At 45.3% G+C, this 138369-nt stretch overlaps 6 protein-coding genes and 2 pseudogenes across 25 annotated transcripts; 4 read left to right on the plus strand and 4 right to left on the minus strand.

Annotated features, from left to right (window-relative positions):
- The first annotated feature begins 1737 nt into the window (after positions 1-1737).
- Positions 1738-15185, plus strand: LOC133130368 (aspartate aminotransferase, mitochondrial). The gene is made up of 10 exons (XM_061244915.1): positions 1738-1950; positions 5605-5761; positions 7198-7326; positions 7522-7581; positions 7690-7851; positions 8632-8736; positions 9718-9868; positions 11872-12037; positions 12786-12936; positions 13328-15185. The coding sequence occupies exons 1-10, from the start codon at positions 1868-1870 to the stop codon at positions 13448-13450; spliced, it is 1287 nt and encodes a 428-aa protein (XP_061100899.1). The 5' UTR covers positions 1738-1867; the 3' UTR covers positions 13451-15185.
- si:dkey-29p10.4 (E3 ubiquitin/ISG15 ligase TRIM25) lies at positions 15005-22153 on the minus strand. The gene is made up of 7 exons (XM_061244914.1): positions 21845-22153; positions 20241-20749; positions 19002-19097; positions 18332-18580; positions 18068-18090; positions 17511-17659; positions 15005-16275 (listed from the first exon to the last, which is right to left on the minus strand). The coding sequence occupies exons 1-7, from the start codon at positions 22119-22121 to the stop codon at positions 15737-15739; spliced, it is 1842 nt and encodes a 613-aa protein (XP_061100898.1). The 5' UTR covers positions 22122-22153; the 3' UTR covers positions 15005-15736.
- Positions 22154-26526: 4373 nt separating this feature from the next.
- slc38a7 (solute carrier family 38 member 7) lies at positions 26527-39430 on the plus strand. 2 transcript variants are annotated; one of them, XM_061245870.1, is made up of 10 exons: positions 26527-26793; positions 28187-28385; positions 30655-30799; positions 31213-31311; positions 32606-32663; positions 34682-34796; positions 35312-35459; positions 36733-36932; positions 37856-37910; positions 38307-39430. In XM_061245870.1, the coding sequence occupies exons 1-10, from the start codon at positions 26527-26529 to the stop codon at positions 38419-38421; spliced, it is 1401 nt and encodes a 466-aa protein (XP_061101854.1). In that variant the 3' UTR covers positions 38422-39430. The 2 variants fall into 2 exon arrangements, with proteins under 2 accessions (XP_061101854.1, XP_061101855.1); XM_061245871.1 differs by lacking the exon at positions 26527-26793 and adding an exon at positions 27734-27814.
- Positions 39431-41860: 2430 nt separating this feature from the next.
- Positions 41861-50486, minus strand: si:ch211-122f10.4 (cathepsin A-like). The gene is made up of 11 exons (XM_061247065.1): positions 50137-50486; positions 49171-49282; positions 48307-48444; positions 47812-47967; positions 47036-47127; positions 46707-46791; positions 46137-46286; positions 45116-45273; positions 43917-44079; positions 43355-43444; positions 41861-42987 (listed from the first exon to the last, which is right to left on the minus strand). Exons 1-11 carry the CDS (start codon positions 50295-50297, stop codon positions 42904-42906), a joined length of 1389 nt encoding a protein of 462 aa, XP_061103049.1. The 5' UTR covers positions 50298-50486; the 3' UTR covers positions 41861-42903.
- Positions 50487-51744: 1258 nt separating this feature from the next.
- cnot1 (CCR4-NOT transcription complex, subunit 1) lies at positions 51745-93619 on the plus strand. Of its 19 annotated transcripts, none has more exons than XM_061244282.1 (49): positions 51745-51885; positions 54916-55210; positions 58112-58219; positions 59274-59372; positions 59709-59777; positions 59866-59920; positions 60998-61201; positions 62207-62375; positions 62636-62762; positions 64226-64336; positions 65003-65173; positions 65442-65569; positions 66768-67008; positions 67535-67654; positions 68093-68215; positions 68867-69018; positions 69791-69962; positions 70821-71022; positions 71956-72081; positions 73047-73171; positions 74332-74618; positions 74989-75066; positions 75546-75810; positions 76082-76222; positions 76712-76891; positions 77064-77180; positions 77426-77536; positions 77929-78006; positions 78423-78600; positions 79022-79173; positions 79758-80054; positions 80671-80811; positions 81079-81183; positions 81545-81664; positions 82154-82348; positions 83018-83160; positions 83801-83909; positions 84412-84581; positions 84999-85230; positions 86080-86328; positions 86791-86954; positions 87406-87523; positions 87648-87749; positions 88244-88417; positions 88892-89104; positions 89506-89686; positions 90807-90939; positions 91362-91496; positions 92934-93619. In XM_061244282.1, the coding sequence occupies exons 2-49, from the start codon at positions 55109-55111 to the stop codon at positions 93010-93012; spliced, it is 7251 nt and encodes a 2416-aa protein (XP_061100266.1). In that variant the 5' UTR covers positions 51745-51885; positions 54916-55108; the 3' UTR covers positions 93013-93619. The 19 variants fall into 19 exon arrangements, with proteins under 19 accessions (XP_061100266.1, XP_061100274.1, XP_061100275.1 ...); XM_061244290.1 differs by having other exon boundaries at positions 88892-89041; XM_061244291.1 differs by having other exon boundaries at positions 75546-75780; positions 88892-89041.
- Positions 93620-94122: 503 nt separating this feature from the next.
- Positions 94123-102295, minus strand: setd6 (SET domain containing 6, protein lysine methyltransferase). Its single transcript, XM_061245585.1, has 9 exons — positions 102105-102295; positions 100917-101012; positions 99880-100024; positions 99090-99231; positions 98494-98688; positions 98103-98229; positions 97348-97528; positions 96303-96445; positions 94123-95522 (listed from the first exon to the last, which is right to left on the minus strand). The coding sequence occupies exons 1-9, from the start codon at positions 102129-102131 to the stop codon at positions 95190-95192; spliced, it is 1389 nt and encodes a 462-aa protein (XP_061101569.1). The 5' UTR covers positions 102132-102295; the 3' UTR covers positions 94123-95189.
- Positions 102296-106824: 4529 nt separating this feature from the next.
- LOC133130764 (cytochrome P450 2F2-like) lies at positions 106825-121166 on the plus strand (annotated as a pseudogene).
- Positions 121167-124405: 3239 nt separating this feature from the next.
- LOC133130762 (cytochrome P450 2F5-like) lies at positions 124406-135737 on the minus strand (annotated as a pseudogene).
- Between the last annotated feature and the right edge of the window lie 2632 nt (positions 135738-138369).

Raw genomic sequence — 138369 nt, forward strand, 5'->3', positions numbered from 1 at the left:
GAGGTTAAAACAAAACAGACAGGGTCAATAAAAATAACAATAAGTGGAAAAAAAAAATAATAATAATAATAAAAATAATTATAAAGTGTGGAAAGAGTGACCTGTGTATCCATATGAACACGCAGACCAATGGGCAGATAGACAGAAAGATGAACAGACAAACAGACAGGTGGACAAGTGAGTGGTTGTTGATTGGATCCTTGAATGGAAAGTACGGAAAAGAGAGAGAAGAGGAGAAAAAGTAATAGTAATAAAAGTAATGATGGGGAAAAAAATAAAATAAAATAAAAATGGATGGGTTGGATTAGGATATGGCATTGCATGGATAGTGTTTCTAGAGTATGAGAGTATATGTTGGTTAAGTTGGGTGTTGGGGGGTTAGTCCACAGGCAAATTGAATGATTTTATGAAAGGACCCCAAATGTTTGCCATGTGTGAGCTTTGGCGCTGGTGTGAAATTAGTTCCATGGATATGTGTTCTTTGAGTAGATTAGACCAATGTGTTATGTTTATTTTGTGTCTTGTTTTCCAGTTTAACAGGATGGTTTTCTTGCTGGTTGTTTTCTGATAAAACTAACTAACTAGGTCAGATACCATAAATAATCTGAAAGTGTTTTAATTCATCTTATTTTGTGAAACATTTCACACAGAATGCATGCTTCAAAAGACAGAAAAACATCATGTCACAGAATTCAAATACACTGCCTTAATTATAAAGCTACTGTGCTAAAGCGCCCTGAATGTCCTCAGCAAAATAAACCCAGACTGAGATCATTGTTAAAACTGTTTATGGCAGAAAACAACTTGAATGGCAGCATTTCTGTTGGTCATAGATTATGGACATGTTGTTCACAAGAATGCAAGTAAATCCAGTTTAAACATATTGGACATATTGGCTTATCATGCAGCATTAAGGTTCATGACTGACTCCACTTATTGCACACATCACTGTACCCTGTATCAGAAAGCTGGACTGCCCTCACTCTCAGCCCATAGGCAATATCATTGGTTCATTCTGATTCATAAAGCTGTCCTTGTTCAGCTCCCTCTGTATTTAAGTTCTTTGCTAGAGTGGATAAACACAAATTCATATGCATTGTGATCACATGACTTCATTTTCTTTAATGTTCCAAAAGTATGTACTGTCTTTGGTGAAAAAGCTTTCAGCTGCACTGCTCCCTCAGCATGGAAGAAGACACAAGAAAAAATCCTGCTTAATATACTGATACCTTTAGAACATTTTTACACTGTGTCTAATGCACAATCTGTTTTATTTGTTATATTTTAAGCCATTTTGACCAGGACTCCCTTGTAAAATAGTTGTAAATCTCAATGGAACTATTTTCTGGTAAAATAAAGACATACAAAAACATGAACATGACCCATAATGTGTTATCATTTTTCTTAGTGACTAGTAGTAGCCATAGCGGGTCGTTTTCATACCCTGCTGAAAAAAACAGCTCAAGCTAGGTTTTGAAACAACCGGTAGTTGGTGGACCAGTCCAGACCAGACCTAAATAAAATGTTTTATTCATTTTTATTCTGAAATAGAAATTAGACATGTTCTAAAAGAGTTGGGTTATATTGTATTATTATCTCCCCGAATACCGGTTCAGTAGATTTGCCTTTGGCTAGAAAAATAGTTTGCAACACTATACGATGCACATACGCCGCCGTTGCATCAGCGCGCATAACTTGGAGTTCTAGTCTGGAGGCGCTGTCGGAAATTGAGGACGCAACCAAGCCCTTTTACTTGCTCTTGATAGCGTGCAACGTGCTTGCGTTTCCTCGGTGTCGCTCCTTGCCAACTGCCTAACCATTTCATCCTGTCACTTCACTCCGTGCTTGGCTCGAGCAACGAAACACCATGGCGCTACTGAAATCCTGCAAAATCTTCTCCAGTGTCGGGGCTTTCGCCCCTTCGTTGGGAGTTTTCCCCACTCGAGCCAGGTAGGTTCGACATTGGCACAGTTGCATGGTGATGCAGCATCGCAAGCCCTTTAGTTCCCTGCTAATGTTAGGTAGCATTGTATTTTCGCACGTCTAACATTACTTAGCTAGCTACGTGCATAAACTGAGCTAGCATATATACAGTCCACTGTTACGCATGTGAAGGTAGCTAGGTAACGGTAACTTACCTGGTTAGCTTGCCAGCTAGCTATCTAAGTTACGGGGATATTCCTGATTTTGAACTTAAAACCGGCGATGAATATTTCTGTCACTAAAGTTAGCTAATTGGCCGTCTATCTTCATATGTCTTTGCGTAGGTTTTTTGTTAATCTGAATATGGACCCTGGTTTTGTCTATTGTAACTCTATGCGTCTTATTCTTGATCTAGCTAGCCACCTGCTATGAAACGAACATATAGGGCGAAGTCAAGGTTGTCGAAGAGCTTTTCTGGCTGGCTGCCTTTAAGAGTGGCAATTGACTGACTCGGGTATTTGAGCTATGCTAAAGTGAAAAGCGTGAATTTCAAATTTCACATGATCAAACTTAATCCACGTTCTGTGTGCATTTGGCCAAGTTTACCAGATTGTTAGCTAGCTTGGTAAAAGTAACTGTTATGATGAAGTCTGTCTTGGCCTAATGCAGGGAATCTAAAGCCGCCTATTTTGGTAGTCTTTAGCGAAAGCAGTGGGTGCACGATTTAATTAGATTAATATTATGAAAGCCATGTTTTGTCGGCGTATATGTAGTCGCAAGCTAGAAGAGGTCATGGAAGCCATTTCTTCTTCGTCTACGCACAATTTACTACAGTCTTACATTTTGATCTACTCGGGATGCCGTAGCTTTGGTCTGCTTCGTATTGCGATTGGTTAGAAGATTTCGATGCATTGATGCCGATTGGTTGGAGGGTCTGTGTCCTTATGGTGTCCTCTTGGAGGGCAAACTGATATAACTAATCGCTATTAGTCTATTTTCAGTAAATGACTCTGGAAATATGCTAAGAATTGTGCTCCAGAGTTCTGCCGTCGATTGCGTGCGTTTTGTGTTCCGTACCAAATAACGGATTTAGATGCTCTCTTACTTGCTGGCACATTACTAGCTAGCTACTCACGCATAGCAACCAATCAAAGAGTTTAGGGACTGTCCCATTCATGTGGGTTTTTTTTTTCTTCCATTACGTCCCATTATTACTTCAAATGCAATTCTGGTTAAAATGGTTCCATAGGAGTTATGAACACTTTTTGGTGCTTCATTTTCCTGTCCTTGTCATGACACTGTAAACCGCATAATCGATAATCGACCTTCTACGAAAACATGGGTTAAAGCTTATGATTTGGTTTTAATAATCGTGGGTCTATTATCACGGTGTGTAAAGCGTCCATATTGTACTGACTATCGTGCTTAAGAGTACTCTGTGTAGTAATGGTGACTATCGCGTTTGAAAGGTAGATATCAAGATCAAAGTTTACTTACAACACCATTGAGTTTTTGCAAAAATCATGCGTTTCTGCTGACTTTCAGTTAGGCTGGAAGATAACCTTTCTAATTGGCCATATACTCCGAGATGCGTATGATAAGCACATTCGTTCAGAGCCATACAGGCTGCCTGTACGTATTAGCATGGGAAGCTAGAGGCCTGCTCATTCCCCTGTCTTGTCTACAGAAATGGAAGAGAACATGTCGGTGTGCATTACCATAATGTGACTAAGTTTCGCAGACATAGGCCTCTGACAAAGATGGTTTTAAAATCATCAAGATTCTGAAGTTTTGAAATGACTAAGTCTTCTCTGGAGCATTTTTGGCGGCTTATTTTGTCCCACACATGCAGACCAGACACTGCTGCGCCCACTTCCTGTACTACCTGCCATTTTATTCTGCGTTCTCTCTCTTTCTATATTAGTCAGGGATGATGCAGTGAATTGAACCGTGGCTGCTGGTGTGCGAGTCCTCTCTATAGTGCCTCCTCAGAATGGGCTGTTCCTCCAGGCTCTATATTTAGTGAAGGTTCTGGAGGCTTTGAAAGTGCAACGTGAGAAGATCACATAGAACAGGGCTGGCGTGGGACTGTGCTGCATCTGTAGCAGGCAGCCTTGTTTTTGCAGTAATAATAAAATCGGTCTCATTTGCTCCCTGAACTTTGCCCTGCTGGAAAGCAAAGTGCTATTGGCTGTGGGGTTCATGGAGGGGGGAGGGGGGAGGGGGGGGGATCTTTGTGTCCTTATGTGTCCACACACAGGATGCTGTAATAACTCTTTTGCAAGCTAGCGTAGGTTTGCTCCTCCGTTTGTTAGACTGAAGACTAATAACTGTCTCATTACCTCTAAGTGGTCATTTTGTTGAGGTAATTTGCTTGTTACAGGGTTTCTTGTGTGCAGTTTCCTTTTTAGAGGCCCATTCCTGCCAATTTCAGTTTGGGTGTTTTTTTTTTTTGTTTTTTTGCTTGCCAATTTCATTGGGTTGGAGGATCTAAAAATAATTGTACCTTTGCTTAGAAGGATACAATCCTAACTTATAATGCAGTAAACACATAGTTTTAGCATGGTTCTAAGTTAGAAATGAGAAATTCTAAATTAGAAATTTAATGCCTTTCCTGGACCTTTCAGATACACAAACTTGCAGAGCTTAGTGGACTACAGACTCATTCTGAGATCCACCTCATACACTCCTGTGACCCATCGTAGGTCCTGGCCCTTAGTTTAAAAACCGGTGCTCTTTAAGGTGAAATGCAAACGAAGCACACTGCTGTGTGTAGGGGTTTTGAGGGCTATCATCATACAACTTCCTGTTATCATGGCCCACGTGATAACAGGAACTATGTGGTGGCAGCACTCCCGAGCTTCGGAGCTCCCTGGGTTCCTCCCTACAGAAGGAGGGCTGCATTGCTGTTCTAAGCTTCTTACACTGGAGCCTGTATTTGTGAATGCACTCTCTCAGACCATGGCTTTGTGTGAGTGGAAGAGCTTATTTTACTTTATGTTGGAAGTTCCTAATGTCATTACGTCTCCCTGGCTCCCTTACGAAATAAGCTTCTGTATGAAAGAAGGTTTTTCCCTTTCCATCTGTGTATAGCAAATATGTGATGGTCACATGACTGGCTAAGCTAACCATGTTATGGTAACTTAGATGAAGGGGTGGACGGGGTCTTGGCTGACTGACAGGCTAATCTGCGAGAGAGAATCCTAAAGGTGAGATGAGGGCCTTTAGGGGAGATGCTTGACTGGTGGTCTTTTATAATATTCGGTTGCAATAGCAGCTGCAGAATGTTGAATCGTCAGACTCTTGATTGGAGCCTAGCCACTTTACCCCTGGTCCGCGGGACGTGGCTGCCTTAGCTGACTCCAGATGTGGAAATGAGTTGTGTAATCTGCAGGGGGAACAGGAGTGTTTACTTAGTGAGGTCCCCCGCACAAGGGCATTGACTGAGAACATGCGTGTGAAGCATTAACTGACACACAGTGAATTAGACTCTAGTGTGCAGAGTCAGTTTGTCACTGCCTACGTTTGGCTCTGGCTCAGTTTAATAACTTCCTCTCCTCTGCTCTCTTTCCCTGTCTCTGCTGTTCCTGCCCACTCTCTCTCTCCTGCCCCCCTCTGTCTTTCCCCCTCTCTCCCCTCTCTCTCTTCTGCCCCTGTCCCTCTCTCTCCTCCCTGCTCTAGCTCATGGTGGTCTGAGGTGCAGATGGGCCCCCCTGACCCCATCCTGGGGGTGACGGAGGCCTTCAAGCGCGACACCAACCCCAAGAAGATGAACCTGGGCGTGGGCGCTTACCGTGATGACCAGGGCAAGCCATACGTTCTGAGCTGCGTCCGCAAGGTGCGTGTCCGTGCATGTCCGTGTCCTGACTGCATGTCAGCTCCCGCATCATCACCCCTGCAGATACCGTCCTTCCTTTGTCCCATTACACTAGCATTAACATAAAAATTACATTACATTATTGGCATTTGGCAGACGCTCTTATCCAGAGCGACGTACAACAAAGTGCATACCCATAACCAGGGCTAAGTGCACTGAAAGACCGAAGAGGGAAGTACAATTTCAATTGCTACCCGTACAACCAAGATAAGGACCAGGGCCTTTTTTTTTTTAAAACAACAAATAAACAAACAACAAAGCAAAAGTGACCGAACTTAACGATCCAAATATTGCTTGCCTAGCCATCTAAAAATACGAAACCCTACGTAAATCACAAAGACAACAATTAAGGATCACAGGGAGGTAGGGAGGGATGGGGAGAGGTGCTGCTTGAAGAGGTAACCAGTGTATCAATGCTTTTGTCAGGGGTCTCCCTTGTTTAAGCCCACCCAGGGCAACTTATATTTTCACACATTCATTTTCACCTGGATATTCAGGATAGGTTTTTAGCTCAAATGAATAAAGCTAGTGCCAGGACATGAAACTACAACCACAGAGTTACTGGTCTACTGATTAGATTTACACTGCCGACCCACAGCCTTCTGGGATGTGTAGTTGTGGTTCATTTAATTTCCTCATTGAGTTACATGAGGACATGAAACATGACACGCCGGTTTGTGCGTTAGCTGTTGTAGTTCAGAACCGATAGCATTATGCGTGCTATAAAGCATAGCACATGCATTATACGGAGGTCTAATGTAGTCCACGGTTATAATAAATGTCTTTATTGTCCAGCTTATGCATGAGATATTTCACTTTCTCATGTCTTTCTTTGTCATGCCTAGTCTGTTTGCTGTTTAAACACGGTCTGGGTATCTTTGGATGATGTATGCCTAAAATGTAAAATATGAACATTTGACCATGTAGTCAACAGTCTTATCCACAACCGCAGACAGAGCTTCCATTCTTTTACATACAGTCCCATCTGTATAGCTGAAGTCGTTTGGGTTGAATATCTTGCTCAAGGGTACAAGTGCCAAGCCTCACCTGGGAAATGAACATGACACCGTTGAGTTGTGTAACCTACACTACTCTAGGGGTTGCCTGTAGCCTAGTGGCTAAGGCTTTACTGGGACCCGGAAGGCCGGTGGTTCAAGCCCTGGTGTAGCCACGATAATGTCCGCACAGCTGTTGGGCCCTTGAGCAAGGCCTTTAACCCTGCATTGTTCCAGGGGGGCTTGTCCTCTGCTTAGTCGAACCAACTAAGTCTTCATGGATAAAAGTGAAATGGCTAATTATGACTGCATTGTATGTTTGGATAAAAGCATCAGCTTGATTAAATGACGGATTATTACCGCCGCCCTCACTGAGTCCCTTGCTGTTTTCCCTTTTAAAAGGCGGAGGCCCACATCGCTGCCAAGCAGATGGACAAGGAGTACCTGGGAATCGTAGGCTTGGGAGAGTTCAACAAGGCCTGCGCGGAGCTGGCCCTGGGGTCTGACAATGAGGTCCTGAAGAGCGGCAGGGTGAGCGGGGCATCCACATGTGCCCGTATAAAAATGTTTGGACCGTAGAATGCGTTCAACTGTCAGTGAATGGCGGGAGGGCGGTGGTATTTCAGAAGCAGATTTTTTTTTCTCTCTTTGGGTGAAATGGTGTTTTTGGCAAGGTGCATCGCTTTGAACCCTTTGGCCTCTCTCCCCCCTCTGCTGTCTTCACAGAGTGTTACTGTCCAGACCATTTCTGGCACGGGCTCACTGAGAGTCGGTGGCAACTTCCTGGTACGTCTCTCTTTCCACACGCGACACTCAGATTTTAACGTTGAGCATGTCGGACATGAGTGTGAGGAATAAATCTCACTTGCTGCCCCCCCCCCCCCTGCTCTCCAGTCCCGCTTCCACACAGTGGCCCGGGACGTGTACCTGCCCAAACCCTCCTGGGGAAACCACACCCCCATCTTCAGGGATGCGGGCTTGCAGCTCAAGGCCTACACCTACTACGACCCCAGCACCTGCGGGTTCAACTTCAAGGGGGCCCTGGATGACCTCTCGGTGAGATTAGCCCGCTCACAGTCAACCCTGTTGCTTTACAGGGCTCTAGGCAGAATCTGTGTACAGTGTATTTGTCTCATAACCTTTTGAAGAGTATTTTATTTTTTGTTTTTCTCAAAATTCTAACTTGTTGTTCTAGAACTCCAGTGCTTTCATTACCTGATTGCTACATCAGCAGTAGAATGCTCAGTTGGGAACATTCTAATCGCATATTTGTGGTCTCGCACCTTAAAGGGTTTAGCGTGATTTATACTTCTGCATTAAATCTACGCAGAACCTACGCCGAGACTGAAACTGAGCAGATCACGTTGGAGCTAGTGAATGTTGAACTACAGTTACTTTTACTGAAATTACTGCAACGCGGAAAAGAGAAAAGGCGGAGGAGATGGTGTGTACAACCATTGAACCGATCGCGGGTGAATTTTCTGTGCTTGTCCGGCCACTGAGACAAGGACGAAGAAAGGCATTTAATGGTTGCCTTCTACAACCATTACAACCATTAGTTACGTGTAGTTACATTTCTGGGGAGGTGCACATCAGGCTAAGCCGTAGGGTATGCGGCTACGTGGTAACTACACCGTAGGATCTGCGCAGATTCAACCCAGAAGTATAAATCAAGCTTTAAGGACTCTATTGCCCTTGTGTGCTTTGTGTTTTTGGTATCAGTTCTTAAAAGCCTGGTCACTGATCTGCACAGGGGTAGCTGGCTCTCACACCCATGTTGTATGGTGAATGAGTATAATTAATATTCAAAAATGTCATAAAATTCCCTCCTTAAAGAAAATCCCAGACAAGAGCATCCTGTTGCTGCATGCCTGTGCCCACAACCCCACTGGGGTGGACCCAAAGCCGGAGCAGTGGAAGGAGCTGTCCGCTCTGGCCAAGGTGAGGGGGCCCTGCAGCCTGGCACTGCTAAGCTACACTGAGCTACACTGAGCTACACTGAGCTACACTGAGCTACACTGAGCTACACTGAGCTACACTGAGGTACACTGAGCTACACGTCCTATCCGAAAAGAACACCTGATTCAGATAATTAACTAATCACGGTCTTCAATCATTACAGTCATTTAGCTGACAGTTTTATCCAAAGCAACTTGCAGTTGACCAATGTGGGTTTAAGACTGTTTTTCCAGGGCCCAACAGCTGCACTGATCTTATTGTGGCTACACTGGGGCTTGAAGCACCAACCTTCCAAGTCCCAGGCAATTTATTTGGCTATAGGCTGCCCCGGTCAAGACTTGGGTGTGTTCGTGCTGGGCTAAAACAAAAACCTGCAACCACATCAGCCCTTTTCTGGTTAGATTAGACACCCCTGCCCTAAGGACTGAGTTTATTTTAGAAATGCACTATATGGCCCAAAACCTGTTTATACTACAAAGTAGATTCACTTTCGTTTCTAAACATGGTTGACATCTTCACTTGGGCAGAGTGATTGTGTCACTAGTGGAAAGTGACACTGTGCAGGCCCCACTATGGGGTCTACTTCTAATGCGGCTGTTTAATTCTGAATAATCTGACCAGTGATCTTTTCTTCTCAGTAATCAAAAGGCCACTCTGCCTGCAACAGACCAAACAACACCCCCAGGGCCATATTTGTGTAATGAGATTCATGGGCGCTTGCGTTCCTTTTCTAGGAATAATAAATCAATATGGCCGCAAAGCAAATATGGGGTCAAGGGTCACGTTTAAGCGTTCTCAAAACTGCCTGTGGCCTCATACTAAAGATCCCTGCATGCTTTTCCACGTTTCTGAATGAAATGGAGCTTTTAGTTGGTGAGAAACGGCGAATCGCTCTTTAGCACAAAGTCCCAGGGCGTGTGGCTCTCCCAGTCTGTGTTTCACGCCGCCTCCTTCCCGTTTTAGAAAAAGAACCTCCTGGTGTTCTTCGACATGGCGTACCAGGGCTTCGCCAGCGGGGACATCGACCGGGACGCCTGGGCGGTGCGGCACTTCATCGAGCAGGGCCACAACATCGTGCTGTCGCAGTCTTTTGCCAAGAACATGGGCCTGTACGGTGAGTGCGCCCGGGCAACGGGTGGGAACCCACGTCAGCCATGTCTGTGTCTGCATCCAAACGCCATTCTGTATCCTGTTTGAACCCAGGCCCAGATTACAGGTTGTATACGATATTGTTCAACCTTTCCTCTACCCATCGCTCATCTCTCTCTGTCCTTCCTTTCACCCTGAGGGAGCAGGGCCCCTGATTTTTATATATTTTTTTCCTTTCTTGTTATTATGATCCATTTTTGTTTCCATTTCCTTTTTTATTTTTTTACCGCAATTGTTCACTTGAAACTACAGTTGTATTGTGAATTATGTAATTTGGCTCCTCCTTGGTGTGAGGTTTGCACAATTCTCCAGGGGGCGCCATTGCTCACATTTACCACTTCTCGCCATCGTCAAGCTGACACCATTCAGCGGCATTTTCATTCACAGCGCGGTTATTGCATCAGTCACACGCACAAACTGTTAGAATCACTTAACTACATTTTCTATGCTTATTTGTATTGGTGTAAAAAAAAGAAAAAAAGAAAGCTGCCCCTGTTTAACTGATATCACGCTAGTTTCCGAGCAATACGTTGCTGCCATTCATTTAATTCCATGTTGATTCCATATTCCTTTCAGATAACCGCTTCCTGTTCAGAAATGGAAATTAAATTATAAATGGCGCTTCAAAGGTCAGTTCTACACACTGACAGGAAGTCTCTAACCACAGAAACGCAGGGGTTCTCCATGACATTATTACACGTCAGTGACTCTCTCCCATGGCAGTTTCTCCTAGCTTTGTGGGCACGTACACGTTCTCTGTGTTAGTCCTGCCCCAGCTCCTTCCCCTCAGTGTTATCCTCCAGCTCGTTCAGAAGGCTGATGTGGGCTGATGTGCCTCACGCCTGTCCAATGGGCAGCTGAATGAGCCACAGCGTTATTGTCTCTGCTTGTGGGACTGCATGTGCTGAAGTCTAGCTCACGTGCTGAAAGGGCACTTGTCCCCCAGTCTTAATCTCCAATATCACCATTATAATTGGCTGGTGAGTACTCTAGGAAGTACACTGTGCTGAGTACTCTGTTATTAGTAGTCTGCCGAGTACACTGTGCTGAGTACTTTGCAGTTTGTACACTATGGTGAGTACTTCATTATTAGTACTCTGTGCTGAGCACTCTGCAGTTCACACACTGTGGTGATTACTTCATTACTAGTGCTCTGGCGAGTATTTGAGGAGCTGGGGTTGTTGTGAGGGAGCGCTGGGTCAAACCTATTGGATTTCAGCACTCTGCCTGCAGTAACCTGACTCCTACACTGCAGACCAGAACACTCGGCTGATTGTAAGAGCCATGTTTCAAACCGAGTACAGAACTAAATCCCCTGACATAAACGCTGCAAATCTCCCGCAGCGTATGTCCAAGAGTCGCTAACTGGAGAGCACTTCTCTGAATGATGGAGAACGGCAACACAAAACAATTTGAGCTGACAGCTGAGGTAAAGGCATTGTGCCATTTCCTCATTATAGTGTTGATGAAATGCCTAATTAACCAGCAGTAATGAATCTTTCAAGTTTAATTAATTTTAAGGCATTACTGGTAAACTGATTTCCAGATAATCAGAGGCACTTTCTTAATAGTGTAATTGCTACTTACTTGAGTGGGACAGCTGCAAATCAAATTTCTCCTCAGAATGTGCGACAACCGCTATTCCGGACTGTACATGTTCAAGGGGAATATCAGCAGCAAAATCAGTTTTTTGAACGTACGTTTATATGGATCTGTCTACCAAGAGCATGGGCAAAAAAGTTACTACAACCTCATGGTCTTCTAGATGATTCTCTTGTGGAAGTATCTGCCTTAACAATGGTACTTTAACCTCTCCGATACAACAGCCACCGATGCACAGATGAGTGAGAAACGAATTTCTGAGGCACTACGGTATCTAGACAAACCACATGGTGTAAATGTTTAGTATGTGTTGGTAAAACCCGGTGACGTGGCATTAGGGTGTAAATGTCTCCGTTTCGTCTCCAGGTGAGCGTGTGGGAGGGTTCACGGTGGTGTGTAAAGACGCGGAGGAGGCCAAGCGCGTGGAGTCCCAGCTGAAGATCCTGATCCGCCCCATGTACTCCAACCCCCCCATGAACGGGGCCCGCATCGCCTCCACCATCCTCAACACCCCCGAGCTGCGCAGCGAGTGGTGCGTTCCGCCTGACCCCGCCTCTCACCGCTAACCCTGCCCCTACCCGCGAACCCTGCCCTGCCCCTACCCGCGCACCCTGCCCCTGCCCGCGAGCCCTGCCCTGCCCCTACCCGCAAGCCCTGCCCTGCCCCTACCCGCGCACCCTGCCCCTGCCCGCGAGCCCTGCCCTGCCCCTACCCGCGAGCCCTGCCCTGCCCCTACCCGCAAGCCCTGCCCCTACCCGCAAGCCCTGCCCCTGCCCGCTAACCCTGCCCCTGCCCGCTTAACCCTACCCTGCTAACCCTGCCCCTACCCGCTTAACCCTACCCTGCCCCTACCCGCTTAACCCTACCTTGCCACTATCCGCTAGCCCTACCCTGCCCTGCTCCAACTAAATGGTAAATGGCAGGCTTTTATATAGCGCCTTTATCCAAAGCGCTGTACAATTGATGCTTCTCCATTCACCCATTCATACACACACTCACACACCAACGGCGATTGGCTGCCATGCAAGGCCCTGACCAGCTCGTCAGGAGCATTTGGGGGTTAGGAGTCTTGCTCAAGGACACTTCGACACAGTCGGGGGATCGAACCTGCAACCTTCCGACTGCCAGATGACTGCTCTTACTGCCTGAGCTATGTCGCCCCCTATAATACTAGAACTCTCTCAGCCGATCAGCGCCCAGGATTGAAACAACCCTTTTAATAGCCTCATTGTGGTTGGATATGGTGCACTCTATTCTAAGCCACGCCCCTTTCCCCCCAGGCTGGAGGAGGTCCACGGCATGGCCAATCGCATCATCAAGATGAGGGAGCAGCTGGTGGCCAACCTGCAGAAAGAAGGCTCCACCCATAACTGGCAGCACGTCATCGACCAGATCGGCATGTTCTGCTTCACCGGCCTGAAGCCGGAGCAGGTATGGAGACCGCTCTATCGTGCCACCCTGTGGGCCCCTGGGCCGGGCTCCTGGTACTCCTCAGGCCCAACAGAGGAGCAGGATTACCCAGCCGTATGAGAATCAGCAAGTTCAGGGTATCGAGGCACAGGGCATGTGAAAGGAACATTTTTGATAATGTGTATTTCAATCATGGCTGCTTCTTGTTCAACAGTGGGATGTGCTGTTTTAAGTAATTATGTCGTCTCAAAAGGTTGAGGGATTTGGAGAGCTATAAGTTGCATGCTAGCCATTCTGTTCTGCCTTTGAAATTGAATTTGAGAAGTCGGATGTGTCGTTCTGCAGGTGTGATGGGTCAGGAGTGTTTTCTCATAGTCAAACTGTGTGTGTGTGTGTGTGTGTACACGTACAGGTGCAGCGTCTGACGAAGGAGTTCTCTGTCTACATGACGAAAGACGGGCGTATCTCCATGGCAGGAGTCACCTCCGGTAACGTGGCCTACCTGGCACACGGGATCCATGCGGTGACCAAGTGAAGCGGACCGAGGGTGGTGCCCTGCAGCCCCTCAAAACACCGGGGGGTTTGGAAGGGGTGTTGATATCCTACGGAAAATCTCCTTATTAGCAGGGGGGGGGACCGGATAATCTTCTATTATTACTTTTCTGCATCTTTCCCAGAAACTTAGATGGGAAATTCAATAAATAATGTTCATAAAAGCTCAAGCTTAGGAATCTACATCCAGGCTTGACTTCATGATGTATTAATGTGAGTTCATTTTGTGTCCCCCTGTGATCAGGAGTTTTTAATGGTCAGTCTGTTCAGTTCCCCCCCCCCCCCATACTCCCATCTGAAAAGGTTAAAGGTTGGCCCAGGAAGAGGGCTGTAGTGTCCATGGGGTTTGGGTTCGGGGTTTGAGCACAAATTCAACAAATCCATTGTTTTAATTGGCTGAATTGGGCCCCTCCCTCCTTGTTCTGAGGATGTTTGTTGCTAGGAAACCTGGATTGTGCCCCGCCCCCTCCCCTCCCCCCCAAGGTGCTGGCCAATAAGAAATTGATCAGTAAGATGGCACTGCTTGCACCTAATTTTTACAGATACATTATCTATGTATGACAGGTTTCATAACAGCCCCACCCCAAATTCCAAAATGACCTGTTTGAGCTTTTCTGATGGGAGTTGATCTTGGTCACAAAAGCACTGATGTGTTTTTTTTTTTGTTTGTTTTTTTCTCTTCAAAAGCAAACAAAAAAACCCTTGGTTTTAACAAGGAATGTTTTCCTGGCCATGTGGTTATGGGGGGGAAGCTTGGTATTTAAATTGAATCTAAAATGTATAAAATGCACTTGGTTAAAATGTGTCCCCCAGATAAGTGTTTTTTTCAGTGTTTGTTTGTAGAATACTGTGTGTTTGTGCAGTTCTTTTGAGTTTGGGTTGTGCCTGAACACCAAAAAAAGAAAAGAAAAAAAGGCGGTTATGTTGCAGTAATCAAACCACAACACTTGTTCAGTCCGGGTCCACCACGTTGCTTCTACAATGCCCCGAAACCAACAACGGTGTGGCCCCTGGTGTTCAGTGGTATTGTTAAGAATAGTTTGACGAGTTAAAACAAGCTGGGGCAACGCCTATTGGAAACCTGAAATGGCTGCTTGCTAATCTCCTGGAGGAGATAGGGCTACCTACTTCACAGTTGGTTCACGTTTCCCTTGGGATTGTTGCTCCATCAATCTACTATTTGTAGATAAACCCACATCTGAGCCCTCTTTTTACCACGTGTGTTTGTAATAGTTCTGCTCATGTCTGCTCTGAAGACCTAGCGTGTTCGCAATGGCATTACGCAATGTCCTTTTTGTGAATTTCAGAAAGAGCTGGCAGCTTTAATACTTCAGATCAATATTTTTATCTCAGATTTGACCTTTGCCCCTCTCCCCCCCCCCCCCCACCACTGGGTTGTCTAACTGAACTAATATGGAGACTGAAGAAAAACTAGTATTTTTGACTAACATGCAGGCCTTTTCTGGTGTCTGCCATTCCTTTGAAACTATTTCTTCTGACCACAGAGGGTACAGATAAGATGACAAAACCACAGTCATATATTCAGAGTACTGGTTTTATTCAGAGTAGTCAGTCACCCTCAACGTCTGGCTAGAGTCGAAAGCACCACATTTCAGCATCGATTGTACAAGAACCAACTGCCCTGTATCTCATTTACACACACACACAGTCTGTACTTTCAGCATTCATTCTGAAATAAAGTGAGCTCTATAGATCTGTGTCCTTGTTGGTTTCCGTTTGTTCTTGCAAGTGTGTTTCGAATTAAGTTGTAGAGAACTGCATGGTACTCTGCACTGTATGGCTTTAACTTATACTTTCATAATTGTATGTTAAGAACATTTACCATTTTCAATTAATTATCCTAAAGATCACACGGCTATCTTATTGACTGAAGCATTTAACCTGCACTATTATACAAGCTGTTATTAACCTCCTGCCTTCAATTTAATTCTGATGTCTAATGCCAGTATACTGTAAGTGCAACGTTTCTTATTTAAAAAATTGTGTTTTAAGGAGAAACAGAAATAATACAATTCAGTGCAGTGTACTTCAGTGTTGTGTTAGTGCAAATTAGTAGATACTGATACATAGAATAACATAAGATAATCATACTGATTCATAAGATAAACATAGAATAACTAGGGGAAATATTATATATTTAGCATTGCGATGTTGCTAAGGGGCATTTAGAAGGGGAAGCCCCCTACTCTCTCTTTTCTCCCTGCTAAGCCAAAACAGCCAGTTACTGGGGAGAGAGAGAGGGCACAGTTCACTGGAAGGGGTCGCAGAACGCCAGCTCCGTTTTGGAAACTGCCAGCGCGGGGTAGAGTGGCTGAGTGAACGTTTGCTGGAAACTGTGCAGCAGGGTGAGGTCGCCCTCTTCAGGCACGGAGTAGAAGGACAGGCTTCCCTTCTCCATGTCCAGGAACACCCCCACCCTCTGTGGGATGCTGCCCTCCACAGGGAAGGACTCCTTGTCGTGCAGGGCCTCCATCTTGTTCCGCTCCCCGAACAGGCACCAGGAGTGGGGGTTGAACCCAATTCGGCAGGCATCCTTCGCCCCTTTGCGGCCGATGAGGGCGTCGCACACGCCCACCTTCCAGCGCCCCTCCCCGGTGACCTCCACCTCCCAGTAGCTCCGGCCCCCGTCCCGGGCCCTGGCGCCCAGGACCTGGGGGAAGGTGCTGAAGCGGGCGGCCGTCTCGGGGTAGGGCTGCGGGTCGTCGCTATGGGAGACCCTGGTGTTCTCCTCTGACAGAACCAGCTTTGGGTGAGTGGTGTCTGGATCCAGAGTGGGCGTGATCCCATCTGTAAGGGTAGCGCAGTGTGTGACTAATGGCCCATGAGCCAAGCATCGTACATATTGTAGCATTGCAGTCCACAAGTGGTGGCCTAACTGCTCCACTAATGGTGAGTTTGTCTATATTACCATGGTTAGTGTAAATGACTCTCCCTATGAAGATCCGCGTTTGAGCCTCACCAGCTCTCCACTCTCACAATATAAATAATCATTAATCAATGTGAAGAAATAAGTTTACATATGGGATTATGTATTATATACTGTACATGAATTAAGGTCTTCCAATGTATTGAATACATTTTTTTTTTTTTTTTCAGCCAGGCTTCTATTATTATTATTACTTTTATTTTAGCATCACTTCCTTGAGGTTTTGTATTCCGTATGAGCCCTCTTGTGGCCCTTGCGACTCTGCACTTCACAGAGGCATTTAGATTCAGCCCATGTTTTTTATGTAACTTGTTCACCTCGGGGCTGCCGCCAATGTGTTGATACGCAAACGTGGAAAATTCAGAAAGTAAACATCCTCCCGTGAATTTTGTTCTAATCACCTGCAGTTGCTAATTGGCCCAATGCTTCAGTCAGACAGTATAACTAATTAGTGAAATTAGCTGGCTCAGTTAATGGGTGGAAGAAACAGGACTTTTACTTTCTGACCCCTGGATTTTCCACTCTGTTGCTACAACAGTCTGAACCCTATTTTAAATGAGGGCTGTGTGTTTGCATTGTTGTGGTTGTGATTGTGGTTGTTGTTATAGTTGAATTAGTGGTTGTGCTAGTGGTTATAGTTGAGGCTGTAGTGGTTGTTTGTGGTCCTGATTGTGATTCAAGTTATGGTTGTGGTTAAAGCTGTCTTTGTAGCTGTGGTCATGGTTATGGTTGTTGTGGTTATGTTTATGTTTAGTGATTGTGGTATGGCTGGTGTTATGGTTGTAGCTGTGTTAGTGGTTGTGGTTATGGCTGTGATTGTAGCTGTGGTTGTGGTCAAGGTTGTGATTGTGGTTAAAGCTATGGTTGTCGTTGTAGCTGTGGGCATGGTTATGGTTGTTGTGGCTATGTTTATAGTTGTAGTGTTTGTGATTATGTTTGTTGTAATGATTGTAGCTATGTTAGTGGTTGTTTCTGTGGTTGTGGCCATGATTGTGTTTGTGACTGTGGCTGGGTTAGTAGTTGCAGATGTGGTTGTTGCGGTTATGGCTGTGATTGTGGCTGTGGTTGTAGTCGTGGTTGTGGCTGTGGTTCTCACAGAGCAGTCGCAGGGCATCCCGGTCCATCATGGCCAGGAGGAGTGTATTAAGCCTCTTCTCCGCCCACTCCTCAATCTTCCCCAGACGGGCTTGGTCTAACTCCTGCAGGGGCTCCATCTCCTCCAAAGGACTGGACATGGCTTTCACACTGAGGGAGGGATGCGCGAAAACAACCCATCACACTGATGTGTACGAGGCACCAACATTCACAGCAGTGGGGCAGAGTTTCTTCCTTGAAGGATTGTGTGCTTTTGAACAACGCTTCTTTCAATGTGAATTTTAAGCATTACAAATAAGGGTTGTTTAATTTATATACTCTAGGGTAGCAATCATCAAATCTGGACCTCAAATCTAAATCTGGCCGAAAAATGTGTACTTCTGATTGGCCAGACTGTCTTCACACCTGTCTCCCAGGTAAAGGGAGGGTGGAAAGTCAGACCATGATTTGATGATCCCTGCTCTAGGGCCTAGCCTAGATGAATAAAGCCACCCTTATTGGATGCATTGCAGAAAATGAATGAAGATTGTAGTGGCTCTGTTAATTTTTCAGACTCACCATTCAGATATCTTGCTGTACTCCTGTTGGAAAGAAAACATAAATCATTTGGAAATAATTTATTGTGTGGAGAGGAACATAATGTGGGTCTGGCAAAAAGATTCTGCTGTTAGCATTAGGATTGAACCTCACACAACATATCTTCGTCGAATACTTCCACATAGTGTTACACAAATGTTACAGAAATGATTATTGAAATTACTGATGTAAGAGTCATCTGCAGAAATGATCAAAGAGACCAAGGAAGACACCGGCCCCATTTACCATGACAAAGGCCTGTTCTTTGACCCTCTCTGCCCCCTTGGAATCGGACAGTCCCTCCAGAGTGTCCAGGCTGGTCTGGAGGGAGCTCAGATCCTCCTGGAGCTTCTCCAGCTGGGCCTGAAGGCCCCCCAGGGCCCGCCGCTCCACTCGGTCCATGCACTGCAGGGCCTGCAGCTCCTGCCGGTCCAGCACCTCCCGCATGGCCTGGTACTGCTGCTGCAGACCGCCCCGGGACCGGTTCAGGGTCTCCTGGAGAGGGTATCAACATCCCCATCATCACTAACATCATCATCATTATCATCATCATCACTAGCATCCCCTTCATCACTAACATCCCGATCATGACCAACATCATCATCATCACCAATATTTTCATCATCATTAACAGCCCCATCATCACCAACAGCATCTCCATAAATATCATTATTATCACGAACATGTTATTTCTGTCACCAACAGTCTTATTATTACCAACACTGTAGTCTTTAATACCAACATTCTCATCATTATGACCACAATTCTCAACATCATGGCCAACATTCTCATCATTATCACAAACATTCTCAGCAACGTGACATCCCTCATCAGTATCCCTCACTGGCTGACACTGGCACGTGTCAGAATGCGGTGTTGTAAGTTGCAAATGGCTCTCTTCCATTCATCCCCTCACCTGAATGTCATGTTTCTTCGTTTGGAGGTCGGCCACTCTGCTTTGGATGACCTGCTCGTTCTCTTGCATTTTCTTCATGTCGTCTTTCAGGTTATGCTGAATAAACCATCATACCATAATCACTATTTAGCTTTACAGTACAAATGTCAATCACGTGTAGTGTTTCTTCTCATTTGAAATACATTCATAAGCCCATTCCATCTCTTTGCTATGTCCTCTGTCAGTTTAGGCGGGTAGATTGCAATTTGCATAAACCAAAACATATTTAGGTGGCTACTGCTTTTTCTCACTCTGCAGTCTACCTGCTCAATTGTGACCTGGAACACTGCACTAAATACACAGCTGGAGCAGGCAGAATACAGGCATCTAATTGGCCAGAAGTGTTCATATTATGCACTGAGGGAGGGGATACCCTGGCAACTCAACTTCCTGGGTGATGTCACAGTTAATTGTATATCCAGCCCCAATGAGTCTCCAGACAATTTATATTTGTCAGTGATGAATGCAAGCTGGGTGGAGCTTTCGTGTGCTACCAGTGACTCGCTGATTGCAACCAATCAGAGTGATTTGCCACAGGGAGCATCATCAGTTGATTGGCTTGTGCAAGTCGGGGTGACGGTGCACGGAAGCTCCACCCAATCACCCTCTCCCTTTGATAATATACAATGTGAGTCTAGTTGCATGGCAAGTCTGAATGCAAGTAGACTACTTGAGATTCAGTTGTCAATAGTGTACCTGAACTGAACTGGCCTGTGTGAGAGATGAGATTCAGTAGTCAATAGTGTACCTGAACTGCCAGAGACTGAAGGAAGCTGAAGCAGCAGGAAGGAGTAGCTGGACCAGCAGATTGAGAGTTGGGAAAGAGACACAGATGCAGCTGCGCTTCAGAAAGCCTTACTGCAGAAAAAGAGAGTAAGAGAGAGAAGCAGGATACTAGCTAGTACTGGGAGAGTAAGGCTTCATTCAACCAAAACTGGACAACCTGTATATGCCAACACTGACCTCTGAACCAGGCATTGTGAATTGCTGTGGAAACAGCAAAACCTTTTTGATTGGTTCATAAGAAATCAGTGGTTGACAGTTGACTGCAGTCCCCCCACTTTCTGAGGCCTCACTCTCCCATAACTGTCACAGAGGTATAAAGGAGCTGGTTGGAGTCAATCGCAACCCCCCAGTGAAGCGTTCTCACAACGTCCCAGCAACAATGCGGGAACGTTAGCGGCTAGGTTAGCGGCTCACCCTCAGCTCGGCCTCGGCCTCGGTCACGCCGACGCAGGCGTGGTTGCGGTGCGCCCCTATCACCGTGCACATGGTGCACACGCACAGCGCGCAGTCCCGGCAGTAGATCTTCTTGGCCTCCTGGTGCTCCGCGCACCGCCACAGCGAGACGTCCGCCGTGGGCGCCACCAGCGGGTGGTCCTGGAACACCGGCGAATCCAGATGAGACCTCAGGTGCTTCGTGCACATAGAGGCGCCGCACACCAGGCAGGTCTTCACCGCCACCTGCTGGCCGGGCGAGGGACAGTAGTTGCAACGAACTGAGCCGCCGGGGCTAGCGGCGGAGGGTGCGCAAGTGGTGGGGGAACGAGGAGGAGGAGGAGAGACGGGAGGTGAAGGGGCCTCTCTCTCTCTTTCTCTCTCCTCCATCCGGGAAAAGGAGGGGGCCCGGCGCTTTCCCAGGCGTTGGGGGGGGGAGGTGCAGTTGGACGAGGATGCAGAGGTGGAAGGCATTTCTCCGTCTGAGCAGTCTGAAAACATGCATAGAGCACCGTGAAAACAGGGAAAACCAGCGTGACGCAGGACTGAGAGGGTCAGCGAAACTCTAGCCGTACAGCTACATTTGGTTGAAAACTGAAAGTTTTATATAGGCGACTCGGACATGACCTGGCTATATCCGGGGAAAACCTGAGCTAAATTGGAGTTAACCAAGTCTGTTTATGTCAAAATGTCTCTTCCATTCCTCTGGATGAAACAAATTCAGATTCTGGTTCTGCTCACTGGATTGGAAGAGTGGTCTGTGGAGTGATGGCATGGCAGGAAGGTAGTGCATGCTGGAAAAGGATAGCCTTACCTATGGTGAAATATAGTGGTGGATCTTTGATGTTATGGAGTTGTTTTACATCTACTGGTCCCGCGGTGGTATCTTTTCTCCGAACAATCATTTTAGCATGAAATATATATAAATATAGATCATATATTTACTTTGCACAGCCGTTTATGTCCATGGGTGCCAAAGCTTTTGGAGGGTACCATAAATATATAGTATACATACAGGATATATGATGCTCATATATTATTATATAAAGTGAAATAATAATTTTTATTTATTTATAAAGTGCACAATCTTCTGCACACATGTGTTCAAAAACAGGATTTTATATGTTCTTGTTTCTTTCATTGTAAGAAACATTGTTTAATGTAATCCAATAATGTAATGTGATAGTTAGTTCACAACAGACTCATTACAACTGGTCTCTAACCAGGCATTCACTGCCTGACTGCAACTAACAACATATTTTGTCAAATAGAAGCATATGTACAGAATTTGAGTTTTATTTTCATTTTTCCTAATTGTTCTGCATTTTGACCCTAAAATGAAGTATTATGATGATTATTAGGAGTAGTCATATAGTAATAGTTGTAGCAGTAGTAGTAGTAGTAGTAGTAGGATTAGAGTGGCTACAGGGAAGAAGATTACGAGGCTACAATTTTTTAAAGAAAGACCCCCATTTTTTTACCCTACCTACACTATTGCTGTACCCTACTCATGCATGTGTTTTGCCTCTGTGTGCGATTCGGTGAATTACTGTAGTGGGACAAAGGGCCCTATCTTTGTGCCCTACCTGAAGTGGTGGATTGCCTGTGTCTGTGTGCCCCATCAGTGGGGGTAAACGGCCCCCTTGTGCGTCTCCAGAAAGCAGGCAGCTTCCTGTACTCTTCCCTGCACTCGGGGCAGTAATACGGCCCTGTGAGGGAACCGCTCCATACTTCCTGGATGCAGATCAGGCAGAAACAGTGTCCACACGGGAGGGAGGTGGGGTCCCGGCGCTCCTTCAAGCAGAGAGGGCACTCAGGGGTCTTTTTGAAAGGAGTATCCAGAGAGGCACCCATACTGGTCATGCTACGCAGCCAAGGCCCCGAAAAGAAGGGAACTGACGGCAAAACAAGAGGAGGAGGAGGAGCCAGAAATTTCAAACTTCTCCACACCACTTCTTATCTTCACTCTTAAAGGGACAGGACATACGAAAAACAAGTGGGACTGTGTGTGTGTGTTTGTGTGCCTGTGCGTGCACACAAGTGTGACTGTATGTGTGTCTGAGTGTTTATTTTCAGACTTACATTCTAACATTCGTAGAAAGTAAAACTAAAAATATTGAAAAGTGAGGAGATAACATTAGCAAGAATGTATAAAACTCTCAAAATGTCATCAAAACCAAACCAAAAGTAAATGCTCAGTCTTGCTTTAATTCACATTTCCAGGAAATAAGATAAAAATCATTAAAGCCCCAGGTCTTATTTTCAGTCCCCTGTACACATATATCCAGACTTTGGTCAAAATAGTAATTTTGAATCTCCTACCAATGTACAATATGTGACAGAACTGTAGTCTTTAGCATATTACATTATATGTTTCAGTGACTACACTATGTCTGTGTCTCAATTTTATTAAAATTGTTAATATTGGCTGACCATGCAGAATATATGACCCCATATAAACAGTGGCTATAAAGATACTACCCGCCCCCTTAAATGCTTGTCTTACCTGCCTAATTGTAGTATATGCCCACCAGTTACTCTAATTCAACATGACATGGGCCAGCGGAGGCCTGGAGGATGGGGGTAAATAGTACCTATGACCTATTAAAGATATAAAGCAAAAGCAAGCTGTGACTCAGTATAGATAATTTAACAGAGACTGGCTGACTCCATAGAAAACTGTCGAGAGCAGAGAGGACAGGGCCACAATCGCCCTGCAGTCTACAATAGGCCGAGGCAGGGGCACACTTAACAGAGACGACACAAATCAATCCATTGTCCCGTGTGCTATGGGTCACAGACAACCCGGAAGGTCACAAGTTCTGCACCACTATTCATTAGCCAATTTACTCCGGCCTGCCCTAGACCGAGGGACAATGGCTGACGCACATACCACACCCTCGCATTTTAAATGCAAATTAGGTAATCACCCTTGTGGAAATTCCTGCTTGGTTCCAGCCTGGTCTCAAGATAGTCCTGCTGGTTTGAACACGGTCGAGCAGGCGAAGAAGATAGCTGAGATCATAGCAACCGTTCTGACCAGACCATGAGGGTATTTTACAAAGCAGGATTATTGAGATAGTCAGGGCCAGCTGTCCAGCTGGTGGGCCCGCTTGGAACAGACAGAGCAGAAATTCACCAAATTCAAGATGGTGTCCAGCTGGGCCAGAAGCTGATTTCAGCTAGATTCCATCTCAAGCTGTTAGCTCGAATTTTCACCAGGGCAAGTTAACCAAAAACTTGCATTCTTAACTGTCCTATTATGTTTGGGGTCAATTTGACCGCATTCAGTGTTCAACATCTCTTAAAAGCAGTCAACCTTTTTGTCCATCTTGATATTGTTAATAAATTATTTTTTAAATTGGTGGGGTTAAATCTTGTACCAAATTTGCATGAGTTGTCATTTTGACCCTCTGTAACTGTACAAAATGTCTTTGTGGATGATTCCGGTGGCATTTTCCCATACAGATGCCAAACTTTCCTTTCCTGTACCTCAGGCTCTAAAATTAGATGTTTCTCACAGATTTTTCATAAATATGGATACAAGGCTAGTAATTTTGGAGACAATAAGAAGGTTACACACAAAGTGTCAACATGTTTATTTTGCAATAATTTTGCATTTATTTAAACTGTTGGGAGTCAATTTGACCCAAACATAAAAGCGGTTATAAACTCTTAACATAATAGAAGGGTTAGCAATACTTAGTTTAATTTAATTCTTGTTTATTGAGCATTTACAAGTGTTATTTTGTTTAATGTCCATCTACAAGTGCTTGTAATGGTTTATTCTTAACCTATTACGATTGAGATATTGTTTTTGTTTACATTACCGATGCTTTTTACTGCTTTTTAGTCAGTCACTTCAAATAAATATGTAACATTGTTAAACATTTTGTTCACAGATCAACAAGTAAAGTCAGCGATCTTTCCCTAATCCTGTGCTATCTTCAGTTTTTTCCTCTCCCACACACAGTAACCCCACAAACTTTATCTTATCTAATGCGATGAAACAATTGTGCCTATTGAATACTTGATAGTTGTAACCAAGAATTGAACTTATTGCGGTGTCATACATTTAAACCACATCCCCCACTACCCATCGCGGCTCCTGCGATGCCATTGGAAGGAAATACCAGATGACCATCACATGCTCTCGCTGTTGACATCAGCAGAAATGAGCACTGCTCATTACAACATACAGCGCCCAGTGCCTGCTAGCTAGGCAACCGGACGGCGAGTGTGTGTCCCTAAGGTGATATCACTGTAGACGCTTTCCAAAATCTTACAGCTACTACCTAACGAATATATGTATGCTGTCGAGGACTTCCAAGGCTTTCGTGTTTGCGATCTCCGATTGGGTGATGGAATGAAGGTCGGTATTTCTACGTTACCAATACAATAGGTTCTCGTTGCACTAATTAGCTATCTATGCGAATACGTTATAAAATGCAAAAGCTTTTTAATTATTGTAGGCTCCTAGTATACTTTGTTATGCTATCATTATTGAAAATTGCTGAATAATTGTACTACTTAGCTCGTACTACAGCATAGGCAGGTAACATTTGGCTTCACCGGCGTATATATGCCAGCTAGCTAAACTAGCCTCATCTCGTTTCCCTTGGACCCATTGTTGTCTGTTTTGGGATGGTGCATCGGAACCCCTCTTCCTCGTAAGGCTGCTGGACCTTCACATTGTCACCAGGATTATTCTACTCAAGTACTCAATCCACTCTGCGCTGTCTACTTGGGACTTTCAATTAACGGGGATACTTTGGGGTTTTGAGCTGTTCCGGGTGAAGTTAGGCTGTCTGTGTTATTGGGCTTTCATAGCTAATTATCTGAATGAACTATTCCCATCCGCGGAATACCCATTTTAATAGGCACATTTGAACTTGCTTGTCTTGCATATCTTTGGCGATTTTTTCTTTTTCATCATTCTACACACCACATGTCTTTGATGTACTGAAACCTGCTCGTTGCTATTAGGGGAAGTAGACTAACGCATAGATAGACAATACGGATATGGGACTTGGTGATCTCACGTGATTGAGAGGTAGATCAGGACTGCCATGCGTTATGTCCGGCGACCTGTCACTCATTGTGCAACATGACATGCACGTAAGAATGCTGACTATGTGCTGCGTACAGATGTCTAGGGGGTTAGTCAGACAACAACGTGACGCTTAATTTAAAACTGTGGAGGTTAGTTGGTGCTGGGAAGGGGGGGGTGTATATTTTATGACTGCCACAGCATTTCTGTATTCGACACATGCAGCTTTCTAAGTGTTCTAGTCACAAGCCAGCAAGGTTTATGACAATGCGGTGTACTATGGTGACACATCCCGTGATTTCCCAAGGACACTGGTATGGCTCTCCTGAGAAGTGGTTTTTACTGCACTGCAAATGAGCCCATTCCTCAGGACCCGTCTGCTGTCTGCAGGTTTATAACCGCTCCCAGCATCTGCATGACCTGACTGCCTGTCCGTCGAACTGTGGCTTAAAACAAGCAAACAAGAACATCAATAAAAGAAAGTAAATCGAATGCAGGTAGAATTTTCTCATATCCAACTAGTACGTTGAAGATCATGCTGCTTGAGACGGCGCTGAAGAAATAATGTTGATGCAAGCCTTTGGCAGGGAAAAGATTGATTACAATTACTGTTGCCATTGTTGCAGAAAGCTTTTATTATACGGCTGCCAAGATATAGAGCTAAACAGTGGAAGCCTCATTAAAGGGACAGGACAGATAGAGGGAGGGCCATGTCAGTAACTGTAGTCGTGTGCAGCCTTACATCACAGGGTTTTCTTCTTGTTTTTAGGTTCCTGGACACACTGGAAGGTGTTTGGCCTGACTTGCTGGCGCTGGAATCGTGGGCTGCACTGGAATCCCTGTGAACATGCCCTTTCGTTTTTTGTCTATATTACCCTGCAACCCCCGGGCCCCACCTTCATGATCGTCTCCCCACCTCTCTCTCTTCCTGTTGGGCTCAGCCAATAAGGACTCTCCTGAACCGGGCCCTTGGGGACAGGGGGAGTGAGCCGGAACGTCTGCCTCTGAAATTGGGTGCGGCAAAGAGAGAGTTGCCTGTTGAGAGGGGTCTGTGTTGGGTGTGCCGTGCACAACCGCACTCTGCGGCCTGAATCGGAGGTGTGTGTGTGTGTGTGTGTGTGTGTGTGCGAGCGTGTGTGTGTGTAGGAGGCAGGGGGACGCTGATTCGGGCGGGCTGGGAGGGGCACACGGCCCTGTATCGGGCGGGCTGCGACGCAGATGTCCGGGCCGGAGATGGCGATAAACAGCGAGGCAGGGGACTGGACGGGGAGCGGGGACGCGGGGGAGAGGGCGTGGCTGCTCCAGAGCCCCAGCGTGGAGACGGGACCCCCCCCTCGGGACGCGGACGGGGGGCGGCGCGGGGGGACCTCGGCCCTGGGCGCCGTCTTCATCGTGGTCAACGCCGCCCTCGGGGCCGGCCTGCTCAACTTCCCCGCCGCGTTCAACACTGCCGGCGGGGTGACCTCTGGGGTCGTGCTGCAGATGGTGAGGGGGGCGGGGAGCCTGCTGAAATACTCACAGTCCACAGTCCAGGCACGGGGTGGGGGGGGGGGGGGGACTGCATCTGCATCTGCATCTGCTTACAGACTACATTACTATATAACAAGACAGAATAAAAACTGGGAAGCTACCTTGGCTTATTGAAATGAATTGGAGAGGTGCTGAGTGTAATATGAGGTGCTAGTTCATATGGCAAACAGAAAATACACGTCACTCAAATCTCGGTTACAAAAATTAAAAAGCCTTTATTTCATGGCTGCAAGAGCAAAATGCATAGGTCTGAGAGCAACTCCCCAGCCATGGAATAAGGCTTTTTAACTTTCATAACCGAGCTTTGAGTGCCATGTATCATCCATTATTATATTAACTGGGACGTCCTGCTTTCTGCTTTTCAACCAAATAAATTTGTTCTGTGTGCCATATTTGGCGCTTTGGGGTGAATTAGTTACCAAAATAGGGGGTTGCTATACGGTTGCTATGTAGGGCAGTAGAGCATGGTGTAAGTAGCTTGGAGCAAAAATGGATAAGAATTGCTTCCTGTCAGTAGTTTGCATGTTGGGGGGAAAATAATCAAGACAACTGCTATGCAAGACACTTACAAGCATTCATTTAGACACGTTTCATACATTGAATACTTTTTCCATTAAGTGCTATTCATTTCCCATACATTCCTTTTCACATTTTTAGAACAAACTAACAAGGACTTATGAGGATAATTATTTCTATTCTGCTGGTATCTACTTTATACAGGCTGTATTGGCGGCCAGCTAGCCATTAACTACCATTGATTGGCACCTTATGTTTGAAGGGGGAAAAAAGCTTTTGTAAGCAAAGGTGGCAATCACACACAGCTGGGGTCTCTCTCCTGGCTCTTTTATACTGCTAGAGCTCAAGACAACCTGAACCCACAGCCTGAATCCACATTCAGCTCCACTCATTCTAACAGCCAGCACCATCAGATTGAGCGGTGTCTGCATGCCTACAGAGGGAGGAAGTGTAGACGTAGGTCTGTTCAGTCTATGCGGTTGAACATTATCCAGTTACAGATTTATTCTTGGCACTCTTAGTGTGCATGTACGCATTTTTTAGAAACCAGGAATGACATTCTTTTTTCATTCACGTTATCAGATAATGTACATTGTTATAAAATGCCACAGCTTTTTCATTCAGCAATGAAAACTCAGGCTACGAGCATACTTTGGTATGCTACCATTGTTTAAGATTGCCATATAATTGTACTACTTTGTTACTAGTTACTACTTATACTACAGCGAAGGGAGGTAACATTAGGCTTGACCAGCATATGTGCCAGCTAGCTAAGCTAGCTAAGTGTTCACGGACGATTTAACAAAGAGGACTTCCTGTCTCTCTCCTGCAGTGCATGCTGGTCTTCATCATCAGTGGTCTGGTGATCCTGGCCTACTGTTCCCAGGTCAGCAACGAGACCACCTACCAGGAAGTGGTGCGGGCGGTGTGCGGGCGTGTCACTGGGGTCATCTGTGAGGTCGCCATCGCCGTGTACACCTTCGGCACATGCATCGCCTTCCTCATCATCATCGGCGATCAGCTGGACAAGTGTGAGTGCGAAGTGTCCCTGCCGTGTGGCCATTTTAACTGGTCTGAGGGCGTCTTTGTGCGGTGAAGAATCTGCTGAATGTTCTTTCACTCTGCCTGAATGCTGCATGTGTAGACCACATTGTTGGGTCTCCTTATATGTAGTTAATGGCGTTCTATTGAATATTATTTGGTCTGTACTCTTTGTTTTGGTGCGGAATTTTGAACGTGGAGCGGTGGGCTTGTACGAAAATCTGATGGTTCCAATTTTTATAAAGAGTTGAGAGTTTATTAAAAGTATGAATCGGTGACTAAGAGAGTGATGCCATCTTGCAAAGCTTTCTAGCAAAACTACCTCAAAATGTTCACAGAGTCAGTTGAATCCAGAGCCTTTTCGGTAACTACCTTTTATACATTTTCACGCCTTGATAAGGAATGATACTTTACACAAGAATAGAAAGGAGTGAATCTGTGAGGCCTGTCAATTAGGCCATAGTGTATTGGCCGTCATGTGGTGATTGAATTAGCATGTCTGTTGACCCATTATGGACTAAGGTGTCCTATAGAAAACCCATAGAAAGGCCTAGGAATCACAATGCATTTCAACAGTCCTGTGTCTTGAAAAACGGTCATATGATCAAATACCACGTTGGCGTCACATCCGTCTGTTAAGGGAGATGTAACGTGCAGGTCACATCCGTCTGTTAAGGGAGATGTAATGCGCAGGTCGCATCCGCCCGTAAGGGGTTAAGTAATTCCTAATGGTTACTATTCTCCCATGAATCAACGTGCACCAACTGTACTGTAATCCTGATAAGATCAAGGGAGTGTGTGGCCTGCAGTCATAACAGCGTCAGAGACAGTTATTTCTCACAGGCTCGAGAACAGTAGGGCTCACTGGTAAAGGCATTGGCTACAATCACTGTCGGAGCCAACGGCCTAGATATCGCTTGAGTCTGGGGTGTGACATTAGCCAACTTTGACTGGGAGTGCAGTGACAGTGCCGTGCTCTGTCCCGGTTTGGAGAGGGTGTCCCCAATTAGCCTGGAGTCATCCACTTTACCCAGTACAAGTGCCTCTGCACCAGTCAATAGGCACCAGCTGCTGTCAGTTAGAGATGTGTGTCTCCTATCATAGCTAGCTCTATTGCAGCACGTTGTTTGGAAAATAGTAACTTGTGAATAGTCTTGTGAAGAGGTGCATCATGGGAATGCACCTTGCATCTTGTGCCGTTGGCAAATCCAAAATAAAGGTGGCATGTTAAGGAATAGATGGTATATCTCTCTCTCTGCCTCTGTTCAGAACAGCTCGCAACAGCAGCAGCAAGTCAGGAGATTGTGTAGCCTGGAGGCATTGCAGTTTATGTGTTCTGAAAGGCTGAGCTTTGAAGTACAAATAGGACACAGTGCTGGGTTATATTTTATTATTTTCCCTGGGCTTTCCAGAGCGTGTTGTGGGTGTTAATTTCCGTGGCTGTCAGAACACTTTTGCGGTGCCATTACCCTGGCTGTCAGTGCTCCGGGGCCTAAGGGCTGCCCCTGTCCGTCTCACTCACAGAACGAGTGCCTCACAGGGTGGCTGATCTGCTCTGTGTCTTCCTGTCTCTTCTGTGCACAAAGAGGCTGTGGACTGTGGAGCAGTGGTCAGAGCAGCGGTGAGGAGGAGTGGTCAGAGCAGCAGTTTGGAGGAGTGGTCAGTGTGGAGCAGTGATCAGAGCAGCAATGTGGATCAGTGGTCAGAGCAGCAGTTTGGAGCAGTAGTCAGAGCAGCAGTGTGGAGCAGTGGTCCAACTAGAACTTCATTAATCATTGCCAATTATAATCATAGCTAAAAAAAATGGCTGTTAATTAATTAAATTAGATAAATTGCTCATGGAATTTCATTGCTTTATCTCAGTCTCTCTTACTTCTCCCTCTGTATCTCTACTTCACTGTCCTTACATCTTTCTCCTGTGCTCCCTCTTTCGCTGCCTCTCTACCTCTTTATTCCTCCATCTCTATATCTCTTCAGCTCTCTCTTTCTCTCTTATTCCTCTTATTATGCTCTCTCTCTGTCCTTGCATCTCCACCTTTCTCTCCAGCTCACGCTTCCTCTTCCTCTTCCTCTCTCCATCTCTGCATCTCCATGCTTTGATGACATTGTGAGATTGCTAATGATTGTTCTCCTCACCTTTCAATGCCTTTTAGTTTATGTGATTATGAGTGTATTCTGAAAATAAAGGTGACTCAAATCTCTTCCGTCTCCCCCTTTCTCCTCTCTCCCTCTCTCCCTCCCTCCCTCTCTCCCTCTCAGTGATCGCGGTCATGGCTGGTGAGCCTGACATACATGTGGGTGGTAGCTGGTACACAGACCGCAGGTTCACCATCGTAGTGACCTCTACCCTGGTCATCCTGCCCCTCTCCATCCCCAAGGAGATTGGCTTCCAGAAGTACGCCAGGTGGGTCCCTCCCAGCCAGTCCTCCAAACAGTCCACTGGCTGTCCCAGAGTTCCCTGCTCAGAGCAAAGGTGGCAGGAGATTGACAGTTAGTGAAGTGATGGCAGAAGGTCTTCATTAACAGTCGGATGCCTTTGCTCTCTATAGAAGGTTCCTTTGGCAGGTGAATAAGTCACTTGTAGCCATTAAAGCTCTCAACCAATTTCCAATTGTTCTGTCTCTTAGCCAGATATCTGTGTGCTGTAACTGCAGCCATGTTCTGAAATACTGGCCACTGGGAATTGCACTTACCTGTGTAACCTGGAACACATCAGAATGCACTACACAAAATGGTTGGGATAATTGTGTCAATATGGTTGTGCTAATAGTTGTGTATTATTCCTCCATGCTTTGTTGCTCTTTTTCCCCCTTGCAGTGCAATAAGTGTCCTTGGTACCTGGTACGTCACAATTGTCGTCATCCTCAAGTACATCTGGCCGAACAAGGAAATATCCCCAGGTCTCATTCCCACCAGGTAGACTTCAGTGCGCTCGCTAGGCCCCACTTCCCAGGCTCCTCAAGGACTACATTTCCCATAGTGCTCGGGGGCGCTGGGCCATCTTAACTTCATAATGGCTTCAACAGTGGATACTGGCTGCCTACCCTTTACCCAGAGAGACCTCCACATTAGTCTTTTTCTAGCGAAGGAGAACACGTGTCATTAGGCCCACTTTGGTTGGCACGGTGATTAATCAGAAAAGGTTAACGATTCCTGGAGAGAGGCCCAGTGGTAGGTCCTAACTGCTCACTGTGATATTTCCCTCCCAGAAGAGAGCGGGTTTAATTAGGCGACGGACGTAAGCCAGGGTTGCCAGATCCCTGGAGAATTCCTCGTTAAGCGACTCTCGTCAGTTAATGTGATTGGCAGCTATAATTGTACACTGCGACTTCCTCTGTCAGTTTGGAGAAACACACCCTTTCTCCGAAAAGCGTGTAGGCAAACGTTTCTTCTTAATCCTTTGCTGTACCCCACTGACTACAATACATACTACGCCTAACTGCCTGATGATTCAGCTGGTACAGTCCGGATTTGATCCTGGACTGTGGGGTGTGTCACACACCCTCTTGAGTCAGCCCCTCTGTCTGGAACCCCCCCCCACACATTCACACATCTGTCCTAGCCGGGTTGCTGTGGGGCTGCAGTGTAGTGTAATGGTTCAGGTACTACATGACATTACATTATTGGCATTTGGCAGACGCTCTTATCCAGAGAGACTAAGCAGGAGACAATCCTCCCCTGGAGCAATGCAGGGTTAAGGGCCTTGCTCAAGGGCCCAACGGCTGTGCGGATCTTATTGTGGCTACATCAGGATTAGAACCACCGACCATGCGTGTCCCAGTCCTTTACCTTAACGACTACGCTACAGGCCACCCTACTAGCCATGTAACTCAAAGGTTGTAGGTTCAGTCCCCAGGTGGGACACTAAAAGCTACTTAACCCTTTCAGTCACTACCGTGAAATCCCAGCAGTGCCATATGGCAAACTCCACCTTATACCTCTTCAACCCTGCTACATTTTTCAATTTTCTCAACCAAAGCTAGACCGTGAGCCCCTTGGGATTTGGGTCACTTCCCAAGCCACTTAATATTGGGCTTGGGACTGAAAGAGTTAACCTGAACTGCACCAGTAAACATCCAGCTGGATAGATGGATATGTATGTGAAATGTAATCTGTGTAAGTTGCCCTGGATAAGAATGTGTGATAAATAAACAACAGAAATGTTAAATGGTTTCTCCGAGTGACACCCATCTCTCACCCATGTTTACAGTCCCTCGTCATGGACAGACGTGTTCAACGCCATGCCCACCATCTGCTTTGGCTACCAGGTGATTCTTCTTCTGCACCGTTCTGCAATATCTGTGTGTCTGTGTGTGTATGTGTATTTGTATATGTATGTGTGGTTGAGGTGTAACTGTGTGTGTGTGTGTGTGTGTGTGTTTCAGTTGAGATGGCACTGTGTAGTAGAGGTGTAACTGTGTGTGTGTGTGTGTCTGTGTGTGTGTGTGTGTGTTTCAGTAGATATGGCACTGTGTAGTAGAGGTGTAACTATATGTGTGTGTGTTTCAGTAGATATGGCACTGTGTAGTAGAGGTGTAACTCTATATGTGTGTGTGTGTTTCAGTAGATATGGCACTGTGTTGTAGTGGTGTAACTGTGTGTATGTGTGTGCGTGTGTGTGTGTGTTTCAGTTGAGATGGCACTGTGTAGTAGAGGTGTAACTCTATATGTGTGTGTGTGAGTTTCAGTAGATATGGCACTGTGTAGTAGAGGTGTAACTCTATATGTGTGTGTGAGTTTCAGTAGATATGGCACTTTGTAGTAGAGGTGTAACTCTATATGTGTGTGTGTGTTTCAGTGGATATGGCACTGTGTTGTAGTGGTGTAACTGTGTATGTGTGTGCGTGTGTGTGTTTCAGTAGATATGGCACTGTGTAGTAGAGGTGTAACTATATATGTGTGTGTGTGTTTCAGTAGATATGGCACTGTGTAGTAGAGGTGTAACTATATGTGTGTGTGTGTGTTTCAGTAGATATGGCACTGTGTTGTAGTGGTGTAACTGTGTGTATGTGTGTGTGTGTTTCAGTTGAGATGGCACTGTGTAGTAGAGGTGTAACTATATGTGTGTGTGTGTTTCAGTAGATATGACACTATGTAGTAGAGGTGTAACTCTATATGTGTGTGTGTGTTTCAGTAGATATGGCACTATGTAGTAGAGGTGTAACTGTATTTGTGTGTGTGTGTGTGTGTGTTTCAGTTGAGATGGCACTGTGTAGTAGAGGTGTAACTCTATATGTGTGTGTGAGTTTCAGTAGATATGGCACTGTGTTGTAGTGGTGTAACTGTGTGTATGTGTGTGTGTGTGTGTTTCAGTTGAGATGGCACTGTGTAGTAGAGGTGTAACTCTATATGTGTGTGTGTGTGTGAGTTTCAGTAGATATGGCACTATGTAGTAGAGGTGTAACTATATGTGTGTGTGTGAGTTTCAGTAGATATGGCACTATGTAGTAGAGGTGTAACTGTGTGTGTGTGTGTGTGTGTGTGTGTTTCAGTTGAGATAGCACTGTGTAGTAGAGGTGTAACTCTATATGTGTGTGTGTGTGTTTCAGTAGATATGGCACTATGTAGTAGAGGTGTAACTCTATATGTGTGTGTGTGAGTTTCAGTAGATATGGCACTGTGTAGTAGAGGTGTAACTCTATATGTGTGTGTGTGTTTCAGTAGATATGGCACTGTGTAGTAGAGGTGTAACTCTATATGTGTGTGTGAGTTTCAGTAGATATGGCACTATGTAGTAGAGGTGTAACTCTATATGTGTGTGTGTGTGTGTGTTTCAGTAGATATGGCACTATGTAGTAGAGGTGTAACTCTATATGTGTGTGTGTGTGTTTCAGTAGATATTGCACTGTGTAGTAGAGGTGTAACTCTATATGTGTGTGTGAGTTTCAGTAGATATGGCACTATGTAGTAGAGGTGTAACTGTATTTGTGTGTGTGTGTGTGTTTCAGTAGATATGGCACTGTGTAGTAGAGGTGTAACTCTATATATGTGTGTGTGTTTCAGTAGATATGGCACTGTGTAGTAGAGGTGTAACTCTATATGTGTGTGTGTGTTTCAGTAGATATGGCACTATGTAGTAGAGGTGTAACTCTATATGTGTGTGTGTTTCAGTAGATATGGCACTGCGTAGTAGAGGTGTAACTGTGTATGTGTGTGTGTGAGTTTCAGTAGATATGGCACTATGTAGTAGAGGTGTAACTCTATATGTGTGTGTGTGAGTTTCAGTAGATATGGCACTGTGTAGTAGAGGTGTAACTGTGTGTATCTGTGTGTGTGTTTGTTGCAGTGCCACGTGAGCAGCGTGCCCGTCTTTAACAGCATGAGGAAGCGTGAGATCCAGCCCTGGGGGGGTGTGGTCACGGCGGGCATGATCATCTGCCTCTTCGTCTACACCGGCACAGGTCTGCCTCTCACAGTTATAACAACCCTTCAGCATGTTGTTTCAGGCCTTCGCTTCTTCCTCATTTTATAATACATAATAATAAGAATTAATTTGTTATTTAGCTGATGCGTTTATCCAAAGCGACATACTGTTGATTAGACTGGGCTGGGGACAATCCCCCCTGGAGCAATGTGCAATGTGTTAAGGACCTTGCTCATGGGTCCAACAGCTGTGCGGATCTTATTGTGGCTTAACCACTATACTACAGGCTGCTACACCTTTGAAAAGCCTGTTCAAATAAGAAATACAGGGCAGACGTCAAGGCTATCTTATCAATTATACTGTAAAAGTCTGCATGTGTTTATCCTTGTATCACATTTTCGGAGTGCGTCATGGTGTGCTGTTGTGCTGTGATTCTGGTCTTTCAAAGTTTGAAAGGAGGACTGTTTTCGAGGTTAGAGGTGGTGTGAGTGATTGACAGGCAAGGTTAGAGGTGGTGTGAGTGATTGACGGGGGATGACCTGCCTCCTCCAGGCGTGTGCGGGTTCCTGACGTTCGGCTCCACCGTGAATCAGGACGTGCTGATGTCATACCCCTTCAACGACATCGCCATCGCCGTGGCCCGGGCTTTCATCGTTGTCTGTGTGGTGACATCATATCCCATCCTGCACTTCTGTGGAAGGTACTGCCGCATCGTTCCCTCCTATTTTATGGACTTATTATAGGTACAATAGGTCATTTGGAATGGGAGGAAGAAGTTGCTCGTTCAAGAGAGGAATAGCAGCAACAAACACCCTCAAACCACAACACTGTTTATCCCTCCCCCTTCTCTGTGAACATGCTGACGTTGAAACCCCCCCACGCCATTGGCTGTGGCAATTAGAAGCAATTTTCAACCAATGAGCTTGAATTATTGTACAAAAATCTTACCTATGGTACTTTTAAAGTTGCAGTGTAATTGTAAAGTTCTTAGTGTATCAGTAAAGGCTTTTTTTCTTTTAATAGAAGCAACATACTGAGAACTCACTGGGAAACATTTTGTACTGCATGTTGGGTAGGGTAGTTCACTACCATGCAGGGTACAGCCAATAAAACTAGAGGACCAATTGACATGGCACATTTTTATGCAGTGGGCAGTTTATTTTAAAATAGTAGTTGGGTTGCTTGGATGCACACATTGTGCCTGTCAGGTATCATGTTTAATACGCCATTTTGTGAGGTGGAAAGTCTAGGGGTCAGAAGGTCCTGCCACATATTCCTTCACCAATGAACTCAGCTGATTTCACTAATTCACTGTACCTCCTGGCTGAGGAATACATTTAGCTTATTTAGCTGACACTTTTATCTAAAGTGACTTACAATTGAGAAAGCAATTTGGGGTTAAGGGCCTTGCTCAAGGGCGGCACGGATGGTGCAGTGGGTAGCACTGCCGCCTCACAGCAAGGAGGTTCGAATCCCCGTCGACTGGGGCCTCTCTGTGCAGAGTTTGCATGTTCTCCCCGTGTCTGCGTGGGTTTCCTCCGGGTACTCCGGTTTCCTCCCACAGTCCAAAGACATGCAGGTTAGACTGATTGGAGAGTCTAAATTGCCCGTAGGTATGAGTGTGTGAGTGAATGGTGTGTGTGCCCTGCGATGGACTGGCGACCTGCCCAGGGTGTATTCCTGTCTTTCGCCCAATGTATGCTGGCATAGGCTCCAGCCCCCCTGCGACCCTGTTCAGGATAAGCAGGTTCAGATAATGGATGGATGGATGGCCTTGCTCAAGGGCCCTACCACAAACCTTCTGGGTCCCAGTCATGTACCTTAACCACTTCGTAAAACCACTCTTCTTCTTCTTCTTCTTCTACATTTGTACTGAAATAATCGAGGAAATGATAATATGAAATCTGACCCTACATGAAGCGCGGTTGTTGTGCGCTGTCTGTGGACGGCGCTGTTCCCCTCCCGTCCTGCAGGGCGGTGCTGGAGGGCCTGTGGCTGCGCTTCAGGGGCGAGCAGGTGGAGGTGGACGTGGCGCGGGAGCGGCGTCGCCGGCTGCTGCAGACGGTCACGTGGTTCAGCCTCACGCTCCTCCTGGCGCTCTTCATCCCCGACATCGGCCGCGTCATCTCCCTCATCGGCGGGCTCGCCGCCTGCTTCATCTTCGTCTTCCCAGGTAGCCCCGGCCGACCCCGCCAACTCGGGAAATGAAGTTCGACTGAACGGCACGGTGGCGCACGGCTAAGGCATCAGACTTTTGTTCGATGCAGTTGCACACCGAGGACCGGGGTTCGTGCCCCGGTCCTGCCAGACCTGAGTACTGTCGGTGCAGGAGGGAGCGGCCTGATTGGGCCGCTGCTCTGAGGGTGGGGGGAGGGACTCGACGGGGGGGATCCCCACATGCAAGAAGTGCCCCGCAATCACGGATGATGCGGCTTGATCTCTTTCCGACTGCCAGAGGTTGTAGCAGTTTCCTCAACATGGGTGATAGAACAGGGTAAAATTGGCAACCAAATTGGGAGAAAAACAGGAAAAACTAGAAAAATAATATATATATATATATATATATATATATATAATATATATATATATATATATATAATATATTTATATGATTTTGACTGTTATTAATTCATGGCTAGCTTGTTTTGTGCCGATTCAATTTTAATTAATTAATTGTTTGCACCCAGTGCCACTGCAGTAATTTCAATGAACTTACGTGGCTTCATTTTATTCCACATTATTTTAATTATATTTTCCCTTTTTTGTAATGACCAGTCATATTCGGTGCCCCTGAGGTCCACATAAAGGCAGTGCTGCTTTTTGTAACTGGCAAGCTTCTTCATGAAGAGCCATCCAAACACTTAGGGCAGTCACTGTCTCAAAGTTCAGCTCTCTGGTCTTGACGTGATGCTGCATCTTGGCAACTGTCTCTCTTTATTTTCTTTACTTTCTTCTCCTTTATACCCCCTTCTTTTTCTCATGAGATTAGGGCTGCTTCTGGTTTTGTGTTGCTGTTTTCTCCTGATGCTATTCTCATTGATGATGACGATGAGATGGCCTTCATCCTGGACTAATGCTCTTTCACTCCCCCTCCAGGCCTGTGTCTGATCCAAGCCAAGCTGTCTGAGATGCAGGAGGTCCGTCCTGGCAGGTAAGTGCAGCGGTATTCCCTCTCCCACCAGCAGAGGGCGCTGTTCTCTACGCTCAACTTGGGCGTGGAGCAGGGCTGCCCAACCCTGCTCCTGGAGATCTGCCATCCTGTAGGTTTCACTCCAACCCTAACAAAGCTCACCTCATTCAACGGCTAGAAATCTCATTGAGTTGTTAATTAGTAGAATCAGGTGAGCCAAATTATGGTTGAAATGTCAACCTACAGTAGATCTCCCGGAAGAGGCTTGAGCAGCACTGGCCTCGACTTCGAAACTCTTAGCTTAGTCCATTTGCTCTTTTGGGAAATCACTTCTGCTGTGTAGTAGGGGTCAGAGGTGAGAGGTGAGAGGTGGGGTAACTGGATTTGTGGGTGATGCGTGTTTTGCTCTGTTGGCAGTTGGTGGGCACTGGTGTCCTACGGAATCTTCATGGTGACCGTTGGAGCATTCATCTTTGGGCAGACCACAACCAACGCCATTTTTCGCGACTTCCTCTTCCACGACAGCCAATAGACAGCCAGCTGGGGGCGTGGGAGGCAAATGAGGAGGTGAGAGAGGGAGAGGGAGGGGAGTGGGAGAGAGAGGGGGATGATAGATGGATGGATGGGATAGAGAGGAGAAAAAGAAGCTGCATCGACCTCAGGAGAGAGGGACCGGGCCATTCCTCAGGTGCAGTTCCTCACGTCCAGACCTCTGATGTTCCCTCTGTTGCCGATATCGTCCCTCGTTCTCCTCTCCAGCCTCTCCCTGACCTCCCTCTCTCTCCTCGGACTCCTCCTGCATGCGGCATCACTCCTACCCGACGCCTCGGTCACCCTCGCCTCCTCAGCCCACGCCATGCAGTGACATCATGTGTGTCGGACCGTAAAGTGGGCATGAAGCCGCCTCATCGCTCCCTGTTCAAATGCACCGGGGCTGAACTCCGGGAACCGCCATGAAGAGGAACCACCTGGGACCCCACGTCCTGATTGGCGCAGCTGGAACTGAGACGAACTCTGATTGGTGGTGAGGGAGGAAGGCAAATCCAGGGGGCGGGGCCAATGCCATTGAAATTTTGGAATCGACTTGATGGATTAAATTTTCACAAGACTTTTCACTTTTACTGATTAACTGTGATCTATCTGCTGCTTGGATGTTTAAGTTTTTTGTTTTGCTGCTGAACTGGGAACTTGTGACCTGATTACCAAGAGTAAACCCTGAGGTTAGAGCATTGCCAAACTACCAGGACACAGGTGCAGAAAGTCACATGGACACTACAGTACTGAATCCTGACTGTAGGGGGCATGGTGATAAAAATGCATGTTTAATCTGTCGGTGAATCTTCTTTGGCCCTGTGTTCCAGGTGTGGCTGTACCGGCCCTGGCCAAACTGGAATTACAGCTAGCTTTCCTTCAGCTGACCCCATCGGTGATTTTAGTAAAATGTCTGATGAGATATTTCATTTAAATATTTTGGAATGAAAATTTTAAAATTATGGGACTAAACATGCAACTAAACAACTGATTATGTGAACCCCCCCCCACCCCCCCCCCCCCCCACCCCCCCCCCCCCCCCACCCCCCCCTCCGCCATGTCTAGAAATCCCACATAGTTTTTTTTTTTAAATTATCCTGTATAGATGATGGTTAGGAAACTGGCTAAAATTATGTCTTTAGAAGTCAGCCAGGAAAAAACCTCCAAAGATTTTGATGTTGGGTAGACCTCTGATCTTTTTTTATTGTTTGCTAATTCAATTAGGTTATTCTGTTATAGGTAAGCCTTGCAGCCGTGACAGTTTGGTCATGCTGGTGATGATAACATTTTAGCAGAATCAACATTTGTGTTTTCATACTGTTGAATAAGTATAAGATACTATAAAAAGCCCACATTTCCTTGTTCAAGGGATTGCACAACCCCATTGGGTGGGTCCCTTCTCTGTACAGAACACTGGAACAGGTTTAGGGTGTGAGATCTCAAATACTGCATGTGACTGAACATTCTAATGCTCACGTCACAATCACTACCAGTAATAGAGCTCTTCCCACGTGACAGCATGTGTAGTAAGGTATAATGAATGTTTAGACCAAGTATACTGACTGTGGGTTAGAATTGTGAAACTACCTTCCCAAAAAAGCTCAGCTTTTTTCTTCTTTTTTTTCCCGCCTTCCTGAGGAAAAAGGACAAATGCCAGTACATCGGCCGTCCTGGTGCTTTCTCATTCATAATTAATAGGTTGGATCCGTTCAATCCCAAGTCGAGGCTGGAGACGGAGCTGTGAAGTGCAGATTTGAATAATTCATGTAATCAAGGGAATTATGTGCTATGATTAATACAGGCTTCCGTAGGGTGTCAGAAAACATCCATTCTGACTGGAAGGGGATCAAGGAAAATGGATAATTCTGGGACTGAAATATAGCTGCTTGGGAGCCCTTTTTAAGCAGGGATATACTATTTTACTCAGTGGAGTTGTTTACTTGAATTTAGCTGTGTGCATGGTCTGAACTTAACTTTTTGCCTCACCTACCAAGGGCAGGTAAATATGTAAAAATCTTCAGGTCAGAATCTTTTTACCTTTTAAATATTTTGTTCTAGTTTTGGAAAAAGTTACCTGCCAGCTTGGTAGATGACCCCAATTTATTATACCCACCAAAGGCAATTTTTGACCTGCGTTTGGCGACTGGCGGGTGTTAATTTCGGACCCTGGCTGTGTGAATGTTAGCCCATTCCCAGAGCCGGCTCCCGCACGCTTCCAAAGGGCATCTGTCTGTGCTGCATGTTTTCAATCACTACCTGTTTTCAGTGCTCGATTCCACCCATTCAAACCCACCTACAGCCCCTCCGCTATTACCCTACTCCGTTATTCCCAAGAATGTATGCGATTTAGATTCCATGGTGTAATTAAACGCTTAAATACTTCTGACAGGTGAGTTTTTAATCATTCTGTGTGGATTCTGTTGAACAGTGACAGGTGATTCCCATGACTCTTGTCTTGCAGTGTTGTGTCTCTGTAGGAGGACAGCTGTTCCCTTCTGTTTCTGTAGTTTGGACTGTGCATCCATTAACTGCTGCATGATGCTGATGCCAGCAGAGAATGTGTCAAAAAAAACATCATTTTCTTAAAATTTAAATCAACATTTCGGTGATCTAATTAATTGTAATGGACTTGGTCAATTGTTTTTGTACTTCTGTTTTCCCCAAAGTCTTCCAAATAAATTTTCCCCCTTTTTAAAGTGTTTTAAAAAAATAAAGGGAATCACATGCAGTGACTGACCTTTTCCTGCTGAGGGAATTAACATTTCTGTTCCGTGCAAGAACAGCACATATTGGGGGTGACATTAGCTCAGGAAGTTGCCAGTTCCATCCCGCCCTGAGTGTGTTTAAGTGTCCTTGAACCTAACCCCCAATTGCTCCCGACGAGTTGGTTGGTGCCTTGAATGGCAGCCAGTTGCCGTTGGTGTGTTTGTGTGTGTGTGAATGGGTCAATGAGAAGCATGAATTGTACAGTGCTTTGGATAAAGGTGCCATTTAAATGCACACCATTTAGCACACTTCTCAAGATTCATTTTGGGGGTCCACTCATGTCACAGAAAATATCAAAAAGAGAAGATCAGGCCCTCAAATACTTTTCTTGGCTTTACTGAGCTCATCTGGTGTATTGGAACCAACAAAATACTCTCAAAAAGTGCAGATCCTGCCTCTCTGCTCAATTGCACCAGGCAAGACAGAAGCACAGAAATGTATTTGTCCCAGGTCTGGAGGAAGTACAGATTACCATACAGGAGAGATTACCAGTGTCCAGCAGACTGTTTCTGGGTCTGTTCGCTCCTCAGATTTTATCCTAAATTTGAGACCCCCCCTCCCCCTCCCCCTCCCCCCTCCTCCAATTCATACAACAGTACAGCATATGTAACATTACGTGCACAAAATGCTTTAAACATTTCAATGTGTATGAGAGAAACAAGACAATTTGGCCATTAGTGCCAAGAATGTTTTTTATTAGGAAAACATAATTTACAGACATAATTCACATAATAAAATTGCACTGATCGCCTTTAATAAGGGTATTCACCCACAACTGTGACACCTACTACCTTACATACACTCCTGGAGGGTGAGATATGACCAGTACATCATTGGAGTAAAAGGAGAACAGCGCTACATTCAAAGGGTCAGGTTTTCCTCGCCATGATGGCAGTTAGGGATGACAGCCACACCTATTCTGAGAGTCATAGAGCTGGGACATGCTCAATCACAAAACGTTTTGCTACCGTTTGCGTGTTTAACGGTGCGTTTCCTCCCAACATTGTGCAACAAGCCATGGCACGACAATGAAAGTGTGTTTGTATGGCTTAAATGAACCAGTGCAGTTCAGTTCTTGCTCAGATGTCTCGTATAAATTTCCTGTTAAGTGCAATTTACTCAAACCTGAGGCACATTAAAGTGACAAACATGTTTCAATCCTCAAAATAAACCACTTAGTCATTAAATCACCATCTTTTCATCACACAGACCAGCCAGTACCTCTGGCTGGAGATAAACACAGTGAGCCTACAATCCCAGTTTGGGCTCCTGATAAATTAAACATCTTGTCGCCACCCCCTTCAAGAAGGGAGAAACTAGGTCAGGATAAAAATCAGACTAGACAGTGGTTATTCTAGCACAGGAATTAGTAAATTGAATGAATGTGATGTTTCCAAACCTCCAAGACATACAAATCAGTTAAGATGGTGATTTCATAAACCCTGATTATCTTAAAGCCATTTATACTGGTTCAATCCCTCAAGTTACACCATGAAATAATACATAGGAAAGTAAAGGATTCTTCTCTGAAGGCCAATGTAAACAAAGAAACCAAAAATAGGCAACTGCAAATCGAAACGATAGGCTACATAAACGCGAGGACAACTGGTTGTACCTTAAAGCTGCTGCTAGATTGGTGCTCTTTGCTGCACTGATCTCTTATAAGAGAGCATGGGGGAGTCACAGATGATTGATGGGGAGCGAGTCCTGAGCATGCTCAGTAAGGGCTGTTTTCCAGGAAGGACTGGAACATGTGGAGGGCGGGTCCTGGAGCCCACTGTGGAACCATGTGACCTGCCCCCTAGGAGAGAATCATGGGAAATGAAAGAAGTCAAAGATCACTTTCTTGGCTTTCTTGAATGTTAATCATTTCTAGCCTGAAACCCATTTTGCATTGGAATGACTGACAGAAGCAATCATTCAGCAGGTCAACGATGACGAGTCAAAGCCAAACAAGTCTAAATGACTGAATTAGATACATCAGCAGCTGCCCATCTTATATTACAGAAACAGGACTTTGTGTTAAAAATTCTTTTGAGTTTTTAGATGTTTGAACAGGACAAGCTTACAGAAATACAAGAAACACAAGACCTACATACTCGTTATTCTCAATGATAGCGAAACGTAAATGTGAAAAGCATTGCAAATGTAATGCAACCGTCACTCACTTTCACCGTCAGGAAGGTTATGTTGCCAAACTGCTGGTAGAACCCACCAATCTGATTGCCGTATAACCAGCGCTGGTAGCTGGTGGTTTCCTGCCATTCAAAATAAAAGTGTGTTTGAATCAGACCCCACAAAAGACCCCACATTTAATTGAATAAAAAATAGAAATGAATAATGAGTTATTTAGCTGATGCGTTTATCCGAAGTGAAGTACAGTTGATTAGACTAAGCAACGTGGGGTTAAAGGCCCAATAGCTGTGCGGATCTCATCGGGGCTACACCAAGGCTTGAACCACCAAGTCATGTACCATAGTAACTACAGGCTGCCCATAGTGTATACATATAGTATAAACATTATTTTAAGTATAGATTTAAAAAAAATAAAAAATTCTTATTGAATTTTTTCAAATATTGCGAAGCTGTGACTTAAATGGGTTCAAATACCAAGTCACCAATGCCTATCATAGCATGTCAAAATAACTGCACTTCCTAAATATTTTTCCACACTAACTGCACCTTGGTGCAACTTAAAACAGAACCATCCTTGGTTTCCCCTCCGCTGACCTTCTGGTTGAGCTGCTCCACGAACCACTGGTCTCCGATGTGGTTGCAGGCCATGTCCGTATCCCCATTGTACACCAGCGCCCTGAGGCCCAAGCCCAACAGCTTCAGGTACACATCCCTCATTGTGGAATAATTCCTCTGGTACTGTCTCCCAACATCATCACTGCAGAACGATGGCGTACGGTCAACAAGGGGGCGAGGCAGGCAACACTCAGTCCAAAAACATACCACACACTGTAGCGCGCCCTTAACGCTCAGGTAAACGGACAACGCTCATGGACAGGAAGGCGTGCAGACCATCCCTGTTCCTCAAATAAAGGTCCTCAAGGGATGAGAACTGCTGTTGTCCATCCCCTTTTTACCTGGGAATCAGGTGTGAAATCATCAGTAGCACCCATTGTTCAGTTAATTACCTGGGAGGAAAGAAATCCAAGGCCGTGTTTGGATTTGCGGATCCGTGGCCTACATACTTCAGAATGGATACCGACCTAGCCATGCGATTTTCAGTGAGCTGTTATATATATATATATATATATATACGCAGAGTGGCCACCACACTGCAGGACTGACAGCAGTGAAAGGACTGGGATTTAATTAGAGCTCAATCAGACTCAGGCACTAGAGAACAGCTTGACTGCCTGCTGGTTGAGAGAAGCCAGAATGATCAGCATGAGGCAGGCTTGAAAGCCTATTCAGATCCTGAGATTACACAGACAATGAGCAGAAAATTGCAACAACTCGTGACACCTAACCGTCAACCTGCTAAATACTGTGTGTGTGTATATATTCTAATGATTTGGATACATGAATATACCTATAGGTTTGTATATTAAAATGAGTTATATCTTTAAAAAATGTGAAACAATAAAATGTACAGGTATATACATGTGTACCTTGGATACATGCATGTGCCTGTTCATTTACATGTTCTCAATTAACATGAGTTGTGTAGCCAGCATTAGCTTTAAAAAATGTGAAACCATAACATTTTAGAGGGAAGCTTGTTTGGAAACGAAAGACAGCGATTCAGCATTACAGAAGCGCAGCTTGCTTAGTCCTTTAGAGTCTCACTCACTAAAGCCTTACTATTATTTATTTATCATCATCATAATAATAATGCTACCCTGAGGATCCCGATACCTCTCCCCCAGGAGGGAGGGAGGAAGAGGGACAGGGGGCCTGCTCGCCTCCGGACCCACCTGCAGATGTCCCAGGGGGGCAGGGTGTCCGGGATGTGCAGGGCCTTGCGCACGTCGCCCCTGTTCAGCCAGTTCATCTGCGCGGTGCTGTTGATGCAGGGGGGCACCCCCGTCAGTCTCTTCTCCAGCGCATCGCCCCCCCCTCCCCTCCAGACCAGCTGCCACAGCAGGAAATGCAACAACACGGTTACCAGCAGCAGCAGCAGGACTCCTTCTCTCATGGATGACAGGTCACCATGGATACAGGCATCTTCCTAAGCCCTCGGTTATTTGAAATACCTAGCCCCTGCTGTCAAGAAAGGTAGACCACCGTCGTGTTACTTAAGAATGTATGTACATCCTATACATTCTTAAGTAACACGACTTATGCTGGTAGATACACACACACACACACACACACACACACACACACACACACACACACACACACACACACACACACACACACACACACACACACACACACACACACACACACACACACACACACACACACACACAGCTGTAATGAAATACAATGAAATAAAATAAGATGGTATTTTGGCTTGTCTAGCAACTAAGCATACAGCAGCATCCAATCAGGCTGCAGCCTTCCTTGCATCAGGACCAGAAACTCTATTTTCCATTTAATTTACCAATGGAAACCAATCACTGCAAAAACAATTTGTTTGGTTCAGGAAACCTGATCAGTCTGAAGTCTGCATTTTGTTTTTTTTCAGCACCCAACAGGATTTGGTCACACCTGGTTCTGTTCCGGTCATGTGTAATGAGTTAGATACTTGTCTGAGCCTGAGGTGAGATTTGAACCCAGGCCTCTCACTCGGCCAAAGATTCCTCAGACAGAAGCTAAAGGCAGAATCACGAGCAGCAAAAACATTATTCTTGAGTTGGAGGGCGGTGTCTCCAGAATGCTGCCCTCATTTCACCGCACCTCACTGCGCTTCACTAGCGAACTGAGCTACACCAGCTGCACCCGCAGAGAATAAAGGGCAGTCGTTCCCCTGCAGGGAGCGCTGCTCACCTCAGGGCTCCAGTGCTTCCGGTAGTTTCTGAAGAGGTTGAGCATGGTTTTGTGGTACGACCTCGCAGACTGGGCCCCCCCGGCGCAGTCCAGGTACAGAGCGTACTCGTTAAGGCCCGACTCGAAGATGATGCTGAACGCCTCGGACACCTGCCACAGCGTGCGGTGGAGAGACCGATGCGTGAGACACCTTCACGCACTCGACATTCAAACACAAAAACATTACATCTTGCACATAAAATTTTTTTTTTTTTTTAAACATTAAAAACACTAGTACTTGGAACTGTACTTCCCTCAAGGGTATTCAGCGCACTGATCCAATTTGCACTTTATTGTACGTTGCTCTGGATAAGAGCGTCTGCTAAGTGAATATAATGTAATGTAATCAATCGCTTTCTAGGTTTAAGGATGTGTAGGCCCATTTTGAAGGCTGGTTTGGGAGCAATAGAGGCCCAGCCACCAGAACAAGACATCTGATCCTCATCCAAGCCACATCTCTGTCTTGTGATGTCATAAAAGGCTTGGTGACCCGAGCGACTCATGCCACGCGTGACCGCTGCCGTCGGTTACCGATTGCTGGCAGTCAGGCTCGCTGTTGTCGTAGAAATTGCAGGCTCCGTCTTTACAGCAGTGCGCATTGAGATCCGCCCACAGCCTGCGAGAGAGGACAGAAGTGGCGTGACTTAAGAGCGACTTCTCAGGCACTCCCCAATCCCCACCCTGCCCCATCTCAGATAACCGCTTAAAGTCAAACAGGCAGGCTGGTTCAGGACCACTGCAGCTACAGGTCTGTGAAAACCAATACCCAAAGTTCATAGTCCACACATCCTCAGGTTTCCTGTGTTTTCATATATTGAACGAATATGAATAATGAATAAGATTGTTTTAGAGTGCCGTACTGTTCTCCAAAGAGGCCATGGTAGTATCCAAAGTAGATGAGGGACTGATCGTTGAGGGCATCACTGCTGAGGCCGTTCCCCACTCCAAAGCCCTGTCACAAAGAATAAGTGACACAGCACTCAATGTCAGACCTGAACTTAGCATTGCAGACATGTGGTATACACTCAGTGACCACTTAATTAAGTAGACCTGTACACCAGCTTCTTACTGCAAATATCAGCCAATCATGTGGCAGCAACTAAATATATAAAAGCATGCAGACGTGGTCAAGAGATTCAGCTGTTTTTCAGACCAAATGTAAAAATAGGGAAGAAATGTGATGAGAAAAGTGACTTTGCCAGACAGGGTATTTTGAGTATACGAGAAATCCCTGATCTCCTGGGATTTTCATACACAGTCTCTAGAGTTTGCAGTCTCTAGAGAATGGTACAAAAAAACAAAACAGCTATGTGGGCGAAAACACATTGTTTATGAGAGAGGTCAAAGGAGAAGGGCAAGACTGGTTGAAGCTGACAGGAAGGTCAGAAGGTGACAGTAAAGCAAATGTAAATATGCAAGTAACCACACATTACAACAGTGGTATGCAAAAGAGAAGTGTCAAACCTCAAAGTGGATAGGTTACAGCAGAAGACCAATAAGTCTAAAGAAATGTCTAATAAATACCTAATAAAGTGCTCGCTGAATGTATGCAGGTCACTGTGGCCATTTCTATTGCTAGCAATCTGACCGTTGTGGGGGGAGCAGGTTTTCCTGCTTTCCCACTGCAGGTGGTTACCTTGAAGTTAACAGCCTTGTCTGCCGCCAATCTGAGGCTGAGCGTCGGAACGTAAATCCCGCCATAGCTCTCCCCAAACACGTAAAACTCGTTTTGGGTGAAGTTGGGAAACTTCAGAAAGAAGCTTTGCAGGGCGAGATAGTTGTTGTCGGCCACCTGAGGGATGGGGACATTTCATGAGGACCGTGCGTGAAAACAAGTAAAGAACAAGCCTGTTAGATTCAACTTCATGCCTTGAACACATATCACAAGTTCTGCTGCAAGCTGTGGGTTTATATGCAAGTTTCAGTTCCCCTAGACAAGACATTCATGCCTTTGAAAGACCCACTCCAAGATGGCTGGCAAGAAGAGATGGGTAATATGTTTTCAAACATTTTGTAGTGTCAATACCACAAAACAATTCTACCCACTAGCCTATGCAATTAACCCATTAAGCTTTTGTAATGCATGCAACAGCATGAAGCTCAATATGCATCATATTAATTCCACACTCACCTCATCATCATCTGTTTTATATTTCTTATCATCCGAATAAGAATATCCCACACCAACTGGTGACTCCAGGTATAACACATTAGCCACTTTGTTCCAGCTGAACTCATTCTCATACAGGGTATAGCCATTATCATCAACCTGTAAGATGCAAAAAACAGTTATGAAAAAGCAAAAACTTTCCCTTTCAAGCAGAAATGTGAATATCATGAAATGGCCCCAAAATTTCACTTCATTTCAAAATCTTAAGATGTTCGTTCATTCATTCATTATCCTAACCCGCTTATCCTGAACAGGGTCGCAGGGGGGCTGGAGCCTATCCCAGCATACATTGGGCGAAAGGCAGGAATACACTTTGGACAGGTCGCCAGTCCATAACAGGGCACACACACCATTCACTCACACACTCACACCTACGGGCAATTTAGACTCTCCAATCAGCCTAACCTGCATGTCTTTGGACTGTGGGAGGAAACCGGAGTACTCGGAGAAAACCCACGCAAACACGGGGAGAACATGCAAACTCCGCACAGAGAGGCCCCGGCCGACAGGGATTCGATCCCAGGACCTCCTTGCTGTGAGGCGGCAGTGCAAACCACTGCACCATCCGTGCCACCTTATCTTAAGATGTTAAATTTGATTATTTGGAATTCTGAAGATGTAATTTCCATAGAGTGTTCACTGCAAGTTTTTATTGTGTTTTCAACGAAGTCATTATTTTGTGATAATGACTCTTCTGCTTGAGTGACTCAATATGCATGTTAAACTATGTGCTTGAAAGAGTGTATGCTGCAATGCTGTAACATGACATATTGCCAGGCCTAAAACATCTGACGCAGTGGCGACCTAGAATATACAGGCACTCACATGAAACGGTCCATTCTCCGAAAGGAACCCATCCAACGAACTGCATCCTGGGCCGCCGTTCAGCCACAGAACCACGGGGTCTTTCCCTGGGTCCCTCTGTGACGTCACGAACCTGTCAGCACCCCGGGTCAGGGAGAGAAAACCCACACAGTTTATTCGGAGGAGTAATGATGTCACGAGTTAATTTTACGTAAAACCTATTTGTTTGAGTTGACAGTTCAAAGTTCCCGTTTACTTCCGTGCAATCAAGTTTAATGTATACGCAATTCAAATGGGAGTATTTTTATTATGTTCATGGTGTACATTTCCAGGTGCAATTTAAAGTTAAAGTTTAATATAAAATACTTTCAAATAATTTTAATTTTCAGGCGCAAACCAAAGCATTCATTTTATACCGTGCATTGAAATGCGTCTGTGATTGGATCTGTGGCTAATAGATGCCCTACTACTACTACTTTTAAATTATATAATTTTAATATATAATAAGTCGAACAAGTGTAATGTTCATCCCATCTGTTCATGTCGTGACACACACCACAAGTCTCTGATCACCGGCGTAGAGAAATCGTTCGTGCCACTGGCACTGCGTGATAAGAGACATGGATGCATTGCCCGATACGATATGAGAGTGTAGCAAACCATACTCGTTAAAAGTAAAAATTCTTACAACTAATAGGCATTCGTTTTTGCTTCTGAAGCACTTTAACCCAGCATCCCAGTCTGAATACAATGGTTGACTACGCCACACGCCGCCTTCCTTCTAGTCAGGAAATGTAGCATATTTCTCTACTAAATATCGTGTTTAACCAACTTTTGGGTTATTGATTAGTAATATCAAGCATTGTGATTGCTGAAACAAAAATGCGGAACCGGTTTTTCAAGTTCACAAAAAAAAAAACAATTGTCAAGAGGAAGTAGCTTGCTAGCTACACAACTCTGCAGCTTCAGAAATACATGCCAGCTTACCAGTAATGGAGATACTTCCCAGAACTTGCTTTGAGGTAGCCGGACCACTGTCTGTAGTTCGGCTTAAATGACATACCAGGTAAGGCGGTCACCTCATCCGGATCGTATACAGCCCAGGTGACATTACACAGAAGTAAAAATGCTAAAGTACACAAAAGCATTCTGCCTAAAATATAAACATAAAAGGATTGGTCCTCTGGAAATGAAAAAAATAAAAAATAAACGTCAAATATGGCACACAAATATCTCCAAAAAAAATGATATTAACTTGTCCGCTATAGCATCACCATTTCCAAACAGCAGCACTAACTAAACAGCTTTGATTCCACCTACCAAACGTAGTCAGTCATATGACTATATCACATGTGCGTCAAATTGTCACGTGATAATGGACCTTATTAGGTGAACATCCTAGCCACGCCCCTTTATGACCGCATGCACCATAGACATGCTAACTCTCTATAACATGCAGGCGTTTTATGTGCATGCAAACACCCCTTTTTCTGGCCCTCACATATGAAACATATCTTAAAGAAGAATATTATTTTCGCTCAAACCACTTCCAAAGGCAGAACTTATTTTCACCTTGTCTGAGGCAAGTGGAGCTTCAAAGTACGCTACAATATCGCATGGAACAAAACAACACAGTCCAATAAAAATGCCAAACAAAATAGCAACAGTAACATTGTTGTAAAGCAGCCAGAACTAGTGAGGATACAGTAAAAACGAGTTGTGTGTGTGTGTGTGTGTGTGTATGTGTGTGTGTGTGTGTGTGTGTGTGTGTGTGTGTGTGTGTGTGTGTGTAAGAACAACAAACGCTTATCCAGTTATGTTAATATTTGTCTTTCATTTATAACTTTGACTTTCATAAATTAAAATCTCTCTTTGGAATTTACATTCAGCATTTCTTCAGTAAATTAAAAAATGTATTTTAATTATTTAAAATGTTAGTTTGATCAAAGATAAGACAATAGGCAACAGTTGTCAACAGTTGCCATGCTATTCAATAAAAGGGAATGCCAGAAGGAATGCTAAACGTGTGTTATTCAGATTTTTCATGAATATTTTGTAATTTGCAGGGAATCATCAAATCTGAACACTGGTTTAATTTCAGAACGTGAACATATGTAGTAAGTTACCCATACAGTTCTGTGGTAGGCTAGTTACTGACATTCTGGCAGCACGTGGCGGAATGGACTGAATACGGAACAAAAGAGAGAACTCGTTGGTATAATCACGTGACCAAAGACTACCGCACAATTAAAATTTTTCCATATGTAGTTTTCATTGTTCTGGTAATTTCGGGAATTTCCATTAGTGCACTGTGGTTTCATTTCTTTACATTACTCAAGTAACAGGCTACGCCACCTGACCTTGGAAAATACGCATGACCATGCGTTTGCTTTTTACTTTTTTTTGAGCTATTTAAAAAAAAAACTTATCTGGAAATAAATGCGTTTTACTGCTTTTGGTACTATATTCTTAACATTACAGCTCTTACAGTTCCGCAGAACGAATAAACTCATCGGAATAAACTAGATGCAGTACATGAACTGGGTGGACTGAACCATGTTATGTATTTGCAGGGGGACTTATAACTTTTCCCCTCCATAGCCTTGCTAGTGGTCTCGCTCAAGATACAGAGAGAGAGAGTATGGGGATGGGTTGGTAAATTTTGAAACATTTTTTATTTTTTATGTCTACAAGAGAAAGTACCATGTTTTATTTAAAACCACCGCCTCGCGACAGGTATGGGCGTAATGTTACTCCCTGCTTGTGTTGTTCGTGATTTCGAGGTGTCTTTGGTGTACACCGGTACCCCTGTGCATTCAAAATAGTTTTTCTTTTATTGTTGTTTTCTTTTTTTTCGAGTGATGTTGCGGTGTCGCGAGCTTCAGCTCGAGCTCAAGAAGATGGCGCTGTGAGCGCGCGCGAGGTATCCGTCGCCATTTTATGTTGGGAAATCAGACCGAATTGGAGAGAACGCGACGGTTTATTAGTTTCGATTCTCAAAAAACGAAAATAAGAAATGTCCAACGGCAAATAAATTGGGACCAGCAAGGTAATAGTGGCGGAAACGGATAATGTAACGTGTTGTATGTTTGGATATCCATTTGTCAAGTGAACATTGTTCAGGCAATGCGGACATAGCCAACCAGAAGGGTAGCTTCTTGGCTAACGTTAGCTGTTTTGGCAGTGCAAATGCATTTCCGAGGTTCCAGGTAGTTTGATAACTATTTCTCGTTTTCTTGACTGGATTTACTGAGGGTAATGGATCCGAATCCACAGTATGCCTTAAGTTGGTAACTGAATTATATCGTATCCTGCTCAAAGAACGACTTCGTGGCATTGCTAACGTTACGTAGCTAGCTCACTAACGCTGCCCGGCTAAGCAACTAGGTAGCTAGACAGCTAGCGATCCACGTTCAGGCTAACCGGCTAGCGACAGGAACAAAGGCTGAAATGGGCCTCAGAAAATTATTTTTTTCTTCTAACAAGCCCTGTTTGCTCTGCATTGATTTGTTTTATACTACTCTAACAAAAAAATAACGTATGTGCGTTTAACTGTCCGTTGTTTATATGTAGCTCGCTGTCAATTGTTAGCTAAATGGTTCATTTCAACTTATTTGTGGCGACCTGGTATAGCTAGCTAGCCCGATGCGTATCAATGACTGATGCTAGGCTAGCGAAGTCATTCTGTCACCGTGGGAAGTACCTAGCCAGTGCCAAAACACAGGTTTATGTTAACGTTAGCTACAATGACTAGTTGTTCAGCCAGGTACATATTTGTAACTACAGTTTGTTAGTAAAGCCACTACCTAGTTAATGTCCAGTTCGACCTGCATGTTAGCCAGCTAACATTAATGTTAGTTACATTCGAATTTACCATTTGTTACTATTAGCCGGGTGTCATATTTAATGGTAGATGTGGCTAACTGCACGCCAAATGAATAAGTTAATGTAGCTAACGTTAGCTAGCTAGCTTTTCTATTAAGCTAAGACTGTAAAACTGAACTAACTTTAACATTGGGGTAGTATTGTTTCATATTAACTTGCCACAATGCGACTATCAATGACGGCAACGTTAGCAGATAGCTATACCGGTTGGTTCGTTAACTTGAGTGAAAACAAACTCGTTAACTGTTATTACTAGTTTGGTGGGTCCCCCGAACCCCCCCCCCCATCTGAAAGTTTGAGAATTTGTTAGCTAGCCTTTCAATATCTATGCAAGGTGGCTACATTAGACAAACAAGATACTTAAACGGTTGTTACAGGGACAGCTAGCTAGGTTGCTTGTTTGTGCAAGTTAGCTCGTGTGTGTTAGCTAATTTAGCTAGCATGTTTTGCTAACCATAGAGCAAATGTGTCGTGTCGCTAAAGATGTCGGGCCATGATTGAATTATTTTTTATAGCCAGTAGCTGGCTTCAACTTGAACAACATAACCACAGGCTGGGAAATGTCTGTAGCCAGTTAACGTCTGCGCTAAAACTCACTTGCTGGGTTGTCTAACGTGGCCTAATCATGTTGTAAATTAATTCTCGAGTTGTTAACGTTACTGGCTTAGATGCACAGCAAGCTGTCCATCTGAGGAAATTGTAGGCAGCAATTTTGCCCTCAACCAATGTGGTATATTGCATTAATGGGTAACGTTATGTATCCAGCATCGGGCCGTTAGTTTTTAAAAGTGTATGTAACAAACCAATTCTGTAGAGTTATTTTTAATTGTTCCATTCGCATTGTTATTTCCCCATTGGAAAACGATCAGAATGGTTAGACTTTAGCCGATTGCTTGGAATGACACCGTGTCAATGAAACGGTATTATTTTTGAAGGGGGAGGGGGGTCGTTGAGTTAGCAAGGCAAGTAACGTTAGCTATAGTTCGATAGTTTTCTGAAATGACTTGCATTGCACAGATGACCTTATATCTTGCAGAATTATTATCGTTATACATTACATCGAATTCATCCGATGGAAGGTAACATGTTATATTTATATTGCTTCGTTACATTACACATGGCAATTGGCTATGTTGCATTTATCTTTACTGAGTCACTCAGGGGTACAGTGCAGGCCTCGAGGCCTAGTAGTGACGAGCGTTTGCGCAGTCCCGGAGTACCATTAGCGGGTTTTTTTTTTTTGTTTAGTTTATATTATGGATAATTCTGCTCTGTTTAACTGGTATGTTGTGTTATAAAAGATCAGTAATTACCCATCAGGTTTACCCAATGTTTTGAAACTTGTCGGCCGCACTTTAGTCAGTGTAATCTGTGCCATTACTCGTGGAACGGATATGTTAGCAAGGTAGCTAACGTTAGCTCGTAACGTTAACGTTGCCTCAATTCTGTTTTTATGCCCGAGGAAGTTAACGTTAGCTACGTATGGAAGTGCGAAACGCTGCAAGTTTAATTGTTAACTTCTAAATGTACAGCTTTCTAGCTCCATAATTTGATTTCGTGCCAACTGACCGGTTTAATGTGAAGAAATACGAGACGATTCTCTGTGGGATTAAAGCGAAATCTTTGGAGTAACAGCAATGACGATATGCTAAATTACATTTAACGTGCGCTATATTAGCAACTATCTTTAGTTCGGCTTTGTGTGCATATATTTTTCACCTGGGCATAGTACCCCCTGAAGTAATCTTACAAGGCCAACACCCATACCTTCGCAGAGTATTCTTGTATGTAACAGTTTGGACGCAGTCCTGTTTATTACGGATGGCGAAAGTTCACTTTGAAGGATTAAAAATTAATTGTATGTATTTTTGTCCTCTGTAGATGCCAAGCTTGATGCTGGACTGAGGGACTTTACTTCATATCAAGACCCACTGGAAGAGGAAGCAGATTATACATCAGAATTTCACATCTTGGGGGAGGACACAAGCTGAATTAACCTATCTCTGCGGTGACAAAAGGGGAATAATGGTGATTTTGCGCCGGGCTCGGCCGCCTGCTTCCGCCCCAACCAGCAATGAATCTTGACTCGCTCTCGCTGGCTTTGTCTCAAATCAGCTACCTGGTTGACAATTTAACTAAGAAAAATTACAGAGCCAGCCAGCAGGAAATACAACATGTGAGTATATCCCGGACTGTTGAAAGTACACCCGACAGCTCTCCCCAACGATTCTAACGCCTATGAAATGAGTTATCGATATGTGCTGTTTCCATTGTTCTGGTGAAGTTGGTAAATATTCCATTAGTGACCTGTGGTTTCGTTTTCTTCATTATTAAAGTAACATGTCGCATGTTCATGGGCTCATTCCAATCGCTTAGTTTTCGATACTTTTTTCCTTTCCTTGCTCCTGACCAGGAGATCCTGGTTTTCCATCTTTAGGGAGATTCCAACCCCTTAAATGTTCCTTTTAGGTGCTAAAGTAGAAGTTTAAAAACTCCCAATCTTTCCTTTGAGCAAGAAAACATCAGCGTATCCTTTTGCAGAAGTATTTTTTCGGGAAGCCTGACGTATAAATGATTGACTTGTGGGTCCACCTCTCCCCATCTGCCATATCTAACTGACGTGGCTTCGAACTGAAATTCAAATGTTCCTAATTTGCATTTCTTTCGATTTCCCAGTCTTAATTTTATTTTTTTATTAAATATATTCTATATATTATTTTTTGCCCCTTTGCCTAGCTTCTCCCCATGGGGTAGAAAAAAGTGAGGGAAAAGAAGAGATGAGAAAGATAAGCGTTTGGAATGAGCTCCCTACTTTTGCCTTTTGTCTTTTTTTTTTTGAGCGGAAGTTGTGCACACGCTTTTCGTTCACAAGTTGCACCCCCTGCTCAAGTTGTAAATCGTTTGGAGCTGAGGAAGTTTCTGACTGCAGTACAGCTGTAACCTGATTAGCCTAAGCAGGGTTTTTCCTCGATAGAGAAATCTTTGGCCAAATTTTCAGACACAAAAACAGGAATGTGAAAGAATGGGAAATGGTTCAATGTGGGATGACCTTGCGTGTGACCACAAGCGCTAACCCAATGCTAGGCGTGCCAAACAGCCATTTCACCTTTCATGCCAGGAAAAACCCTGCTAAGGTGCACCAGATATGATTATTTACACACATTGACCTGAAACATCATGTATTTGTCTGGGTGAAGTATGTTGTGCATTTTGTTATTTTTATGAGTCACGTAACACTCAGTTGTTCATTTTTTTTTAGCTGCATTCATCACGCTTTTCCCCTGTTGATTTGTGAGGACGGTTTACGCGTCTAATGAGCATCCCTTCGGGAATGTTACCTGTGCTGCTAATTTAGTCTCGTTTGCTAGCACAGGCTCTCTTACTGTTTTTTTCATTACTGTTAGCCACATGACACAGCCACTTGACATCAACCATCTCTAGGGATGAGTTATAGGTCCCATAAGGGTAGATGGGGCACCTATTCTCAGACCTGCGCATCTCCTGTGTACTGGCTTTCATGTCCATGTGGAAGAAGAAAAAAAAAAATGTCCTCAGTGTAAAGACCTCCATTTTGATCTTCAGGACTTGCTGATTTGCAGTGGCCCGATTCTTCATTAGGTGGATCATGAAGTGTAGCATGACTATTGAAAGACAGGCTTAATCTGTCGCATCAGATCTTAACTAAATAATATGATGTAGCCTGGCCATATTGTCCTCATTTCTGAAGCTCACTTCTCCCCTTGGCATGAAATGTGTTTTTTTCACCTACTGGTCAGTGGCGTGTGTGATTTCAGAAAATTCACCGGCCATTTTATACATTTTCCCAGCCAGATAACCAGCTGCATTGTGCTATAAAGATAATCTGCCAAAGTGACTGCAAGAGTAGAACATCTCACGAGCTGGAATAAAAAAATAAAAATAATAATAAAAAAAAAAGTGTTAGTATTTGACTGATAGTGGATATTCATTTGACACCCTGCTCCCATAGAAGGAATACAAGGACACAGTGCCAAAAAGCTAGCAAGTCTTGCAGTTGTTGGAGATATTTCAAACACACATTTTCCTTTACCTTGATCCATTTAGAAACTGTATAAAAAATTTGCCCATGTACCCCTAGTACCAACTTCTCTCTGACTCACTATATACATTCAGTGCCCACTTTATTAGCTGTTCGTCAGCTTTTTAATGCATGCGTCTAATCGGCCAATTATGTGGCTGTGACTCAATGCATAAAAGCATGCCGACATGGTCAAGGGGTTCAGTCGTTGTTCAGACCAAGCAGAATGGGGAAGAAATGTGATCTATGTGACTTTGACCGTGGAATGATTGCTGGTGTCAGACGGGGTGGTTTGAGTCTCAGAAACTGCTGATCTCCTGGAATTTTCACACACGAGTTTAGTTTACAGATAGTGGTATGAAAAAACAAAAACACAATTTTTGGCACTTATATGTGTGAAAGCGCCTTGTTAATGAGGTCAGGGGAGAATGGTTCAAGCTGACAGGAAGGTCACTCAAATAACCACGCATTGCACGAGGGTGTTATGCTGAAGAGCATGCCTGAACGAACAATGCATCAAACTTTGACATGGATGGGCTACAGCTGCAGAAGACTAATATGTCTGAAAAAGAAGTAATAAATGTCCAATAAAGTGGTCTCTGAGTAAGTATATACAGTGTTTAGCGCACCATGTCACATTTTGTTCTGCAGAATGGCCACCTGCTGTGACAGCAGTTATCGCAAGGTGTACAGTTAATGGGGCAGCCTGTAGCCTAGTGGCTGAGATGCTTGGGACCTGCTGTAGCCTCAGTGAGATCCCTGCTGCTGTTGGGCCCTTGAGCAAAGCCCTTAACCCCTCATTGCTCTGGGTGGGGGGGTTGTCCCCTGCTTAGTCTAATCAACTGTAAGTCACTTTTGATAAAAGCATTAGCCAAATAACAATGTCATGTAATGCAATAATGTGAAGTCGGTCTGTTGTGTTCTCCCAGCCGGCCGGTTGAAGCTAACTGATGTAATAGTGGTTATCCCAGGGCTGTGTTGAGCCTGGCGGTGACTGACGGTCTGGTTTCCACCCCCCAGATTGTGAATCGACACGGCCCTGAAGCAGACAGGCATTTGTTACGCTGTCTCTTCTCCCATGTGGATTTCAGTGGCGATGGTAAAAGCAGCGGCAAAGACTTCCATCAGGTAATTCCTTTTCCTCCAACGCCAGGCCGCCGCGTTACTAATTACGGCTGCGGCGGCATGGTTACGAAGCTGAGTCCGGAACTCACCGAGCGACGGGTTTGAATTAGGGCTGCACAATACATCGTATATTTATGGTAATTGAAATATGGGCTAGAGAAACCCATCGCAAAAGACTGCTTGAACTGTGATGAATTGTATTTATTAGTATGATTTGCTGTTCATGTGCAATTTGTTCAATAAAAGCATGTTGGATATAATGCATTTAGTTTTTGTATGTATTCAGTGGGCAAAGGCTGTTCATTTTCTGGGGTCTATGTTAGCGGTGTTCCTAAACCAGGAAGACATTAGAATTGTGCGCACTTCAATATTTGTTTATTTAACGCAAGTCATATCGTCATTGCAATGTTCAACAACATTATCGCATGTTTTCCTCGTATCGTGCAGCCCTTGCTTGAATCCCAGACGGGACTGTTCAAACTGATTAACTCCAGTGTATATGCAACCGTATCAGTTGATGTCTCTTCTTAAAGGCATACTATGCAGGATTGCTTTCGTTGCATCCCTTTCGTGTTTACACACGAAAAACATCCAGAAGCGCTTATTTTTTAATAACGCATTAGAGTAGACAAGCAGGGTATTGACCCGAGGTGAACACAGACACTGGTTGCCAGTGTGTCATAATAACGACTGAAATGATGCATGTTTATACTATTTTCAAGATCCTGAAAATCCTGCTAGTATGCCTTTTAATGAAAGTAAATGATAGTACTTGTCTTTAATGAGGTCGTCTGCTAAGCAAATCGCTTAATGGGCTGAGGTGTTAACGGAAAGGCCTGAATGTTTAAGACATTATCAGTCCTGGGGGAAACTCTGTAGCTCTGCTCTTCGGTCGTGCATATCTGTGTTTTCATGTCATCACGCCGTTGCCTGCTAGTGTAAAAATAGATTTCATCTTTGGCCTTCGCACGGTGCGTTTTGAACCAATGGCTTCCTTAACCACCTTTGTTCTGTGCCCCCCCCCATCTCCTCTCTCCTTTTTGTCCATTTGCCCAAGACACAGTTTCTGATCCAGGAGTGTGCGTCGCTGATCACTAAGCCAAACTTTATCTCGACGCTCTGCTACGCCATCGACAATCCTTTACACTATCAGAAGGTAGGCCCTGATTCTTCCCAGGCTGTGTTCTGGTGTCTGTTTTTGTTGAAGAGCGTATGGAGTTATTCTGGTTTGTTAATGTACCATACTTTTATGATCCCGGTATTGGTGATGGTGAAAGTTCATGTACAATTTCATTCGCCCATATTACTTACACAAGCGTTTTCTTCAATAGCAGACTGTAGCTGATGCTTGCTGGTAGTTTTCCATTGAATAAGGTTCTTGCTATGGCCATTTTCTGTCATCTGCACAGCTGCAGTTAACACGGATATGATTCTTATTTGGTACATTTTTGATTTCTGGTCTTGATTCTTTTATATCTTTGCCCTTTTGTAGAGTTTGAAGCCATCACCCCATTTGTTTACTCAGCTGAGTAAAGTGCTGAAATTAAGCAAGGTCCAGGAGGTAAGAGAAGGAACTTCCCCGTTATTGACAGAATTCAGATGGCTTTTTGTTTTTCCTGTACTGATGCATATGCTGCCATTTCTTCCAGGTGATTTTTGGCCTTGCCCTGTGGAACTCCTCCAGCGTAGACCTGAGAGGATTTGGTGAGTAATCCGTTCTTTGTTCTCATCCTAAGACGCGTGTTTCTGTGTTGACAAGTAAACTCACCTTGTTCAGAACATAACACGAGAAGTGGCCGCTTCCACCAGAAGTTAACGTTTGTGCAACGGTAGTTTTTCTCCTGAGGAATCTGGTTTATGATTGTTTGCTTATTGTCTGTCCCAGCCACTAAAACACTTTGATGTGAATTGGTCCAATATTGCTAGAGAAAATGACAAATAACTGCACAATGTCCTTGTGTTCGGAAGACCGTGTTAGCTGAACATCTCTGTTCACTCTGTTATGCAGGCTGAGGCGTATGTATGGCTGCCGGTCAGTGGTCTCTGGTTAGCAACAGCTTCCCAACCACAAAGATCTTGGGTGTTTTAATTATTCTACAAAAGCATTATTCCCTGTGTTTCATCATGATTATATAAATAACAAACACTCAAACATCATGATTGCATTTTTTAGTCCATATCATTTCTGTTGATTGAACTGTTGATTGAAACGATGCTTATGTCAAACCATAAGCCAATGAAGTGGAATTTATTTTGAAGTGGAGGTACAGCTGTAAGCATGCTGTCAAACGAGTCTATTTTAATGCTCACACCACAATTTCAATTAGTGGTGTGCATTTCGGTTTCGTTCATTTCTTTGCATCTTGATCAGAGCTTGGCGAGTCTTCACTTTCTTATTCGCTGCTGCTGCCCTGCAAACATGGAGTCGGCTAGAGAGCGCTGGAGCACATGGAATTTTATTTTATTAGCTCTTGAAATCCGATGTTTCAGTCGACCTGTAGAAACTACATCTATAATGAAGTTCCCCCTTGGATAAAATGAACTGTTATTGAAATGAATAAAGTGTAGTGTAGTGGTTAAGGTACATGACTGGAACCCGCCGGGTTGGTGATTCGATCCCCCGTGTAGCCACAGTAATAAATAAAAATCTGCACAGCTGTTGGGCCCTTAACCCCACATCCCGCTTAGTCTAATCAACTGTAAGTCGCTTTGGTTAGAAGCATCAGCCTCATAATGTAATGCAATTATGTAAAGTCACTTTGTTGTGTTGTGTTCTCCCAGCCGGCCAGTTTGTGAAGCAGAAGCTTCCGGATCTCCTGCGGTCTTACGTGGACTCGGACCTTGCAGGGAACCAGGGAGGTGGCTTCCAGGACATTGCCATAGAGGTCCTGCACCTGCTCCTCTCCCACCTCCTCTTTGGGCAGAAGGGAGCTTGTGGGGTTGGACAGGAACAGATTGACGCCTTCCTCAAAACCCTGTGCAGAGGTGAGGGGCGCCGTCGTGCTGAACTAGCGGAGATGTGTTTTGCACTCCATGTTCAGGGCCCTGTAGAAAACATCCACTGGCCAGGTATGGGTAACAAGGGTCAAATCAGTTTCTGCTTTTCATGCCCACTTCTACCATCCTGTAGGTTTTCACTCCAACCCTAACAAAGCACACCTCATTCAGCAGCTAGAGTTCTTGTTGAGGTGCTAATTGGTAATATCACAATATCGCCCTTTGCCAAATTAGGGTTGAAATGAAAACCCGCAGGAGCGTGCATCTCCAGGAACAGGGTGTTTTAACGCAGCTCTGTTTTAATGGATCAAATGATTTATTTTTCTGGGTATTTGCCTCAGTCTGAAAGCAGAGGTGTTCCCAGCGTAGCTGTAGAAATGGCCACAGATCTGGCTGTCGGGGGAAAGATGGTTTAAAACGCACATGAAACGGACAGCTTGCACTTTTCCTCATTTGTCTTGGTAATTCCTGTAGAGCACTTTACGCATAAGCTGAGCTTGGCAGACACGCTGTAAAAAAAAAAAAAAAAGCTTAAAAGCGAAAGAATTGAATCTTGTAATAAAGTCACTCATTTTATTTGTATAAATTTTTTTCACTAGAACACTAGAATGTGAGAAAAGGTTATTGCATTATAAAACAAAAATATTTTTTCTGTGATGCCGTTTGGATGAAGTGCAAGTATTGATCTTGTTTTTCATTGTTTCAAACCCTGAACAGTTGAGTGCATGTGATTACTATTATGTGTAATAGCCAGCCCTCTTGTATCCTGTATTCGTATTACATGCCTGTTGTACAGCCAAAAGTTTTTCAACTTGGTAGGGCAGATATTCCTTTTACACTGCGAAAATGTAGTTGACAAAGATCTATGTGTAATACCATATGTGAGGGGTACCATGTTGCTGAAAACCCTACAGTAGCCCATTGCTGTCCAGCAGCGTCTTGTGCGCTCTGGTTTCCCAAGCGCGTTTGACCTCTGACCCCCCTTCCTTGCAGATTTCCCGCAGGAGCGCTGTCCCGTGGTGCTCGCACCACTGCTGTACCCTGAAAAACGGGACATTCTGATGGACAGGATCCTGCCAGACTCTGGGGGGTTAGCCAAGACCATGATGGAGAGCTCACTCGCTGAGTTCATGCAGGAAGTGGGCTATGGCTTTTGTGCAAGGTGAACCTCTTACGGCTCCGTCTGCCCTGTTCTTGGGTTGGGTACTCTCAAAGTGCAACTCTCCACCTTCTAGTCCTCTTGGTTGGCTTCCTTGCCCCAGGCAAGATCAATTGAGCTCAGAAAAGTATTTCAATCCAAAATGGGAACCGATTTGACCCAGGTCTGGATTTTGTGTCACACACTAGCATGCACAAACACAGGCGCCACACACCCGCTCTGACACACTGTGGTTCTAATACGTTTGTGTGTGCTCCCCGCAGTCTCGACGAGTGCCGTAACATAATCCTGCAGTATGGGGTGCGGGAGGTCACTGCCAGCCAGGTGGCCCGGGTGCTGGGGATGATGGCGCGCACACACTCTGGCCTGTCTGACGGGATTCCCCTGCAGGTGAGCCGCTCGTCTCTGCCCGTCTGTCTGTCTCTGCCCGTCTGTCTGTCTCTGCCCGTCTGTCTGTCTCTGCCCGTCTGCCCGTCTGTCTGTCTCTGCCCGTCTGTCTGTCTCTGCCCGTCTGTCTGTCTCTGGCCGTCTGTCTGTCTCTCTGCTTCTCTCTCTCTCTCTCTCTCTCTCTCTCTCTCTCTCTCTCTGCCTGTCTCTCTCTCTCTCTCTCTCTGCCTGTCTCTCTCTCTCTCTCTCTCTCTCTCTCTCTCTCTCTCTCTCTCTGCCTCTCTCTCTGCCTCTCTCTCTGCCTCTCTCTCTCTCTCTCTCTCTCTCTCTCTCTCTCTCTCTCCTGCCTGCCTGTCTCTCTCTGAATCAATTCAGTTTTATTTGTACAGCACTTTTTACTTAGAACTGTCACAAAGATGCTTCAGAGTAAAATACGGGAAATAAGAAAAAAGGCAAACTATGCCAATGCCCCAAAATGGCAAGTACATAACAAAAAAAGGTTGGGAGAAAGACACTCAAACATTGGCAAGAAAATCAACATTCAGTCACACATTTTGACCTTAAAAAGCATGTGGGATTGCGATTACATTTATTTTACCCAAAGCGACGTACTATAAGTGCATATCAAAGGTCTACAGGACAATATAGGGTAAATATTAATCAACTTTCAGTCGGACATTTTGTCCTTAAAAAGCACCTGAAATGCTGTTGCATTACATTGATTTAGCCGAAGCTTTTATCCAAAGCGACATTCTGCCAGTGTTACGAAGGTTATTGAGCAACTCCAGAACACAGGTCAGATAAGGTACAGTTCACACAAAGCATCTGTTATCCATAGCCATGACTGTTCAGTCTGGTTCACTTGATAAATACACAAAAAAGAAATACATATAGCGTGAATAATAACTTTTGGTCAGACATTTTGTCCATGAAAAGCACGTCAGATTGTTGGTCAACCAGACCTTGAAAGTCCTGTGCTGTGTTTGTGAGAAACGGCGTCGGCCTCATGGTCTGGGACAGGAGCGTGCTGTTTCTCTGGGTCATTTTCAGTACTGCATGTGCCTGCTTATAGCAGCTCTGTTTGTACATGCCGTTTTATCACCACTGTTATTCACTATGCTGTACTCGACTCCACGTTCCCTCTCCTGATACTGAGTGCGTGTTTTGCCAGTGGCTGCCAGATGTTTGTAGGGTGGGAATACAGGGATGTAGTTTTTAGTGTCCTCTTTCATAAGTGCAGTTATTTAGATGATGCTGTTATCCAAAGTGACTTAGAGTTGATTAGACTAAGCACAGGCCAATCCCCCCCCCCCCCCAATGGTTAAGGGCCTTGCTCCAGGGCCCAACAGCTGCACTGGGGCCTGTCCCACCAGCCGTCCAGGTCCCAGTCGTGCGCCTTAGCCTCTGTCGCTGTGATTTGGTGTGTGTTCCACCGTGGTTATTCCCGCTTTTCCGCCTCTTTCCAGTCCATCTCGGCTCCAGGTAGCGGGATCTGGAGCGATGGGAAGGACAAGAGCGAGGGATCCCAGGCGCACACCTGGAATGTGGAAGTCCTGATCGACGTCGTCAAGGAAGTCGTGAGTCATTTCATACCACCCCGTAGTGACTATAAAGGGTCTGAAAATGTATTGGAGAATTACTACAGAGCGATGCATCCAAATTTCTATTTAAAGTTATGTTAACTGGAATAACAGACATTACAAGTCAGACATAAATTCTGTAGTGAAATGATTGTATGGGTGTGGTTGGGACCCGTTACTACCCACAAGTAAATGAACTCTCGTGGCTGTATGAGTCACTCTAACTTTGTCTTCCCGATTGTCTCCCAAAACAATAGGTAAGAGTTTTGTGGTAAAACATTGTTACAAGACCATTGTAAATCCCTTCCTATCATTGTAAAAGGCTCAATGACATGTTGACTCACCCTCTGCCTGTGTTTATAGTCCTTAAATTTGGGTTTCAAAATATACAGGTGATGGACCAACACTCTGTTCCAAAACATTGTATAGCTGCACAATAGCTTGAGCTCATTGGTCGAAAATGGGTTCTAATTCCCACAGCCAATGTCGTTTCAATGTCAGCGCAGAAGGGGTAGGGATAAAAACAGTGTTGTGGTTTGAGGGTGCTTGTTGCTGTGATTGACCGTTAAAAGTCCGACATTACCCATTGTACCTTTAAACCACAGAATCCGGTCTAAGGTTTTACTGGGGTCCTTTTTAAGCGGTGACCTTGTTTTCCTGCAGAACCCCAATCTGAACTTTAAAGAGGTGACCTACGAGCTGGACCACCCGGGGTTCGTCATCCGCGACAGCAAGGGCCTGCAGATGGTGGTGTACGGGGTGCAGCGCGGGCTGGGCATGGAGGTGTTCCCCGTCGACCTCATCTACAGGCCCTGGAAACACGCCGAGGGACAGGTAACGCACCGCCAATCCTAGAGCAACGCTCAGCCTACCGCCTGCCCGATTGGTGCATGTCCAGGAAGTGTGTGCACTAAATGTAGTTGTCCGCCAATCACTGTTCTGTTGGTTGTTGCTGGCATTCTGTTAATGGTGGGGCTTTTCTGTGCTTTATAGCAGTAAGGGCCTGTAGTAAACGAGTCTATATTATCCCTGATGCTGGATGTTCTTGTTCTCCCCTCCTCCCCTCCCTGGCTCTCACCCGTCTCTCGTTCCCCCTCTCCAGTTGTCATTCATCCAGCATTCCCTGATGAGCCCGGAGGTGTTCTGCTTCGCGGACTACCCCTGCCACACCGTCGCCATCGACATCCTCAAGGCCCCGCCCGAAGACGACAACCGCGAGATCGCTACCTGGTACAAAACTCCTCCCTCTGGTCCAGAACTCCTCCCTCTGGTCCAGAACTCCTCCCTCTGGTCCAGAACTCCTCCCTCTGGCCCAAAACTCCTCCCTCTGGCCCAGAACTCCTCCCTCTGTTCCAGAACTCCTCCCTCTGGCCCAAAACTCCTCCCTCTGGTCCAGAACTCCTCCCTCTTGCCCAAAACTCCTCCCTCTTGCCCAACACTCCTCCCTCTTGTCCAGAACTCCTCCCTCCGATCCAGAACTCCTCCCTCCGGTCCAGAACTCCTCCCTCTGGCCCAAAACGCCTCCTTCTGGCCCTGCCCCTCTAGGCAGGCCTGCTGCAGATCAGGCCCCGTGTCCACTTGCTGTGCTCTGCAGCCCAGTGTTATGTCCACTGGGTGGCGCCAGAGTTGCATGCGTGATTATCTTAACTGGTCTGCCGTTGGCGTCTAAGTGGGTCCAGATTGGTCTTCGAGGGCTGAGAACTGTTGGTTTTCCGTCCTCCCTTTACCTGGGAGTCGGGTGTCAAGACAGTCTGGGCCTGTCAGTAGCAGTAATTGTTCAGTTAATTACCTGAGAGAAAAGAAAACCAGGGCTGGATTTGATGGATTTGATGATCCCTGCTTTAGCCACTTGCTTCAGTACTGCTTTCCCTTGATGTGACTGAAAAGGAGTCAGAAAAGCTGGAGTGTTGGGTTATTTGGAGAGTCTAAGTTGCCCCTAGGTGTTATCCTGTTGCCCTTGACCAAGGCACTGACCTCTGAATTGGAGGTGGTCCCCGGGTGCTGTACTGCGGCTGCCCACACAATCCGTATGAAGAAACTGCATTTAAACAAGCTGTGACATCACAACCATGTGCTCATTTGCTGAGTCTGACTTCAGCACGGCCCACCTTGTAGCCTGTAGAAACCCAAGAGCTCTGCAGCACAGATTGCGTTCAGCTTAATGGAGCCAGCCAGTCAGCCGATGAGAACAGAGCTTCATTCATATCAATGAGCCTTAAAGACAGCCACTGAAACGGGCTCTTCATAAGAGGCGCTGGGGAATGGGCATGTAAAACTGGGCTGGGGCCACACAAACATCGTCTTAGGGATTTCAGCGCCTAAAATAAAAGCGCTGCAAAGGTGTGCAATGTGGGACCATTTGTGTGAGCGTCTGGTGAATTGTTGAAAAGGGCGTTTGTGATTTTGGTGACGTCCCTCCCCCTCGCAGGAAGAGCCTGGACCTGGTGGAGTCCCTCCTGCGGCTGTCGGAGGTGGGCCAGTACGAGCAGGTGAAGCAGCTCTTCAGCTTCCCCATAAAGCACTGCCCCGACATGCTGGTGCTGGCCCTGCTGCAGATCAGCACGTCCTGGCACACGCTGCGCCACGAGCTCATCTCCACGCTCATGCCCATCTTCCTGGGCAACCACCCCAACTCCGCCATCATCTTGCACTACGCATGGCACGGCCAGGTGAGTGCGGCCACCCCTTCCCTTTCAGCGCACACCGCAAGGGATGTTCGCTGGCTCTGAGCTTCAGTTAGGAAGCTTCCCAGACCTGTCCTCTGGGAACCCCAGTCTGATCCAGGTATTTTATTGTTCTATCAAGAACTCCTGGTGAAACTAATCAAGCACTCCATTAGTGCTATTGGCTGTGCTTGAGGTGTAATGCCTGTATGTTGCTGGGCGTTCCTGAGGAGAGGTTTGGAACAGCTGACTGACGCTCACCCGTGATTAAGCTAGTTCTTAGTGTTTGATTTGTCTGCCTGTGCTCAGCACTAGGATCCCCAGCCGCTTTGGTTGCAGTCAGCTCATACAGGGAGCACTGCAGACCCACTGGGGCTCATGATATTAATCTAATTTCATATTCCCGCCCGTGTGCGGCATGTTCAGACGGGTTATAGCAACAGGTGAAAGAGAACGCCTTGCTTTTCGCACAGCAGCAGTGTCTGATCTGACAGGGTCTCTCTCCTCCCTCTCCTCTCCTCTCCTCTCCCAGGGACAGTCTCCTTCCATCCGGCAGCTGATCATGCACTCGATGGCAGAGTGGTACATGAGGGGGGAGCAGTACGACCAGGCCAAGCTCTCCCGCATCCTGGATGTGGCTCAGGACTTGAAGGTACGGGCGGACCCAGTCCTCCTCGCTCTCCGTCCTGCTCTGATCTCCCCTGCTGCCTGAGCTCATTAGCACTGCACTGACTCCAAATCCACATTTTAAACCATGCTTTAGTATTGAACTCCTTTTTTTCCTTGTTTGATTAAAATTTTCAGACTTGTTTTGCGATGTCTGCAAAAGTCCATGAGCCCGTGGCTTTTATTTCACTTAAAGCTTGTTGGCCTTCCTCAGCCAATCAGCATGTGACAGCCAGCAATGGCAGGTCATCATGAAACTAACATTTTGCAACAAAATGTTTTTACTATGCATCCACTATGTGTCTTTACAGCTTGAAAATTCATAATTGGCACCGCTTGCTGGTACCCTGTTAATTATCGCTTGTGCTTATATATGTTTATTAAACCTTTTTGCTGATTTTAACCAGACACATTTCTCTTCCAGTCTCTATCAATGCTGCTAAATGGCACTCCATTCGCCTTTGTTATTGACCTTGCTGCACTTGCGTCTCGACGTGAATACCTCAAACTTGACAAATGGCTCACTGACAAGATTAGAGAGCACGGGGTGAGTGGGGCCCGTCTTCCGTTTTATCTTTCCATGGACGTGAAAATGATTGTATTATGAATCTGTAGACCAGTGCTGCTGAACCCCACGTGTCAGTGTCTGAGGGCGTTCGCACGGACCGTGCGCTACACCACATGATTTTATTTTTACCTGCTTGTCTCCGATAGTAAGAGGTAAAATCAGCTGGTGTAGCAGCGCAGGAAATGCCCACAGACACTGCGGCCCGAGGGCATGGAGCTGAGTAGTGCTGATGTCCACTGTGATAGTGCATGTGTGTGTAGAGTAGCAAATGAAGACTGAGCGGGTTGGTGCTTTTGCACGGGCTGAAGGTGTGCGTGCGTGCGTGCGTTGTACTGTTGTTGGTTGGGTGTGTTTTGGGTGCTGTAAGAGTTTACTTCCACGGTCTGACCTGCTGTGCTGTGTTGCCTTGTTGGGGGTGTGTGCGTGCGTGCGTTGTCGTTAGTTGGGTCTGTGTTGTCGTTAGTTGTGTTGGTTGGGTGTGTGTTGTCGTTAGTTGTGTTGGTTGGGTGTGTGTTGTCGTTAGTTGTGTTGGTTGGGTGTGTGTTGTCGTTAGTTGTGTTGGTTGGGTGTGTTGTGGGTGCTGTAAGAGGTTACTTCCACAGTCTGACCTGCTGTGTTGTGCTTGGTCAGGAGCCCTTCATCCAGGCCTGTGTGACCTTCCTGAAGAGGCGCTGTCCCTCCATCATGGGGGGGCTGGCCCCGGAGAAGGACCAGCCCAAAAGCGCCCAGCTCCCCCCGGAGACGCTGGCCACCATGCTGGCCTGCCTGCAGTCCTGTGCGGGGTACGTACGTCCGTCCGTCCTCCGCATCCATGCATCCTGCTGTGTTCTGCTGTAATCTGAACCCTTTCTGTTCAGACATGCGTGTCAGGTTATCTGTGCTCCTGCCGTTGCCCTTGACCAAGGCACTGGCCTCAGAACTGGAGCCACACTGTGGCTGCCCACTGCTCCTTAGTAACTAGGATGGGTCAAATGCAAATTGCCCCAAGGGGTTTAATACATTTGATCATCCCATCTTATGAAGGCCTGGCTCATCTGTGCTGTCACAGGGGCTCAACAACGGCTGATTTTGCAACCGAGTTCTGTTCCTGTTTATTCGGCTTAGTCGTTAACTCAATCTGATATTTCTTTGTACATTTTTGAGCTGCACGGGAAGGTTGTGCATCTGCTCTTTGTTGAAAGCGTGTCGACTAAACCAGGATGTGGGTGCTGTGCTGTGCATCCTGTTTGTCATGACTGGGACCCCGCAGCTGTTTGATGCTTTTTTTGTAGTGACAGTTATTTATGACTAATCGGGCGTAGTTTCATGCAGCATGATGCGTAGAGGGCCAGTTTCGCTGACACCGGCCAGCCCTAGTCCTAGAGTCAAATTTGAATGGAGATTACACCAAACTCAATTTACTCCCAGGCGTGGCTTAATCTTTGTCTGGGGAAACCAGCCCAGAGAGCTTTATCACCTTTAATTTAAACAAAACATTTTCAACTTAACCATTCCTCTTTGCTGTTTAAAATTGACCAGTTTCCCTTCCTTCCCCTCCCCCCCGCTTGCCCGTAGGAGTGTGTCTCAGGAGCTGTCGGAGACCATCCTCACCATGGTGGCGAACTGCAGCAACGTGATGAACAAGGCCCGCCAGCCCCCGCCGGGCGTGATGCCCAAGGGCCGCGCGCCCAGCACCAGCAGCCTGGACGCCATTTCCCCCGTCCAGGTATCGGTGTCCCCCCTGCAGGTGATGGGCTCCGCTTACCTCTCGTCTCTTCTGCCCGGCCGTGCGGGTTGCTCTCTGGGGGGGGAAGGATAAACCCAGGGGGTTATCACAAAAACCTTTCTCAAATGGCTGTGTGACGGCCGACCCTGGGGAGTGCACAATGTTCTATGCTCATTTTTTCCCACTGCTCCTTGAAAAGTTTAAAAATTTGGAAGCGTACCAATGCTTCCCAATGTGTGGATGCAAGTCAAATTAATGTTTTCAGTTGGTGCACATCACATTTTTGGGAATTTTTTGGCTCCAAACACGGGAGCGCTGTAGAGCACCAGTAGTTTTGTCTTTCCCGGTGTCTTGTTCAGCCTCATTCCCTGTGGTTAAGCTTAAAATGCTTGCTTTTTCTCTAGTACATCCAAATTGAGTTTAGGCTCCAATTGGGCAGGCTGTAAATAAGTGATCAGCATGTGTTGATTGGTTTCCAGAGAACAATCCCAGGTGCCTTTGAAAGTGTGCTAATTGTTGATTGTGTTTGTGGTTATTATGGCTAATGCCAGTAACCAAAGTTTAGATTAAGAGATCTAGCCGGGCATGCTCTGCGTGTGGGGCACTCCAGCCCTGCAGGCAGGGGCACATGGCTGCCAATCCCCCAGTCTGATCGCCATAACTGGGATATTTCTCATTACATCTCGTTGCTCAAAGTATAGCTGTTCACTATATTAGAATTTTTCCATAACCGTTATACATGTTTTCTCTCTCGAGTCTAAATTGTACTTGTTTCTGGAGCATTCAGTGTTTGTGTTGTGTGTTTTGAATAACAGCCTGACGTCAGTAGTTTGGGTAAAGGCCTGATGGTTTGTTGTGCGGCTCTCTCCTGTGTCGCAGATCGACCCCCTGTCAGCCATGGGCACCCTTACCCTGGGGGGCTCGACTGCCTCCCACACGCAGAGCATGCCCGGGTTCCCCACCCCGCTGGGGTCCACCTTCAGCAACCCCCAGTCCCCTGCCAAGGTCTTCCCCACGCTGTCCAACCCCGCCCCCTCCACCCCGTTTGGAGGCCTGGGGAGCCTGTCCTCCCAGCTGCCAGGTACGAACCAATTCAATTCAATTGGATGGGGTGGGCGGGCAGTAATTTTGGGGCATGAAGGGTAATCCAGTTGGATAAATTGTGGCAGTATTAACCCTTTGAAGAGTAGACTTTTTTTATTTTAAAGTTGAACACTATTGCTTTCTATCACCAGTAGTTATTGTTACATCAGCATGTAAATGTTCAGTAAAGAGCATTTTTGGTCACCTGTTGCAGATGGCTGCACTGTGTTTTGTCCTGTTATCTATAGAGTGGTAACCCTGCGGACAAAATCGATCTGTGCTAGAGTAACAAACAAAATCTACCTGGACTTCATAAATTCGGGGCATCTTACCAGAAAAGTTGCTCTTTTTAATGGAAGTTACATAAACTTTTTATCACTGGTTGTTGCTGACATCAAGCTTTTGTAAACTGGTGCCGTTGTACATCTTTGAGGGCATTCTAAAGGCAACAACTGCTCTGGGGGAGTGTTTGGGGCCTCATGTCCTATGGGCAGAACCAATACTTCACGTACCGTACCAGACGTATTTAAATATTTTGGCACACTTATCTGGCGTGACGTACAAAGCCGAATACAACGTAGCGAGATACTTTTACTATGTATTGGGTGAACTGCAAGAATGCCACACATTCACATTCGCAATGAACTATCAGGTATTTGTTATTGGATGAGCTTGCACCCAAACAGATAACATAACATAACATAATGGCCGACACAGGCCATTCAGTTCAGCAATACTCTCCTTTTTCCACGAAAGCCCAGCTAATGTTTAGTTGACCTAAAAGCACTGTATCGAGCCTGGTCTTTAAACCCAGTGTGTTTCTGCCTCCACTGCATGTCCTGGCAAGCTGTTCCACACGGCACCACACAGATAAAAGCATGCGCACGATGTACCGATCACATGACTCACATTTCCTGTCCGGTCCCGTCAGGTCCGTTGGGAAGCGGGAGCTTGTCCGGAATCGGTTCTGGCCTGGGCATGCCGGCCGTGAGCAGCGACCCGTTCGTGACGAGGAAGATGAGCACCCCGGGACTCAACCCCCCGACCTTCCAGCAGAGTAAGATGAAGGCCTGTAAGTGGTTGTGGTGTTGACTGACTGAGAGTCTCTTCTCTGCTGTGCTTCCACTGAAACAATGTCGCTTAGCACCGCACTGTTCCAGTCAGGATGAAGGCCGGTTTGTAGTCCAGTGACAGAGCAACACTGCCTCCGACAACGTCCAATGGATGTTGGCTGGTCACAGCGACATTTGGTTTATACTCTGGGTAACTAGAATGCTGAGGACAGGACTACTGTCAGTAGAATGTTCAGGAACATCCTGTGATTTCAGTGGAGCGTCACTGGACTATAAACTGGCCTTAACAGTAAGCTCATCAACCCACAGCCATGGTTTCCCCACACTGTCTTCTGTACCTGTCCGAATGCTAGCAAGGAGAAATGCTGTCTAAGACGCTATCAGAAATGACTGTAGAAACGGAGCGTTTGTTGTGAAAGACGTTCTATGCTCCTCGGGAGGACATGCATTTAGGTCGTCTTTTGTTGATGCAGGTTGATTTTTAAAAATTATTTTATTTATTTTTTAGGGACGATCGGTTTGTTTTCAGAAGCCTGAGCTTTTGCACCCTTTGGAGTTTTTGTCTTGTGACTTCAATCAGTTTGAGTGGCATGCGGAAAGTCATAATCGAGGGTGACCTCGCCACTTTAAGTTCTAAGAAGTAATCGAAGTTTGGATAGTTTTGTGTGATTTATTTCTTTCTCCCCCCCAATAATTAAGTTTGCGGCATTAATCCGTTCACATTGGAGCCAAAGCAATTGGCACCACAAGAGCTTGCCCCGTTAATCCCAGATATGCCTGCTTGTATGGCTTGTAACTTCCACAAAGCGCTAAACGCCCTAGCCCAAATTGCCTTGGGGGGACAAAATGACCCGTTTACTGATTGTGTGCCAGGCCTGCTGGTTGACTGTGGCTGTCACAGATGTGTGAATCCAGGGTGTGATGCTCGTCTCCCCCCCCCCCTTCCCAGCTGACCTCTCTCAGGTGTGGCCTGAGGCCAACCAGCACTTTAGCAAGGAGATCGACGATGAGGCCAACAGCTACTTCCAGCGCATTTACAACCACCCGCCACACCCCACCATGTCGGTTGACGAGGTAAGCCTACTGGAGGGTTGTCTGGATCAAAAAATGTTGCTTTGGGCTGTCAAAAAGGAAGGCTAGTATAAAAAAAATAAAAATAAAAAACTGCATTCTGACTTACCTCCTCCACAACATGCTGTCAGTGGGAGGCTAAACTGGAATTAAGGAGCTGTATTTTTCATGCCCGCTGTGCCAATGTGATCGCAAATTGCTTTCTTGTATTAGGTTATTCATGGTTTGTCATTGTTGGCCTTTTAAAGTTGTTTTTTATTTTTCTTCTGCCTCTGTGTGGGCAAGCTATATATGGTGTTATTATTGTGGGCTTACTATGCTCCATATATTAAACCTATTTTTATCAGAACGCAAGTGAACTACATTCACATTTACATTTTAGTCATTCGGCAGACGCTTTTAATCCAAAGCGACTTACAAGTGCATAGGTTCTACCATAAGTCAGAGCATCACATCCAGAAACTAGCAAAATACACAGGAAATGCTGTTCTAAACATAGTTGTCATCAGAAGTGCTTTTTTTTTTTTTTTTTTTCGGGGGGGGTTAGACAAGGATAGGGATATCAGAAAGGAGGGGCAGGGGAAATCAGGAGGGAGGACTATGGTAGAGTTTGAAAAGGTGGGTTTTGAGTCTGCGTCGAAATAGGGGGAGGGATTCTGCTGTTCTGACAGTGGTAGGCAAGTCACTAGGGCCTTGAAACGGTTGCGTGCGGCAATGGGAAGCCAGTGGAGGCCAATGAGAAGCGGGGTGACATGAGCCGACCTGGGCTGACTGGTGATCAGGCGGGCTGCAGCATTCTGGACCAGCTGGAGGGGCTTGATGGCACACGCTGGTGTGAACTAGTGTGAACTAGTAACAACTAGTGTGAAATGCTCATTTTTAGATCTCCTGTGTTCCAAAAATGCAATTGCATTGCCTAGTGTGACCTCTGGTCGTCAGTGTTTGTGTAATATGATTAATGGAAGTGATGGGTACAGGTGAGATGTTGCAGATGGGATTTTTCCATTTACATTGTGTGCGTGTGTCTGTGCGTGTGTCTGTTTGTGCGTGCGTGCGTGTGTGTGTGTGTGTGTGTGTGTGTGTCTGTGCGTCTGCGTATGCGTCTGTGTGCGTGCGTGCGTCTGTGTGCGTGTCTCCGTCCGTCTCCGTCCCCCCGCTCCCAGGTGCTGGAGATGCTGCAGCGCTTCAAGGACTCCAGTGTTAAGCGTGAGCGCGAGGTCTTCAACTGCATGCTGAGGAACCTGTTCGAGGAGTACCGCTTCTTCCCCCAGTACCCGGACAAGGAGCTGCACATCACCGCCTGCCTGTTCGGCGGCATCATCGAGAAGGGCCTGGTCACGTACATGGCCCTGGGTCTGGCGCTGCGCTACGTCCTCGAGGCCCTGCGCAAGCCCTTCGGCTCCAAAATGTACTACTTCGGCATCGCTGCACTAGATAGATTTAAAAATCGGTAAGAGGTCCTGCTTTCTTTGACCTAACTAGGTCCTGTTAGATTTGGGTGTTTTAATACTGGAAATGGCATTTGGTAGCAGGGCTCTACATCAAGATTTCTTTTACCACGGAGCGCACGTGATCCTGAGTTGAAAAGATGAAGGCGCACACTTGTGTGTCCCAATTACTGGGTGTGTATCGACTCGAAATATAATCCGTCATCCGGGGCAAATGCTCCTAAAAGGGGAGATCTGTCGAACCCTGGTAGGGAGTTGTATTTTCTGTTTCTGAGAACGCAGTCTTAACGTCGGTTTCCGCCCTGAGAACGCAGTCTTAACGTCGGTTTCCGCCCTGAGAACGCAGTCTTAATCTCTTGTTTCCTCCCTCAGACTGAAGGACTATCCCCAGTACTGTCAGCACTTGGCTTCCATCCCACACTTCCTGCAGTTCCCTCACCATTTACAGGAGGTAAACTGGTTTCTCGGGATACAGCAAAGATGTTAGGATGTGGCCAAGATGCTTATTCACGTAGCCCTTTGGGGGAGGAGGCGTGGGGGGGGAGGAGGCGTGGGGGGGGGGGGGGTTTTCCATCCTCAAGGGCAAACGTAGGCTTGTTTAAGGCTTGTTCCACACCTTTGCGCCTGGAAGGCGATTTTGAGCATCTTGTCCCATCTGATATCTTTGCGTGCTCTAAGCATTAATTTACATGAAATGCATTTAGACTGATTTTACTGCCTTAATGTAGTACTTCGATTACTTTCTCTCTCTCCCCCCCCCCCCCCCCTTATCTGTTTTTATTTGTTATAAATGTTTTTCTTTTATTTTTTAAATATATATATATATTGCATGTTAGTCGTGTGCATGCGCTCCCTCTGAAAGTGGAGCCCCCTGCCGCCGGGTCTACTTCGAGATGAATAAGTCTCCCGTTTCGCGTTTTCCATATCCTGTGTGTGCAGTATATCGAGTACGGCCAGCAGTCACGAGACCCCCCAGTGAAGATGCAGGGCTCCATCACCACCCCCGGCAGCCTGGCCCTCGCCCAGGCCCAGTCGCAGGCACCCCAGAAAGCCCCCCTCCCGGGACAGGTCAGCACCATGGTAACCACATCCACCACAACCACTGTTGCCAAAACCACTACCATTACCCGCCCCACCGCCGTCAGCTTCAAGAAGGACGTTCCAGTGAGTATCGGTAACGCCAGGGAAGTCGGGGTATGTGTGTCTGTCTGTGCTTATTTACCTACCTCATACATATATACGCATGCATATAGATGACCTCTCCATACAGTAATGCCATGCTGTTAAAGTCTGTAGCTGGAAACTTAAGTTTTCCCTCTTTCATAGCAGTTTATTTTCTATTTGGACATATTGCATGGAAACCTAGCCTGAATGCTCAGACCTGTTTTTTGTAAAATAATATATAGATTTTTTTTTTCCCACCCCCCCTCGCTGAATATTTAGTTTCTGCAATGTTTTTTTGCAGCCGTCTATTAATACGACCAACATCGACACCCTGCTGGTGGCAACAGACCAAACAGAGCGGATTGTGGAGCCTCCGGAGAACGTGCAGGAGAAGATCGCGTTCATCTTCAACAATCTCTCACAGTCCAACATGACCCAGAAGGTGAGGTCTGGTCGAGGGCTTTTTCCCCCCGATGAACATTACATTTGTTTTGGAGTTGGTTTTGGCATTTTCAACTCCTCCATCCCCCCCCCCTGATGCTGCTCTTATGAGACTGAAATTTAAGGTATCATGTCATTGGGTCAGTTTTATTTGTTTACAGCAGACTTTCGCAGTCATTTGTAACAGAAGGGCAGTAAGGAAATGGGTAAACATGCCATATAGTGCTAAAATAGCAGGTACGTGAGGTAAACTCCCCAGTGGGCAGAAATCTCAGGAGGAACCCAGCCATCAAGGTGTGAAGGTAGAAATGTAGTAAAATCTATTCAAATTGGCTGAACTGGTTACAGTTAAAGCAGAAGACTAGCTGGAAAAATAGGGAGCGTAAGTGAGGTGAGGTATAGTGGGTATTGGTCATGTTTAAATGGAATATATAAGTAAGTTGGAGATGGTTTTAATTGGAGATGATCCCTCTGTCCCGTGTTTGTGCAGGTTGAGGAGCTGAAGGAGACGGTGAAGGAGGAGTTCATGCCCTGGGTCTCTCAGTACTTGGTCATGAAGCGGGTCAGCATCGAACCAAACTTTCACAGCCTCTACTCCAACTTCCTGGACACGCTCAAGAACCCCGAATTTGTCAAAATGGTCCTGAACGAGACCTACAGAAACATCAAGGTTAGACGATGCCATTTTCTCTGCCCGTTTAAGTGGTTCTGTAGCGGCTATCCACCAGTTGGATGAATTTTATTACACCTGTTTAAAGAGAACCTGTTATCATTAAGGCAGAGTCCTACCCTTTTATCCATTTATGTATTTTAAAATAACTTTGGCCCATCTTAATGGACAGGTTCTGCTGACATCTGACAAGGCTGCGGCCAACTTCTCCGACCGATCTCTGCTGAAGAACCTGGGCCACTGGCTCGGGATGATCACCCTGGCCAAGAACAAGCCCATACTGTACACGGTGCGTGAGCCTTAGACTCCTGAGATTTATGCATTTCTATGTTTAGAGCTGGTTTACTGGATTACACGTAGCTCCTTAGATAGCCTTTTACTCCAGTTTTAATTTAGATGGATAGATGGAAAGGGTTGCCATGTTGCGCTGGTTACCCTCTGTACCAGTGCGTGGGTTGCCATGTTCTGCTGAATGCCCCCTGTACCAGTGCGTGGGTTGCCGTGTTGTGCTGATTGTGTTCTGTCTGGCTCTAGGACCTGGAGGTGAAGTCTCTGCTGCTGGAGGCTTATGTAAAGGGACAGCAGGAGCTGCTCTACGTTGTCCCGTTCGTTGCCAAAGTCTTGGAGTCCAGTCTGAGGAGCATGGTAATGTCTGGCTCTCTGCTCTTTTCACCCTGTCCCGTTTCTGAAATCCACCCCCTGTCACCTGGAATGTGCCCAACGGCCACCACTGCGCTGCGGTTTTAGAGCTGTGGGCAGTGTCACTTGGGTTTGTGGGCCCAGACTATGGAAGAGTAGTACACTGTGTGCAGAGTAGAACTTCAGAGCAGTTTTATAGGTTGCGGTATGGACTAGCGAAACTGGGAGCAGCTTTAGGGCTGACTGTATACTCTGGATTTATATACAGAGCAGATGTCTCTTAGTCTACACTCTGCTTGGCAGTAGTTTTAAGGGGTATCCTAACTAGTATGGCGTGCATCCATTTCTGCATGGAGCTGAAATACACTGACACTGATGCCTATCTTTCCCCCATGCAGATATTCAGACCCCAGAACCCTTGGACTATGGCCATTATGAATGTACTGGCAGAGCTGCACCAGGAGCATGATCTGAAGGTCAGTTCCCCTCCTCTCTGCTGTTCGTCTTGTTTTGGCATCTTCAGAACGTGAGCTAATGCCGACAAGTGTTTTTAAAATTCCCGTATTTCACTTGAAATACAAAATTTAGGTAGGTTCCTCTTTCCAATTTTGTTAAATATATTGTAGCTCCATTTACTCCCTGGTCAAATGCCTGCTAGGTTAGGGTTCTCTCACCAGTAGTGACTGTTATTTCCGCATTTGTGTGTTCGAAGAACATTCTAATCACTTGTTTGTTCTTAACCGAACATCCCAATTCCATATTTGGCTCCTCACACCTTCACCTTTAATCATCTCTTGACGCTGCCTGTATTTGGAACCTGTCAGACGATGAGCTTTTCAGGGCGTTTCTCGGGGGCTTAGTTTGACCATAGCCTATGGTTCTGTCCCTCCAGCTGAATCTGAAGTTTGAGATCGAGGTTCTGTGCAAGAACCTGTCGCTGGACATCAACGACCTGAAGCCCGGGAGCCTGCTGAAGGACAAGGACAAGCTGAAGAGTCTGGAGGAGCAGCTGTCCGCACCAAAGAAAGAGGCCAAGCCGCCCGAGGAGATGCTGCCTATCGTCCCCACAGGTGCCGCCCGCGCCCCTCTCCCCTCCACCCCCCTCTTAGTGCCCTGCGGAAAGTGTGTTTATGCAGCAGGGGAGGTCTGCCCTCCTGGCCCAGGCGAGAGACCAGGTCTACTAAGTTCTGTTTTCCACCTTAAAACCACTTAGGCTAGACTAGCCTGGGTAATCTAGACTAATCTAGATTACCCAGGGAAAAGAAAACCAGTGCTGGATTTGGATTTGAGGGCCAGATTTGATCATCCCTACTTTAGATGATCAGTGCTCACTGTGGCTGTCCAGGGCCTGCACAGGGTTGCACACCGATATACGGAGTCTGATAGTGTCAGAAACATCCAGTGTAGTGATGGAAGTTTCTAGTTGAGTTTGTGCTATTGTGCTCTTCTGCTTCCTTTTCTAACTTAATTTCTAAATTTTTTACCCAACAGGAGACTGTCTTCCCTTCGCCACTGCGCCCCCCACACCCGCCACCACCACCACCTGCACAGCCACCGGGCCCCCCACCCCCCAGTTCAGTTACCATGACATCAACGTCTACGCCCTGGCTGGCCTGGCCCCCCACATCAACATCAATGTCAACGTGAGTCTTCAACCATGATATCTTTCAGCCTAAAAGGACATGCTGAAATGGGGGCACTGTATAACTCTGGTTCAGTCTGGCCTTAAAAGACTCTCCCGCTAAACACTCCTAAAATGTAGCTATGTATAGTCCTGGTACAGTGCAGTGTTAAAGCTGACTGCCCCCTGCAATGTAGCTATGTGTAGAGCCCAGGTTCAGTGCGGTGTTGATGCAGATGGGAGCTGTGTATAGCCCAGGTTCAGTGCGGTGTTGATGCAGATGGGAGCTGTGTATAGCCCAGGTTCAGTGCGGTGTTGATGCAGATGGGAGCTGTGTAGAGCCCAGGTTCAGTGCAGTGTTGATGCAGATGGGAGCTCTGTAGAGCCCAGGTTCAGTGCGGTGTTGATGCAGATGGGAGCTCTGTAGAGCCCAGGTTCAGTGCGGTGTTGATGCAGATGGGAGCTCTGTAGAGCCCAGGTTCAGTGCGGTGTTGATGCAGATGGGAGCTGTAGAGCCCAGGTTCAGTGCGGTGTTGATGCAGATGGGAGCTCTGTAGAGCCCAGGTTCAGTGCAGTGTTGATGCAGACTCTTCCCCCTCCACACAGATCCCGCTGCTGCAGGCGCACCCCCAGCTGAAGCAGTGTGTGAGGCAGTCCATCGAGCGGGCGGTGCAGGAGCTGGTGCACCCCGTGGTGGACCGCTCCATAAAGATCGCCATGACGACGTGTGAGCAGATCGTGCGGAAGGACTTTGCGCTGGACTCGGAGGAGTCCCGCATGCGCGTGGCGGCGCATCACATGATGCGCAACCTGACCGCCGGCATGGCCATGATCACCTGCCGAGAGCCCCTGCTCATGAGCATCGCCACCAACCTGAAGAGCAGCTTCGCCGCCGCGCTGAGGGTACGGAGTTTATACACACACATTCACACACACACACACACACACACACACACACACACACACACACACACACACACACACACACACACACACACACACACACACACACACACACACACACACACTCACACACACACACACACACACACACACACACACTCTCACACACACACACACACACACACACACACACACACACACACACATTCACACGCACACGCACACACACATTCACACGCACACGCACACACACATTCACACACACACACACACATTCACACACACACACACACATTCACACACACACACATTCACACACACACACATTCACACACACACACACACACACACACACACATTCACACACACACACACACACACACACATTCACACACACACACACACACACATTCACACACATTCACACACACACACACATTCACACACACACACACACACACATTCACACACATTCACACACACACACACACACACACACACACACACACACACACATTCACACACACACACACACACACACACACACACACACACACACACACACACACACACAGCCCTTGCTGTCTGAGCCTGACTGAGACTGTGCCCTCCCCAGGCCCCCACGCCCCAGCAGAGGGAGATGATGGAGGAGGCAGCTGCCCGTATCGCCCAGGACAACTGTGAGCTGGCCTGCTGCTTCATCCAGAAGACCGCTGTGGAGAAGGCCGGGCCAGAGATGGACAAGAGGCTGGCCACCGTGAGTCACCAGTGTTGTGTAACATTTAGCGGATGCTTTTATCCCAAGTGACAGCGCAGTAATTGCATACCAAAGATCATTGTATAAATACAGAAGAGATGAGGTCAAATTTGCATGAAGCATCCGTTATCCATAGCCATGAGCGTCAAGTCTAGTTTACGAGGTAAATATGTAGGCAGTCAGTAAAATGTGGTATGTCATAAACTAGAAATGTCGCATGATTACGCACACGCCCACAGTCTGGCCGCTCACACCCTCTCTCCGCAGGAGTTTGAGCTGAGGAAGCACGCTCGGCAGGAGGGCCGGCGCTACTGTGACCCGGTGGTGCTGACGTACCAGGCCGAGCGCATGCCCGAGCAGATCAGGCTAAAGGTCAGTCTCTCACTTTCCTTCCATCTCTCTCCCCTCTCTATCTCTCCCTCTGCTCTCTTCCCCTCTCTCCATCCCTCTGCTCTCCCTCTGTATACCTCCTTCCTCCTTCTCTTTCCTTCTCTCTATCCCTCCCTCTGCTCTCCCTCTCTATACCTCCTTCCTCCTCTTTCTATCCCTCCCTCTGCTCGCTCTCTCCCTCCTTTCTTTCCCTCCCTCTGCTCTCTCTATACCTCCCTCCTCCTCTCTCTTTCCTTCTCTTTCTATCCCTCCCTCTGCTCGCTCTCCTTCCTTCTCTCTCCCTCTCTGCTCTCTCCTCCTTCTTCTGAGTAAGTGTTTAAGCTGTATTTTTTGGTTCCTGCAGGTGGGAGGTGTGGACCCTAAACAGCTGGCTGTTTATGAGGAGTTTGCCCGCAATGTTCCCGGGTTCCTGCCTAGCAACGACCTGTCTCAGCCCACTGGATTCCTCGCCCAGCCCATGAAGGTACACCAACCCCTCCCTTCCCTTTTTAAAGTGCTTTTCATATAAAAAAAAAAAAAAAAAAAAAAAAAATTGCATATTTGACACCCTCACAGAATGATGAGTTCTAAAGTGTCTAAAGTGTTGGGTGCTACATTCCCCCCCACTATTGCCCTAGGTACGATGCACGCATGATCTTTAAAATTAGATTTGATATGTTCAATATTGAACATATTGATTGATACAGTATCAGACAATGTTGTTGGTTTTCTCTAGGTAGTCTTCTTTCTTCCAAAATTCAGTGCAGCTCGGTTACCTTCTAAAAGAAATAAGATGAAACATTGAAACTAGCGTTTGGAGTGTGAAAACAAATGGTTCTACCATTCACCACCAATCACCAGATGTTGCTAAATCCTCCAAAACTAAGAAATTCGAGATAGACGCTTTAGATACTCCTATTTTATTAAATATACCGTTGGTCTCACCCATTTCTCTCCCCGGTCGTCTCCACAGCAACAGGCGTGGGCGGCGGATGACGTGGCCCAGATCTATGATAAGTGCATGACGGACCTGGAGCAGCACCTGCACGCCGTCCCGCCGGCCCTGGCCTTGAACCCGCAGACCCAGGCGCTGCGCAGCCTGCTGGAGTCCGTGGCCCTGGCCCGAAACTCCCGCGACGGCATCGCCGCCCTCGGCCTGCTGCAGAAGGTCCGTCTCTCCCAAACGAGGGCCACAGCGTCCAGTCCCAAAAGGGCCGGTTCTCCTTTCAGCCCGGCACTAAGACACCTGATTGTGCTGGTCCAAGGTCTTGGTTGAAGCCCGTGATTAGTTGGTTGTAGTCGTGGGCTAAAATAAAAACCTGCACCTACAACAGCCCTTTTGGTTAAGCCTCGTCGCCCTTGATCTGTAGAGTCCTTTTTTCATCAGAAGAGGAAATGTACGGCCTGGGTTCGCAGATGCATATTAAGCCTAGTCCTGGACTGTTTTGTGTGGATAATCTCCTCTCAAAATGTAATGTAGTTTAGGACTTGGCTTTAACCTGTTCTAACACCTAAAACCATTAAGTTGTGAGTGTGCGCGCTTTTATTTTTATTGTTTTTATACATGTTTACGAGTTGTGATATTTACAAAAATCTAATGCCCTTACCGTGGTAGGGTTTCAGCTGGGCTGGGCTGCACATCACTCCTTTCTTTGGTGTGAAAATGATTACCTGAGGTAAACGTGGCTCATCTCCCCCCTCTCTCCCCCCTCTCTCCCCCCTCTCTCCCTCCTCTCTCCCTCCTCTCTCCCCCCTCTCTCCCCCCTCTCTCCCTCCTCTCTCTCCCCTCTCTCTCCCCTCTCTCCCCCCTCTCTCCCCCCTCTCCCCCTCTCCCCAGGCGGTGGAGGGCCTGCTAGATGCCACCAGCGGGGCGGATGCGGACCTGCTCCTGCGGTATCGGGAGTGCCACCTGCTGGTGCTGAAAGCCCTGCAGGACGGCCGGGCCTACGGGCCGCAGTGGTGCAACAAGCAGATCACCCGGTGAGTCCCAGGGCTGTTTCAGTGTTTCAATCCTACGCAGTGACATTTGACTTATTATATATCGTACATTGGTCTGGAAAAGAGTATATAAGTGATGATAATGTGATGACCCCACTCCACTATCTGCACTATTATTTAAGCCCCTGGTTGAGCTCTGTGACTGAAGGGGTTACGCTGTAGTGCCACATCAGCTCTCAGCTCCTAAAGCCAGGCTCTGTCCCCCTCATGGCTGGGCCTCTACAGAGCTGAGACACACTGCGTTCAGTAGGGCTTATTACACACACTACACGGCCTTAACACTGCGTTCAGTAGGGCCTATTACACACCCTGTACACGGCCTTAACACTGCGTTCAGTAGGGCTCATTACACCCTGTACACGCCCTTAGCACTGCTCTCAGTAGGGCTTATTACACATGAGCATGTTAACTCAACTGTGTTTCACAATTTGGTCAGTTTATTAAGAGTAAATTCTATAATCTTTTGTAGATGTAGTGACCTTTTTCAATATTGGGCTGAAAATTCTTTCTCTTTAACGGCATGAAGTCCTCAAATATTTTAATTTCCTTTTAACTCACTGGCTTAGTACATATTGGCGTGTTGTTCCTGGGGCACAGTGTGACTAATCCCCGCCTGTCCCAGCTGCCTGATCGAGTGCCGTGACGAGTACAAGTACAACGTGGAGGCGGTGGAGCTGCTGATCCGAAACCACCTGGTCAACATGCAGCAGTACGACCTGCACCTGGCGCAGGTACCCGCACGCACGCACGCCCCGCGTGCTGTCCTCATGCGTCTCCACCAATGAGCACTCGGTTCAGAGCATAAAGTGGTCTGGGTACGGGTGTATGCATGCAAACTTGGTCTGTTCTTCAAGGTGTGAGATCACGTGATTAGAACTCAACATTCTAATGCTGATGTAACGATCACTACTCGATCTCCCAAGAGTTAAATACACCCTCCATTCTCAGGACCCTGCAATGCACCTCGATTTTGGTTGTTGGCCATGCATTATTTCTGAGAATATTGTAGCCCAAAAGGCCTTAATGCGTCTTGTTAGATGCAAGTTAATCTCACATGCTAAATTTGGGACGTCTGTCTTGCTCCTTCCTTTACCTTCCTTCTCTCTTCCTGTCCCCCTCCCACCTCTCCCCCCCCCAACCCTCTATCCCTCTCCCTCTCTCCCCCCCTCCCTCTCTCCCTCTCTCCCCCCCCTCTCTCCCTCTCTCCCCCCCCCTCCCCCTCCCTCTCTGCAGTCGATGGAGAACGGGCTGCACTACATGGCGGTGGCGTTCGCCATGCAGCTGGTGAAGCTGCTGCTGGTGGACGAGCGGAGCGTGAGCCACATCACCGAGGCCGACCTGTTCCACACCATCGAGACGCTGATGAGGACCAGCACCCACTCCCGCGCCAACGCCCCAGAGGGGTGAGGCTTTCAGCTCTCACACGGGAACCAGAGCAACTATAGAGCAGAGCGCTTTAAAAAAGAAAAACTATGGGTCCATTGGATGTGCGCTGGTTGTTGGATCGCCTAACTTGTTAGGAATGAAATGGACGGTTTGCTTGGGCAAAATATAGCGTTAAAGCAATGATAAATCTTGCAGTTCACCGTCACACATGCACAGTGCCTTTCACAGAGGAACACTAGACTTGGACTCTTAGCACTAGGCTAAAGCTGATGGTTGGGATTGCCCTCTGAGCCCTGCCCTTAAAGAACTACTGAACTTGAAAGAGTCTTCTACTTTTTAAGAAATATGTTGTCATTTATTGGATGTTCTCAGTGCATTGTGGGTAATGTAGTGCATTGTGGGTAACCGGTGCTCTGCTCCTCTTGCGCTCCCAGGCTCCCCCAGCTGATGGAGGTGGTGCGCTCTAACTACGAGGCCATGATCGACCGCGCCCACGGCGGGCCCAACTTCATGATGCACTCTGGGATCTCGCAGGCGTCGGAGTACGACGACCCCCCCGGCCTGCGGGAGAAGGCGGAGTACCTGCTGAGGGAGTGGGTCAACCTGTACCACTCCGCCGCCGCCGGCCGCGACAGCACCAAGGCCTTCTCCGCCTTCGTGGGCCAGGTACGGCCGTCGTGCGAGTGTGGGCCATTACCCCCCGCGCCTCTCAGACCTCTCCTCCTCAGGGATGCCCCCCCCCCCAGCTTGCTCTCAGGGGATTTGGTGTGCTCCATCTCAGTCTGATGCGACTAGTCAAGGTTTTATCATTATTTGCATCGTGTGTGGTGCTTGAGGTTGAACATGATATTCCTGGAACCGGCTTGGCGTCCCCAAGGAGAGGTTTGAGAAGCCCTGCTTTATGCACCCGTCTGGATTGCAACAGAAATGGGACTCCAGAATAGTTTATCAATCTGAATCTGAGCCATTTGGAGTTTCCCAGGGAATAATTCCTGGCAGGAAATAACATCAACATTTGTAAATTGTTTACTCTGTTTTTGTCAGAGGCTGCAGGCAGACAGGGTGAAAAATGTAATGGTTTTGGATTCTAATACTTTTCTATGCTTTACTAAGCTTGTCTGGAAACTGAAATGTCAAACTGCAAGCCCCAACTTCTAGTTGGCTCAATTGCGCCAGGCAAGATCAATCAAGCACCGAAAAGTATTTGAATCCGAAGCAATTGCGTGAGTTTATTTAGCTGACTCTTTTATCCAAAGTGACTTCAGTTGATTAGACTAAGCAGGGGCTAACCCCCTTGGAGCAATGTGGGGTTAAGGCCCTTGCTCAAGGGCCCAACAGTGAGCTGTACCTTTATGTGAAGACAGTCTGGTCAATCGGTAGCATCAGTTGTTCAGCTTATTACTTGGGAGAGAAGAAAACCAGGTCCAGATTTAACGATGGCCGCACTAGTCTAGGCCGCCCCGGCCCGGGTCTGGCAGTAACCGGCTGCGTTCGTCTCCCGACGCCCCGCTGCAGATGCACCAGCAGGGCATCCTGAAGACGGACGACCTCATCACGCGCTTCTTCCGGCTGTGCACGGAGATGTGCGTGGAGATCAGCTACCGGGCGCAGGCCGAGCAGCAGCACAACCCCGCGGCCAGCGCCGCCATCATCCGCGCCAAGTGCTACCACAACCTGGACGCCTTCGTGCGCCTCATCGCCCTGCTCGTCAAGCACTCGGGCGAGGCCACCAACACCGTCACCAAGATCAACCTGCTCAACAAGGTGGGTCCAAGCGGCGGTAATGCCGACACGCTCCTCGGCGCGTTTCCAGCTCTGAAGCTTCCACGGATATGGAAAATGATGTTTCTAGCAAAGGGAGTGAGTCATAACATAATATCAATTACATGCTATTTAGCAGACTCATTTATCCAAAGTGACTTAGTTGATTAGACTAAGCAGGGGACAATCTCCCCTGGAGCAATGTGGGCAATTGCTCAAGGGCCCAACCGATGTGCCAAGCTTATCATGGCTTCATTGGGGCTTGAACCACCGACCTTCCAGGTCCCTGTCAAGCTTAGCCACTAGGCTATAGGCTGCCCCTATAATAATGGAGTCTATGTATTAAGTTAAGGGCTCATGTTTCTTTGCTGTGAGTTGTAAACTTTGGGAGGTGGTGATTGGTGGTTGTGTCTGGGGTGCGGTGATGGCGTGTTGTGTAACCGGGCCCCCGGGCTGTTCCGGCAGGTTCTGGGCATCGTGGTGGGCGTTCTGATCCAGGACCACGACGTGCGTCAGACAGAGTTCCAGCAGCTTCCGTACCACCGCATCTTCATCATGCTGCTGCTGGAGCTCAACGCCCCCGAGCACGTGCTGGAGACCATCAACTTCCAGACCCTCACGGCCTTCTGGTACGCCCCGCCCGCACCGCTGCCTGGGCCTATCACAGCCCTGCACCGTCCAGCTCCAGGACGTCACGACTGTGACCGCAGCCAATGAGAACGAGTTCATTACGTTTAGAATGTTAGAGTAGACATTAGCCAATTTATTAGCCATTTATCACAAATAGCCGATTATGAGTGTTTCCATAACAGGTAGTTGCTGGTTGATTGAGCAAATCAGGTTTGTCTTTAAACTTCAGCTTATGATTCTTAGGTCTGAACCTGCCTTAGTGGAATGGGCTCCTCTCTCTGCCCTGCGAATGGTGGGGGGGGGGGGGTCAGTCTCGATCCGCCCTTAGACTAACCTTTTGGAGAGGCTAGGCTAACGTAGCGGAGAGGCTAGGCTAACGTAGCGGAGAGGCTAGGCTAAGGTAGCGGAGAGGCTAGGCTAACGTTGGGACTCTTTCCTGTCTATCCACAGCAACACGTTCCACATTCTGAGGCCCACCAAAGCCCCAGGGTTCGTCTATGCCTGGCTGGAGCTCATCTCTCACCGCATCTTCATCGCCCGGATGCTGGCTCACACCCCTCAGCAGAAGGCAAGCCCCCCCCACCCACCCCCCTCAAACCCTTAAAAACAATAATAATGAACTTAGTGCTGGCTCTGGTCAGGCCTCTCCTCTCATCCCTTTAATATGGTTTTCTCCGTCCCCCTCTCCTCAGGGCTGGCCCATGTACGCCCAGCTGCTGATCGACCTCTTCAAGTACCTGGCCCCCTTCCTGAGGAACGTAGAGCTCAACAAGCACATGCAGATTCTCTACAAGGTGTTCTTTCATTTCATTAACCTGTATTTTACCAGGTTATCCCAGGATTTCTGACCTACACTGCTGTTTATGCCCATTGATACATGTGAGAATGGTTCCCTGACAAGGGCCTGATTTAAGGTCTCACTACAGTCAGGTAAAAACTGTCTACTACAGTAGTTGAGATGGTAACGCTTTATTTGATATGCTGTTAATTACCTAGTAATCACTTGAGTAAATACCAGGTACTTATTGGGTAACCGTTTTGATTTCAAAGGTATGTACTATGAAATGGGCTGTAAAATATGTTTACATAGTACTTGCATATGGTTCTTACTAACTTAGTTTCATAGTACTTTCCATTGAAATCAAAGTAGTTACCTAATGATTACATAAGTAACATGTATTTATCCTTGATATTTAACAGGCTGTAAAATAGTGCTATTGTAGGGATTACTCCACTGGTCACTGCTCTGCTGATCTAAAATGGCCGCCGCTCCCCTCTGAATCTCCAGGGCACTCTGCGTGTGCTGCTGGTCCTGCTGCATGACTTCCCAGAGTTCCTGTGCGACTACCACTACGGCTTCTGTGACGTCATCCCGCCCAACTGCATCCAGCTGCGCAACCTGATCCTCAGCGCCTTCCCCCGCAACATGCGGCTGCCTGACCCCTTCACCCCCAACCTGAAGGTAACCACACGCACATATACACACCCTCTCTCACACACACCGCAACCTGTCACAGCCTCATTGCCTTATTCAAGATGGTTGTGATGTTCAATATTCGCATATACTATAGGGACAAAAATAAATGTATTTCCCCCAAAATTTCAACCAACCCCCTGCTGTGCAGGAGTTGATCAATACTCCTGTTTACAGCTGTTTAGAAATGAGAACATAAATCGAAAGTAACTGGATTTGTTGGTGAGGGGGAAAAAAAAATAAAGGCAAACCCTCCAGGAAGTTGTGCAGCCTATATACAGAAGCCCATTAAATAATCGATGAGCGAATGAGGGAATTACTTTGCCGTTGGATTAACAATGTATCGAGTGCATCTTTTTTTTTTTCTTCAGTGTTGCTGTGGGAATGCTGTCCTTGTTCCAAAATTCCTCACTCCCCAGGTCTGTGCGCATCTAACCCTCCCGCTGTCCCTCTCCCTACTAGGTCGACATGCTGAGCGAAATCAACATCGCTCCCCGTATCCTCACCAACTTCACGGGAGTGATGCCGTCTCAGTTTAAGAAGGACCTGGACTCGTACCTAAAGACTCGCTCCCCCGTCACCTTTTTATCCGAGCTTCGCAGCAACCTGCAGGTAGGGGGCACCATTCTGGGTCCCTGGAAACATTTGCAGCAAAGTGACACATCTATAGACCAGGTTAACATTTTTTTAACTCTTTCAACAAACTGTTTTATGCTTTCTTTCTTTTTTTGTTCTGCATTGTATCTGTGTGTATGCAAAATGTTACTTGTCAGATGCAGAGAGTTTGCTAGGAAAGTTTTAGTGGGAAAAAGGCATTGTGTAGCAGTCGGCAGTTTGTGGTTTAAAGCATTTCTGCCTGTGTACCTTCCTGCATGTAGCTGATAAGGATTAAAAAGCATCTTTGCTCAACAACTGCATTAGTAAAGTCTTGTACAGTACAGAATTACTCAATTGCAGAAATGTTTCTTGCATCTTTGAACAGAAGATTCAGTTAGATGTAGTCTCAGGGCTCTGTGTGAGAAACCGAAAGAGGGGAAGAATAATAAGGTATGTATGTTTTGTGAATGTCTCTCCAGGTGTCGAACGAGCCGGGGAACCGGTATAACATCCAGCTGATCAACGCACTGGTGCTGTACGTGGGCACCCAGGCCATCGCCCACATCCACAACAAGGGCAGCACACCCTCCATGAGCACCATCACCCACTCAGCCCACATGGACATCTTCCAGAACCTGGCTGTGGACCTGGACACCGAGGGTGAGCCTGCACACCTACGCCCCTACACCTGTACCGGCTACACACACCTGTACCATGCGCCTACACCTGTACCGGCTACACACACCTCTACCATGAGCCTACACCTGTACCGGCTACACACACCTCTACCATGAGCCTACACCTGTACCGGCTACACACACCTCTACCATGAGCCTACCCCTGTACCGGCTACACACACCTCTACCATGAGCCTACCCCTGTACCGGCTACACACACCTCTACCATGAGCCTATCCCTGTACCGGCTACACACACCTCTACCATGAGCCTACCCCTGTACCGGCTACACACACCTCTACCATGAGCCTATCCCTGTACCGGCTACACACACCTCTACCATGTGCCTACACCTGTACCGGCTACACACACCTCTACCATGAGCCTACCCCTGTACCGGCTACACACACCTCTACCATGAGCCTACCCCTGTACCGGCTACACACACCTCTACCATGAGCCTACACCTGTACCGGCTACACACACCTCTACCATGAGCCTACACCTGTACCGGCTACACACACCTCTACCATGCGCCTACACCTGTACCGGCTACACACACCTCTACCATGAGCCTACACCTGTACCGGCTACACACACCTCTACCATGCGCCTACACCTGTACCGGCTACACACACCTCTACCATGAGCCTACACCTGTACCGGCTACACACACCTCTACCATGAGCCTACACCTGTACCGGCTACACACACCTCTACCATGCGCCTACACCTGTACCGGCTACACACGCCTCTACCATGCGCCTACACCTGTGCCCTACACTTACACCTGTACCCTACACTTGAACCTGTAATATACGCTTACACCTGGCCCTACTACACACGCCTACACCTGACCCAGCTATACACCTGTAACCTACGCTTACACCTGTACCGGCTACAAGCTGCTACACCTCTACTGTACACTTACACCTGTCCCAGCTACACACACTTACACCTGTACCATACGCTTTTACCTGTCCCGGCTATGCTCCCCGACACCTGACCCAGCTACACACCTGTAACACACACCTACACCTGTGGAACTACAGCAGTGTGTGTCCTGTTTTCCCATGTCTTACTTGGGCTGCTTCTGTTCTCAGGACGGTACCTGTTCCTCAATGCGATAGCCAATCAGCTGCGGTATCCAAACAGCCACACCCACTACTTCAGCTGCACAATGCTCTACCTGTTTGCCGAAGCCAACACCGAAGCCATTCAGGAGCAGATCACCAGGTGGGCCACTCCATTCCGTGCAGTCTATCACACTTTACAAACACTGTCACAAAGAAACTGAGAGGAAAACTGGGCAAAGAAAAAAAAATATATATATATGGGGAAGAACCCGGTTATCAAGGGGGGAGCCTGTCCTCTGCTGGCCGGCCTGGTGCGTCCCATTTTCTCAGGTTGGACAACAGAACTAGACTGCAATAACTGGAACTGTGCAACAGCGGTGAAATGCTTGAGCAAATTGATTGGTTTGTAGCATTTGTGGTGAAAGGTTCCGGCGAGCTGATTGATTGGTAAATTTTATGTGAAAATGCTCAATACCCCAAATGGTTTGTAACACTAGTGATGAGATGCTTGAGCGAACCGATTGGTCTGTAACATTGGTGGTGAGACGCTCGAGTGACTCTATTGGTCCGTTTCTGCCGCAGGGTGCTGCTGGAGAGGCTGATCGTGAACAGGCCACACCCCTGGGGTCTCCTCATCACCTTCATCGAGCTCATCAAGAACCCGGCCTTCAAGTTCTGGAACCACGACTTTGTGCACTGCGCTCCGGAGATAGAGAAGTAAGCCCTCCTCCTTCGCTCTCAGAGCACTGGGCTGGGTCATATTCCCCCCTTTACGACCGTTCATCAGCAATCTGGCTCAGTGTGGTGATGAGCACGTTTAACATGCATTACAGCTGGCTCAGCGTCGTAATGACCACGTTTAACATGCATTACAGCTCAATCTGGGTCAGTGTGGTAATGACCACGTTTAACATGCATTACAGCTCAATCTGGGTCAGTGTGGTGATGAGCACGTTTAACATGCATTACAGCTGGCTCAGCATCGTAATGACCACGTTTAACATGCATTACAGCTCAATCTGGGTCAGTGTGGTAATGAGCACGTTTAACATGCATTACAGCTCAATCTGGGTCAGTGTGGTAATGAGCACGTTTAACATGCATTACAGCTCAATCTGGGTCAGTGTGGTAATGAGCACGTTTAACATGCATTACAGCTCAATCTGGGTCAGTGTGGTAATGAGCACGTTTAACATGCATTACAGCTCAATCTGGGTCAGTGTGGTAATGAGCACGTTTAACATGCATTACAGCTCAATCTGGGTCAGTGTGGTAATGAGCACGTTTAACATGCATTACAGCTCAATCTGGGTCAGTGTGGTAATGAGCACGTTTAACATGCATTACAGCTCAATCACACGGACTGAACACCCTTCTAACCCTTTGACGCTGCCGAGTGAACGCCATAATCGCCTCTAATGCTGGAAACGTACTGTAATTTTATTGCACTACGCATGGGGGAAGATAATGCATCCCGAGAGACATTCACATACTCGTCTGCTTACTTTTTGTCTGGCTGCAGGTTTAAAATGTATATCCACTAGGGGGCAGATCAGGGCGTCTGGTCAAATGATTCCACATTCCTAGCATCACTCTATGGTCATGTCAGTCTATCTCACTAAAGAATTAAATTAAATACAGGAAATGTACATCAGGGGAAAAGAAACCGAGGACATGACCTTGATGTCAACAGTAGTCGTGTGTGTGTGCACGTGCGTGTATATACATGCACATCATGTGCGGGCTGAGGGCGTGTTTGTAAGGAGTGCCATTTTGCTCAAGCTGCAGTGGGGAATTTGGTCTGAAGGGCTGTGTGAGAATAAGCCATTAAGGCCTCTGGTTAACCTAAGGTTACTGAGAGTGTTTCTCCACTTCCTGACAGGATGTTCCAGTCGTAACCCTGTGCAGGGTTAGGGTCTGTAGCGTGGGATGGAACAGGGTACTGAACGAGTGTTTCTCCCCTTCCTGACAGGCTGTTCCAGTTGGTGGCTCAGTGCAGGGTTAGGGTCTGTAGCGTGGGATGGGACAGGGTACTGAACGAGTGTTTCTCCCCTTCCTGACAGGCTGTTCCAGTCGGTGGCTCAGTGCAGGGTTACGGTCTGTAGCGTGGGATGGAACAGGGTACTGAACGAGTGTTTCTCCCCTTCCTGACAGGCTGTTCCAGTCGGTGGCTCAGTGCTGTATGGGACAGAAGCAGGCTCAGCAGGTGATGGAGGGCACCAGTGCCAGCTAATCCAGCTCCACCCGAATCGCCCAGCCTCCACCCTGCCCCTGCCCTGAGAACTCCCCCATGGTGCACACCCCTCCTCCCCGCCCAGCGACCGCTCCGGCGAGGACCGGGGTCACATGACTGCCTCCGGCGCACTGTTTCAGTTTATTGGCCAGGAAAAAAAAAAAGAAAGAAAAAGGAAAAAAAGAAAAAAAAAATCATTAAAAAAAAAAAAAGACAAAAAAAAGGAGGACATGCTGTGAATATAATTTGGGAACTTCACTGTAAATAAAAAAATAAAAGGGAGTTAGACGGGTGTCTCGCAGAACTGGATGCTAAGAGTCGGCATGTTAATGAGGTCAGAACGGGGAGCGGGCGGGAGGGGGTGCTCATTCTGTACAGTGACAGGCAGCTGCTGATGAAGAGTTCCATTTTTGGGGAGCAACCCAGCTACCCCCCTCCCCTCAACCCCCGAACCCCCCCACCCCGGCCAGTCTCCCCACGAGGACTTCTGAGTTCTGCCTTCTTTGTAAGATTGGTCTCAGTTTGCGTTTTAGAGGCTTATAAGGAGTGGTAAAAAGCCTTGCTATAGTTTGCTTCTTTTTTTTTTTTTTTTTTTTTGTGGGGAGGAATTGTAAGGAGGGGAGGGGGGGGGGGGAGAGGGCAAGCAGTGCACTGTATTCTTTTATCAAAGAGTTTATTCCAGGCTTTGTGTGGTTGGGGAAGAGGGGGGGGGGGGGGGGGAAGGGTCAAAGTGCAGGGTCGGGTGTGTAATTTTTAAGACATGGGGTAACGGGTTCTCCCTGACGCTTGTAAAATTGTGGAATACATAAATTTCAGATGGGTGAAATGAATCTTCGTTTGTACAAAGACCCCAAATTGCAAAACATAAAAGAGAGAAAAAGAATGGACCAATACAGCCCCTTTTGTAAGGATTTTGAATGTTTTGTAAATGTATTGGTCCACGTGTTGTATTTTGTAGTACTTTAGTTTTGCCTTTAGTTCCTGCCACTTACTTCCTGTATGTATGCATTCTGTAGTTAACGCATTAAAAGTCTTGAACTGCATCTCGTGAGGTTGCTGGTTTGATTGCTGATTCACCCACCTCTGAGCTCACTGACAAGCTGGGACATGTTTCAATTAAATTTTTTTATTTTAAAAATTGTAAAGTATCACAGTAATACAATCTACCCAAAAAGCAGTACTCCAATGCCCAGGCACTTGACACCTGGAACAAAGGTCCATGTTTCAGATCCACCCACTTTACAGTGAAGGTCACTTTCATCAGCACCAGATCCAATAGAAATCCTGCCTTGAGTCAAAATGGCAGCGTCTGCGTCGCAGTAGCCGTAGTGTGAGTGGTTAGGAAGGAGAAGCTGGGAAACCAGGAGGCACGTTTGAATTCTTGGCGGAACGCATTTTACATGTACAGCAGAGTAAATGTCCCCAACTGTATAAAACTAAAGATGACTGGAGAGAATTGGGGGAGATTGCTCAGGTATACACCCTATGGAAGTGCACAACCTAAAGCCAGTATGCTTTCAGTGAAGGAGAAAACCAAATGGAGAAATTCAATAATACTATGGGGTCCCAACCTTATATAGTGCAGTTTAGTTCACTGCACACATTTTATAACTGGTGTGCTGGTAAACAGATGTTTTTTGTGGGTTCACTTCAGGCAAGTATGCAGAAGGCTGGCAGGAGTCCAGACACTCCTCTTTCCCACTAGAAATTGTCCAGCGGGGTAGAGAATGTTTGACAGGGAGGGAGGAGGAACACCCAAAACTCTCATGAGGTGCAGGTTAACTGAGAGCAATCCTAAAATGATAATCGTACACTATTATGCTCCCAGTAATTTATTCCAAAACCTGTTTGTTTTTTTTTTTGGGGGGGGGTTTGCAGTTAATTGGGCACAGTGTGTGATGTACTTTTTATAAAGATGTGTGGTTTAAAGAAAACAAAATTGTAGGCACAGAATGAAATGAAAACTATGAAACCTTTGGTTGACTGTTGACACGCAATTTGTGCAACAGAAACCACCACATATATATATACATTTTTAAGGTTGTTCAATTATTAGTTAATTGCAGATTAAGGGATGCTATGGCACCTCCTGGCCAGCTCCAACAGTTTGTGCAGATGTCCTCTGGGCCTGTAGGGGGCAGTCAGGGCTCGGTCACCTCCAGTCCTGTAGGGGGCAGTCAAGGCTGGGTCAGCTCCAGCAGTTTGTGCAGGATCACCTTCTGCCCGTAGCGCACCTGCAGGGCCCGCCACTCCCTGCTGCTCAGGCGGGCGTGGGCCTCCCCATCCTCCAGCAGGCCCTGGTCAGCCCGGAGGTCCGAGCGGTACGAGGCCAGGGTGAAGCGGGCGGCGGCCTGGATCAGCCGCCTCCAGGCAGGGGCGAGCTGTGGGAGCGCCTCCATGGAGAGGGCCCGCGACATCTTCTCTTCATCTTCCTCCTCTTCCTCCTGCACCTCCTCCCAGCCCTCGTTTTCCTTCCACTCCTCAAACTCCTCCGCTGGCATGCCGAGCACCTGGAGGGAGCCAACAGCCGTGATGCGGACCGGACATGTTACATGGTAAATGGTTGATTTATATAGTGCCTTTATCCAAAGCGCTGTACAATTATGCTTCTCATTCACCCATTCATAGACACCAATAAAGATTGGCTGCCATGCAAGGCACCAACTTGCACAAAGTTAACTTGCACAAAGTTACCTTGCGCGCTCACTTAAAGGGCACCTGTACCCAAAAAGGGCATATGTCTAGATCTGTTCAATATATCACGACATATTTAATTTATCGGACTACGTCGGTCCTGTAACACTTCAGTGAGCAGACATTGCCGAATAATTTACAAAAGTGTGACAGTGGCGAAAGTAGCTTAACTGGAGAGAATACAATAGTGAGAGAGGCATCGAGGACAAAATAACTTAAGTAACTAATACCCAATTTATTTCGAAGATCAACACTTCTCAAAGAGGCAGTTTACTGGGCTCAAAGGTTTATATTTAGCAACGTTATCCGATAATTATTCCAAAATATATGTTGACAGGTGGGAAATCATTTTGCAGACAGTTCTGCAGAAAAATAGCAGTTTGATCCTAAAATATACTTGTTGAAAAATGTTTTTACTTGAATCGGTATGGAACACAAACCGAACGCTTGAGGATGATATGAAGAGCTCAAAAACAGAAAACATGCGTGTGGACCTTCACAAGAAGGCCACACATCTTCATAGCTACTGGAGAAATGGTGCTATATAATTTATGATATATAAATGGAAATTAAAACGGGGGTGTGCGCATTCTCACCTTGAGCGTGTTGTAGAGTTCTGTGACTGTCAGCACCCCTGTTTGGCCGAAGATGAACGCACCCTTCTCCCCGACCATCTCCATCTCACACAGCAAATTCCACTTGTCCACCAGGAGGCGCTGGTCCTCCTTGCTCTTCGTGGCTGCAGTGGGGCGACAGGGAGAAGCCATTTCATCACCCTGGGCTCATTTAATTTGCTTATTTTTCACCTTTAAAGAAAAAAAAAATCCTAACTTCATCTGGAAATCAATGGAGGTACACAATCTTTAAGGACATTCCAACCCATGAAATATTCCTTCGACGAGCTAATAGACATTAGGAACAGCAAGGACATTTTTGAGTGCGTTGTTTGAAGAAGTACTTTTTTTCGGAAAGTGTCACGACCTTCTGGGCCCACCTCTCCCCAACTGCTAGATCTGTAACCGACGTGGCTTCAAACTGATGTTTGAAGGAGCAAGGACATTCACATTTTTCAATTGCCCCATCTACACTTCGCCTTTTTATAGCCTCTCCCAGTGCATGGAGCTAGGAGTAGAAAAAGGAAAAGATTGGAGAGAGCCCCTGCCTCACAGTGACACAGAAGGGTGAGAGAGTCCCGTGGGATGTCCCGGGTTCAGAGGTCGCCGGCACAGATTATGACATCGTCGAGAACTGTGAACTGAGCAAAATACAGCAAAAGCCTCTGTGTTACCATCAACCCACAGAGCCAATAAGACTTTTCCAAAGATAATAATCGCTGAGCATGTGGATTGTGATATCTCATCTCTGCATGCAGGCTAGGGAGTGAGGGGATTGCTGGGTTATGGGTCTCCAGTGCAGTCCGAAATTACCAAACACTACAGAGATAATGTGCACTTACAGTCCACAGATGTTCTCCCCACAAGCAAATAATTATTATTTTTGCTTGGACCTTGCATACCAATCTTGTGTGTTTAAACAAGTTTAGCTCTAATCTCAAATTGTGAAGTTAAGAGTCTGAAGAAAAAAAGGTTTAAACAGTTGCCCCTGATTCACACTGTTGTGTCCTGTCGCTGAACTCTTCACCTTCAACGCCCGCTTTGTAGACGTTGGACATGGGTATGTCTGCGGTGTCGTTGCTGTTGCTGGGATACGGCTCGGCGAAGCCATACATGTGCAGCAGCTGCCAGTTGGCCATCTCTCCGTATGTGTTGAATACCTCCTCCCCTCTCCGTATACGCCGCACCGACACCATCTTCAGGAAGTCCTGTCAGTCACACCAGGTTACCATGGTAACACCTCTTCAAAAATAATAAAGTAATGACTTATAGAACCAGTATAAGCTATTCACTACCCCCACTGAAGTTTTCCCCACCCCAAATTATCAATCCCAACTCAAGTCACAAGTCACAACCAAGCCAAACTGCTGAAACAATAGTCTTGGTCAAACTTGTGATTGTTTTCACGCAATTAAACAGAAACTGCTTTCTCTAATAGGTTGAGACTGAGGGGAAGGAGTAGCAGAAGACTGATCATGCTTTACATTGCACCAGTAAATTATTTCGACAAGTTTTACTCCAATGCATTGCGCTGAGGCAAGGATTGTGCAGGTTTGCCTCTCTTTTGTATAGTTTTCAGGTAATGTGGTTAAACTTCACCAAATTCACTCTTTCACTCCTCGAGGAAGGATTTGCTGAAATGCAAATACAGTCTTCTTAACTGTTCATTAGAACTGGCCATGTAATATGTTTTATTATTATTATTCTAAATTATTTTGTTTCAGATTTTCTTCCCCCCATTTTCACACGTATGACAGTGTTGACGAAGTGCGTGAATCTCACAAGCGTGAACTCCAGATGGGCGTTGTGATTGGACACGTGGTTCAGCATGTCGGCCATTGGCACCATCATGGGGAAGTTTGGCTCCTTCTCATCGTCCTCCTCATCATCTGTAAGAGGCTCCTGAAAACTGCAGAGAGAGAAAGTGTGAGAGTTAAGAGATTGTCTTCAAGAGTGTGAGAGTGAGAGATGAGGGAGTGAGTTTAGAACCGTGTGAACAAACAAAAACATCCAAGTGGGATTCGTCAACACCTGTCAAATATTTGATCAAATCCATGGGTTACCCAAGTTTGATTAATCAGCCGTGCAATCAGGGCAACAATGTTTCTGAACATAAGAACATTATTTATGATCGCTCATGATGAAACAGCCGGAGAACGGCAGGAGCCTTCACCTGTAGGCCATGACGAAGGCCACCAGGCTGGTGTAGAGCTCCAGCGTGTGCTTCTCAGGGTCCCACAGGTCGGGGTGCAGGCGTATGAAGGGCAGGACGATGTCGCTGTATTCCCTCCCGATGTTGGCGAGGTCCTTGTCCACTGCCTCGGGAATCCCTGTTCCCTGGAGCAGCCGCTCCCGCTCCTGCTCGGACCTGCCCCGTGCCCCGGGAAGAGCAGCCGGAATACCACCATTAAAAGGTTATCGACATCTTACAGCAGTGCCCCACAAGGGAAAACATCGCCTTTATATGCAACCATCCAAAAAATATATAACAGCAACAAGGTCATGATAATATAGACCAGGGATCATCAAATCACGGTCCTCGAGGTTCTGGTTTTCCACCCTCACATTACCCAGGGAGTCAGGCCAATCAGTAGCGCTAATTTGTTGAGCTAATTACCTGGGAGAAAAGAAAACCAGGGGCTGGATTTGGATTTCGAGTTCCAGATTTGATGACTGTTGTTCTAGAGTTTAAATAGTGGCTAAACTGAATCAGAGATCCTCCAACTGAATGACCCTCAGACGTAAGAATGAAATGTTACTGTCCCTCACCAGAACATGGGGTGGTCCAGGGCCTTTAGGTCAGGCCACAGGGACAGGTAGGGTCCCCAGTAGGATTCGGGAGAGGTGTACTCCCACATCAAAGCCATCAGGAGAGAGACCCATCCAGACACACTCTCCAGAGATGTCTTACCTTGGGCAGAGCAGGGAACAGGACAGGTCCTCAGGCAACGGGTCAGAGATGCACTGTGGCATTGCGGGTAAACATAAACCTGGCCTGTGTCCAGGTTAAAAATGACTAAAAAGCTGAAGGTTTTGCTTGCGAACACCTTTAATTGGTAAATGGTTGGCGTGTACAATCGATGCTTCTCATTCACCTATTCATACACACACTCACACACCAACAGCAATTGGCTGCCATGCGAGGCACCAACCAGCTCGTCAGGAGCATTAGGTTAGGTGCCTTGCTCAGGGACACTCCGACACAACCAGGGCGGGAATCGAACTGGCAAACCCTGCATGACGACTGCTTTTAACTCCTGAGCTAATGTTGCCCCTGTACACTCTTGCTTTTCTTTACATTCATAAAGTCCATATTATGATAGCGAGTGCACCCAGTATAGTTCCTTTAGCAAATGTACAGCTACCATGGTTACCAAGAGATGGCTTGGTACATGACTAAGGAAGTGTAGTTGGAAGCCTACCCACAACCTAAAAACGAACCTCCCCAAACTATATTTCCTGTGCGGATGTCCTCTCTGTGAACCTGCCTCAGCTACTGAGTGCCTGCCTGACCAGCACTGATCTTCCAGGACAGTGACTACGTGGCGGCCAGCTTTACCTTCCTCCAGAACAGCTTTGACCTTGGTGGTGCTCTGGAACAGGACGGCGGTCCGGGGAATGGAGAAGATGACCTCTCCCTCCTCGATGTCCCTGCTAGCCAGCATGCCATACTCCGCAGCCGTGCCCTCTCTGCTCAGGTAAACCTGTAGGGGCAGGTACAAAACCCAGGTTAGCAGTGCCAAAGGTTTTAACATTTCACTGCATAGAGCCAGGGTTTTCTCTGCTCAGCTAAACCTGTAGGGGCAGGTGCAAAACCCAGGTTAGCAGTGCTAAAGAGCCTGGGTTTTCAATAGGGGGTCCTTAACCCATTCAGTCCCATGAGTACTGAAGCGTAACTACCGTAATATCCCAAGACCGACCTTATACCTTTTCAACCAATCAAAATGACTGCTATACTATTGGTTTGAGATTTTGGTGGTGTTAATGGGACTGGAGGGAGGTCCCCAATGAGTACGAATAGATTTTGTTAAATATTTCAAAATACAATTGTAATTTTTTTTATCAAGTTCCCCAGGATGCCTTTGAGCCCGAGTTGGGTGCCAGGATCAGAAAGTCAGAAACCCACAGTGTAATTAAATGATCTTAATCATTTTCTGTTCAGCCTTGACAAAAACGTGACAGGTGCCTGCAAAACTGAAGCCTATTTCAAAAGTGCTGCACAGTGGTCTGAATATGCAGCAGTGCAACATTTTTATTGCTGAAGCACAATCAACACTAATGCACCTCAGGGATAAGGCGATGACGACAAAGAAAGCTACTTTGCTTTGTGAAGCTATATAATAAAACAAAATTAACATTCGCGTGCCTAGCTATAAACAATGGAAAATTCAAAAACTCATTACAAAAAAAATACAAATACTAATAGTGGTGGGGTGGATCTGATTCTTCTAAATGTCAAGTTTCATGTTCAGGTTATCATTCAAATTATTTCTGGGGGTATAATGGTAACATGTACAACCAAAACTGGGGTCATTCATTTCCTGGATGGGGTGGGGGGAATCTAAACTCCCCCAATGAACTGGAATTGCCGCTTACCTTGTCACTCAGCGTCAGACCTACTTTCTCGCACCAGCGCAAGAAGTTCTCCAGAGGATCACCCGAGGAGCCTTCTGAGGTCGAACCTCCGTCCACCTTGACAGACGACAGGCTTCAGAATACACACCGAACCTCCCTTCAAGGGGACTGAGATGATGGGATATGGCAACAATAGGTAATGCCTCTTGCACTTAAAATGGCTACATGAACTAAGAATGGTAATGATCATGAACTTTATTGGTGGAAAGCTATTGCTAGGTTATTTAACTACCATGCTAGTTTACAGATCGTCATCACATCCAGAGGTGGAAAGTCCAGAAGTCAGAAAGTAAAAGTCCTGCCATGCATTTCTTCCACCCATTAACTCGCTAATTCAGTGAACTCCAACCCTGGTCCTGGAGAGCAACAGGCTCTGCTGGTTTTCATGGTTACTGATTGGTGAACTCACTTCATCCTGTTACATAAGTCTTAATTGTGATTTTAAGGTGAAAACAAAAACCAGCACACCAGGGTTGGAGACCACTGCAGTACTAATTATGTGTGGCTAATTGTGTGGATATTGTGAGGATACTTCCGATTGGCAAATCCCGGTGGTTGGAAGAAAATATTGCGGAGGACTGTTTTCTGAACTTGTATTTTCCACATCTGAAGCAATGAGTTCATATCTGTACCCATCTCATTCGCTCCACCAACCATCTCCAACTTGAAGAACACATTGCTTGCCATTACGTTGGCAATTTATCTTGCAATGTTACGTATGTCACGTTTCTAGACTTGTAAAGTTACGGACGTCGTGTTTAGCGCACTCTCTGGTCTGGGAATGTTCGCAGCTAGGTGTACTAGTGTCGCGCTTACAGCTCAGGTAGATGCACTGCTCTCTCGCACTGTAGAAACCTATTTGTACTAAATTAATGTAATGTCATGTAACGCACCGAAAGTGGCTACATTTGAAAAGGATAAACATGTTACTTAGATAGGCGATGGCTAGCATTAGCAAACGAAACAGGTAAGCAACAAGCCACATCTGCCAAGTTCCAAAACCGCTCTATGTCTTAATATACTGGCTAAATTATAATAGCATCATGATGGCTACATGGCAATGTAGCCAACGAGACGCTCACAAAACAGAATTTTGTATTTTGTCAGAGCGACAGAATTAAAAGAGCATTAATGGCCGAACAGGCAAACCTTAGGTCTTTTTGCTTCTGATGCCATTCCGACAGCAATAGTTTTCCTGTAAATGGCTCACTGCATTGGTTTTTAACTCAAGTTGGTGGCTAGCCAGGTTTCTCTTCAATGTTGACAGAAACCACTTCGGGACCACGTGGTGGTTTGCACGTGGTTTCTGCCTTGTGCTACACTTCCGCGTGCTCGCAGAAGCTTTCGCGTTCTTGGTTCCGTCGATGCTTGATCTACGATCAGTTTATGGCTTTCTATTCCCTGGTGAACGTATTGCCTTCAGAGGCAAGCTTGCCTGTCATGATAGCGACAACGCAGCTTCTCATTAAATATATAATAGTATAACAGTATGAATACACTATCGCTGCGCATTTTGAGCGTTTGCACTCATTGTGTAATTGAATGAAATAGGACGCGACACACCCGTTCTTAAAGCTTTGATTAAAAATTAATAAAATACATTCCCTTGATTGCAAAAGAAACGAAGTAAGAAAAACGAAGTAATATTTAACATTATACTTTCTCTCCACACATGCAACGTCCTTTCCACTTTCCTAAGGTTCTGTTCCACTGAAAAATATCGAATTATCAGTCAAATGGGCCTTTTTCTGTTTATTGCTGCAAATCATGCCTTAACTATTCAACTTTCAGCATAATACCACTTTTTGAAGGTGAAATAAGTATTATTTACCATTTCTATCTTTGGAGTCGATTTTCTCAAAACCTGATTTTGAATGCTATTACAGGACCATTTTTCTCAGTGCATAATCATCCTATCATTATGAAGCTTTGCAAACCTTTTTTATTATTATTATTCTTTTTAAAATTTACAAACAATGTACAAACATATAGGCATTAGTCATCCTTTAGCAATTCCATACAAAAAGCAAGCACAATATAGAAATGTATAATTTTCAAAGCATAAAAAAATATATAAGGATAAAATAAAGTGCCAGAGTATAACTAAACTAAACTAACTAAAGCAAGTAAATATAAAGAAAAGGAAGAAGTGAGAATGAAAGTGTGTCGGGGGTGCTGTAGACCTGAGCAGGTTGTAGGAGTCTGCATTTTTCATTTTCATGTAATCGAGATATGTAAAATTAAGTAGGTCCTTGTGAAAAATGAGAAACCTTGGCAAGGTTTTTAGGCATCTTGCTTTGTGGAAAGCATTAGCCCATTCGAAGAATGTTATTTTACAGAAATTACATTTTCCTATCATTCATCGTTATACTGAATATTACAGTTTTCCTCAGATACATTCATCAGACATATTATATTAGTTTCCAACCATTTATGAAAATAATCCCAAATCATTTGGCTGTATACACAAGAGATGAATAAATCAATTGTCGTTTCAATCTCATCTTTACAAAAGGTACAGATATTATCATCTTCCCAAATAAAGCTGAGCCTCAGATATTCAGTTCAGTATTTTCTTGTTATAAGCTTTAGGGACGGGTGCAGCATCACAAATCTCATTGTTAGATCCTGAAATTATACCGCCATCTTGAAAAAAAGTATGCAGACAAAGATTAACAACAATAAATAAGTCATTTAAGGTCATATAAAAAACAGCAGAAATTATTGTGCAAGGCCACTCTGTATGTGAACCTCAGTCTGGCAGTCAGCCTTTAACAAAACCAGCCAACATTCTCGCCTGAGGCTAAGCTCTGCCAAATAACTGAAGATGAGAACGGAAAGCACATATTGTATAAATATCGCGGCAGAGATTTACAAGCTCAAAAATTAGCACACTCTGCCAAACATGCAGACAATCACACTCACAAACATGCATAAGCACAAATACACACGCATAAGGAAACATCCTTAAAAATAAGTCTCATCATGGTTATCCTTAGCCTAACTGCCGTGTAAACAGGAGGAAACTGCACATCTTTAGACAAATAGATTTTTGACGTGTTGAAATGTTGAAGTGATCAAAAGAATTGACAGCCAAGCATAGAGAATTCATAGCTGCGGCCAATACACACACACACACACACACACACACACACACACACACACACACGCTTACACACACAATGTACTCACAGAAGAAATTGGACTATTGTACCATTTGTCAACTGATTCAACCAAAAAAATAATGTTGCACATATTTATTTGTTTCATTTTTCAGTTCCTTAAGCGCTACATGCATGTTATCCAACCCAGACTTATACAGATGCACTGTTTGCACATTCACACTGATTACCTCATGGCGGTGGCAATTTAAGCATGAAAAATTGATTTTAGGGTTACACAGTTTAGGGAACTGCTCTTATTCAGAGTGCCATTCAATTAGCATGCGCGCACACTGTCAAAACCCAAAGATATATCCACGGCCAACATTTGTTTGTTGCCTGATGCATTGATAAAGTGCAGTCCGAAGCCTTTTGTGAGCCTTATTATGCATGATTCAGTTACACCCTGCCGGCCAAGGAACAGCTGAGCAGGCATTTGTCCGAATACTTTTGGTCCCCTAAAATGGCAAAACTGTATAAAAAGGGGTGCAGAAAGCTGACAGCATCATATTAGTTTTTCAAATTCAGGTAACAAAAGGTTGTTACACTGTTCAAATAGTTATATACTGCACTGTACATTTTGAAATTTGAAGAACTGCAGCCAGTATAAAATAACACCTCCAAATCTTATTTTATCAGCCTGAAATTGCACATTTAATTAAAGGAGACAACAATTATCACAGCCCATTGTTACAAGGACATTCTCAAAATATAACCGAATGGCAAGTTAAGCCAATGAATACAAGCACATAATGAATACCAGTGCTGCATTCACTCGTCCCTTAGCATTGTTCCCTAATTTAGAACTAAAGAACCCTGCAACTATGTTGATTATATTCAGAACCGGCTACTGGCAGAATGTCGTTTTAACTGTGCAGTATTTACAGGGAGCGAATAGCCTTTTAAATACTCTTCATGTTCTTGTGTCAGTTGCACTTCGCCCCACCCCCAAGATTTCTCCAGATTCATTCTTGTGTTAGGCCACCAAAATCCTAGAGCAGACTCTGATCATACTACATTTGCTGTACAAGCAAACAAGTATTCCACTGTGTATGCAACATTAACAACCCAAAGCATAATCACTGCACAGAAAGTGTCTGATTCTTACTTGCAGAGAAGGGCATGAAGGCTTCTGGCTTCACAAACTCCCCCTCATCGTTTAGGAAGTTGGAGGGGTTGGACTCATTAGGAAACTTCCACTGGTTTTATTCACCGGTTCCCTGATAGTTCCCTGAAACCAGAACAGGCAGGGAAGACAAGATGGAGGGATGAGGGGGAAGGAGACAGAGGGAGATATGGAAAAGAGGGAAATAAATGTAGTAAGAGGAACTGTAGTAGTTTGCTGACAGTAGTCGTGTTGGAACCAGGGATTGTGTTTCTAGCACCATCCTGTCTAGTAAATAATGCTTTGCTGTACTGGGGAAACTACTCTGAAAGCTGGTGTTCAGTCTGCCAATGACTTCACAGTAGTGCAGCCAAGCTACCGCAAATTAAGCTCGCAAAACTGCAATTACTCAAAAGGTTTGTTGGCAGTAATATTGTTGGACTCAGGGGCTCTTCTGTGCTTCTGTTACCATCCTGCTAGTAAAGGATGTGGCCTAACCTTGGGGATATCGTAGCCCATCAGCCGTGTGTCTTTGGTGGTGGCATGGAATGCGGCGAGAGGCACTGTGTCGGCGACTCGCTGAACCTCATGGATCACAGCCTGTGTGTAGGGCATCCTGTGCCTGTCCTCGAAAGAGGCTTGCTCCTCACATAAGTAAATCTCAAGTCAAGTCCCATGTCATGAAGGGCAAGTCTCAAGTCAAGTCCCAAGTCACCAGGCTCAGGTCAAGTCACAAGTTCCTAATTTCAGGTGTCAAGTCATCAAGTCTCAAACGTAGAGTTGTTTTAACACATTTATTTTTTATTCATAGAAATAATTATTATTTTATTGTAATCCAATTTGGACAACAGTGAGATTTTTTCTTTATTTAATGAATAATTAAAGGCATGGTCATGAGATTAATTATACTGGAGTATCTATTTGTACTGGTATAAATAGCTGGACTGTGTGGCAGAGGCTACTCACACCAGCTCCACCCACTGAAATAAAAATAGCTGTTTCGGGGTTTACTCTGCGCAGAAGTGACGCTTGCTCAGTCAGCCAGCTTTGTGAAATACCCCCCTTGCTCTAATCTAAGCCTATGCTTAGTATGTTTTATGTTGGGTGCAGTGTGCTGTGTGGCATGCTCTGAGCACCCCCTGACTGTCCACAGAAAGCCATTCAACAAAACAATCATCTTTAAAAACATTATTTCACTTGCCATTGTGCAATACAAAAATAGTTGTAATATAGGAAATTATAGGTATTCATTTTAGTTTCATGAAACAAGTAAATCAAAAAAGTATTCATGAATGTTTGTAATTCAATGGAGAAAAATATTTTTGAATACAGTACATAACTAGATTAATTTGAACCCCGGAGAGACTTTAATACCATTCCTGAAACAATACACTGAAACAGTGTTTGATTAACTATCAGGGGGAATCGTTGTAATTCATTCAGGTGCCTGCTAAAAATGTAAAAAATGATGTTGGCACAATGTGGAGGATTCTTATCTAAGAATCTAGAAAGGTGGAGCTTGAGTGTGAATATGGGTCTGCGTATGTGTGTATGGGTATTGTCATACATGTAGGATACCAAGGCGTGTAGAGCAGTAGTCACAATGTTGGGATCCCTAATTCTCCTGTTGATCAGCTTCTGCCTCTTCTTCGTTCTCTTCAGAATTCAGAGGCCCAAAAACTTCCCCCCAGGACCATGGCCCATTCCGATATTTGGGAACCTGCTGCAGCTGAACCTGGTCAATCTTCTCAGCGATCTCAGAAAGGTACAGTAAAAACTGAAATCGTTATCCCTTTTACGAGTAGGTTTTTTCTAATGTTTTTGTCAAAATGTTAAGTAAATATGAAGTGTTCTAGAACTCCATCGCTTTCAATTACCAGTCGTAATTCTGAGGTCAGCATTAGAATGTTAAAAAGAAAAGTCTACATCTCACGCCTAAAAGCAGAGGTGAGCATCAAGGCCAGTATCTTTTTCACTTCTGCCCTTAATGACTTAATTAGCCCTAATATTTACACCTGACATTGAAGTACATTTCTTGAGTAGCACATTCATGTGTTTATCAAGAAATGTACTTAAATGACGCCCAAACAGGGGCGTCACCATGGTTTGAATACATTTGGGGCTGAGGCAAAGTTACTTGGGGCTGAGTTGGAAGGGGTGTTCCAACTTTTTACCTTTACAGGTTAAATTGCTGTAATGTTTTACAGTCTGTATGTATACATATAATAAACAAGGAGCCTGATGACAGTAGATTGGATTGAAGATTGAAAACTTATTCATATAACCATTTAAGCAGTAGATTTTTTGTTCATCTCACTTTTCTCCAAATGATGTTACCAACTCCCGAAGTATCATATATCCTTTTAACTCATTTAATCTATCCATTAGGGGTGTGGACGGTTAAACGGTTTTTCTGAAGGTGAAGATCAGTTTAAAATAAATGCACGTTTATATTATTAAACTAGCAATCGACTAGCTTCAGTAGTTCGAGCAAGCAATCTGACCATTTCAAGGGGTTTAAAATGCACCATAGGAAATTGAATGCTACAATATTAGTTATCAAATAATTTCAGAAGCTGTTACAGAAGATCCTTGTTTATTCGCTGTCACGCGAAAATACCGGCAAACTGAACACAGCTTTCCGCTGTATCCACATAAAAATTAACAAAGAAATACATCATTGCACAAATGTTGCACGAAATATTACAATACGCTGTTTACATTCAATCCACAAACTACAGTCGTACAAGCAAGCTGCGGCCATTTCAGAGGGTTAAGAATGCAAACACCGCGTGGAATTGAATGCTACCTTACTATAGTTGTCAAATAATTTCTGTTCTAAATCTGTATATGTTAGTTCACGTATGGCTTATTCTATGGCGTTTCTTCATCCGTGTTTATTCGTTGACACGCGAATTCGTTGACACTACCGGCAAACCGAACTTCACTTTCCACTTTCCATAAAAATAAATAAAGCTATACATTATCATTAGGCTATTTAAAAGCGAAGATTCCTGGTTTCAGCGAAAAATGGACACGTTGTCCCACGCCATATAAAATGCATTGGCATATAAAATGTGTTACATAAGAATATATCAAATTGTACAGAGACCTGCGTGACCACGGAGTGTACAACCCCGTCTATTAGGAAGTTGTTAACAGCAGCATATTCACAAATGTCATGCCAATCAAGTCTATCAGGCAGAAGCCATAGAGAAGATGGATGAAAACATAATTTGGCAATTAGGCTGACTTATTATTATATGACTTACAATGTTGGCATCTAACTATTGAGATGGCAGTAAATGTACAGGTAGGTGGAATTTCCTGCTCGGCATTGCTGCCTGTCGCACCTCCTCCAGTGCCCATGGATCAGCTGCAGGGTCATCAGCCAGGAACCACCATTCACCGACGTTTCGCCCCTTTAATCCTGAATCTCCTGGTGGCGGGGCAGTGACAGGGACGTCTCCCTGTCACCCCCTGCAGCTGATGGATCTTCCCCCCTGTGGCTGTTGTGGGGTTAGTTGTTCTTTCCCCAGCTCCTGTCCTTCCTCCTCAGCCAGAGCCAAAACTACCTTTTTCAGCCTCCTCTGCCAGTTCTTTCGTCGCCTTTCTCAACTTTCTTCCGGTCACTCCTGCGTCCCTCAAGAGGCGTGCGGTTGACAGTCCCACATAGCCTCGGTATCCAACCTCCACTGGGTAGATGGTGGTCTTCCAGCCAGCCTCCCGGCACTCGGCAGCCAGCTCAGAGTACTTGGCCTTCTTGCGCTCGAAGGCAGCCTCGATCCCCTCCTCCCGTGATATTGTGAACTCGATGAGGTGCACCGATCTTGCCTTGATCGACCACACAACGATGTCAGGACGGAGAGACGTGGCGGTGATCTCAGTGGGGAACCGAAGCTGCCTGTCAAGGTTGACCCTCATGTCCCACTCCTGGCCAGGGAAAAAGGGCTTTGGTATTTTACTTGAGTTGGTATATCTTCGTCCCCCTCCTTCCGTGACAAAATTGATGTGGCTCTCTGCTGGTGGTGATTCTTTGCTGCCCTGTCGACACCCCTACAGTACCTCGGCTAGCTTTCTCAGGACCTGGTCGTGTCGCCATCTGTAGTGCCCCTGAGAGAGCGCAGTCTTACAGCCTGACAGGATGTGCTGGAGGCTTGCGTTGGGAGCGTTGCAAAGTGAGCAGTATTCTTCGTTCCCGAACCACTGGTGACGGTTACGAGGACAGGGAAGCGTGTCGTAAGTTGAGCGAATTAGGAAACTGAGCCTTGCCTGTGGCATCTTCCACAGGTCTGACCAGCTGATGTTCCGGTTGACAACTCCCTCCCAGGTTGTCCAGTTTCCTTGTTGGCTCTGAGACACAGCCTTGATCCTGTAGCGCTCTTCCTCCATCCTCGTCACCTCTGCCACCACCATCCCCTTCCTCTCCTTGCGGTTGGCCTTTGACCAGAAGCGTGGCGCCTCTCCCCATCCTAGTCCTGCTCTTCCTGCCTGGATTCTGCCAACAATCTCTTTGTGGTGCAGCCTGCTGATAGCTCGGTCAACCTCAGCTTGAGCATTCCACTTTCGGCCAGTAGGAACCTTAGCATTTGCGTTCCTTACTGACTGATCAGTGGACTCTCTTAGCTCGAGAACCAGCGTCGTCTTCTCTTGCATGTAACCCAACCTGATGGACTGCAGTGGCAGCTGCAGCGTGTTCTTCCCGAAAAGGCCCGTTTCAGAGAGGCACCGTGGCAGCCCCAACCACTTTCGGATGAATGAGTTGGCTTTTCCGTCCATCTTATTTGTGGTGGATGAGGAGATCTCACTCATTTTCAGCGGCCACATCACCCTCCTGTACAGCGTGAACTGGTAGCACCAGACCTTGTACTTTCCAGGGAGTTGGCTTTGATCGATTCTTGCCAGGCCATCCATGAGCTGTTTCATGATGGTTCTCCCCATCTGTTTGTCAGACAGTTCTGCAGTGTACTGCCTCCCCAGGCTTTTGATGGGCTGCTCAGACAGGAGAGGGATTCTCTCTCCCCCAACGACGAAGATGGTGGTGTCGTTTCTGACTCCCTTTCTGAGTGACAGGCTACGTGACTTGGTGGGCTTGATCGCCATTCTTGCCCAAGACATCAATTCGTCCATCCTTTTCAGCAGTCTAGCTGTACATGGTGCTGTTTGAAGGAGGCTGGTGACGTCGTCCATGTAGCTCCTCAATGGGGGTAGCCTTTGACCAGATGGTAGTTTGATCCCTCCAACTGTTTGTCTTGCTCCGATGAGGATTATCTCAAAGACTGCTACGAACAGGATTGGAGAAATGGCACACCCCATGGCGATTCCTACCTCTAGCTGCTGCCACCCGGTGGTGAAGTCCTGGAGGGCAAAGCACATCTGCAGATCGCTGAAATAGCGTGCCACCAGGTTCTTGATGCAGGAGGGCATATGGAAGAACTCGATGGCGTAGTTGATCAGCTGGTGTGGGACAGATCCATACGCGTTGGCAACGTCAAGCCAGATGACATGCAGGTCATTCTTCTCCCGTTTGGCCTTCTGGATCTGGTCCCAGATCATTGTAGAGTGCTCTACACACCCTGGGAAACCTGGGACTCCTGCTTTCTGGCAGTTGGTATCGATGTAGCCATTCTCTAGCAGGTAGGTGGTCATCCTTCGGGACAATACTGAGAAGAAGATTTTTCCTTCTAAGTTCAGCAGGGCGATGTTTCTGAATTGGCTGATGTCTTTGGAGTTTGCTTCCTTGGAGATGAAGACCGCTACTGCTCTTTGCCACTCTGATGGGATGAGTTCTTTTTTCCAGGCAGTTCTCATTAGATACCATAGCACCTCTAGTACCTTGGGGCAGTTCTTATAGAGCTTGTAGGGGACTCCATTAGGACCTGGTGCTGATGAGGCTCTTGCCTTCTTCACTACTTGCCTGACTTCACTGAACTTAGGGGGCATGACGTTGAACTCAGCTGTCGGTGGCACAGGCTGAGGCACGTGCCCTGGTGTTCCTAGGGGGACGTTCCTTCCCGGGTCGCTGTACTGCCTTTTGACATGCTGTTCCATTTGCTCCCTGGTGGTTTCTAGTTTCCCGCTCTTCTTCTCCTCAAGGAGTTGTCTGGCGTGCTTGAAAGGATCCTTGAAGAAGCTGGCTCGCTCTTTTTGCTTCCGTCTGCTGCGCTTGCGGATGCGTTCAGCTCTGCGAAGCCAGGATAGCCTTTGCCTGACCTCCTCCCACAGGACTTTCAGACCTTCTCTCTCTGGCTGTGTTGCCTTCCTCCAGTTCTTGCGGAGTTGTCGCTGGATGATCTCCTTTTCCCTCCTTCCCTTCTCTCTCGGAGCGATCTTCTGTTTGGGGATAACTTCACCAAACCTGTCCTTGCAGGTCTGGTATATGAGGTCCCCAATCAGATTGAGCTTGGCTTCAGCACCTCCATGCAACAATCCATCCAGTGTCTTGATCAGGTCTGCGTCCAAAGTGTGCCATGCCTCTGCTTCGTTTGACTTTGGCCATTTGATCTTGTTCCTTCTAGCTGGCTTCTTGGTCTCTGCTTGTGGCTCTGTTCTGTGCGAGTTGGTGGGTACTGGTTCTTGGTGCTCACGTGGGGGCTTGGCCTCCGCCAGAGGGCCTTCTTCCTCTGTACCATCCGTGCCTTCAGCAAAGTTGGGTCCATCGGCTCTGTGGTTTTCAACCTGGCTTTTGGTCCCTCTTGTCTCACCCGCAGCAGCAGTGCAAGGTTGCTGTTGGCCTTTCTGACCACACTTTGCTTTCCCCTGGTGGATTCGTAACCCCCTAAACGTGGTCACTTTTTCCCATCCGCATGCACACTTTTGGAGGATCTTCTCCTCATTTGCTGGAGTTCTGACATTCTCGTCGTCCGTTTCCGTTGCCGTCGTTACCGTGTGGTCCGTCCTGTTAGGCCCATCTTCCATCCCGCCTCTCGGAGGGCCTGCGGGTTGTTTTTTCCTTGAATTCTTCGTAGTTAAGGGTTGGGTGTCACTCTTCCGAGAGACTAGTGGGTTGGGTAACTAGCCACCCACTCCCGGTGCGGTCTTTCCCTGCTGCCATCCAGTCTTTCCTGGCTGTCCTCCAGTCTTCCCTGGACTCCAACTGCCCTATTCACAGTAGTCACTGGGTTACCAGAACTTCAGTAAATGTACAGGTAGGTGGAATTTCCTGCTCGGCATTGCTGCCTGTCGCACCTCCTCCAGTGCCCATAGATCAGCTGCAGGGTCATCAGCCAGGAACCACCATTCACAGACATTTCGCCCCTTTAATCCTGGAACATCTCCTGGTGGCGGGGCAGTGACAGGGACGTCTCCCTGTCACCCCCTGCAGCTGATGGATCTTCACAAAATAAAGTTTGAAAATACTTTTAACTTTCTCAGTAATCAAGTAAAAAACGACCTCTAGCGGTCATAAGCAGCATCGGTTAACCGGTTAACCGTTCAAAAAATGGGATGGTAACCGGTTACTAAAACTGATGATTTGTCACATCCCTACTATGAGGGGAAATGCCACTTAAAGTCTGCATGATGCAATGGGTGCATACACAGCCACCTACTGGGTGGACAAAAACCTAATTTACCACATTGTTTTTCATAACCAAAGGTTTTAACAACCATAAAATGTAGGCTATATAACCTCAAACAATCTCATAGACATGTCTACTTAATGTAGTAGGTAAGTTCATATTGCTATTCAGCAATATGACATTAGTTGCATAGCTATACAAGTTAAATGCTGTAAAGATAGCAGCTAACGTTAGATTGCTGCGACAGACAACGCTAACGATACCCTAGATTAGCATCATTCAGTCTTTGTAACATAACGTTAATGAACTTATTCCCTCAGAATTGACCCTTACTTTTATTAACTGTCTTATCATATACCTTTTTTAACAAACCTTTTCGATGTTAAGAAGCACCTGCTTTGATAATCACGCGAAGTCCCCGAACATCAACTGAGCTCAAAAGAGATTTAATCAAGAACTATTTATTCTACTATGGGAACTCACACACAGAGGTTTCTGCCAAAGCACACCAGTATTCTGGGTCAAAGTGTCCATGTCTTCTTCAAAGTCCAACATTGTGAGCTCCTATATTGTTCTAACTCTAGCTACCTAAAGTTCACAGCTGTCGAACACATACACTTTAATGTTTTGATATGCAAGCCAAGCACAGCAAACAGCCGGCTAAAACACTGATTAAATTAATTGACCCTTTGTCCCAGAATACTAGTGTGCTTTGGCGGAAACTTCTGCTTGCGCTGACAAAGTGTCGCAGGAGAAGAAATAGTTCTTAATTAAAATGTGCATTTTTGAGCTCTGTTGATGTTCACGACTAACTGTGGCATTATATTTGGAAAGACGCCTTCTGTTAAGTTTTTTTAAACTATCTGGATGGGCAGGTAGTACTCTGGGTAAATGGAAACATACCTTAATTTCATTTTTTGGTGAACAGCCCCTTTAACAATGAGGCCAGAGCTCAAACAATGGCCATCAGAAAAGTGAGAACTTGCACCTCCTGGTGCAAGCTCACCCAAATCTTTTAATGGTACTAACCAATCTATCGGGAAGAAAACGTATATTCACTTAAATTCAATTAAATCTTTCTTTGCAAATATAAGCTGTCCGAGCGCTATGGGAAGGTCTACAGTATCTATCTTTGGAGCAGGCCAGCTGTGGTGCTCAACGGCCTGCAGGCAATGAAGGAAGCACTGGTCACTCAATCTGTGGAGTTTGCTGGACGACCTAAAGGCCTTCTAGGAAACCACTTGACAGACAGCAAAGGTAAATGCAAAATAACTTTACATCCTCTAACATAACACCACACTCTCCACAACTTCCTGTCAACTAGGAAGTTCCAGTCGACATAAGGTCCTAATAATCATCAGATTGTCATTCTGATAGAATTAAATTAGAATGTGTCTTAGCCACAGTGACACAAAACAGAGAAGTAGTATATATGCAGGTACAATTGCCTTCATCCTTTTAGGTGTTACATGTGTCGGCTTGAACATTTACTGGAGAGATTTAGCTTTTACTTTTCAGATAGTTAGACACTACAGAAAGAGACTCAGGCACTAATATGAAAAACACAGAGTACAAAATATGACTACAGATATTAAGATTAAAGGGTTATCAAAGTGCTCTTGGCAAATTTGTGGTATCTCTGATATATGAACATTGCCTTCAGTAGCCTGGATGACCGACAACAAATTTGAATCCCTCAGGCATTGTTGTGGTGACGTACGGACCTCCGTGGAAGGAGCACCGGAGATTTGCCCAAATTACCTTATGAAACTTTGGCATGGGGAAGCGGTCCATGGAGGAAAGGATTTTGGGAGAGATTTCCTATATAACCTCACATTTGGAAAATAATGCTGGTAACACAAATTATCTACATCCTTTATGACCTTCTGTCTGTCTTCATAGACCTCTGATTTCAACTGTGTGAATGTTCCAGAAGGTCAACCCACAGACCCTCACATCCTGTTCCACAAGGCCATATTCAACATCATCTGTTCCATCCTGTTCGGGACTCGGTACGAGCAGGAAGACGAGTTTTTGCAGATCATCGTCCTCCGTATCTCAGAGATCTCAAAGATCATCAATGGCCCCTGGGGCACAGTGAGTACACCAAACACTCAGTCCAAACAGACTACAATATTTCAAACATCTTTGCAAAATCAACATCAACATCATCTTTCTCTCCTGTAATGTGTGTGTCTGTTCATGTATGCCTGTGTGCTATTAGAGGTACATAAAAACCTGTAATTTTCCACATTGCAGATTTATGATACTTTGCCGCTGGTCAGGAACCTCCCCCTGCCCTTCCAGAAGGCTTTTCAGAACATGAGCATGATCAGAAAGTCGCTGGCAGACCAGGTGTCCCAGCACAAGGAGTCTCAGGTCCCAGGAGAGCCACGGGACCTAATTGACTGCTACCTAGATGAAATGGAAAAGGTACCATAGTACATGTTTAACCGCCATGCTCTCTGCCTGCGTATACACCACAGCCCAAACCTGAATCCTTATTGGCCAAAGCAGTGGCACCAAGGGGTGGCGTAACTAAGACCCATCAGGCAAATTATACTCCAGGCCCCCCTCCCATTCAATAATATTACCTACACGCACGCCTGCAGCGGAAATGTACCAGCCATTCAGAACCACAGACAGTAGACAAACTCCGGCATGGGCCCCTCCCCACCCCGGGCGCCAGCTACGCCCCTGGATTGGTCTGTTTGATGAGGAGCCTTTGATCCACCTGCACAGTGGCATGACCCAGTCTAATTAAGACCATAACAAGGAAAAGGGAAATTCATTGGGAATGGGTAGCGATACTGCCTGCTGCAGATGAACAAGTAACTCTGGTGCGTAACTACCTATCCAAAACTATGTAAAGTCTTACTAGTCTTCGAAGGTTTGTCATGATACTGGGTGGCTGGGGTGAGGGACTTAACCTGCAGGCTGAGACCAAGAGTCCAAATAGTCTACCCCCAATAGACATTTAGAATTCCACCCAGGGTCACTTTCCAATATAATAACGAAAAGATAACAAAGCAAAATAACAAAATTGTTTCCCAGTGGAAGGATTTGTAATCCAGCTTGGAACACTAATTACTCAAAATCACTATTTGGCGAGCACAGGGGCAAAAGGCAAGGATCAGTCAAACTGAATGGAGTCAACAATCAAACAGGAACTGCAATCAGCAAGCAAACCAGAAGGGCTAGACAGGAATTGGAGTCAAAAGAAATAAGGTTAAACATGCAAAATAAACAAAGTAATTGTTACGTTCCACGTATGTATGTCTGTCTGTTTCCCCCCCCCCCCTAAACTCTACAGATGAAGCCATCAACCCTTTCCATTCGCTGTCCCTGCTGTCCATCATCATTGCCCTGGTCCCGCCTCCACCAATCACATCCCTCTGCTTATATAAACTGTGTTGGCTGCCCTATAGGGGGCGATGCTTGACTTGCCCATTCATTCCCTTCATAACCCTGTTGTGTGCATGCGTGTTCCTCCGTTCTCCTACTCCTGTGAATGTGGTTGTCCGTGTGTAGGCCCTGGGGCAGGTAAGACAGAGGCCTCTATACACTGTTGCTGCACGTAGGGTGAACCATTGTTTAGACACCTTAGGAAAGGGGTGATTGCCATTATGTACTTTTGATTATAGAGTAGAGATATTATTTTGTTACAGTTAGTATGTATTTTGTTTTTAGCTCTCTTTGGTTTTGTTCATTTAATTGATTTGGCAACACCCAGGTCCCTTGGCCTCGTACCCGATGTGTCTTTGTCTTGTTTGAAAACTGTAAATAGCACCGCCACTGTACATTTTTGTAAATACACCTATTGCACCTCAAACCTTGTTTGTTCGATCATTTTCACTCCTCAAATACATCCTCCCGGTCATTTTTATTTAATTATAATTTTGTTGCGTACTCCCTCCTACCCCTGGACGCCTGAGAACGTAACAAAAATGGGGGCTCGTCCGGGATATTGAGCGTTTTGTAAATGTCGTCAACCATTGAGTGTGCTTCGTAGGCTGTACAGAAACTGTTGTATTTAGGATGGAGGACTGCATTGACAACATTGGCTCCGCTCGATATGTAAGTAAACTCGACCTGTTGAAAGGTTATTGGCAGGTCCCATTGACGTCCCGTGCTTCGGAAATCTCTGCATTTGTGACCCCTGACGATTTTTTGCAGTACAACGTCTTGGCTTTTGGGATGAGAAATGCTCCGGCCACCTTTCAAAGGTTGGTAAATAATGTTTTATCCGGTGTTCCGAACTGCAATGCGTATCTGGATGATTTGGTGGTATATTCCAGTACTTGGACAGAACATGTACAACTCCTCCAAATGGTGTTTGACCGATTAACATCTGCTTCGCTAACTGTCAACCTTGCCAAATGCGAGTTTGGGAAAGCAACTGTCACCTACTTAGGGAAGCAGGTTGGTCAGGGTAAAGTACGGCCTGTTAATGCAAAGATTATGGCCATTACCAATTTTCCCGCACCTACGACCAAACGCGAGTTGCGTAGGTTTATTGGAATGGCTGGCTACTACCGTAGCTTTTGCCGTAATTTTTCTTCAGTCTTAGCTCCCCTGACAAGTTTGCTCAGTTCGGCAAGACAGTTTATCTGGACACAAGATTGTCAACATGCATTTGAAAGCGTCAAAGCCTTGTTGTGCAGTGCTCCCGTGCTCGCCGCCCCGGAGTTCGCGCTGCCGTTTAAGTTAGAGGTAGACGCGAGCGCCTTGGGAGCTGGAGCTGTGCTACTGCAGGAAGATGCAGGCGGAATTGATCACCCCATCTGTTTCTTTTCGCGGAAGTTCACTAAGCCCCAGCTAAACTACTCTACAATAGAGAAGGAAGCACTGGCCTTACTTTTGGCATTGCAACATTTCGAAGTGTATGTTGGATCCAGCTCTGTCCCAGTGGTTATATACACAGACCATAATCCATTAGTTTTTTTATCTAGAATGTACAATCAAAACCAGAGGTTAATGCGTTGGTCACTCATAATTCAGAGTTACAACCTAGAAATAAAACATAAAAAAGGTAAGGACAATGTTTTAGCAGATGCTTTGTCTCGTACATAGGGTAGGCCTATGTTAACAAAAAAAGAAAAGAAAACTATCATACTTTAAAAAGTATTGTATTCTGCATTCTTGGTATGAACAAATTTACGGGGTAAATTTGTTCTTGTTGGTGGGCGTGTTACGTTCCATGTATGTCTGTCTGTTTCCCCCCCCCCCTTAAACTCTACAGATGAAGCCATCAACCCTTTCCATTCGCTGTCCCTGCTGTCCATCATCATTGCCCTGGTCCCGCCTCCACCAATCACATCCCTCTGCTTATATAAACTGTGTTGGCTGCCCTATAGGGGGCGATGCTTGACTTGCCCATTCATTCCCTTCATAACCCTGTTGTGTGCATGTGTGTTCCTCCGTTCTCCTACTCCTGTGAATGTGGTTGTCCGTGTGTAGGCCCTGGGGCAGGTAAGACAGAGGCCTCTATACACTGTTGCTGCACGTAGGGTGAACCATTGTTTAGACACCTTAGGAAAGGGGTGATTGCCATTATGTACTTTTGATTATAGAGTAGAGATATTATTTTGTTACAGTTAGTATGTATTTTGTTTTTAGCTCTCTTTGGTTTTGTTCATTTAATTGATTTGGCAACACCCAGGTCCCTTGGCCTCGTACCCGATGTGTCTTTGTCTTGTTTGAAAACTGTAAATAGCACCGCCACTGTACATTTTTGTAAATACACCTATTGCACCTCAAACCTGGTTTGTTCGATCATTTTCACTCCTCAAATACATCCTCCCGGTCATTTTTATTTAATTATAATTTTGTTGCGTACTCCCTCCTACCCCTGGACGCCTGAGAACGTAACAGTAATCACAATCCATGACAAACCGGAAGGCAATCAGAAACACTAATTTAAGCACAAACAACAAAGTTTGTAACAGTGCAGCGCTGCTAATAGACTGCCAAGTGAAAAGAGACAGTTGATGAATGCAAGGCCTGAACAAAGGTGACAGGGATTCTTCAACATAGGACTGTAAAGCCAGGATATCACATTCAGTCAATTAAATTGTTACATATTTAAAATAAAACCATATAAAACCATTTACCAATGCATCTCTCTCCTTGCTGTCTTCATTGTTGTCAGTGTCAGACACGAGATGATTGCTCCTCCTTCAGTGAAAATCAGCTGGTTTATTATCTGCTGGACCTCCTGTTTGCTGGAACAGACACCAGCTCCAACACCCTCCTCACAGCCTTCCTGTACCTCATGACTCACCCAGATGTTCAAGGTGAGTTATCAGTTGTGTTTCTATGGTTCACTGAAATGCACAAAGCTGCAACAGCCTTTAAGGTGGAGAACAGCATCTCCTAGCTCATTGACGTGCCATCTCTCCCTGTGGTCTCCAGAGAGGTGTCAGATGGAGATCGATGAGGTGCTTGGGGAGAAGGAGCAGGATGCCCTACACACAGGCCATGATCCATGAGACTCAGCGAGTCGCCGATACGGTGCCACTTGGTGTCTACCATGCCACCACCAAAGACACATGGCTGATGGGCTACGTCATCCCCAAGGTGAGGCCACATCCTTTACTAGACAGGAAGAATAGTCCACCAGGCTACTATCACACTACACACATTCATCATTCATTTTTCTTTCCATATCGCCTTCCCCCTCATCTCTCCATCTTGACTTCCCTGCCTGTTCTGGTTTCAGGGAACCATCATCATCCCCAACCTCTCCTCAGTACTGAGTGATGAAAGCCAATGGAAGTTTCCTCATGACTTCAACCCCTCCAACTTCCTAAACAATCAGGGGGAGTTTGTGAAGCCAGAGGCCTTCATGCCCTTCTCTGCAGGTAACACATCCTGTGTAGTAATTATGCTTTTTTAGCAGTAGAATGCTAACTTTTCTGTAATTGTAAATCATTAATTCATTAATTAATTTAAATTCAAGACCTTTTCACTATGTGAGATCCCAGGTCAAAAAACAGGCAGCAAAAGGTTGTAAGTACAAAAACTGAGGTTAATTTATCTTCACAAAAACAGTGAAGGGCAAGGGGCGATGAGAAAGAACAAAAAACACAGCCGTTTCAAAGCTTTTGGCTGGTGGTTTCCCGGTGTCTAACCTTCCCTTGGCTTAGGGGCGCAGCAGTACTCCAGGCCAGTGGCAAACTAAATGAAAAATCACACAGCGTTCACACAGACACAGAATTCACCATAACTCACCCCTCACAGCTCTGGAGAATCCCTGTGTTTTAAGGCCCTTGGCCTCATCACTCAACGCAGCCCATCTGTGCTTGAGGGGGTGTGGCCAGGAGCAGTTCATCCTCACCAGGTGTGCCTTGTTGGGTCCTGATGAGCTTCAATTATTCAATTATTGTCCTCTAAACTGGTACTCCATTTCCCTTCAGGGTCCTAAAGCCCTCAAGCAACTCCGTAGGGAAATGCCTTCCCTCAATCACCTGACCCAGAGGTATCCTCCAGCGGCAGGCCCTTGATGAGGGCCAGGTTGGCCCAGTCGTACCCTGAGGGCACCTCGGGGTGCCACAACTAGTGTAGAATGGAATTCTCAGTTTGCAGTTCTGTCAAATGCTGCCCACAATATTAATATAAATAAACAAGTAAATTAAAGATAAATAACAATATGCAAGTAAAAAGACAAACCTACAATAGCATAATAGATGAGCATGATGTAAAAATCAAAAAGTCCATGTGACAGGTCTCCTGGACTCAAGAAAGTGTGTGTGTGTGTGTGTGTGTGTGTGTGTGTGTGTGTGTGTGTGTAGAGGGGGGCTTTATGTCTTGAGTCAATGCCAAATGAGTCCATCACAAGTTTGATTATGTAAATTATGGTTGTGATATTTTCACTAATGAGCATTTGATAAAGAATGAATTTTCTATTTTTCGCCAGTCACATAGTCGATATGCTCAACTGGGTTGCAAAAGTGAAGTTCTTCTATCTTTGCCAATGTCATTAGCTAGCTAGAGTTGACTGACTACTTAAGAATAAACCCCCCTCCGAACCCTGCTGTGAATTTCCGTGCCTGATGGTATGACATGACAAAATGCTGTGTTTTGTGATTTTCCTCAAAAAGTTGGAAATGAGGTTGCAGGTAGGACAAAATTTGTTTGTTTGGGTGTGAGTTACAGGGCCCCGGGTGTGTGTGGGAGAGGGTCTTGCACGCATGGAGCTCTTCCTGATTCTCGTGACGCTGTTACGCCGTTTCAAGTTCGTTTGGCCTGAGGACGCAGGGGTGCCGGACTACACCCTCATCATTGGTCTTACTCACTCACCCAAACCCTATCGAATGGGTGTTAGACTGAGAGGTAATCAATGACTGTGCAAAACAATGCATTTGTATAAATCTGGGTTGGATACCATGCATACATTTGTTAAGAAACTGACTTGCACTCAACTCTCAAGGTGAAGAAATTGATATGTAATTGATATGTGATATGTATTGATGTGTAAACAAAAACAAATAAATGTTTGTAAGATAACAATCCTTTTGGTTGACTTTATTTAAAAAAAGCTGCATATTACATTACATTATTGGCATTTGGCCGACCTCTTATCCAGAGCGACGTACAGTTGATTAGACTAAGCAGGAGACAATCCTCCCCTGGAGCAATGCAGGGTTAAGGGCCTTGCTCAAGGGCCCAACGGCTGTGCGGATCTTATTGTGGCTACACCGGGATTAGAACCACTGACCTTGCATGTCCTAGTCATTTACCTTAACCACTACGCTACAAGACTTATTTCTCTTCTGCTGCTCTAGCCTATCCACTTAAGAGGTTTGACACGTTGTGTCAGAGCATACCACTGTTGTAATTTGTGGTTTTTTGCATTACTGTCACCTTTCTGTCAGCTCTGACCAGTCTGACCAGTCTGACCTTTCTCCTGTGACCTTTTTCATTAGCAATGTGTTTTTGACCACAGAACTGCAACTCACTGGACGTTTTTTGTTTTTCGGACCATTCTCTGCAAACTCTAGAGACTGTTGAGCGTGAAAATCCCAGGAGATCAGCAGTTTCTGAGATACTCAATCCAACCTGTGTGGCACCAACAATTATTCCACGGTCAACATCACATTTCTTCCCCATTCTGACATTTGTTCTGAAAAACATCTGAACCATATCTGCATGCTTGTATGCACTTATTTGCTGCCACATGATTGGCTGTTTAAATATTTGCATTAACAAGCTGGTGTACAGCAGAGTGTTCCCCAAAAATTTAAGTAGCAGGCGAAAGAGTAGCCAGCCAGGGGGGTTCTGATGATGTACCCTGGCCTTTTTTTTCTGATGCAATTTGGAGGCTTCTGGTGCATTTTAATATGTAAAATGAATCCATAATAAATGGGATTATTATAAATGGGATTAAGCATTTTGTTAAATGTACGTTCAAATATACCAACATTACATCACATTTAATCTTGTAGTGCCATTAACCAGAAATTTGTTCAGAAAGAAAGAAGAAAATATTATGAAAATATGACTTTCTACTTGAAAGTATTTTACAAAGCATTACCTAAAAGATAAATGTTTCATTTTAATGATATTGAACAATAACTCTCATATGACTATGTACAAATTAAACTATTAGGTTGATATAGTCAGACTCTGACTCTTTTCAGTTCATGTCAAGAGACACCAATGCTCTGCTAAGCTCCCCTCGGAGACTGGGAACTGATGTTGTGTCAATTTGAACTGATTTGTTGATTAGGGCATGGGCTTCTTCCTCCTCTATCACTGCACTGCATGGGGGCTCTCTGTGGGGCTCTCTGTGGGCCTGTCTGTGAGGCTGATTGGGGCCTGACTGGCACTTGTGTGGAGGCTGTCTGATCCCCCTCAAAAAACCAGAAACAATTGCAATATGATATTTCCTCATTCATATTCTTCACATTCATTTAAGACACAATTGGAATCACTCTGGTCTTTCTTAATAATAAAATACCATATTGGTAAAATTACAATTACAGTTTTTTTACAATAGTTTTCACACTTGTCTCAATACCATGTCCACATCCAACACTTAACACATTCACCATATCAATAGACCATGTGAACTAAACTGTGGATATTTTTGCATTGCTTTGATACTAAAGGCATTCAATCACCACATGAATACCTCTCACAGTCAGTGTTCACTACCAGCAAGAGTCTGTACAACTACACCACATTTTGCAGACATTTAGATACTCTGTTCAAAACAGTTAACTTTTAGTTCAAAACCGAACAAAATTCTGATCACTGTGGATGGAAATAGACAAATGAAACTATATGCTTTAAATACGTAAGACAGATCATTCTGATTTTAGCAGAAAGTTTATTCTGTTTTTTTTTTGTTACCATCTATACTATGGTCATATTTGCATTTAAATGTGCATGTATATAGGGTAAATATAGATGTAGTTGTCACTGAAGAGATAATTTTTTTGTTTGTGCCCCGTTACCACATATACAAAAGGGGCCATCTTTGGATTTGCATTTGCATTCTTTAGCCTTGGTGGGGAAAATGGATGCAGCCAGAGGCAGAGGAACAAGACGTCGTGGAAGAGCAAGAACAGTTATGTCTGATGAAATCAGTGCCACAGTCATTGATCATGTGGTAAATCATGGTCTGTCCCTGTGGGAAGCAGGTTTGAGGGTTCAACCAAACTTGCCTAGATCGACAGTGGCTTCAATAGTGAGGATTTTCAGGCAAACCAACAGGTACTATACAGTATTTACAGCATTCTGACTGAAGGAGTTCAATTGATGTGTATATTACAGCAGTACTGTGATTTGAGAAGTCTCCAGAAAAAGCAGATCAGTGCACATTTGTCTTTGACTCACTACAGGATCCAGAGGTTACCTCACACAGGGGGAAGGGGTAGAATATTTATGCCTCAACAGGAGGATTCAATAGTTGGGATGGTCATTGCCAACAACAGCATCAGGCTAAGAGAAATATGCAACAACATAATCGCAGACAACAACATATTTCTAAACATTGACAGTGTAAGCACTACAACCATTTCAAGAGTGCTACAGAAACATCAGATCAGGATGAAACAGTTGTACACTGTCCCCTTTGACAGGAAGTCTGAGGGTGTAGGAACCCAGGTACCAATATGATGTTTATGAAGGTATATGTGACAGTTTATGACCACCACCCACATGACCAGATGTCACTTCTGGATGCAATGGCTGCTGGGTGTATGGACATAACAGTGGAACACATCCAGGGCTGTATAAGGCACGCAAAGAGATGTTTTCCTCGGTGTATGGCAAGAGATAACATTCGGAGTGATGTTGATGAAAATCTATGGCCAAATGCAGAGGACAGGATGGATGGGCCAACCCAACAGAAGACTTCTGATACTGATAGGCAGACAATATATGTGGGAATTACTGTATATAGTGAAAATATTGCTATTTGTTATTGATTGTAATGTATTTTGAGTAATTGATTCTATTGTATTTTTCTGAATTACAGTATATTGCGCTGTGAGAACAAATGGCAAAATACTGTAAACCCCCTGAAGAATACTGTTACTTTTGTGATTTGTTTCTTTATCATGTATTGTTTTACATTACACAGTAAAAATTGTTATTCCGGGTTTCCGATACAGTAAAACATTCATTCATTTACAGTTTACAGTAAATTTACCACACTCAGTCATGATATCTATTGTGAGAGGCAAACCAACAGATCAGAAGTTTCTTTAGCTGCTTGGCTTGAAATATTTGTAGATGCAAAAATAGAGGAAAGGGAAACACATAATATATGTATTTAGCAATGCTCCAAGTTGTTTGTGTTTTGTTGTCGAAATATAAAGTGTTTTGGTGGTTGAAGTGCATTTTGCACCAAAGGTTAACCGATGTGCTCAGGTGCGTGTTTCAAAAGCACACTGTGTGAAGAGTTTTGAAAAAGTGGACTTGGTGTTGAGACAAGTGTGAAAATGATTGTAAAAAAACTGTAAGCACCAATCAAATTCAAGGCATGTTTGCCATTCACACAAACACAAGCACAAACAGGAATCACAGTACAAAAGACAGCATAACCACACTAGGAGCCTAAATCTCCACTGCCTCTTAGTCTAACACCCAGTCTGTAGTGTTTGGGCGAGTGAGTGAGACCAAAAACAGGGGTGTAGTCAGGCACCCCTGCCTCTTCAGGCCAGATGAACTTGAAGCGGCGTAACAGCGTCACGAGAATCAGGAAGAGCTCCATGCGTGCGAGACCCTCTCCCAGACACACCCGAGACCCTGCAACACACACCCACACTGTGTCGTGTCAAACTGTCAAAACCAAAAGATATATAAGATATGTACACTCACTGAGCAGTTTATTAGGTAGACATGTACACCAGTTTGTTAATGCAAATATTTTTTCAGACCAAATTTCAGAATGGGGAAGAAATGTGATCTAAGTGACATTGACCGTGGAATAAGAGTGGATTGAGCATCTCAGAAACTTGAATCTCTTGGATTTTCACGCTCAACAGTCCCTACAGTTTGCAGAGAATGGTAAAAAAAAAACAAAGTCAAACCTCTAAGTAGATAGGCTACAGCAGCAGAAGACCAATAAGTAAAAAAATAAGTCTAATAAATACCCAATGAAGTGCTCACTGAGTGTATATGTATATGGCAAGTTAAGCCAATTCACGTTTGCCACATAGTCATGTGAAAAAATTAGGACACCCTGTGATATATTCAGTTATTCATTAAGAAATGATCACATATCGATGTCTAATCTTGTTTTTATTTATCTCTGGAAAAGAAAGTGATCTAATTGCAGGTAAACAACAAAAAATAACCTTGTTTTACTCATTAAACAAAAGACATCAACATAAATGCATATTCTAACTGAGGAAAAAGTTTACACCCTACCCCCTAATACCTAGTGTTACCCCCTGAGGAAAGTTTGCCCCACTCCTCAATGCAGAGTTCTTTAACCTGTGAGATGTTTGAGGGGTTTCTTGCATGTACAGCCCGTTTCAAGTCACCCCACAGCATCTCAATGGGATTAAGATCTGGGCTTTGACTGGGCCATTCCAGGACTCTCCACTTCTTAGTTTTCAGCCAGTCCTTGGTGGATTTACTGGTATGTTTTGGGTCATTGTCATGTTGCCGGGTCCAGTTCCGCTTCAGCTTTAATTTTCTTACAGATGGTCTCACATGTTCCTCAAGCACCCGCTGGTACACTGTAGAATTCATGATAGATTCGATGATGGTGAGCTGGCCAGGTCCTGCTGCAGCAAAGCATCCCCAAACCATGACACTTCCACCTCCATGCTTCACAGTTGGTATGAGGTTCTTTTCCTGGAACGCTGTATTTGGTGTGCGCCAAAAATTTCCTCTGTTCTGGTGTCCAAATAATTCAATTTTAGACTCATCTGTCCAAAGAACATTATTCCAGAAGTCCTGATCTTTGTCCATGTTCTCTCTGGCAAACATCAGTCTGGCCTTAATGTTTCTCTTGAAGAGTAAAGGTTTCCTCCTTGCACACGTCCCATGAAAGTTAAACTTGTGCAGTCTCTTTCTGATTGTAGAGGCATGCATTTTCACATCAACAGTCGCCAGAGCCTGCTGTAGGTCCCGTGATGACATTTTAGGGGTTTTGGAGACTTCTTTTAGCATCTTGCGGTCTGCTCTCGGGGTGAACTTGCTTGGACGGCCAGACTTGGGCATGTTGGCAGTTGTTTTGAATGTCCTCCACTTGTAGACTATTTTCCAGACAGTGGAATGGCTGATTTCAAAATCTTTTGAGATCTTTTTAAATCCCTTACCAGACTCATAAGCTGCTACAATCTTCTTTCTGAAGGCCTCAGACAGGTCTTTCGATCTCACCATGGAGTCACGTCAACAGTCAGGAGCACACCAAACTAAATATCTGAGGTTTAAATAGGGCAAGCCTCCTTCAAAATGCTGAGTAACAATGTTCTAACCATGTGCACCTGATGTGATATACCTGTGTGTGATTTCAGCCATTTTAGGTGGGAAAAAAGTGGGGGTGTCCTAATTTATTCCTCACCAGAAATAGCATTTTTATTTTATGACATTTTACAGAAAGTTTTAAAAAGGATTTTCTTCAGTTTTACTTGTTTAGTTATATTACTTGAAGCTCTCAGTTTTGTTAAAATTGATATTAAATATCAATATGCCTAAAAATGTAAAAAAAACACAATTTTCCATAGGGTGTCCTAATTTTTTCACATGACTGTATGAATACAAGTGCTAAATTAATTTAGATATCCTTTACTATCATTCTCAAACTTGGTGTACTAAAGAACCCTTCAATTGTATTGATCACCTTCAGAACCTGCTGCTAGCAGAAACACTCTTTGCAGCTGTTTAGGGCTACTGCCTTCCATGGGGCACACAATACAGGTCTTTTTTAATTTAATGAGAGTTTAATCATGTAGTATTCACAAGTTATGAATAGCATTTTCCATGCTCTTGATGTTCTTGTCCCGGTTCCTGGTCTGTGACCCCCCAGGTTTATTCTTGTTTAGGGTCATCAAAATTTCTAGAGCAGGCTCTCATCATATTACATTTACTGTACAACTCCCAAAGCAAAATCACTGCACAGTCTTACCTGCAGAGAAGGGCATGAAGGCCTCTGGCTTCACAAACTCCCCCTCATCATTTAGGAAGTTGGAGGGGTTGAACTCATGGGGAAACTTCCACTGGCTTTCTTCACTCAGTACAGAGGAGAGGTTGGGGATGATGATGGTTCCCTGACACCAGAACAGGCAGGGAAGACAAGATGGAGGGATGAGGGGGAAGAAGACATGGAGGGAGATGATATGGAAGAGAGGGGAAGAAAAAAAAAATCTTTGATGAACTGTAGTGCTTTGTGACTGTATCCTGTTGGACTCGGGGCTGTTCTGTACTTGTAGCACCATCCTGTCTCATAAAGGACGCTCTCTGTGGCCTCACCTTGGGGATATCGTAGCCCATCAGCCGTGTTTCTTTGGTGGTGGCGTGTATCACGCTGAGAGGCACTGTGTCGGCGACTCGCTGAACCTCGTGGATCACAGCCTGTGTGTAGGGCATCCTGTGCCTGTCCTCAAATGTGGCCTGCTCCTTCTCTCCAAGCACCTCATCGATCTCCTTCTGACACCTCTCTGGAGACCACAGGGAAAGATGGCACACGTCACTGCACCTTAAAAGCTGTTGCAGCGGAGTGCATTTCAGTCTCATGCAGAGGCAACCAGAGAAACACAACTGATAACTCACCCTGAACATCTGGGTTCCAGCAAAGACAAAGTCCAGCAGGTAACCAATCAGCTGTTTTTCACTGAAGGAGGAGCCAGCGTCTCCTCTCTGACAGGGTAAATATGAACCCATTGGTAAATATGAACATTGAATTTCATTGTTTTGAACAGCACCTGCCCCAAATATGAATTAAAGTAAGCACTGCATAAAAGTATTTATCAACTGTGTCTCCTCACTTGAATATTGCATTTTGATGCATTATTTGGTAAGATTATTCAAATGAAAATCTATTATGATTGGAGATATTTACAGACCCCCAAGTGCACCTGCCGATGTAGATTTGGAGGTTTACAGACAGCTAAGAAACACAAAACTAGAAATGCAAGCTGCTTATAATGCCAACAGTCTTTCCAAACATTAAAAAACCCAAGACAGTTCTGGAGAAAAGCAAATGACCCTCTGGCAACCAGTCAATTAATTGAGTAATGTTCAAAGGTCGCATCATTCAAGAACCATCAGATATTGCTGATGTCTTCAATCAACATTTCACTTCTATCAGCTCAATGCAGACTTCTTGTGAAAGTAACCACCAAACTTCTGATTATATTCAACACCAGAGCATTAAGCGTAACTACAGCTTAAGGAAAGTCAAACCAACTGAAGTGCTATCTGTTCTCAACAATTTAAAATCTAACAAGGGTCCTTTACATAAAGGCGGTAACAATTGCTAAAGTTTTTTTAAAAGATAATATATACTCAATTATTCAATTATCTTACAGAACATGATATATTATATCATCATCTTTCCAATATGGTTTTAGAACCAATCATTTCAATACTACAGCACTATTGCAAATTACTAATGACATCAAATTAACAAATTAACAGGTGCAATTTTTATTGATTTATCCAAGTCATTTGACTTTGTGGATCATCATATATTATTACAAAAATTTAAAAAGGGGCCAATTATATATCCCTTGGTGGCCCTGGGCCAATCAGGATTCTGGTTTGTACAGCCAGGCAAACAGATGACATGGTGGTTAAACACGTGCTGTGGTACCTTTTCCATTTCATCTAAGTAGCAGTCAGTTAGGTCTCTCAACTCTCCTGGGACCCGAGACTCCTTGTGTTGGGACACCTGGTCTGCCAGCAACCTTCTGATCATGTTCATGATCTGAAAGGCCTTCTGGAAGGGCAGGGGAAGATACCTCAGCAGCGGGAACATTTCATATATCTGCAGTGTGGAAAGTTACAGGTTTTTATGTACCTCTAATAGCACATACACACACATATTATAGGAGAGACAACAAAGATGCACTGAGCGTTTGGTACACTTACTGCGGCCCAGGGGCCATTGAGGATCTTTGAGATCTCTGTGATATGGGGGACGATGAGCTGCAGAAACCTGTCTTCCTGCTCGTAACGAGACCCAAACAGGATGGAACAGATGATGTTGAAGGTGGCCTTGTGGAACAGGATGTGAGGGTCTGTGGGCTGACCTGCTAGAACATGGCACACCGATTAAATGAGAGGTCTATGGAAACAGAAGGTCACATATATATTTAAAGGGTATTAATATGGATATGTTTTTGCTATTACGTGATACCAGCATTATTTTCCAAATGTGTGGTTATATAGGAAATCTCTCCCAAAATCCTTTCCTCCATGGACCGCTTCCCTCCATGGACCGCTTCCCCATGCCAAAGTTTCGTAGGGTCATTTGGGCGAACCTCCGGTGCTCCCTCCATATAGGCCCGTAAGTCACATTGACAATGCCTGAAGGATTCAAATTTGTTTTTGGTCATCCAAGCCACTGGAGGCATTGTTCTTATAGTTTTTTTACAATCGTTTTCACACTTGTTTCAATACCATGTCCACTTTTTCAAAACACTTAACACATTCACCATATCAATACACTATGTGAACTAAACTGTGGATACTTTTGCATTGCTTTCATACTAAAGGCATTAACCACTTCTTCCAAAATTCATGACTACCTCTCTCAGTCAGTGTTCACTACCAGCAAAGGTTTGTACAAATACAGTAAATTTTGCAGACATTTAGATACTCTGTTCAAAACAGTTAACTTTCAGTTCAAAACCCAATAAAATTTTGATCATTGTGGAAGGAAATATGCTGCATTTTGGCAGAAAAATGAAACTATATGCTTGAAATACGTAAGACAGTGTAGCGTGGGAAGCTAAGCGGAGAGCCAGGGGCGACCAAAGGTAGAACCTTTTCTAGCCAACACGCGAACGTGTCAGTCACTAAATCCCAGGGAGAACCGGAATAGGGATACCCAGATAGGAACAGGACTTCTCCCGGAACAATGGGAGGAAAGGAAACTAAACAAACCAAACTTAGAAATCGCAAACAGAGAAGTAGCTCAAAAACGGCTAGAGAACGTAAAACAACCCTTCAATAACTAGGGCGAACCAATAACTTTGGTACCGTGCCAAATAGCTGGGCACTGAGTGAAAACCAAAAGAAAATACAACCTAGCGAGAAAAGCTAGGCACGAAAATAAAAACCTCGAGGCGCAGCTCGGGACAAAAATGCAAACCAAAATACAACACCGGGGACAACGTCCCTCTACCATCGACTCACACGAGTCCAAAAGAAAAACAAAACCCTTGAGGAAGGCGCCAGCACACACAACACTTCCAGCTGTACGCCTTCCTTACCTTTTAGATATTTCTCCTTTTTAGCAATGAGAGAATTATCCACCAGCACCGTACCTGACTCGTATAGGTTTAGAGTCTACCGGGCGCTTTACCGGCTTTGTGCCAAGGGCGAACGGTTGAACACAAAAGCACTGAAAACTAGTCGATGCTGGTCTTAAATACTCTCCCGGGAGGTAATTCCCCTGGAGAAAACGAGGAACAGGTGAAAACAATATCCTCGGCCATCTAGTGGCACCAGTGAGAATTACCTCCCACCATGACAGACAGATCATTTTGATTTGAGCAGAAAGTTTATTCAGTTTATTCATTTTTTTTGTTTGCAGCCTTGTTACCATCTATACAAAAGTGATCATACTTGCATTGAAATGTGCATGTATATAGGGTAAATATAGATGTAGATTTTTCCACTATTACTGCTGTATATGTACTGTTGAAACACCTGGCTGTCATTTCAGTGAACAACCTACCCATATACAAAAGGGGCCACCTTTGGATTGGCATTTGCATTCTTTAGCCTTGGTGGGGAAAATGGATGCAGCCAGAGGCAGAGGAACAAGACGTCGCGGAAGAGCAAGAACAGTTGTGTCTGATGAAATCAGAGCCACAGTCATTGATCATGTGGTAAATCATGGTCTGTCCCTGAGGGAAGCAGGTTGAGGGTTCAACCAAACTTGCCTAGATCCACAGTCGCTTCAATAGTGAGGATTTTCAGGCAAACCAACAGGTACTATACAGTATTTACAGCATTCTGACTGAAGGAGTTCAATTGATGTGTATATTACAGCAGTACTGTGATTTGAGAAGTCTCCAGAAAAAGCAGATGTATCAGTGCACCTTTGTCTTTGACTCACTACAGGACCCAGCGGTTACCTCACACAGTCACACAGGGGGAAGGGGAAGAATGTTTACGCCTCAACAGGAGGATACAATAGTACAACAGCATCAGGCTAAGAGAAATATGCAACAACATAATCGCAGACAACAACATATTTCCAAACATTGACAGTGTAAGCACTACAACCATTTCAAGAGTGCTACAGAAACATCAGATCAGGATGAAACAGTTGTACACTGTCCCCTTTGACAGGAACTCTGAGGGTGTCAAGGAACTCAGGTACCAATATGAGGTTTATGAAGGTATATGTGAAGGTTTAGGACCACCACCCACATGAACAGATGTCACTTCTAGATGCAATGGCTGCTGGGTGTATGGACATAACAGTGGAACACATCCAGGGCTGGATAAGGCACACAGATGTTTTCCTCGGTGTATAGCAAGAGATAACATTCGGAGTGATGTTGATGAAAATCTATGGCCAAATGCAGAGGACAGGATGGATGGGCCAGACCAACAGCAGACTTCTGATACTGATAGGCAGACAATATATGTGCAAATTACTGTATATAGTGAAAATATTGCTTTTTGGTATGTATTTGTTATTGGTTGTAATGTATTTTGAGTAATTGATTGTATTGTATTTTTCTTTTCTGAATTACAGTATATTGCACTGTGAGAACAAACGTCAAAATACTGTAAACCCTCTGAAGAATACTGTTGCTTTTGTGATTTGTTTCTTTATCATATATTGTTTTACATTACACTGTAAAAAAAAATGTATTCTGGGTTTCCAATATAGTAAAACATTCATTCATTTACAGTTCACTGTAAATTTACCACACTCAGTCATGACATCTATTGTGGGAGGCAAACCAACAGATCAAACGTTTCTTTAGCTACTTGGCTTGAAATATTTGTGGATGCAAAAATAGAGGAAAGGGAAACACATAATATATGTATTGAGCAATGCTCCAAGTTGTTTGTGTTTTGTAGTTCATTGAACATTGAGTGACAAAGTAGTCTTATGGGAGAAAGCATGTGCTATAGTTATGGCAGCATGAGTCACTTTTGGGTGTAATATTAAGTGTTTTGTTGGTTGAAGTGCATTTGCACCAAAGGTTAACTGATGTGCTCAGGTGTGTGTTAAAAAAGCACACTGTGTGAAGAGTTTTGAAAAAGTGGACATGGTATTGACACAAGTGTGAAAACGATTTTAAAAAACTGTAAAACAATATCAACGAAAATTGAATGATAGGCTACCAAAAATCTGGCAAGAATACTTTTATAACCCTTTCATCCTAATATCTGTGGTCATATTTTTTTGTTTTTCTTTTGTTGTTACATTCTCAGCTGATGGAGCTTTCTGTATGAGTGCCTTAATGCCTGTGTCTCTTTCTTGTCAGTATATGTAAACTGGAAGGCAAAAACTCTCCAGTAAACATCTAATGAGTATTTATTGTTTTGAGAATCAAATTTGTTTGTCTCTAATTCAATCAGCGTGGGTAATACACATTTTAATTCAATTATTTGTGAATTACACCCTGCTGAAACAGGTCAATCTAGGTTTTGAAACAGCTGGTAGACTGGTTGACCAGCTACCAGCTCAGACAAGCTACCAGCACTAGCTGGTTGACCATCTCATACCCAGCTAGACCAGTGTTATGACCATCTTCGCCATGCTGGTTGACTGGCTTATACCCAGCGAGACCAGTTTATGACAAGCTTGACAAAGCTCAATTCTCAAGCTGGTCAAGCTGGCATAGCTCGATTTTACTGCAGGGCAATATTCTCAGGATTATGAAGACATTAAAACAGAAGGTTTTGTGCACTGGAATGTCCTAGTAGACAGGAAGTTGTGGAGAGTGCGGTACTGCGTTGGAGGATGTAAGGTTATTATGTACTTACCTTTGCTCTCTGTGAGATGATTTAACATAAGGTCTTGGGGTCGTCCAGCAAACTCCACAGATTGAGTGACCAGTGCTTCCTTCATTGCCTGCAGGCCGTTGAGCACCACAACTGGCTTCCTCCCAAGATAGATACTGTAGACCTTCCCATAGCGCTCGGACAGCTTACATTTACAATGGAAGATGGAAATGAAATGAAATTACATTTTCCACACTGTCAGCTGCTTATTTGGCATGATGGGCGTTGGCCTCATTGTTAACTGAAACTAATGAACTAAATAATGTTTGCCATGCATCACACATTTGTGTGCTACACACAGATTGTGGCTGAGACTCAAACCTTTCATTATTGTGCATTGAGATGGTGAGATGGAAGGCTAATTCATGCTTTGTCACAGGACATTTAGGTAAAAACAAAGGTGTCGCACAACATGTAAAGTTTATACATTGGCAAAGGCCTACTGGAAGGTGAAAGATAGCCTATGTCTTGCAGGTTCTGGTGTGTCAGCTGGCCAAATAGTCCCGTGGACTAATCATGATTACAATACCGTCAGTACAGTGGTAGAGCAGCACCTGGGAGTGAGATTAGGGACAGAAATTAACAGGTGTGCCAGTTCAATCACTATGGTCTAATTCAGGGGTCTCCAATCTTATCCAGAAAGGGCCGGTGTGTGTGCAGGTTGTTGTTTTAGCACAGGACTAAGACAGCTGATTCTACTCATCTAGGTCTTGATTAAAGACCACGATTAGTTCATTAGTATAATCAGGTGTGTTACTGCTGGGTTAAAACAAAAACCTGCACCCACGCCGGCCCTTTTAGGATAAGATTGGAGACCCCTGGTCTAATTGATTAAAATAATTCTAAATCCTAATTAATATTTTCTCAAGGAACATATTACTATCCATGGTCAGATTTTTGGCACAGTGGCACAGAAGATATAAGATTTATTCTTCATTCCTATTCATCGCTTCACATTTTGGAACCCAGTACAAAAAAAAAAATCAAAAGAAAGTGGTCCATCTGTGTCTCATAAAAGGGAAAACTGGGGAGAATATGTGAAACAGACATGTGAAATGCTGGATGAAGACAATGCATTTCTACTGTCTTTGGATGTCAGCCAAACAGTTCAGTTACTAAATGAACCGCATCTGTCCAAACATTGTACATTCGAGCACAACCAGGGTCATCATTACCATTGAGGACACCAAGGTCATGTCCTCTGTATTTTTTCTCATGTCCCATTTCCAAAGCCTAATTTAAATTTCATTCTTTAGTGAGAACGTCAAGTACAATTCATTTTGGAAGGGAATGAATTAAGTATTTAATATTTTCTCAAAATATGGTTCACACAGCTGCTGTCCAACTGAATATTATAAACTCAGCTCATCAAAAGTAAAATCTAAAGACGTGACATACGGCATATGGCCCATTTAATTTGTAATATCGCTTATTAGCCACATGATTACATTTTGAGTAGCGGCATTCAAAGCTGTATATCAACTGTCCAAATATCACGGCACTGAAAAATAATCGACCACCTCGCGGAAATACGGTATTCTGACTGGACGAGACCTGTCTCGTGGGTGTGCATTTCACAGCTAAAATATCCCAACGAATATAAATGCGCGCAAGTTACACTACTATGCAATGGGTTTAATTCATGCAAGTAGTCCGGTAATAGCCGACCTGGTGACAAAAATATGATACTGTCGGCTACATTGTATTGAGTTAGGCTACACTTTGTATCGTCGTAAAGATAACCATGGGAGATGTTTCAAAGATAATGTAACCGAGAGTTTTAACTTAGGGAGTAATAATAACTTACAACACACGAGTGAGTAAGGAGAGAATAATTAAACTTTTACTAGTTGCGATTCAGTCCGTAAAACAACAGAGCAAGAGCAGAGGAGTATCGTCTATTTAGGCACGGACCGCCCCAAGAGGCTAAAATATATTTAGTACACTGATATTCTCTGTACACTACAAATATCGTAAAGTCCGTAATTATGTAATATCGATATCGTAATAACTCATTCATATATTCATTATCCCTTACTTAAATATTCTTAAATGCATATTCTAATGCTGACATAAGAATCACTACCAGTAATTGAAAGCAATTTCTAGAACACTAGAATTTTGACAAAAACATTCCTAAAAACGTTTTTACGATACCTTCCTGAGATCTTTGACAAGTTTGCCTACATTCAGCTGCAGCAGGTTTCCGAATATCGGGATGGGCTGAGGTCCAGGGGGGAAGTTTTTGGGCCTCTGAATTCTGAAGAGGACAAAGAGGATGCAGAAGCTGGTCCACAGGAGAATTAGAGATCCCAGCATTGTGACTACTGCTCTACTGGCCTTGGTATCCTACGTGTATGTCAATACCCAAACACACATATGCAGACCCATATTCCCACTTAAGCTCCACCTCTCTGGATTATTGGACGATTAACTCTTTCTCAACTTAAAAGGAATAACAAACACAAAATTCCTGTAAAATTCATTTCAAGAGGACCAAAAAGAATTAAGCATCTTTGTTTCCATGCAAAAGAACATCTTTGAAGTGAGTTAATTCTGAGGTTAGAAGAGCAGACCTTGCAACTCTTGATCTGGGTCTATGGTCATATCTATGCTTTTGTACTCCCATTGGAAAAAATGTAAGTCAATATGGGATATACAGTAATATGTGCCTTTGACAATGCTATGAGTGTAATGTTCCTGTACAGTGTCCCACAGCAATTATTTTCAAGAGGATCAAAAATAATTAAACATCTTTGTTTCCACCCAGAAGAACATCTTTGAAGCGAGTTAATTCTGAGGTTGGAAGAGCAGGTCTTGCAACTCTGCATCTGGGTCTATGGTCATATCTATTACCAACACAAAATAAGTCCTTTAAGGTCATGTATAAACTTCCAGCAATGATTTTGTTTAATTGTGCAAGACTACCTGCTATAGGATCAGTCTGGCATAAACAGTTGCTTTTGTACCAAACTGCATAACAAACATCACCTCTGAGATTTCTGTATTAAGTGATTCACTCTTAAAATTAGGCGGCACGGATGGTGCAGTGGGTAGCACTGCTGACTCTGTGTGGTGTTTGCATGTTCTCCCCGTGTTCGCATGGGATTCCTCTGGGTACTCCGGTTTCCTCCCACAGTCCAAAGACATGCAGGTTAGGCTGATTGGTGAGAGGGGTGCGTGGCAAAATGCACGACTCAGAAACAATAGTTAAATAAAGTCCCGTTAGGGCTTTATTCGGGACGAGTCCCAGGAGAGTAGTCAACACAAGCAAAGTCCATACACGAAGATCCAGCCAAACAAATATAAAACAAACAAAAAGCACGGTGCCGAGGGAAGAGGCAATCTCGTAGTCGGTAGACATGCAGGGAGGTCCGGTAGCAGGAGAGCAGTCAGCGGGGCAGATGAACAGGCGGACGGCAGGCAGAGGCGTAGTCGTGGGCGAAGCGGGAGTCGAAACCATGAAACAATCAGCGGGGCAAAAGTACAAAAACGGTAGGCGAGGACGTAGTCAGAAAACAAACAGTGGTCAACAAAACAGAAATCAATGGACGATGGTCGATAACAGGCTTGGATCGTAACGTGTAAACAAACAGTCGTAATGCTCAAGAGTTGCGTCGTTAGACTAGAGGCAGACAATTTCGCAGTGAACAGTAGCGCGACTGGGCTATAAATGCGGGTGTAGACAGGTGCAGACAATTAGTTAGAGCGTAGCAAGGAAATGGAAAACAGGTGCGATGGATGACAAGTTTAACAAGGAGATTAGTAATCGTTAGTAATAAACCTATCCTGCCCTAGCATTAGTAAATTAGTAAATGACATGCACGAGAAACGTAAGGTAACATGAACATGATTAGTTTGTTAGTCTCTACCCAATCCTGATCTAGCATTAGTAGTTTTAGTAAATAGACAAATGGAAACACTTAGGGAGTGAATGACAGAAAGAGAGAGAGAGAGAGAGAAAAGGCGGAACGCAAGGTTTGCGGAAAAACATGTAAAAGTGTATGCATAACAACGACCAGTTAACGTAACAATAAACATGCATCAAAACATAACACAAAGCGAAACTAAGACGATAATCACTCAACAAAACCAGGTAATATAATCGTACGAAAACATAACTAGACATGACAAGAAAATAAATCGTAACGAGACATAACTAAACATGACAAGAAAATAAATCGTAACGAAACATAACTAAACAACATGACGAACCTAGACAACATAATACATGATAAGACACTACGTGACTAAGACAACATAAACAAACATAAATAAACATAAAACATGGCGAGACAGACCTGAAACATGACAATTGGAGAGTCTAAATTGCCTGTGGGTATAAGTGTGTGAGTGAATGGTGTGTGTGCCCTGTGATGGACTGGCGACCTGTCCAGGTGTATTCCTGCCTTTCGCCCAATGTATGCTGGGATAGGCTCCAGTTTGTTTTTATATTATTTAAGTTCTCATGTATGATTTTTGCAGTGGAAGGTATTGAGTTGGAATGCCAGTCAAGAGCCTTTCTGTGTATTTGAGGCCATGTAGCGCCAGGCACCAGTGTTATGACTTACAGTTTTTTACAATCGTTTTCACACTTGTCTCAATACCATGTCCACTTTTTCAAAACACTTAACACATTCACCATATCATTAGACTATGTGAACTAAACTGTGGATATTTTTGCATTGCTTTCATACTAAAGGCATTCAATCACCACTTCTTCCAAAATTCATGAATACCTCTCTCAGTCAGTGTTCACTACCAGCAAATGTTTGTACAAATACAGCAACTTTTGCAGACATTTAGATACTCTGTTCAAAACAGTTAACTTTCAGTTCAAAACCCAATAAAATTCTGAAAAATTCTGAAAAATGAAACTATATGCTTGAAATACATAAGACAGATCATTCTGATTTGAGCAGAAAGTTTATTCAGTTTATTAAATTTGTTTGTTTGCAGCCTTGTTA

The sequence above is a fragment of the Conger conger genome, chromosome 6 (genome assembly GCF_963514075.1).
Source record: "Conger conger chromosome 6, fConCon1.1, whole genome shotgun sequence".
Taxonomy (NCBI): domain Eukaryota; kingdom Metazoa; phylum Chordata; class Actinopteri; order Anguilliformes; family Congridae; genus Conger; species Conger conger.

What these genes read in the sequence shown, in the direction of transcription:
- LOC133130368 (XM_061244915.1), top strand. Translation starts at nt 1,868, where the DNA reads ATGGCGCTACTGAAATCCTGCAAAATCTTCTCCAGTGTCGGGGCTTTC. An exon ending in GTTTTCCCCACTCGAGCCAG is followed by an intron (nt 1,951 to 5,604) that starts GTAGGTTCGACA and finishes TCCCTGCTCTAG; the next exon opens with CTCATGGTGGTCTGAGGTGC. An exon ending in CCGGCCTGAAGCCGGAGCAG is followed by an intron (nt 12,937 to 13,327) that starts GTATGGAGACCG and finishes GTACACGTACAG; the next exon opens with GTGCAGCGTCTGACGAAGGA.
- si:dkey-29p10.4 (XM_061244914.1), bottom strand. Translation starts at nt 22,121, where the DNA reads ATGACCAGTATGGGTGCCTCTCTGGATACTCCTTTCAAAAAGACCCCT. An exon ending in CAGGCAATCCACCACTTCAG is followed by an intron (nt 20,750 to 21,844) that starts GTAGGGCACAAA and finishes GCATGTTTTCAG; the next exon opens with ACTGCTCAGACGGAGAAATG. An exon ending in AAGAACAGGCCTTTGTCATG is followed by an intron (nt 18,091 to 18,331) that starts GTAAATGGGGCC and finishes TCTTTCCAACAG; the next exon opens with GAGTACAGCAAGATATCTGA.
- slc38a7 (XM_061245870.1), top strand. Translation starts at nt 26,527, where the DNA reads ATGTCCGGGCCGGAGATGGCGATAAACAGCGAGGCAGGGGACTGGACG. An exon ending in CCATCTGCTTTGGCTACCAG is followed by an intron (nt 32,664 to 34,681) that starts GTGATTCTTCTT and finishes TGTTTGTTGCAG; the next exon opens with TGCCACGTGAGCAGCGTGCC. An exon ending in ATCCTGCACTTCTGTGGAAG is followed by an intron (nt 35,460 to 36,732) that starts GTACTGCCGCAT and finishes CCCGTCCTGCAG; the next exon opens with GGCGGTGCTGGAGGGCCTGT.
- si:ch211-122f10.4 (XM_061247065.1), bottom strand. Translation starts at nt 50,297, where the DNA reads ATGCTTTTGTGTACTTTAGCATTTTTACTTCTGTGTAATGTCACCTGG. An exon ending in CGGAGAATGGACCGTTTCAT is followed by an intron (nt 48,445 to 49,170) that starts GTGAGTGCCTGT and finishes TGCATCTTACAG; the next exon opens with GTTGATGATAATGGCTATAC. An exon ending in ATAAAACAGATGATGATGAG is followed by an intron (nt 47,968 to 48,306) that starts GTGAGTGTGGAA and finishes CCCATCCCTCAG; the next exon opens with GTGGCCGACAACAACTATCT.
- cnot1 (XM_061244276.1), top strand. Translation starts at nt 55,109, where the DNA reads ATGAATCTTGACTCGCTCTCGCTGGCTTTGTCTCAAATCAGCTACCTG. An exon ending in TCGACGTCGTCAAGGAAGTC is followed by an intron (nt 64,337 to 65,002) that starts GTGAGTCATTTC and finishes GTTTTCCTGCAG; the next exon opens with AACCCCAATCTGAACTTTAA. An exon ending in TGCAACAAGCAGATCACCCG is followed by an intron (nt 83,161 to 83,800) that starts GTGAGTCCCAGG and finishes CGCCTGTCCCAG; the next exon opens with CTGCCTGATCGAGTGCCGTG.
- setd6 (XM_061245585.1), bottom strand. Translation starts at nt 102,131, where the DNA reads ATGGCATCAGAAGCAAAAAGACCTAAG. An exon ending in CCCATCTGGAGTTCACGCTT is followed by an intron (nt 97,529 to 98,102) that starts GTGAGATTCACG and finishes TGTGACTGACAG; the next exon opens with GACTTCCTGAAGATGGTGTC. An exon ending in CTACAAAGCGGGCGTTGAAG is followed by an intron (nt 96,446 to 97,347) that starts GTGAAGAGTTCA and finishes GCCCCACTGCAG; the next exon opens with CCACGAAGAGCAAGGAGGAC.